This window comes from Calypte anna, chromosome 14 (genome assembly GCF_003957555.1).
Source record: "Calypte anna isolate BGI_N300 chromosome 14, bCalAnn1_v1.p, whole genome shotgun sequence".
Classification (NCBI taxonomy): domain Eukaryota; kingdom Metazoa; phylum Chordata; class Aves; order Apodiformes; family Trochilidae; genus Calypte; species Calypte anna.
In genome coordinates, this window is record NC_044260.1 from 3,539,955 (window position 1) to 3,679,742 (window position 139,788).

Here is a 139,788-nt window from a genome sequence, read left to right on the forward strand (position 1 = left end):
TTATAAAACCCACTGAGCGTTCCAACACTATGGTATCTAATAAAAAGACTGCAAAGACTCCTCTTCCAAGCTGCAACAGAGCATACAATTTGACCCAGGTAGGACCTCAAGTGGTTAGGCAATCAAATGGGTTAAAGATTGAAGCTAAGTATACTCTGTATCATGATGTACTGCATTTGCAGATAGGCATGAATATTGATCTTTTGAAGGCAATGCTTATACACCCTGACGTAAAATAATTAGTCCGTGAGGTTAACAGAACTACACAATGCATGTTTTGGCAAGTAACACATGATTCAAAAGGTATACAGCAGGTGCTAACAAAGATAGAACAAGTAGGGAAGTGTCATGCGTGGGATATCTTTACAGAATATTCCCCTGCGACTATGCAAGTACTCCATTACCTGATATACCCTCTAATAGTCATGGTAGTGATGATTCTCATGTTCTCCTTCTTCAATGTGTGGCTATAGTATAAATTGAATGATGTAGTCAAAAGGATCCAAGTACTGTGGACAATGGTTCAAAGGCATGAGAACCTTCCCTTGGAACTTGACGAAGGATTTCGTAAGTTCTAAGGAAAGGGGGGAATGAAGAAGAGAGTGGATCAGGCCAAACTGTTTGTGTGAATTTACTTTATGTAGAATTAGAACTTGTAATATATGTTAATGAATTTATGTTCATAACCAGTAGAATTCAGGGATAAACTAAGAAAGAAGTGACCAAAAGCAGATGAGACATGTCAAGACCCTAACAGGATTAACTTCTGTCTTGGAGATAATTAGAAGTGTAAATTCTGGCACCACTGAGACGGCTGGGCACTGGGGAAGTGCAAACACAGGCACGAAAGGCAGGATGAGGCTGCCAGAACTAGCAGATAAGGGGAAGTTTTATTGCAAGGGTCCAATTATCCTCTATAACAAGGGGATGAAGTCATCAAGAGCAAGAAAGGTAAAAAGTTCAACCCTGAGGAAGACTTCGTTACTTCATCTGAAGACCCCCAAAGACCCCTGAACACATCCCCAAAAAGACAACTCCGCCCAGACTCCACCTGTTATGAATATGTATGTAAGGATGATGTGACCTACCCTTTTACTGTATAAATATCCTAACCCTTTCCCTTAACCCTTGGAACTCTTTGTCCAGCGCTAGCTGGGGGTTCCCCGGATCCGAAAATAAATACCTTTGCTGTTTAAAGACTCAAACTCTGTCTCTAAACAGTTTTGCTTGGCCTTTTTCGGCTTCAAGAACAATCGGGACTGGCAAACAAATGCAAAGACTGACCACTGAAAACTTTGGCTTGCATTAACCCTCACATGGAACCCTACCCACAGCACCACCACCAATCGGCCTACGGCTTTCCCTTTTACCACCAACCTTGAATCTACCAGCCCTAAGCGGCCATTTTCCCCTATTGCCGAATGGGGTCCCAAAAGTCCAACCAATGGGGACTGGAAACCACATGCAAACAGTAACCACTGAAAACTTGGGCTGGCCTTAACCCTCACATGGAACCCTACCCACAGCACCACCAACAATCACCCTACGGCTTTCCCTTTTACTACCAACCTTGAATCTACCACCCCTAGGTGGCCATTTTCCGCTATTTCCGAATAGGGTCCCAAAAGTCTGAACAATCGGGACTGGCAAACAAATGCAAAGAGTGACCACTGAAAACTTGGGATGGCCTTAACCCTCACATGGAACCCTACCCACAGCACCACCAACAATTGCCCTACGGCTTTCCCTTTTACCACCAACCTTGAATCTACAAGCCCTAAGCGGCCATTTTCCCCTATTGCCGAATGGGGTCCCAAAAGTCCGAACAATCGGGACTGGCAAACAAATGCAAAGAGTGACCACTTAAAACTTGGGCTATCCTTAACCCTCACATGGAACCCTACCCACAGCACCACCAACAGTCGCCCTACGGATTTCCCTTTACCACAAACCTTGAATCTACCACCCCTAAGCAGCCATTTTCCCCTATTGCCGAATGGGGTCCCAAAAGTCCGAACAATCGGGACTGGCAAACAAATGCAAAGAGTGACCACTGAAAACTTGGGCTGGCCTTAACCCTCACACGGAACACTACCCACAGCACCACCAACAATTGCCTACGGCTTTCCCTTTTACCACCAAACTTAAATATACAAGCCCTAAGCGGCCATTTTCCCCTATTGCCGAATGGGGTCCCAAAAGTTCGAACAATCGGGACTGGCAAACATTTTCAAAGAGTGACTACTAAAAACTTGGGCTGGCCTTAACCCTCACATGGAACCTTACCCACAGTACCACCAGCAACCGGCCTACAGGTTTACCTTATACAACCAATCTTGAATCTACCACCCCTAAGCGGCCATTTTCCCCTATTGCCAAATGGGGTCCCAAAAGTCTGAACAATCGGGACTGGCAAACAAATGCAAAGAGTGACCACTGAAAACTTGGGCTGGCCTTAACCCTCACATGGAACCCTACCCACAGCACCACTGTGTCAGGAAGAGCCTTTCTTGCTCCGGAGGCTCGACGAGCTGCTGGCGTCTCCATTCCCTCGCACCAGACTGAGCTTAGCTCTGTGGGTGTGTGTCTCACCTTTATTGGCCCCCTGGTAATAGGGGGCCTGCCCTAACCAGGCACAGGTGGACTCACACCCACTCTTTGGCAACGCGAGGCACCTGGTTTATCTTGTTTCTCTACACACCACCAACAATCGGCCTACGGCTTTCCATTTTACCACTAACCTTGAATCTACCAGCCCTAAGCAGCCATTTTCCCCTATTGCCCAATGGGGTCCCAAAAGTCCGAACAATCGGGACTGGCAAACAAATGCAAAGAGTGACCACTGAAAACTTGGGCTGGCCTTAACCCTCACATGGAACCCTACCCACAGCACCACTAACAATCGCCCTACGGCTTTCCCTTTTACCACCAACCTTGAATCTACAAGCCCCCCAAAGCAGAGCCTTCCCCCCATTCTCCACGCAGAGTCACCCTAGGGGTCTGCCCCCTCCTCAGGGGGTCCCGCACCGTCCCTTTTTCCCCTGCCCCCCCCCCCCTGGGAAGCACGTGCACCCTCGGCCCCGCCCTCTCCCCGCCGCGAGCGCGGATCCCCGCCCCTTCCTCGTTCCCTCCCTTTTTCCCTCCGCCTCTATGGTAGGTTGAGCCCAGAGGGGTTTGCTCGGGCCGCCCGTTTGTCCCCGCCGCTCGCTGCTCCCCGCCGCTCCTCTCTATGGTGCGGGGCGGAGCGGTCACGTGGGTCGGGCCGGCCGGAAGCCGCCGGGCAGCGGCGCCCAAATGAAGCGGGGCCGGAGGGGCGGAGAGGGGGTCGAGGTGCCCGGTGAGTGCGGGCTTTAGGGCACGGGGGGACCGAGGCAGGGCGGGGGCAGAGACGGGCAGCGGGGGAGGCTTTCGCTCTGACCGCCGAGGCTCACATTGGGGATCTCCGCCTCGTCCCCGGGGCCTTATCTTACCCCGTGGCGTGGGCCCCGCTCGCTGCCCTCACCTGGGGGCTTGGCTCGGGGGGGCCGTTCTCTCATGGCCCGGGTCCTTTCTCAGGGCCCCCGTCCCCCCCCTCGGAGCCGGGGTCGCCTCCTCGGGGCGGGTTCCCTCCCTCTGGGCCGGAGTCGCTCGCTCAGGGCCGGGTTCCCCCCCTCAGGTCCAGGTTCTCCTCCCCTCTCGCTCCTCAGAGTTCTGGTTCCCTTCTCAAGGCTGGGTCCTTCCCCTCAGCTCCGTGCCCCCTTCACTTCCTCCCCCTTCGTGATCAAGGTCCGGTCCCGGTGAGGCCCTCACGTCCCCCCGGTTCGGGGCTCCTGCTGAAGTTTTTCCCTCAGAAGGAAGCCAAGAGGGTGGGGGACACTCAGGTGCCATTTCCCGGCGTTGCTCGCTCTCCTCACGGGGTTGGTGCAGATCCCCCAGGGGCTGTTTTGTGGATATCATCCCGTTCTTTGCTTCTGTCCTGTTGTGCAAACACTCGGTGCTTTGGGGACATCTCAACATTTCAGGCATCTGCTGCTGGAGCTACTGCAGAAAAGAAACCCAAAACACAGCTGTCCTCAGCGCTGAGGGATGTGTACAAGATCATCCTCCTCTTCTTCCTCTCTCTCTACTCAGTGCTGGCTCAGCTTGGGGGAAGAAAGCAAGCCCTGGAAGCATTCACCTGCTCAGTGTTGGTATGACAGGGGTGTCCAATGGGTTTTCCTGCCTCTGGAGCTGCTCTGCTTACCCCTAAAACTGGAGGAAAATCAACATTTCACCAGAGCGTTATGAGGCTGAAGAGCTGTAGCTGACTCCTGTGTGAAGGGAGGAGAAGGAGCTCACTCCTCTATGCCAGTTTGGAGTGGACAGTGTCTGGGTTGGTTTCAGAACCATCCTGCGGAGCTTGGCTGGAACCTCCACAGCCCCTGGGCAGGTGACAGCTGCCAGCCTGGCCCTGGAGCTTTTCCTTTTTATCTCACCTTTGCTTTATGACCCCAAGGGGGGAAAAAACACCTCCCTTAGAAATGTGGCTTTCAGAGGAATACACTTAGTCATTGTTGTTTCTTTTGAGCTTCCTTACTGCTCATCAAGCAGGGTGTGGTTTCTTAGGTGAGGCATTTGGTGTGGTCACCCCTTTTGAGGCTTCTGAGGAGGCTTTTTTTCAAAAAGTAAAAGCTCCTCTTGCTGCTTCTGATCCCGTTATAAAGAGTGACACTACACCAAAGGCCCATAGCTCTGATCTCTCTCTGCTTTTCCCAGTGTCTGTGTGTTGCTTTTCCAGCTTGCTGAGTGCTCTGCAGAGCAGCAGACTCCTAAAAGCCTTGGTGGCTGAAAGGCCCAGGCAGCACTTAGTGCTGAGACCCACGAGCAGCTTCCTGAGAAGCAGCTCCTGGTTTCTGTGTTCTCTCCTGGGGTACTTGGTTCCTCTTTCTTCCAATTCCTGCTCTCTGGGTCGATGGATTTTGGAGCTGTTGCAGGTGTCCAGCAGCAGCAAGGAGGAGGCAGGTGCCCTCCCTCAGGTGGACAGCTTGGCTTTTGTATGCTCAGTTATTTTGTCATTCCCAAGGGGAATGGCATGAGAGCTTTTTGTCCTCCAGTGACCTGTTTGGAAGGCAAGAGGGGGGATGTGTGAGACCCAGTCATTCTGTAGACCCAGATCTTGAGCAGGTTCTGGTACAGCCCTGTACAGGTACCCAGGCTGTAGGAGTGTGCAGCACAAACCATGTGGTGGAATCACTTTTTTTTTAGGACCAGTAGAGTGGCAGAGGCAGCTTTTAATTACAGAACTGTGGGATTTACAGCTTTAATCTGAGCTTTTCATTTCTAGGACAAATACTGTGCAAAAATTCCACCTCAGGCCTTCTGATCCTGCAAGCATCTTAATGGGTTTCATGTGCCTGGTGTCTTCATGGTGTGACTAAATGTTCCCAAACAAGCATCTTGACAGGATGGAATACCAAGCCTTGGGAAAAAACTCAGCCCCACATCCTGAAGAACCTCCATTGTGCTGCATTTTGCTAACACATCTTCTCCCACCTCTTTTCCTTTCCTTCCTAGATGTTTTCCCCCAGCCCTGGGGATGCAGGCATTCTTCTTGGGCAGCTGTGAAAGTCAGGGCAGGAGTAAAACAGTTCCTGGAAGAGCAGCTGGGGCAGGCTTTGCTGATGAGAAGGTACATTCTGGTTTCTAGAGGCTGCTGGCAGCTTTTTCCTGAGCTTGTGTTTCAGAAGCTGCCTCGGAAGTCCAAATTCCTGGGCAGACCAATGCTTTGTCTGCCTGAGAATGCAGTGGGCGGTACCGCCGGCGGCGAACTGCGAGTGCTGGCAGCGTGGCTTGTGCTTTGAAATTGGACACAAATCACTAAAAAAGTCCCGTGGCAAAAAAAAAAAAAAAAAACAAAACTAAAAAAAAAGTGGAGCGAGCACTGCCTGTCTGGCAACTTTGATGCAGCTGGAAAGAGGCAGGAAGAATTTCTCAGGGGCCAGGAGCTGCTTAGCAAGCCTGAGGCTCACAAACCCAAGTGTGAGAGATGTGGAGCCCTCTGGGTGTCTTTTCATGCCTGCTGGAAAACTCTCCCGTTTTTTAATTCGGAATGGGTGTCTCTTCTTTTTTATTGTCATTCTTTCTTTATTTCTTTTTAAAGTCATTGTGAGTGGTTTCACTGTGTCCCAGTGCTGGCAGCCTTGTGATGGGCCTCGGGGCTTGTGGTCCTTTTGGGGACAGTCAGAACTGGAGCTTGGGGTTTGGTTTTTGTTTTGGTTTGTTTTTTCACACGTGGATTTGGTCTGGAGCTATTTTAAGACTCCATTTAAATTACTGAATTCAGACTACTCGAAGGAGAGGCTCTAATAGTCTCAGGGAGCTCTGTGTGTTGCCTGCCTGGGTGGTCTTTTCAAGCTGTTACATGTAACCTCAAGAACTCTACGATCTAAAGCTCAGTGGGGGCAGAAACCTTTTTTTTTTTTTTTTTTTTTTTTTTTTTTTTTTTTTTTTTAATATAGTGGAAGGTGTGAAACATGGAGCTGACAGGGAACAGAAGCTCTTCCAGTAGCAGCCCAGGAGATGAGGTTATCTGTGCACTGATGTGATAGTTTGTGTTTGAAATTGAGCTGAATAGTGTGGTGTTGGTCTGATGAGTTGGGTTGGTTTAAGCAGGTTACTGGGACAGGGAAGTCTGGAAAATTGTGGAGTGGTATGTAGGGAAAACAGGAAGAAAAAAAAAAAAAAACAACAAAAACCCACTTAGCAGTGTCCTGGTGGCTTGAATAAGTTATCTTTGCCAAGCACTGAGATGTGAGATAATAAGGAATGTTTTACTGAGCTGGGATAATCTCCCTCTCAGCAGCCTTCGTGGTGCTTTTATAGAATTTCAAGGTTATTTTGGAATATCTCAGGAGTGATGTTTTTCCTCTGGCTCAGTGCTTAAGAGCTTGCAGTAGTTTTAAATTCTTAACAGTCCTTTGAGAAAGCTTAATTCCTGAGGACTAGAAATGCTATTCCTGCTGAATGACACCTTTGTCCTAGCTACCCACACTGCTGTGGTTCCTCTCCCCATTCCTGGGGGGAACTCGCAGTGCCTGATCAAGTGGGAGAAGTGTTGGTCTTTGGGGGAAGATTTCAGTGTGGAGCAGAAGCAGCCCTGGGTTATGATGCCCTCTCATCATGTTTCTGTCCCAGGATGGGGGACATTTAAAGTCAGAGTGGCTTCATCCTGGCTCTGGGGCAGCCCAAATCCCATGGTGTCTGTTCACAGGGTGACTTTTGGAGGCTGTCATTGTCACTTGGAACAAGAAGCAAAGTTGGTGAGCTGAAATAAAACCTTAGGAGCATCTGGAAGTGTCAGGATGACCTGAAATGTTTTCAGCTGGCTCCTGAAGGCATGTGCTGTATTTCTGACATTGTCTGCTTGCCTTTGCTAAGGGGACCAAGCTAGTGTTTGCATTGTTTAGATAAACATTTGGACAAGATCCCCAGAAGCATCAGGTGATGTTACTCTGTAATCAGGGTTTGTAGGAGCTGGAGTCTTTGCTTGGGGAATACAAGGGTGGAGAATGGCCTGAAGTAATACAATTTTTCTAAAGACCTCCTCTCACAAGGCTGCTGTGTCAACACTGAAGTGCTCTTCCCAAGCTGTGGTCGTGCTTATTGCTGTTTCTTTGTTGGAGAAAGGAAAACAGTGGTTGGCTTTTGGCAGCCTTTTGCAAAACCAGAGGTAGGAAGAGATTTACACCTTCTGCTTCCAAATGCCATCCTGAGGAGGTGATGTCCTTTGATACCTGATGCAGGGGGGGAGGGAGACCTCTCTTTGCAGATCATTTTTGCTTTAAGGTACCTGAAGAGCAGAAGGAGCACAAACCCACCTGCCATGGTGTGTACAAAATGTTGGGCAAAGGTGTTCCAGTGGGACAGCAGAGTGGAACAGGCAGCAGTGTTGACAGCTACAGTGCTGCCTGTAAGACTTTCCTCCTCTCCCTGCTCTCCCTGCAATGCAATTTGATGAAGATGACAGCAGCAGCACAATGAGGAGGCAGGAAAAGAAGCTTTCTCTTCCTTGCAGGAAACCAGCAGTGCAGGGTGTTTCATACCTCCCCTGCTGCTAGGATTTCCAGCTACAGATGAACAAGCCTGGCAGGACCCATTAGCAGTAACTTGGCTTGTGTAAATAGTTCATGTCCTCTCTCTGGATTGTTAAACAGGAATCCCATTGTAGGGGATGTGTGTCAACTGTGTGTCAACTGGGAGGTGTCCTTGGATCAGCCCCGAGGAGCACAAGAGCAGATTGCAACAGCTGAAACACACCTCTGGCTTCAGTGGCTGAAGAGTGCTCCTTCAGCTTCATGCTTTTCTCTTTGTTTAGCAGTTTGTGGCTGCTTTTTCCTGACCCTCAGTCCCAGATGGTTAAATAATCTGCTTGGTGTTGTACTGTTGCAACATCCAGGAAAAGAATTTATATTCTGTTATGTGAGGGCTTGAACAGTGTTGGACACTTGACTGTGATGACTAAGGGGCAGGCGTGTGGATTTGCAGCCTGAAAACAGTTGTGTCATTAGGAAATGGTCTGAGTGCAGCCCCTGTAACCTCTCAGCTGGACTGGAGTGGGTTTTACCCTCTTGCATATGCAAAATGTTTGTTTGTCTTGGGGTGAAATAATGAGGTACCTTGCAGGCTCCTAAATCTGCTTGACTGTGGGCCTGGAGAATCAGTGCACTGCTTCTTTCCTATTATTTCCTGATAATTCATTTGGGAGCTTTGATACTTCAGAAGAGAATAATGCTGGATGTGGAGCATCTCTAAGCCCAGCCACGATTTCTCTCTTTTCAGTTCCTTTGTACTGGCATGCTTGCCTCAAACCCAACTTCTTTCCTTTTCTGCTATTTCCATATATTCTGCCTAAACCCTGCAGCAGCCACTGCCACGTGATGTGGATGAAGTTGGACTGGGCAACTCTCTGGAGCCTGGAAGGCTGCCCTCAGCTTTTGCTGCTGGGCTGCACTTGGTTGGCCCCAGGGCTAACGTGTGGCTGCAAACCAAACCAAAGCCAATTTTACACAAAACAGTGTAAAAAATCTTGTAACAAGTGGTCATCTGTAGTGCTTGAGCAGTAAGGATGTAGTTATCCTTCTTAAGGTGACTTGGTACCAAACCACCTCGTAGAGCTTTTGTCACACTTTTTGTGTGTTTTGTCACACACTTCTGTCACACAGCAGGGTTTGGTCCAGAGCATGGATTTGCTGCCCAGGTATTGCATGTGCCTCACAAGTTTTTTAGTGGTGTTTTACTTACTTGAGGCAGTTTAAGACTCATTTCACAGCAGATTGAGCTTGGCCTGTGGCTCAGCAGGGCTCTAACCTGGCTCTTGTACATATCCAAGCCCTTCAGTTGAAGGTGTAAAATCATCTTTAAAAGCAGACCCTGACCTTGGAGGTATCTGTGGTTGTTGCAGTTTCAACTGTTAGGCTGCAGCTCAAGATCTTTCCCCTTCTTCTCACAGTCTATTTTACTGTCTTATTTCTCTTATTTGTCTTCTTCCAGTTGTCTGTGAGGAGACAAGGTATCTGACCTGAATCCCACAAAAGTTTTCCAGGGTATTTCATTTCAGAGCTGTAACAAATGGCTGGTGGAGCTCAGTGTGAGACGCTGGGATGTGGCAATGTAACCAGGTATTGTTGTGAAACCCTTCTTAATGTGAAGCCGCAGCTTCTGGCCATTGACCTTTGAAATTATGGCAAGTGCTGATGCTTAACATGGTTCAAAAAAAAAAAAAAATGGTATGGATGTAATAAGCAGAGTATGTGACCTATGAAGTAATTCTTTTTGGAAGTTCCTATTTTGGGGATGTTTGACACCAAACTTGGAAGCTGCTCTTTCTAAAAGGACTCTGTGGATTAACACAGAAAACCTTTTGGCCAAGGTGGGTTACTGCAACAAGTCAGGCTTTTTTTTTTTTACTTCTGAGCCACCTCAAGGTCAAGTCTTGGCTTTTCTCTTGTCAGCAGCTTTGTGAAAAGAGGTGAGGTGTTCTTTGCAGACTGCAGCCATCCTTGAAAGCAAAGTTTCTTGTGATAGGTTCAGGTCACTTTTAAAATAAAATAAATTACCTCTTCCTTTCTACATTTGCTCCTGGTGGTACAATATGTTTTTTCTGGAACACAGCTCCCAAGTGCAGGTCAAATATTTGCTTCTGGATTTCCTCTGCCTGGCAACACCTTAACATCTGGGATGCCATTGCAACCCATCAATCTTTTGTGATTTTTACAGTCTTCTGACTGTTACTGCAACTAAAACTGATTCTTGGTGTTTTCCAGCAACCCTAAACTCCTTTATTTCTCATTTTTCTCTCCAGTGAAGAAGTACTAAGATGGTAGCCTGAAGTGTCCTGAAGACTCACATCCAACTTGTTAAATAGCTACTAAAGGTCACACTTGGCTTTCTTTGCTCTGTATTACCTTTTATAAGGTGATATTCAGGATCCTGAAAGAAAAAAACCCAAACTACTAAGGATTTGGAGAGGAAATTCTGTGGCCTTTTTCCTGGAGAGAGCTCTGTGAAGTACAAGTAACAGAGAAGCACTCTCATGGACATCTTGGGGCACATAGGGTATTTCTCTTCTGCTTTTCTGTGTGGCTGCTGGATTGCTCTTTCAGACACTGATGGATTTCACAATGCAGCTGCACAGAGAAAGGAGCCTCTACCTCTTCTTTAGGAATGCAAGTAAGTTTTTTGGGGAAAAAAACTTGGATGTGAAACTCACTGTGGGAGCAGCAAAGCTGTATGTTGTGTGGTTTCACATGCTCTTCCCTTCATCCCAGCCCTTACCCTGCAAAATCAGAAGAAAACAGTTCTTTAAAATGATGGTTTGGGGGAGAGGCAGTGAGCCCAAAGAGGCTGGGTTTGTGTGTGTGCTGCTTGAGCAAAGTGGTGAGCTGCCAGTCTTAAATGGTTGCTTGAACATGAAATGCCAAGCTGGCACTTGTCTTTGTGATGTGGGAGGGAGGCTTTGGATTTTGGGGATTATACTGTATGATCTTCCACATGCCAGAAGTCTGAGGTGGGCAGAATAATATTCTGTACAGCAACTAACAGCAGAGATGACTTCTTTCCCCTCAAACCTTTGATTTTTCACTTTGCTCTCAAAATGAGCTCCTCAAGGCAATGGCATTAACTCCCCTTTCCAAGCAGACTTGGTACATTTAACTTCTTTTTTTTTGGACGGGGGGGGTAAATGACTGATCCAAAGCTCCCAACCTCTTGTGGGTTTTTTGCATACACCAACATGAGCAGTGTCATGCTGGTCAGGAGAGATGTGATGATCTGGAGCCCTGTGATTTAGCAGAAGGACTGACAGGGGTCGTGGGAAGGCACTGAGATGTCCAGGAGCTGACCTGGATGCCAGTCATCAGGGAATAGCTTGAAGGCATCAGAAACTTTCAGTGAAGTTAAATCAGTAGTTGCCCATTTTTGGAAAACAAGAGCATCTGTTTCAAACCAGTGTTTTATGTTGTAGGGAAGAGCTCACAGAGCTGGGATGGGTTTTGCTGGGAAAGCTGCTATCACTGTAGGTGGTCAGCTCATAGGTGAATAAGAGAAAATTGGACCAGTTTCTTGTAATTGGTGTCAATAAATGCAATAAAAGTGGAGTTTAAAGAGTTGAAAAAATGATGATTAAGTGATACTCTCACCTTAATGGAATGATGAGCCACAAGTGAGGCTGATTAGAAGTCTTGTGCTGTACTGACAGTAGGGATGTTTCCTAAGTTGACTTGCAAAATGGGAAGGGTGTAGTTAAGGATTTGAACTCAAGTGATCCCTGAAGATCTGCTCTCTTAATTGCTTCTAACTAAGCAGTTCTCATTAGTCTGGAGCAGTGACACCCAGGTGGAACTTGCACCCTCTTAGCCTCTCTTTCCCAAACATCATCTGATGTGTTCTTGGTAATGCTGTTGATTGAGAATTGGCTGTACAAGTGCACAGCAGAGCTCTGTGTGAAGCTGCAGGGATTGTGAAGCTGTCAGCCCCATGTTGGTCAGTTCCTTTTTCTTTTTTTTTTTTTATTTTTTTTCTTTCATTGATGCCATGAGTGCTCTGCAGTTTCCAAGCCAGCTCACCTCCATGCCAAACCTTGGTGGAAAGGGCCATTGCTTGCTTCAGTGTTCTTGCTTCCTGTTTCACAGCACAGTTTTTTCTTTTTGGGTAAGAGAGGGTGAGGAGCAGGGAAATTTCATGAAGTAATTTAAGTCCTGATTGCTGTCAGAGAAGCTTGAAGAATCCCTGTCCCTTTTATCCATCTAAATCATCTTCTTGCCTGTGAAGCTGTTGTGGTGCTGGTTTGGCTGTAAAAGTAGTGACCTCTCCTTTAAGTTATATTCTGAACAAGGCATGTGTTGGCTGTCTTGTATCTATGGGGAGGTAAACATTCAGCTTTTATTGCCACAAAAATGCTTCTGTGTCTTATGTTTTGGTGTGACAATCAATTTTCTGTCTGCAGTAGAGCTGTGTTACCTGGCTCTTAACAGGGAAAAAAAACCCAAAATCTTCACATCAGCTTCTGTTCCTTGATTTTTCTCAGAACCCAGAAATTCTGTCAGCTTCTTAGAGGGTGTACCTGTGTGGCTAAAATCATTTGGTAAACCAAGCCTTGTGAAACACCTGAGGAAAGTTTTTAAACTTTAAACCAGTGCTGTCATCAAATGGTTTTCTTGAATGTTGTTCCTCTTCAGCACGTGTTTCAGGTCCAGAAATTAGTGACAGAGCTCTGTAGATGAAGTTTTCATCAGTTTACTCCCTTTCTATGCTCCTAAGAGGAAGTTTTGTGTGGTATCTGTAGCTGGTTCTGTTTTCTTAGCAGCAAATGGAGGTATCACAGGAAGCCAGATGGTCTTGCCTGGGAGCTGCTGCCCACACAGTCCTAATTTCAGGAGGCCAGGGGTAAGCCTCTTGGGTTGGGGCCAATGCTTTTGTTTTGGTGTGGTTTCCCATTTTGCCTGAGCTGTGAGTAGACCTCTGTGTAAACTTACTCAGCAGAAGCCCCACTGCAGGTCCACATTTTAACCTCAGTCCGTTCCTTTGCAAGGTGAGATGCAGGGTGGCAGATGCCCTGGGCACAGCAGAAAGGTTATGTTTGTGCACAGCAGTTCTTGTTGGGCTTATGATCAGGGGATTTCTAATTTTCAGTTGGGATGAGGCCACTTAACACAATCAACCACTGTTAAACTCTTCTTTTTTTTTTTTGCTAAGTGACTGTTACAAGGAACAGCCCCCAGCAAATCATGAACCCTTTGAAATGTCTCAATGAAATACTTGACAGTAAGTCAGCCTGGTTTATTTCTCTTCTGTGGTTGTTCCTTTTTCTTTTTAAAGGGCTGAATTTTCAGCTTTTCATTCTGCTGGTTGTCACAAACCATGCATTATTTAAGTAGCTTCTCTTTGGTTTAGCAGCTTGAAATGAGCCAGAAATTCACCTTGCTCTCAGGCTACCAGCAGACACGTTTGCTGCCTGCAGGCAGAAAGTAGGAGTTGATGCTCTTCTGTCAATGGAGGTGAGCAACAGTGCTGTTGGTGGATGGGGGAGAGGCTAAAGCACAATGATTTGATGTTACTGACATCTCCTTCAAGTTGCTCTTTTTTTTTTTTAATTTTATTTTTCACCCTGTTCGGTTGGGATTTCAATTCCTACCTCCCCTGCAGTACTGTCTAGTCCTCTTGCCTTGAGCTAGAGCCAGAAAAGAGCACTTTGAGGGTAGTCCCATCTTGGGTATGTGGGAGTTGAAGTTTTTAAGTGCTGTATGTGGTGGAAAAAATACATTAAACTGTGTCTAGGAGGGGGAAGTCTCCCCTCAACTGTCGCTTTAAATTCCAGCACCATCTGAAGATGCTCATTGCAGCACAAATGTGAGGTGGAAGGGGCAGATTTGAGTTCTGCTCCAATTACTGCAGTCCAGAAATGCTTCCATATACTGGGAGTTTAAATAGATTCATAATCCCCATGCTTGCTATTTTTAGGTTAGGCTAAAAATAGGTGTTTGCAGGGATTTTGTGGGGGTTTGGGAGATCCTTGTGGATGCATTGTGTGAGCACCTGAGACCTTCCTCACTTCTTAGTAGCTGATCTGACAATTCAGAGTAGTGGTTGGGAGCAGAGGTTTTGTAGGTTATAGATTTGAATGTGTAAGAAACTTTTTTGGAAAGTGAGTGAAACTTCAGCTGTCAGTCTGAGATCTGGTCAGTTCAGAGAAGTCCCTGATCATAGCTGATTTTTTTTTTTTTCTAGTAGCTATTCTATTAATTCTCTGCTACTGGAGGAAAATCTTTTAATGGGGAAGGTTTTATTGAATGTGCAGTGGAACAGCTGGAATGTGCAGAGTCATGGATGTGTGGACTGATGTGAAAAATGGAGAGGTTTGGTGGAACAGCCCCTTCAGTGTGGTGATCACTGCTCTGTCAGTGGGTGGCTTTGGAGTTCTAACAAGTTTTGTGTCACCTTGATGCTGTTTAAGGGATTTATTGCCAAATCTGGACTCCGTGCTGTAGTGCAGGTGGGTGTTTTTAAGATAAAGGGGGGGAAATCTTGTAAAGTTTATATCTGACTGGTTTTAGGTCTTTTTTTGGAATCCTGTTCTTGAGCGTATTGCAAAAAAAGCTGGTGGTCATGTTAGAGCCTGGTTATAGGTAGCCTTATTTTTACCTACAAATAGGTACTGAAATCACTGAGGTAGTGTGGGTTAGCTTCTTTCCATCCTGCTTTTTATGAAGTTGGTTATGTAGGACAAGACCCTGGGTGTCTTTGATCTTGTTGCTTCATGTTCTTGGCAGCCCAAGGCAAGAAACATGAACAAACTTCTTATTCATGCCACTAGATGGAACTGGCCCATGCTTAAGGATATTTGTTTAAACTTCAGCTCTGTATTGAGTATTTAAAAAAATGAATTGGTAGCTCTCAGTAGAAGCTTGGCTTTTGCTCTCAAAGCTGAGCTTTATTAAACTGCTTGGGGTTTTATGTTTTGAAATAGGAAAGTGGTGCATTGCCAGTTCTTTCCAGGCTTGCCTTGTTTGTTTGTTTGTTTGTTTCCTTGACTCTGTATTGCAGTTAATGCTATTTGTTATATTCCTGCTTTTAAACCACCATCAGTCTTTTGATTATTGTGTTCTTGTACAGGAGAGCAGTCTTATCCCAAATTTCATTTCAGATTATTTCCTCTATCTCTTTCTTGATACTATATGTTGAAATGTACAAGTTCCTCTCTAAGGTTACCAGCACTGCCTGTGAAGAATATGCCCTTAATGTTGGTCTTGTGACTTATCCCTTGGATGTGAACAGCTGTGGTTTAACCAGCATTGGACAAAGCACTGTTTGAGCTATTTGGGAGGAGATTTTTACCCACACATACTGCACTCTTCAAGGCCACTGATGCCTCTGGAAGGGAGAAATATCCAAGCAAAGCTGAGCAGACATCTGCCTGGCCTCTGTCCCCACGATGCTGCAAGGGCTGATTGGCAGCTTTCATGAACATCTCTGTTCCTCCCCAGCCAGCCTTGGAGCAATCCTTTGCTGCTTTGCCTGCTCAGGGATTCTTTTGTTGAGCCTGGGTGAGGGCAGGTGAGACAAGGTGATGTCTGGCTATGCAGAGGGTGGTGGTTGCAGGGAGTGCTCTGAAGGACCAACCTAAAACCAGAAGTTGGCATGGGTACCTGGGCTGAGGAGTCCTGGGTGCCAGTCCTGGCTTTGCTGCTGGCCTGCTTGTTGGCCTTGGTCCACACTGGTCCTTTCCAGGCTTTCATTTCTCCATCTTTTCAATGGCCAGAAGTGTATTGATCTTGTTTTCTGAAGTACTCAGAGGGGTAAGGATGGAAAACTGCTCTTGCAGGACTAGGTGGTAACTGTTGATGCCCACCCCAGAAAATACAACTGCAATAATATGGGTGCAAGCTTCTTGAAAAGGATAATTTTCATCTAGTATCCCTACAGGGATCCCCAAATCTTGCTTTTTTGAAGCATTTCCAAAGCATCAACATGCCCATCATCCCACTGGAGCAGCTTGCTGGAAATAATATGTGCCACAGAGGTTCCAGGGCTCACATGGGGGGCACTGTATATCTGCTGGTTGGAAGAGACCCCTGGGCAGTTCTCCAGACCCATGTCCCACTGGACTGTCACCAGCTCTGGGACCAGGTGAGCTGTTCGTAGGCAAGGCTTCATGGTGGAGATTTCCTCTGGAAAAGACTGCCCCAGGTACTCAGCTGTGCTTCTGGCACCCTTGCTGTGTGTTAAGCAAAGCTCCTGCCCTGCAGATGGTTGCCCAGATGCCTTTGGGGAGCCTGTGGACCATGTCCACCCAGGCTGTTCTGCAACTGGAGGCTCTGTTCCTGCCCAACACCAGAAGAGTTTTAGTGCTGCCACTCCAGGTGCTTTGTGAAGTGTGGCTTGGGTTTTGGCTTTGTAAAGTGCTGTTATACTTCTTTTATTTTAATGATATTAGCCTGTATTAGGATATGTTGGAGGTGGTAGTCACTGGTTACTTGAGGGGTATAGATACAAGTCCATGGTATGCATCTGAACTGATTTTTTTCCTCATGCCACCCTAGATGCAAATCCTGTTCCCTGCAGAGGAGGTGATGCTGAATTCCTGAGGAGAAATTAGACTGCTCTTGTGTACTAACAACCAGGAGTTTATAACAGACCCACTGTTTTCTCTCAACTTATGCATCAGTAAATATTTAATAATACAGATTACTCTGTGCTTTAATGAGGTGAATACTTCTTGATTAAAAAAACTGAACTTCCTGTCTTGTTCCAGTGACCAAATTGTGGTTGCAGTTCCTGTATGTACTCAGCTGCTCTGAGATCAGGGGAACTGTGAGCTGTGAGCTGACAGAGCATAAAATGAAAACCAGCTGTTCAGGTTGCAGTGATTTCCTCTGATCTCCTAATCCTGTTTGGGAGCCTCCAGCCAGCTCTTTGTGCCTCTCTTAAGAACAGGTGGGGGCAGCAAGTTTTAGTTCCAAAAGCTCAGTCCTGTGATGAAATCTGTTCCCTGTCATGCTCTCTTTTTTGGGTTGAGAGCAGGTGGAGTATCCTGGATTTTCTTACCTCACTGAGGAGGTGCCATAAATCAGGGAGGTCCCTTTGAAAGAGCAGATGGTGGCAAGAAAGTGTGCTCTGTAAATGTGACTTGTTCCCATGCAGGCACAGAACATGGATTTATGTCCTGCCCTGCCAGGGGTGCAGCATCCTTCTGGCAGCACAGAGGGTATGGAAAGGACCTTGGAGCATCTGATCCCTCTGAAATTGTGCCTGGGCTTGGCAGCTGGTGAGGGAATTCAGGGTTTGCTGCTGGTGCCTTCATTCCAGCAGTGTGGCTGAGCCTCCTGGTTCAGCTTCTCAGTGATGTGGCTGTCAGGTGTGACATTGCCATCTCTGTGCTGGCATTTCTGCAGCCCTGGGGTGTGGTGTGACTTCATAGCATTGTGTGGTTGCAGTGATATCAGGTGGGATGCTTGAGGTGCCACCTGCTCCCTATTGCCCTGTGGCTTTTGCTTCTCTGGCCAGTATTTGGTGGCAGAAACACCTCCACATCAGGTCTGTGAGTCCTTGGAAACAGAAGATCCATGGATGGGAAGGGTTTGAGTCTTGGCTGTACAGAATTGCATCTCACCCCCCATCCACCTTTCTGTTGTAGCATAGCTATGAGGATCACCTTCCTGTATTCTCCTGACAGGCTTCTTAGGCCTGACTGCACTCTTCAGTCCTCTCTCTTCACTGCTGGAACAGAAAATGACAGAAACACATCTGCTTTTAGGGACTGAGAAGATGGCACAGAAAAATTATCCTCATGGAGAGGCTGTGCTGGGAGAGCCAGGAGAAACCCTGAAGTGGTGTAGTGGCTTAGTCATGGGGAAGCCTGACTGGGGTGCTGCTGAGTGTGCCTTACTCTCTCCTGTTTTTATTTTGTTTGCCAGTTCCTTGAGGAAGCCTGACTGCCATGCCTGGGCATTGACACTTTTGGGTACAGCTGTTTAAAATGGCAGAGAGAGGTGGAAATGAAGAAGTCATCAACTTGAACAGCTTCCGTAGTCACAGGGGGAAAGGTGAGTGCCCATTTGTGGATATTTCCAAAACTCTTTCTGTAAAACTCTTGCTTACCAGCAGCAGGATTCACACACCCTAAACATGGCAGAGTGCTGCTGAGGGATCTTGCCAGTGGTCTGGTTTGTGGTGTCACCCACTGCTCTGCTCCACTTCTTTCACAGCCACCTACAGAAAATTCTCTCGCTTTATGCTGACATGCAAACCATTTGGCTCTTGCCTTTCTCAACATGAGAAATCTGCCTTCAGGCAGATTGCAGATGTCTTGGGAATGCCACGTAGAGCTATTTCAGCAGATCTGAGGGGCTTATTGTGTGCCACCTTTCTGAGGACCTCCTAAGGGAGAGGCTGGCTCTGTGCTCATGGCCTCAGAGGGCTGTATGCATTGGCACCCACTCCTCCAAGTGTGCAATTCAAAATTATGCTTCCTGTGTGTGCCTGAAAGGTAATAAATGAATGGTTATGCTAAAGCATAAGCCAGAATGTTGTGTCCAGTCACAGGGAAAGCATGGTTGTGTGCTGCCTGCAGTACAGACACCCTCTGTTTCTGCCTGGAGTGTCTCTCCTGAGTCCCAGCAGCTGTGCTGTCTTCCACTCTTGACAAGTCATGAGAAACAAGGATAATAGCAGGATATCTTCTGCACCCACAGTCAGGGGCCCTGTCACAGGCTGGCATAATGCACTCCTGCAAAGTGCCTCTTTCTGATGAGGCTTCCTGTGCAGTTCAGCCTCATCTCTCCTCTAAAGTGCACTGCATGTTAATAGAAAATCATCCCATAGATACTGAAAGTTCAGGACTTCTCTGCAAAAATCAGGAAGTATGCGGCCTGTTCAGAGTAATTTTTGCAGCAGCTTTACTCGTGCTGAAATTTGGGCAAGAAGAACTTGTGCAGAAGTGCCACTGAGTGGCCACGTCATGCATGTGCCATCGTGGCCTCTTGAGCTGTAATCTGTGCAGGATTTGCTTTCGGAGAGCCCAGGGAAGCAGCAGTGGCTCCACAGCAGCTTTCAGACCAACCAGAGACCTCTGACTGCTTCTTCCTCACCACTGCTGCCACTCAAACCTGAGGATTCCTTTTTCAGATGTTTTGGTGCTTGTGCCCTGTCATTTCAGTTGTTTGCCTTTAGCCAACAGCTAATCTTCCATTCTTACAGACTGGATAAACCACAGGGATGAGGGGCTTATCACAATATCAGATTCCTCAGATGAAGAATTACCTCTGGTGAGGGAAACACCAGCAGAGCAGCAGCGTGAAGAAGATGATGATGATGTAGTCATCTTGGCAGAGGTAATTTTTCATTCTGGGACTTGCCCTCCTTTACTCTTGGCCAACTTTTGTGTAAATATCTGATGAATTCCTTTGAGAGTCCTGCCTGGTTACAGTATTTTACTCAGATTGTCTGAAATGAATGTTGAAATGGCAGCATTTAAGTACTCAATCACATTTGTGCACAGGAGAACTGCACTGTTAAACTGCATTGTATTTAAAGTTCTCCTAAACAAAGGCTCTACCTCCCATTAAGTTTTCGAAGTCCAGACAGGTGGAGTGCTTTGTAAAAGACCTCAATGTTCCTCAGAAGGCAGCTTTTCAAAGCATGGCTTGTTTGACCTTGAATGCTTTATATTCCTCTGGGCTGTTTGGGTTCTTGTTGGGCTGTTGCAGACACGTTTTTGCAGTTTTACAAAGCCAGTCCACTTGATAAATCTCTTTCCACTGTGGTGCAGACACACAGACAAGGGCCAAAGGCTTTAGTTTACCCTGACATGAGTGTCTTAATTTCATATCTCAACTATATTAAGAATATATTCCACTTTTCTGTTAAAGTAACCAGAGGCACTGAGGAAATGGGTTGCAAAGCTGACCTTTGTTTCTTAGATGAAAACAGTAGGAGAAAATATTCAGACCCTGTTGGCATCCAGCAGTCCATCTGCCAGAGGCAAGAATGAGGCCAGAGATTAATGCTTTGAGCTTTGGTTCCTGCTGCCTGTTTAAATAAATCAATGAGAACACAAACATGCTCCCAGTTAGTTCCCCCTGGCCAGACTTTTACTGGGAGGGAAATGAGGAAAATATTCCAGTCCTGTGCACCCCCAATTCTGCCAAATGTTCTCTTAGCACCTGGGGACAGACTGAAGGTGGAGTTGAGTGAAACTCTTGTCTTTCTTCTTTTTAGACCCCAAAGAATCAGCAGCTTCTGCGTCCCAATGTCATCAGACCTGCTGCTCAGTGGCAGGGTGCAAACACTGTGGGAGAAGGAGGATCTAAAAGTGCTGTTGAGCCCTTGAGGAGCAAATCTGTGCAAGATGAGATCTCAGCTTTGCTGTGCCAAGGAGAGCAGTATAGTGAGGGGGTGGAGAGCAGTGCTGGACCAAGCAGGGGTGAGAATATGAACTCTGCCTTGCTGCAGACTGGAGCATCTGAGCTTAATGGTCCCAAGCTTGAACTTACAAGTAACCAGGAACCTGGCCCAAGCTTGCTTCCAGCAATAAAGATGAGCCCACAGCCTGTTAACAAAGAAGTCATTAGTCTGGACAAAGGGGACCTTCCACCACAAAAGGAGGAAAAGGTGGAAGTCCAGGGCTGGCAAGGAGAGGACTTGGAGCCAGAGCAAAACCTGGGAGGAGCAGCTGCTGCAACCACCCCAGGCCAGGAGATCCAGGAGAACAGCCAGCTGGATCAGCCATGCTTCCAGCAGCTGCAAGGTGAGCCCCATGCTGCAGTGAGTGGCTGTGCTCCTCAGCAAGGGCAGCCTGAAGCAGACCCAGGATCTTTGAGGGCTTATGGAGAGGAAGCCCCTGGGCCAGCCTTCCCTCGACCTGTACCACAGCAGGATGGGATTCCAGGTCCAGCTTCACCCCAGCCAGCACATCCACCAGAAGAAACAGGTCAGCAGGCAGTGACTGACAATGAACAGCCAGGTCCAGCATTCCCTGCACAAGGCTCTCATGAACTTGCCTCTAGTAATGTCCCAGAACAAGGAGCTGCTGGGCAGGACCAGGACCTCACTGCACTGCTCATCAGAGAAACGGTAACTATCCCCAGAGCTTCTTTGCCTCCAGCATGCATGGGCTTTTCAGACAGGTTTTTCAAGGTGTGTAGTCTTTCACATGCTCAAAGCACAATCCTCTTGACTTCTGTTGCAAATCCTCTTCATTTTGGCTGAAGCTTAGCCATGTACCAGGTGAGGAACGTGCCATGAACTCTCTTGGAAAAGTTTAGTTTGAAAAACTTAACCCCATCACTAGGGCAGAAGTGGTCAGAGGGTGTGAGTCTTGAGGGCACTGCTTGCTTTGGGATGGACTCTTAGTCAGAGAGATTCAGCAGAACTGAGTGCAGTTTCTTGAGGCCACAGTGAGGTGAAATAACATGGGCCATGGGTCTGTTTCTTTAGAGGCTGCTGCCCTCTCAGCTCTGCTGGTTTGTTTTTGTCTGGCTGATTCCTGACTCAGGTTTAGGGATGGGTGTAGAGCTAAAAGAGCAAAACTGAGGCACTAAACACTGCCAGAGAAGGCTTAGAGACATGGCTGAGAGCTGTGGCTGCTTTCAGCTACTCTCATGAAGTAGTTTGGTCCATGGCCATGTTAAGGCCACCAGAGTGCTCAGGGGTAATTGTTGCCCTTGCAGTGTGGGTTTCCAAGCAGTAGCACTGAGTGATTCCTGGATAAGCAGCATGAACACTCATGTATGTTAACCCCACATGCTCCTTTGTGACTCTGCACGTGAAGCTTAACATGAGGGGAACCAGCTACAAGAGCTGAACCAGCAAGAAGGGTACTCCTCAGCCTCTGGTGTATTCATCAGCTTGGGCAACATGGTGTTCATTTTTAAAAAAAATTTTAAAAATAATGTGATGCTTCATATCTCATGTTTTCCCCTCCAGTGTGCACTCCTCCCTTGATTCCTAGTGCAGAGTGGTCTCTCTTGATGCCTTATGGAACACTTTTTTGCAAACCAGCATATTTTACAACATGTGTATCTTACCCCCTACCCAAGTCTTCCCTCTGTACCCATATCTGATTTAATTTGGGAAAACTGGGGTTGAAGGAAATATTCTTTTAAGCCATGAAAATCCTGTTCTTTCCAAGTCATCTTGTTGCTGACTGACTTCCTTTGGGATGGGCAAGTAGACACTTTCGCATTGTCAAGGTTGCTTGACAGCCCTGACCAGTTCAGTCTTGCAAAGCAAAATATCATGTGGTGCCACTGATTGCTGTACCTGTGCAGAAACCCAAGGAGAGACAGAGCTGCAAAGGGTGCTCTTTGTTACTTGGTATTGCTGGAGAGCTTTCCCAGAGGTTTGTTGCCTGTTCTGGTCTCACTGCTGGTGTGTCTGGGTGCTTTGGGTGGGTATGCCTATTATTGAGGTGTTTTTTTTCTTTTCCCTTTTGCTTTGGGATGTTGTATTTCAGCACACAATCTGCAAGTCCTTAATATTCTGTCTGAAGGTAATTATTAGCTTTGCTGGTGTTGTAGATCATACCTACATACCTCTTCTCTTCCCACCCAGCCTGAGTTGTTCCTTGGGCCAGCTGCTCATGGCTGTTCACATCACTGCCCATGCTCTTGTTGTGAGGAGTTTCTAGCAGTATCTCCTGTGGAGCACAGGAAAGCCAGCAGCTTGCAGTATCCAGACTGAAAGGTTATAAATGATCTCTTAAAATCCATTTTGGCCCTTGTCTCAGCTGTATGCCAGATAATTACCTTTAAATCTCTGCCTTTGGTGCTATTGCTGTGCTGTACTGCTTGAATACCTACATAACCTTTAGCTTTTCCTTCTTTAGGAAGCAAGGTTCCCAGATGTGAAGAAGGAATATATTGAAGAGCTCATCAGCATCAAGAACTGCTATGACTTAAATGTGTAAGTATAGAGCTAAGAGCCAGGGTGTATCATCCAACAGGCTGGCTGCAGTTCAGTTTCCATTTCCTCACCTGCACTTGATGGTGTTCTTGGTTATATTTGGGCTGGGAGTCAGCACTGTGTTGATAGAGCCAAAGAGCAGAGAATTTTTTTTTTCCTTCTAATAGGGCTTTTTAAAAATCCTTTCTGATTCTGACATTATGCTGTAGCTTCTCTGCTTCTAAGATCATTTGCTTATTTAATGCAAATATTATATAAAAATATTATATACATATTTTATATATTGCATATAGCTTCCTCTTAATTATTACTAAGGTTCTTAAAACAGGTGAGTGTCAGGATTAAGGTGTTGAGGTGATTTCCATGAAGCTTAATATGAAGGTGGCTTAGTGAGTTCTGAGTTGAAATAGTTTGCTGCCTCTTCATTTCACTGGCCTTTGGCTTTTGCAGGTAAATCTGACACTGTTTTGGACTCCCTTATTTAATGTCATGATGTTGGCCTTTATCCTCTTCATCAAGTAGCAGCAGTGCTGTTTGAGTTCTCTCACATCACTTTTTGCAAATAGAGTAGAGCAAACATGTTTAAGGACTGGTAGAATTGACTCCTAGGTATCTGTTGCTGGACTGTTTGTCAAACTGAACAGAAATGTGAGTTAAGAGGGGAACCAAAAGGAGTGGAAAATCTTGTGAGGACTGTTGCTTTCCCAATAGTGTTAGTGACTCAAGAATAATGTTCTTCATGCTTGACATCTCTGGGAGTCATGTTAGAATCAAAAGTTCTTTTTATTTAAAGAAAAGATGTTATTAACCTTATTGATAAGTAGCAGAATCCCTCTGCCTGTTTGGGTAGAGCTTGCCCAGCTGAAGAGGGAGGTGTTGTGTGTGTTGGCACCAGCAACAGAGAGGGCAGAGTGGTTTGAGGGAAATCACTTGTGACTTGGGTCTGATCCTAGGTGGCCCCTCTCCCTGTCTCTCTCTGCAGCTGTCACTGTTATCTCATGCATGTTGAAACTGATTATTATGTGATACAAGAATGAAGAATTGGTGTTGGTGGCCAGAGTATTCACCCCATCTTATAGGAATCCAATGCCATTTCCAGTTAACTAGGGCACTAATTAAGCAGTGTTCAAGTGTGTGAGGCTTAGAATTAGTTACTGGACCAGAAAGAAGTTAACTGGCAAGGAGCTAAGGATGATCCCATCCACTGGGCACACATTTCCTGTTCTGCTGCCTTTGCTGGTGTTTGGAAGTTGTGCTAACCAGGGCTTACTGGTTAGCAAGTCCCCAGACTGTAACTTCTTTCTTGTCTTTCTGAAGTGGTTTCCCTGCAGTGGTGGTGTGGTCAGCATGAGAGAAGCTTTCAGGTCCGTGGTGCACCTCAGTGTGGATGGTTCTGCTGGGAGTCTAGGAGCCTGGTAGGGCCATTTTGGGGGGCAGTCAGGCTGTTGAAGTCTGGCTGCAGGACCCTTTCACAGATTGGGTGAAAAAACTCCTTGTTGTGTCCTGCAGGGATTTAGCCAAGCCTGATAGAATTCAATCCCAGTATCAGCTTCTATCAGTCTTAATGTGTTCCTTCCCTTTTTGCTCCTGAAATCTCCTCTCTCCTATTGTGTGCCAGAGACCCAGTGAGATGAAAAGGTGCTTACAAGGCTTCCCTGGAGGCCATCTACAGTCTCTGCTCAGTGGTGCATTACCCACTTACTGGATGATAAAGATTTCTTCTCCATATTTTTATTCCTTTAACCAAACTATCTTTTGAGTTGTCACCGGGTCTTTTGTGTTAGAACAAATGGGTCAGAGCCCTGGTCAGCCTCACTGGCAGGGTTGCTTTGATCTCCATGGTATGTCAAGCTGAATCAGGCTTGAAATATAATAAATAAGGGTGGTTGGGTTTGGGCAGGGATGAGGCTTTTAACTGACTCTGTGTCCTGGGGTGCAGATATTAATGAAGAGTGCTGCGAGTGTGCGTGCTCTGTGTGCTGGGACCCACTTCACTAATTGTCAGACATGGGAGGTTAACATCTCCCCAAATCCTGAGCATTGAAATGGCAACATGCAGAATAGTTCAAATGTGTCCTGCCTGTGATTTGAGCTCCTTGAAGTTTCTGGTTTGCTGGATTTAAACTGTTATCTTTTACAAAAAGGAGGGGGGGAAAGGGAGGGCTGGAACTTATTAAATACCCAGTGGCCAGATATTTTTGTTCTTTGCTGAAATGATCATCTTGGAAGCTTCAACTGATGTGAAAGATAAGATGTGGGAGCTAGCTCCTCTTAGCAGGGTATCATCTATTCAGCTTTTGTGTGTGGAAGCATTCACACTCAGTCAAAGGCTTCTGGCTCAATATGTCAATACCTGATTAAACAAAACGAAATGCCTCTGCTTTGAATGTGAAAGCAGGGCTAAAGTAATCGTGCCTTGATAGTGGGTTAATGCTTCGAGCCAGTTCAGATTTCTTAATTAGGGGCTGATTTCTGACATCAGGAATGTAAGTTAGCTGCAATTATGTCTTTGCTGGAAGTAGCACCTTCTCTCTTTGGAAAAGTTTTACAAATGTTAATTGCTTGTCCTAACTCCTTTCAGGAGGATGTTATTCTACAGCTGGGGAGACTGAGGAAAAGCTAATGTTACTTGAGCCAGCTGGGGCAGCTGGTGTAGTGATGGTTGAGAAGAAGCTGTGAAAGTCTGATAGAGACAGCCTGCAGCAAGCTTCCCTCTCAAAAGGGCTTCTGAAGTGTTTGTGGATGGGGTATTATGGCCATGGGGTATTGTGAAACTACTAGCTAGAGTATTTTCTAAGCTCAAACACTCAGTTAAACTGAATTTACTTGACATAGTTATGATTTTGATAGGACCTCAAGTACACAGCATTTACAGGCTAATGTACAAATTAAAAGAAATTTTTAGTGATTATTTTCTATGGTGTTCCTACTAGACCAGTTTCTAGCAGGAGTTGGACAGTGCTGGTGTGATTTCAAGTTTATTACAATGAAACCTGTGTTCAGACTACATATTGTATGTAAACACAGTTTAAGCTTGTTCCTGTCTCTGCTCTAATAGATACAAGTATATTTAAGTGTAAGTAAATATAAGTAGATACAGAATGGAAGCTTTAGTTCAAATTTCAATCTGTAATCATCTTTCAAGGAAGACATCAACTTTTCACAGGTTTCTTAAGGGTCTGTATACTTTTTCCATGGGTACATTTGTGTTAGCTGCAGTAGACAGCAGTGAGGTTTCAATTAATGCTGTGACCTTTTCCTTTAAACTCTTCAGTCTTGATTCCAGAGCAGCAGAAAGTACTCCTGAACTCTTAGTTGTGCAAGATTTGACACATGCTCAAGTGGGAGAAGTAAGCTTGATTGCTGACCTCTGGCATGGAAAGTTATGGGTTGGGTAGCAGCTCCCCCATGCAAGCTTCTCTTATGTGAATGTAATTACTGTAAGACAAATCTATTGCTTTTCCTTCTGCAGTCATACAGCCACTCATTCTTTACTTAATTCTTAGTTATTTACTTTCAGTTTGCTCTAGTCTGAGACCTCCCTTGGTTCTTGCATGGCAGGCTTTGACTTGCCTGCCCAGCCTCCTAATTATAGGGTAGTAAAAACTGGAAGAATGAACGAGCCCCAAGCCCTGAAGTAACTATATTTATCTTTTCAGACTTTGTAACTTTCTTCTGGAAAATCCAGATTACCCAAAGAAGGAAGGCAGAGTGGTTTTAAATCCCAGCAGCAGCCTGCTTGCCAGCCAGGATGAGACAAAGGCAAGTGAGAGTATCCTCACCTACAGCATGCCTCCCATCCAGTGGGTTCAAGCTGAGTGGATCTTGGGGTATCTGATTCTGTTAGTGCATATTTGTGAAGTGCCTGGTTGAGCCAAACTTTCACAGGAGGTCTCTGGGTGAGTTTGAAATGGTGTTTAAATGGTAATGGCTAATTGCTTGCCAGGTGACTTGAGGGCTTTCCCATTTTGCTGTGGCATAGCTACACCCTGCCTGCTCTTTACCTTTCAGCAAGACCCTCTGCCCTGCCTGCCTGTCAGCCAGCCCCTCTGAAGTGTTCATTTGGGTAACTGAAATGAGAATTCTTTCATCATTCTATCACATGAAGTAGACTTGGCCCCCACATCTCTCTTCTGTGGCCTTTAGGCATTGCCATTTTTCATCCTCCTAACTGCAAAACTCCCTACAACTTCTTGATTTTATTTTTGCTTCGTTCCATTTGACAGAAAATTCTCTCAGAGACACTTTGAGTGTGTTGAAATAGCTGTGTGTGGCCTGAGAGAGGGAAATAATCTGTTTCTACTCTTGGAAGAGTCTTTTAACCTCAAGCCAATGAAGTTGTTCACCCTTCATAGTAACCTAAGTGTATCCTCTCATTGCTGTCTCATCCAGCCACACACAATGGCTTTAAAATATGTGATGTGGGTCCTGCTGGGAGCAGAGCTGCAGCATGGTGCAGCTCAGGGCAGGTTGCACACCCAAGTACATACAGCAGGAGGCTTCACACCCCTGCTCTGCTCTTAAGCTGATGGTTAGATGTGTGCTCAGAACTGGGTGCCATGTATCCTGAATTTTGGGTCGTCTTGCAGAAGATCCTGATCACTGGAAGAGTGGTTTGGGATGTTCTTGTGAGCAGCCATTTAATATCTTTTTAATTTTCTCCTCAGGTGCATAAAGTGGACTATTTTGACTTCTCCAAACTTGCCCCAGTTGATCAGAGGTGCTTTATTCAGGCAGCTGACCTCCTTATGGCAGATTTCAAAATGCTGAGCAGCCAGGACATTAAGTGGGCACTACATGAACTCAAGGGACACTATGCAATCACACGCAAGGTTCTCTGGTTCAAGTCTGTTTTCTTTCCTCAGGTTATCTCCTGTGTCTCTGGAGAGCAGTGCAATGCCTTTTGCCTTACTATACCATCTGCTAGTGTGTGGTTATGGAGTTTTTTTATAATCTTCCTTTCCTTTTAAGAAGTATTAATCCATTTAGTAGAGATTTGCAGAATTTATTGGCCAGACAGAATACTGCAGGAAGTTTTTACTTTGCTCTGATAGGAGAAGTGGGAAAATGGTAGCTAGCTGATGGTAGGTGATGCATTAAACTGAGTAGTGTTCCTGTACCTTGCCACTGAAGTGCAGTATAATTGCCAATAAAGCTCAGACATTTAGCTAAATCTTAAAACATTTAACTGCTGCTATTAGTTAACTGGCTGCCTGTAAAGGGAAAGAAGCCCAAGTCTCACTGTCCTCTTTCTTCTTATTATGACTTGTGGAATGAATCCTCTCTTCCTCAGAAGAGATTCACTGCAACAGAGCTGCAAAGACACTTTTTCAAGTATCAACAAAATTAATGTAAATGGGGCTTTTTGACTTGGACCTCCTCCTCTGTCACACTTCTCTTTCTCTGCTATTCCAAGACTTAGCTAAAACAAAAACTTGTCTCTTCACTCCTTGCTTAAAGCACTGGGTATTTTAGCTTCATTTTTCTTTTAAAAACAATACCAACACCAACAAAAAAAGCCAAACCTGCTCTGTTGCAGAATGGACACCAGCTGTATTAGAGTTAACAGCTGAGGTATTGTAAATATCACACAGCTCCCTGGTTTTCATGGAATGATTACTTTATGAGTACATAAAGCAGCAAGGTGAGCCAAGGGAAGAGGTGTACTTGCCTCTCTATGGGGTGTTTGGCTTATCCTCAGGCTTATGCACATTTGTACTGTGCTTCAGTTTGAATTATGTGCTTCTGCTTGCTGCCAGGAACAGGCAGGATTTAAGTCTCTGTGTTGTTTTCTAGGCCTTTTCAGATGCTATAAAAAAATGGCAGGAGCTGTCTCCCGAAACCAGCGGGAAACGGAAAAGGAGGAAAGAAATGAATCAGTATTCATATATAGACTTCATATTTGAGCAAGGTAAATACCAAGCTGAATGCATAGTGCTCTCTGCATCATTACAGTAAGCAGAACTTGAAGCAGAAATTGTAATTCTTAAAAGGGGATGTGGTTCCCAAACAGCCACGTTTCAGTGATTGGTGGTTTTGATATTTTTCTTCATTAATGCCTCTGCTTGGTACAGTGCTGTTTGAGATGCTGTAGTTATGCAGCTGGTGGTGTGTGGTGGAAAGAAGGGTTTAAGCCTTGTTCTGGCTGCTCCATCCCATTTCACTGTGCCTTAAACTCTGCTTTAGGGGATGTGAAAATTGAGAAGCGAATGTTCTTCCTGGAGAACAAGAGGCGGCACTGGAGGTCCTATGATAAGCTTTCTCTTCTCCCACCTGTGCTATTGGAACAGGAATTCTATGAACAGAAAGTTAAAGAGATGGCAGAGGTGAGTGGTAGGAAGTGCAAACAACTTAAACTACTCTAAAGGTTCTGGCCCTGAACATGGAAATCTGCCTGTATGTATGACTGTTCCCAAGTAATTCGTTTTTAAAGGAAAAAAGCCAAGGGCAGAGTTTCATATTTACTTAAAGAGCTGCTACTCTTGCAAACATGGTTCTGAACCCTTTTTTTGCTACAAAATAGTGAAAATCCTACTAATTAATCCTTTTCTCTAATTGTTATAAGGCTCCTTTGCAGCTCTGTGTTGGTGACAAAGAGAGACCAGGCCCTGGCAGTCTGTCCACTTGCTCTGCCTCCCTCAAGCTGGCAGTCCTGTGTCTCCAGCACATCTTGTCCTGTGCTGAGGACCATGTGTTTCAAAGCAGGACCTTGCAAAACCCACTGGTGTGTTGTCTCCCCATTGTAATCTGAAGGGAAAGACTGGATTCACAGCTCTGCACCTATAGTTGTTTCTTAAAGATCCTTGTCTCTTGGGCAGATGGATAGTGTCTCCTTTTAAACACAAGGCTAATGTTCCTCAGGGCTTTCTCTGGAGGGTGAGATCATCACCCTCTGTGCATAGAAACCTGAACCAGCAGCCCTCCATAATACAGAATTCTGTCCTTTGTTCTTGCTGCTTTTGCTTCTCCCATCTGTTTTAGCTGAATCATAAATAGTTTAATGGATTGGAAGGATGGGCTTGAGTGATGCTGTAAGAAGACAGTGAGCCTTTTGTGGTGGTTTGTAAGTCCTGACATAATGTAAAAGAGTGTAGAGGCTGGAAAATTGCCTTATCTATTCTGTAAATACAGATGCACGTGTCTCTCTTACAGCATGCAGACTTTCTTCTTGCTCTGCAGATGAATGAGGAGCAGTATCAGAAGGTCAGTATCTATAATGTGATCCCTTGAGTTCAGCTTATGCAAACACTGTTTTGCACTTACCACTTCTCAGACTCTTTTTGGCTTCTGTAATGGAGCTTTTCTGAAGCTGTGCTTGCACTGTGCTGCTTTTGCTGAGCTGGCAAAACCTTCAGAGTGTGTGTTGGATGGCTTTTAGCAAAGGTAGACAGGAGCTGAGTCCAGCAAGACAGTATTGATGCATGTAATGATCTGTAGTCATTCAGCCAGCTGCTGCTTGTTTCTTGACTGGCCAGAGCAAACATTGCAATAGAATAGGACCAGGTTTGCTCTTGCTGCCACCATTATGGCTGCTTAAAACAGATTTGCTGTTGTTGCTCTGCCAATGGAAGGGCCTTCATCATTTGCAGAGGACTCTTTAAAAACCTGAAAATCAGGTCTTTCCTCTTAAAGAGAGGAAAGTTCAGCAGCTATGGATTACCTTTTTGTTCTCAATGCCTATTTCTCTGCTTACTTTGGAGACATTGGACCATCAAAAAAGTGAACACAGTTGCTCTTAAACAGTGGCAAGTTTCTTCACCCCCTCCAGTGAGAGGCTTCAGACAAGGTCTCTCCAGACATATTGGTGAATGTTCCTTTAGAGGGTAGCAGATCTGAAGCTTGGGTTTCCCTGCTGTAATCTTCCCTGCAGACTTGCTTCCCAAGCCCAAAATGCTACAAGTTCTTAAACCATAAGTGTTCTGTAGCTTTTTGGAACCTGCCAAGCAGGATCTGTAGATAGAAAGTTACTTAAAGCTGTGTTTCTGGTTGTGTTGTGTTACTTTTGACCACCAAATAGCATATCTAATAGAATGGTGTATGCCTGCTGCTCTTTTTTAGAATTAATGCTGACATTGTTCATGGCTTGCACTTGTGTGTGCCTGTACATTCTGTAGCTGTTGCTGTTTTGATGGTGATGGTGCTAATGCCTCTGTTTATGGCTGCAGGATGGGCAGATGATTGAGTGCCGCTGCTGCTACGGGGAGTTTGCCTTTGAAGAGCTCACTCAGTGTGCAGATGGTCACTTGTTCTGCAAGGAGTGCCTAATTAAATATGCTCAGGAGGCAGTCTTTGGCTCTGGGAAGGTAAGACTTTCCCAGGTGGATGAGGGGAAGATGGGTGAATTGCAATTGGGAGGGTGATCACATTGCTGTTTGCTTAGTTGCTGCTTAAGTCAGATGTAACTACACTTCCCAGGAAGGATTTTAACAGAGTCCTGAAATCCAAGTCCAACAAGTTGGTCTCACCATCCCATGAAGCCAACAACTTCACAATGGGCTCTTTGCTGAGGAGGATTTCAGTTTTGCTAACCTCCATCTTTTGTACTTTATGCTTAGCAACTTGGATTAGCAGGAAAACTTTCCACAGCATTTATCCTAACAGCAATGTGCTCATCTGGTTTCTATTTTCTACTTAACAAACCAACAGCATCTGCACAGAGAACACTCTTATCTCTGACGTTGCTCATCCCTTCTTAGCTGTGAGTGTTTGTCCTTCATAATATCACTGCCATCCCAATTTAATTTGAGGGTTGGTTCCTCCATGCTACTACTAACCTTAGTCTCCAATTTAGCTAGCAATTAGCCTGGTACTTAGCTGAGCTATAAATGAGTCATTAACCTCCTCAGAGGTGTGCAGGTTCCTTTGCCTCCAGATATGATGATCAAACAGTGGGGTTCTTTTGTACTCTGGGGATCTATATTTCGTGTAAGCACAAACTGGCAGCTGCATTTTGTGACTGTAGTGACAAGCTGTTTGTGAGCAGAGAGATCATACAGTAATAACTGAACACTGTGGTCACAGTGGACTTGGAATGAGTGAACTCTGATCCTGGCTGTCAACAGCATTGTCCTGCCCAGTGTTTGTTTGGGGCCTGATGTGTTTGATTAAGTAGTCTTGTTCTTTTCATAGCAAACCTATCTTCTGGCAGTCATCTGTTGACTTAAGCTCTGCTTTCTCTGAGCAAGGCTCTGCACTGGTATATTTGGATTTTTTTTCTGGCTGCTGACTCTTGCTTTTTCCTAGTATCATACTGAACCTGAGCTCTCTCATTCCAACCCCAGTCAGAGCTCAGCTGCATGGAAGGCAGTTGCACGTGTTCATTCCCCACCAGTGAGCTGGAGAAGGTGCTTCCAGAGAACATCCTCTGTAAATACTACGAGAGGAAAGCTGAGGAGGAGGTGGCTGCTGCCTGTGCAGATGAGCTTGTCAGGTAAGTGTCCAGCAGAGGATGCAGACTGCACTTACTGTTGTAGAAAATGGTTCCTTGAAACCCTGACTGTGTGCTCACTATGAGATAGGGTGGCTTTCAAAGAGCTGTATTATAAATTCAGGCTTCTCCTTTCCCGGGTCTGTTTTTATTGAGCCTGGTTTGCCTCTGACTTGGAGCAGATTAAAATTCAATAGGCTTTTCTCCCCCAAGACTCACTTGCCAGCCTTGTGCTGATCCTCTAAATTACATGGTCAAAAGCAGTGCTGACAATATAATATTCTGACTGCAAGCAAGGAAGTGTGTTGGGGAAACAGTTCAGAAATATACAGGTTGTGAGCAATCCTGACTTACTTCAATTTAGGCCACATTGGGTTAATGGTTATTGAGGCCTAGTTAGAGGCTTTCTGAGAATGAGCTACTGGGAAAGAGATAACTTAATTGGCAACAGAAGAGGAAAATAATTATGTGAGAAGAATCTTTCCGTGAGAATGGAATGTGTAATTGGAATACAAAGCCACCTGCATGATAAGATGGTGTAAACAAGGCTTCTCTATATAAAGTGAGTGCAAGTTGCTAATAAACGATTTCATACAATCATATTGATGTGCACATGGAATCCTTAAGCCTCCGCAACTGTTTTCCCACAGAAGTGATCGAAAAAGTATGAGCAAAAATGCAGCAGTCAGCACATCCTGGCAGCAGGCATTTGGTTGGCAGCCTTATTAACTACCACACAGCTATTTGACTAAATCTCTTCAGCAAAGATATGTTTGGGACTGTGCATTAATGGCATTTTGTTCCGGGCTGCAGGTGTCCATTCTGTAACTTCCAGCTCTACTGGACAGTGATGTGAAGAGGTTCAGCAATCCCCGCTGCAGAAAGGTAACTGGGGATATGTTGCCATTTGGTCTCTTCTGGAGTGTTGAGCAGGAGAACTTGGAGGTAACTCACACTTTGTGGTAGCTGGTGAATAAAATTTTGATGAGGGCATGTGGGGCAGCAGTCAAAGTATTTGCTGGATCCTAGTGATGTTCTCTAAAGTATGTGGCTGAACAGATGAATTTCAGGGCACTCTTGGTAAAGACAGCAGTATTCCTTTTCTTCTTTGGAAGATGTTGGCTAACAGTGATGCCAGAGGTTGCTGATTGCATGTACTTGATATGTTTTAGGTGAGCTAGGGAGCCAAGTGTTAAAAGGCATAAAACCAAATCATAATCTTTTAATGAACCTTCTGGAGAATGAGCTGAAACTACCTCATGTGCTATCCTAAAGAGAATTAGCATCTGCATTTTTCTTTAATGCTGTCACATGAATACAGATTTGGTTGGAAGTGACCAGAAACTGGTTGGGAGAGTTCACCGAAATGTGAGCCCTTCAAAGGGCAGATGATCTTGTGCTTCTCTCAAAGTTTGCTAATAGCCATAACGGGAGAATTGTCAGGCCAAATGGGGGCATGAAGTGGGAGAACTTACTGCTTCTGTACCATCTGTTCTGGAGAAAAATAGGAGCATAGAAATGTGCTTCCCAGCTTCCTAAATGTATGCAGAACCCTGCTTATGTCTGGTGCCAGTGAGCTGAGGCAATGCTATCTGTGTTTAGTTGCTTGCAAAACTTTAGCCACAACAATGAATTCCCATGAAATATTCAGGGAACTGCCTGTCCCCAGAAAGATCTCTGCTAATCACTGGAAATTTTGAGTTCACTAACCTTATGCTTAGCTACTATAGCTTTGGGTTTTTATGTTGCTGATACCACCATTTGCCTGTACTGAGAAATCAATAGGAAGTCAAATTCTGTTGTCTGGAGCAGCTGAGGCTGCCAGGAATAACATTTGCTTTCTATAGTGAAATTAAACGTATTGGAAGAGAAAACTGCTTATAAAAGATGCAGAATTCCATTTTAGACCTCTAATATCCAGATCCATTTTTGCTAACATCTAGCATTTGAGAAAGCAAATAGAATTCTGGTGGATTGTCCAAGTGTCATGAGCGAGGAGGTTGCTCGTCACTAGGTGCAATGTTGATTCACGTTTAAATAATTTTTTTCTTCTCGCTGTTCTTGCAAAAGCCGAGTTGTTTTCCAAATGTACTTATGTCAGCACTGCAAAACAAAATTCAGGCTTGGAGAACATGAATGCTTCAACGTGCAAAACGAATTGAAGCTGCTTTTTTTCCTAAAATGTGTAATGCAGCACAGTAACTGTGGTGAGAGGGGTCGGTGCTGAAGTTCCTTTCCTTCTGGTTTGCTGTTTCATTTCCTCTAGCTCACTGCCTGTCCCCGCCCTGGGGTTGCTGCATTCCAGTGGGCTGGATTTCTGGTTTCCTGGACAGCTTGTGTTGATTCATTAGCTGAAAATCTGCTGAGTAGCTTTCTGCTCTTCTTAGAGAAGTTTTGAAACCACTTCAGGAATTTGAAGTCGAGGGTGAGGAATTTGAAGCAGGAGTGAAGGTTCTCACGGCATAGCTGCAGTAGTTCTTCATATTCCACTATCTTGTCTCCTTTCCAGAATGAAGAATTCAGTTAATGCTGTTTTATGCAGGAAGCTCTTGCCCTTGGGGAGGAAAAGGGCAATCTAGGAATTCTACAGAGGTTGGAGAGGATATATGGCTTTGCAAGCAGTGCTCTGGACTCAGTGGTCGGTGATGAGTGATCCTGGAAGGAGCCCCTCACTGGCTGAAAGGACCCACTTGCACAGCTGAACCCTAAAGCAAGGGGAAGTGTGGAAAAGGAAAAGTCCAAACTCTGGCTCTGAAACCTCAAGGCTTCAAGGGTGGGGAAGGAGGACCAGAGTTGGACCGTTATATTTTGTGCTCCATCACTGATCTTTTGTCTGCTTGAGAATAGCATTGATACTCTTTAGGTTTTTTCTTAAGTTGCAGGAGGTTGGTTCATATTTGGCTGGTCATGAAGTATTGTAAGTAAGTTGAGAATCAGCTGAAGCTTCTTACACCTTGCAGGCCAAAATGTGGCTAATTGTAACTCTAACGAGGAGCTGCTGTCACTTCTGTGACTGAAGGGCTGGTGGGTGTGCAGGTGAGCTGCACCATCTGCCAGGCTCACTGAGGATCCAGTTTGTGTGGCATAAATAGCTCCGGTTGGGTGCCAGGGCCTGAATCTTCACCAAGCCAGAGGCTGAGAAAACTTAATTAAGCCAAGGAAAAACATTGCCATACCACTGTGGTTGTTGTGTGTGTGTGGAGGTGAGCTGGTGCTTGAGAGAGGCAGCTTCTGCTCTCAGACCTGTTTGAGTTTTTATCCAGAATGGGTCACTGACCATGCATGAGCAGGCTTCCTGATGGAGGAGGTTTGCCAGCCTGCTCCGTTGACTTCCATCTTGCTCTGCACAGGGATCCCTGTGTGGAAATGGCATTTGAATTCCTCATCTCTACCATGTGTGCTTCTCCTCCTGTGTGCTCTGACAGGGCAAACCAAAGTGGCAATTCTGGAGAAACTAGGAATGAACATGTTGCTTGTTGATTTCTGCAGCACTGGGAGTGAGCCTGCACTTTGCACACTGGGGGAGTTCGTTCCACCACAAGGAAGTTCCATCCTTTCTGCTCTGCCTCCCTCCTCCCGTGCCCATATGTTGTGAGGACAAGGCTTTGTTCCTGGCTGCTTGCTGCTATCCTGGCACCCTGTTGTGGGTGGGGGAGATGGTTTCCCTCTTGCAGTCTCAGCACAAAGCACTGCGGGGCTTTCAGCCAGCCAGGAGATGGAAGGTGAAAGCTGCTGTTCATGGAAATAAACATGCACACAGCAACCATCCCTCCAGTGCCGGAAAGCTCCAAACCCTCACCATCATTTCATAGCCAGGCCACATTGCAGGGCCTTGGATTTTAAGACTTTTCTTTAAAACTTCTTTGCAGAGCTTAAGAATTTGGGTTTGTTGTTTTGGGTTTTTTGTGCTTTTTTTTTTTTTGTGAGTTGTTTGGAGCCAGCTGGAGGTGATGATATGTGTTTGTATGGCGCTAAATACATCACCCTCAGCGTGGGCAGTGCCCTTCTGTTCCAGGCTCCTCAGTGCACCCAGTTAATGAGGAGGGCTTTGGGGGTGGGTTTGCCTACTGGGCTTCTGAACTATCATGCTGGAAAAATGAGCATTGATGTTGCCTGTATCAGACAGATAAAATCTCCATTCTTGTCCATTTTTGTCTTGGTTAGGCCCTGGCCACAGCATTCCTGCATGTAGGTATTATTTGCAGGACTAAGATGTGGTGTTATAAGGGACTTCTTTTTGAGCTGCTAGAATGTCTCAGGATTGATTTCAAGGTGCTGGCTAGGAAGAGATGCACCCAGCTGCTTTAACCTTTGTTTTCTTTTGGAAGCCAGACAGGTTTCAGCTGTACAGAGCTCTGCCTAGCAAGCTGTGTCTGAACGTGGCTTCTCTAAGCAGGGTGCTAACACTGCATCCACAGCCTGTGTTAATAACCCTAAGTCAAGGGTTGCAGCAATTTGGCACTTTAAACAGGTCCAAATTTACAGAAGGAGCTGAGGGAGCACCACAACACCTGTGATCTCTGTACCTGGTGAAGGAATGGGACACAGAGCTGGTTGTGTTTCAGAGCTAGGTAACGAGGCAGCCCCAGCCACTTATATCCAGTTCTGAGTGTTTTATAGGTGCAAGGGGAAATGTTTGTGTGATGCAAGTACCCAGCAGCAGGGGATGTGCAGGATGACACCAGCCTTTCAAGATATTATCCAACACAAACCACAGCTCCATTACTTCTATGCTAGAGGCTGCCCATCACTGCCCGAAGCTGCCCTGCCCTGCTCCAATGCTCTGTGGTTTTAGGTTTAAACTATATCAAGATTTGTCACTGGCAGGGTGTGTGAACATGGAAAAATAAAAAAAATAAAAAAAAAATTCTGGTTGGAAGAAACTGAGCTTGTCCAAATGCTTCAGAGTAGGATGTACAAATTACTTAATTCTCCTTGTTTGCAACATGTTTTCCCAGCGTGAAGTCTGCTGCCTCATTCAGCTTCCCAACAGCACAACATTTTGAAGGTCCAGGGCCCCATCTGATTATCTGTTCAGCCATTATTGCTGTTCTCTGTATACTTTGCCTTGAGCCTATTTATTTTAGATTTGATTGTTACTTAGAGAGCCCCCCGCTTTTAGTGGAGAGCAGAGCCCGAGCTGGCTCCATTTACTGCAGATCTCTGTGATTTTTCCTGGTGGCAATGACCTCAAGACCAATTTCCCGTGTTTAATTCTCATCTTCCGTCTATGTGAATGCAGCTTGACAGAATTTGTTGGACAAGGAAGAAAGGGAAATGTGGTGTGGAGGACCTTGCTGTGTGTCTTCGGGGCATCTGGGAACGGAGCGCTCATGCTGCATTCACTTCAGTCCAAACTCCTGTCTCCTATTTGTCCAGGCCAGCAGGAACTGTCTTAGCCATCATTTCATGACTCTGCCATCTTCCTCTAGCCCTGCATCCCTGAAACTCTCCTCTGGAGCTTTCAGCTTTCTCCTCCAGCTCAGTGCTTCAGTGCTCCCTTTTAAACCAGCAGTGCGCCTGGGAACGCGCTCCGCTCCCTTACTGCCAAAACCACAACAAATGGCAAGTTTCCGTCTGTCAGCTCAGCTCAGCTCTTGAGGCACCCTGAGGCTGGGCAGGCAATTTTCATTTTTCTTCCATAAAAGGACATTGAAATTCTTGTGCAGTGCTGGGGCTCCATGCTGCAGGCAGGGCAAGTGGCGATGCTATCGCCGGCGGTACGGCAGCGCCGGAGCTTTCTGTATCTCTCCTCAAAGGGATGGGCAGGAGGGAGGGACCAAGGCTGAAGGTGGGGTTGAGGTGATTTTAAGTGGCAGATAACAGCCCACTAGATTTTATTGCCCAAGTCCTAAAAGATAGATAACAGGAGAGTGCTCCCGGTACAGCAAAGCCTTAAAAATACAATCCCGTGTAGGAGGAGGGTGCGTGTCAAACCATGTGGATCCTTCCCATTGAGGCATGTAGGGTCAAAGTTGCATAGAGAGTGCTGAGAGTCAGGAGATTTTCTCAAGCCCAGCTTTATGTTGAGCAAGATACCAGTCTTTTGATGGGAACTGCATGGGGAAGCCACATGCCAGGGGCTTTCCTTGCTTGATCAGCTGGGTTGCTTGATCAATTGCTGGGTGATGCATAGCCCCACAGCTTGCTCCCTGGCTGAAAGGCAACATCTAGCAAAGCCAGGGTCCAGGAGTGAGTTGTACCCCCTGCTAGAACTCTCATAGTTTTCTTTTTGATGTGTCCTTGATCTGGGCAGGGAGCAGATACAAGAATTGAGCAGTGCCAACAGCAGTGTGCTCCTAAATGGCCCTTTCCAGAGAGGAGGTCAGCCCAGAGTCACTCATTGCCTTATTTTATAAACCTGTCACCCTTCTTTGGGATGCATAGGAAGGGGCTGTAGGAGTTCCAAGAATGCCTCACCTGGAAAAAGAGTAGAAGCAGGCTGGGTTTGTGGCTGTGGCGGGGTGGAGATGCTCCATCAGTAGGAGCTCAGGTGCTGCTGCTGTCACAGGGTCAAGTCTATTTATGCAGTGGTATGTGGAAATGCTTCACTTGATAAATGAGTCTGATGGAGGAGGAGAGGGTGAAGCCCAGCCTGGTAATGGACCTGAGGAAAGAGGTCAGTTTAAATGGGGTATCTGTCTCTTAGAGAGGGGAAAAAAAAAGCTGTTGAAAGCAAGAACTCAAAGTAGTCCCTTTAAAAATAGACTGTGTAAGTCAGTGCAATTTCAAGGAACAAAGCTTACTCCTGTGCTTGCTTTCTGCCTTTTATAGCAATATCCATTTGGTAAACAGGCAATTCTCCCAGTTTACTGACCAGTGAATACCTCTTTGTCAGGTCTGTAAGAGGTAGCAGCAGTACCTCTCCTTTGTAGCTTTTTTCTTTTGCCAAAAAAAAAAGGTCCAGAGGTAATAAGCTGAACACAACCTCACGTGGGGATGGAAACTTCAGCCTCAGCAGCCTCCCCTTGCCCTCTCTCCCCAGGCACAATTTGCCACCATGGAGGCAAAGGAGCCCCTGAGAGCAGCTGCAGAGCTGTCAGTGCAATGACAGCATCTTGGAGATGATCTGGTGGGCTTCATGAGGAGCTGGATAAGAGCACCCTGGGCAGGTGGTGCCAGGATGTGAAAGTTCCTCTGCTGCTTTGAATGTGTCAAGTCAGCAGAGTGGTCCTGCAGCCAAATTTCTGGGGCTGGAAGGAGCCCGAAGGCTGTAGTTGTGCTGAGGGTGGTGCAGAGGCTGAGACCCTGCAGGCAGAGATGCTGTAGGCTTTGCCTTTTCTTGTAGGTCCTTTGGAAAGATAAAGGGAGGAGTTCTTTCATTTCTTCCAGGGATCAAGAGAGGGAGTAATGTAGTGTGATTGCCCTAACATCAGGGAGAAATCCTAAACTTCTGTATGGTCCAATTGGGGAGAGGTTTCTCCCTGATGTTAGGATGTCTCCCCTCTCACTTGTCTGTCCTTGTTAAAGCAGGTAGAGATGCCACCAACTGCCCTGGGCTGCTGTAGGAGCTTGGTACAGGTGACCCTCCACATGGCAGGAGCAAGTTTTAAGTTTAAAAGTGCTCAGTGCTACTGCTGTTTGCAGAATATTGATTCTTGTTCTGCTGCTTGCAGTGGAAATGGAGGTGTGGAGAGGGTGCGGAAAAAGGCTGTTCCCAAGCCAAATTAAAAACATCGTTCTTGACTTAGTCAAGAAACTACAATCTTTCCTCTCTCTTTCCTCCCCCTCACATTCCTGTCATAGTAATCACTGATCTCTAACTCAGCTTCATCTGCACAGTGAACCACTTAACAAATGCACTTCAAACCCCTGGCTCTGCATCCACTTCATCTGCTGCACCTCCACTGCTTAAAGGGCAGAGTTATCTTGGAGGCTTGAGTCAGCAGTGCAGGTTTGGAACAGAATCTGTGTTGTGGGCATCTGTCTCCTTTAGCCAGAGACTGGGATGGCCTAACCTGGCATGTGCAGTGCAAGGAGATGTTTGCTTCTCCTTTCTGTTTGCACAGAAGCAGATTTCAGCAGATGACAGATCATCAGACTTCCTGACCTAATAGGAGGCTGCTGCAGATGATGTCCATTTTGGAGGCTGGCAGTAGGTTCTTTCCTAATTTGGTCACAGTGTGCTCAGAGCTGGCCTCCTTTCCTTTTTTCTTTTTTCTTGTTTTTTTTTCCTTTAAAAGAAAAAAACAACATCCTTTTATATCATTGTTGTGAAGGGGAAGCTGCATCAGAGAACCTCCAGCTCCTCTCACTTCCTCTCTGCAGAGGAAGTGATACTTGAAAGGTCTCTTTGAAAAAGCAGTGCTGTTCTGAAGCTGATCTTCCCACTTGTCTTTTTCTTTTTCCTCCTTTGCCACTCTTTCATGTGCTCATCTCAATGAGCCTGCTGGCTTTTTATCCTTTCTTGGCAGTTTTTCTGAACCCTTGTGCTGTTGGACTTTGGATATTCTTTTCAGTGAGAGAGCAAGCTGTGCTGCAGTTAAATTAATAACCTTGATAAACTGATTTATTGCACTATATATTGCATGGGGGAGAGTCGTGTGTGATTTAGCTAATGGAAAGAACACGTGTTTTGTTTTGTTTCATTCATCATCCCTAACAAGAGCCTTGGCACCATGAAGGAAGCTATAAATGCCAAACATTCAGGTGGGAATAATGTGGCTGGTCGGCTTTACTAAAAGACCTTTAGAAGTTAGCTTGTGTGTTTGCAAGTCCTCAGAAAATTAAGGACCACCAGCTTCTCTAGAAGATGCCTACTCTTTGGTGTTGGATCAGAGTCAGTCCCAAACAAGCTGCCCTCCTGGTGTTGCTGGAGACAGTTTAGCCCTTCCACAGTCAATGTGAGTTCTCACTCAGCAAGCTGAGGAATCAACACCAAACCTGAAAGCTCCTTTATTTTTATTTCTATGCTGGACTTGGTTAGGGGAAAAAAAAGGTATCCAGGTGATGCAGTTGAAGATGCAGCTCTGAGTGCAAGGGGGGGGTGAGCTATTGCTGTTGAGGGAGCTGCTGTCTGTGTTGGAGAAGACCTTGGAAGCACATGAGATTTCTGGGTTACCTGTTCAGATCCAGCACTGTTTTAGGTTCAGAGTACTTGTCATACAGAGCACCAGGTTAAGGTGCACCTGGAGCAATTTGATTACTGGCAATTAAAGTTTGGCTACTGATGGCCAGGTAGGGGCTGGTCACTGCAGAAGCTCTCAGGAAGGGGGGAACTTTGGTGTGCATCATGTGTTGGATGCCAGGTTACCATGAAGCATGAGTAACAGAGAAATGGAACATGGAGTGGTGAGGTAGCAAGGTTAGAGAGGAAGGGAAGGTGAAACAGAAGTTTTCCTCTAATTTAGTAAAAATCACCTCTGAGTGTCATTCTTATTTGCATATTATCTTCTAATTAGTGATGACTGACTCACCCACCACTTCCACCTGAAAGGGAACAATATGTTTGAAGTATATGCTTTATAATCTCAGTAGACCAGCATTTCTTCTCCTCTTCTCCCCCTCCTCTTTCAACACCCCCCAAAATGCATTTTCTACTGCTTTTAACCTTCAAGCCTCTTTTCTTCTGCTCTCTGTTACTACTCTTGCATTATTATGGGACTGTAGTAATCCAGCCAGAACACTGACATTACTAATTATACGTATAGCAGAGGAATGAGGAGCAAGATAGAACTGGGTCAGGAAATGTTGCATCACAAAATGATAGCATCAGGATTGGGGGACCAGACCTCTTTGTTTAGCAGGTTGCATACCTGTGCACGTCCACCATCTGCATCCTCCTTACTTGTTTGCTGCACCAGATGGAAAGACAGAAAAGGGTTTTAATGGACCTGTAATTTCCAGGAGCAGAGGAATGGAGTGATGTGTTGTGTTCTGCCTGGGAGTGCTTCAAGGCATCACAAAATCATGTGCTCTTCGTTGCTGGTGCTGCAGTAGGAAGCCCTTCCCTGGCTGATGTCAAAGCTGAGGAAGCATAAGTGGCTGCATTATTTTGTATTCAGTGAGAGCCTGTCACACTTGATGTGTTCAGATTGTCCTTGGTAGCAGCAAGGGATCCTACAGCAGCAAACAGCTCTCTGTGCTCCATTGTCAGGGAATATGGAATCAGAATGAGATTGTTATTTTGGTGATGCAGCAATTAACCTGTGAATACTGGGCTGCTGCAAGCATGGGGAATTGCTTGGAACTGCCTGTCTTCTTGCCTCTGGTTATGGAGCTGTGCCTTCTCACGTCAGCTGGGAACCTGGCATCTCTTGGAGGCCTTGTGTGAACAATTGTCCTGTTGTCCTGCTCCTTGGGAGAGGGACAAGTGTGAAAAGGGAGGTGTCATTTACTGCAAACACATTGACTCTTATGGTGAGTGACAGGAAGAGAAAGCAATCTGTTTAAATGCCTGCTCTCTTCTTTGAAATAGGTAAAATACCTAAAATGCACAGGTCAGCAGTAAACCACAAATATTAAATGATCAGTGTGTGTTGACCAAAGACTGCAGTTCATCTCCCAAAAAAGATGCTTTCAAGATAAAAACACCCAAGTCTGATCACTCCCCAGAGATAAAAATTTGCTTCCTAGTGCTAAGGGGACAGAGAATGGCTCTGGGTGAAATGGTTGGCTCAAGGTGGAAGATTCCTTAGAATCTCTTGGAGACTGGAGAAAGGACTGGTGTGTTTCTTCCCTCCCTGGTGCCAGTGTGTGTGTCACCAGTTGGGTGACAATACTTTTGGAAACACTGAAGTGGTTTGTGTTCAGTCCTGGCTGTGCGTCCAACACACCAGTAGTGTATTTCATTGATTTCCCAACCACGCCAGGAGGCTGGCACATGGGCAGCACGACTCCCTTACAAGTTAGATGTAACTAGCCACGAAGTAAGCTGATATTTAGCCTGGACAGGCTTGACAATATTCCCTTTCAGAGATTATCCTTTAAACTATCCATCACATTACCACCTTTGTGCCTCGCCTGAGCTTTTTGTAAGGATGAAGAGTATTTAAAAGAGAGTCTGGATGCCCCAGTCTCTTCTCTGGTCTGAAAAAACCCTCTCTTCTCCTGTACCTGGCCAACTTTATTTCTCTAACCACCCAGAATAAGTGTAGGGCTCTTAAATTCTGGCTCATGTTTTATCAATGGTGTTGCTGGGGCTGTCTGGTATCTTGAAGCAAGCTCAAAGCAGAGCTTTGCTTGTGGACCTTTTAGGGCATTTGAGGGAGTGCAGACATTGCTGTTAACTGGGAGCTGATGATAGGCAGTAATTTCCTACCACGTATTTAATAAAACCGTTGTGAGGCTGGAGAGGTCTGGAGTTTACAATCCCAGTATTTTATCTTTTTTTTTTTTTTTTTTTTAAAGGCAAGTACTGATTTGCCATTGGAGTGCTGTCAGTAAGGCAGATACTTTCTCTGTCCAAAATTTCATGTGCATGTATTTAATTAAAAGATGCAGGGTTAATGAAGCTATTGAGTGTGTAAGGCCTCATTCCCTGAATTTAATTTTCTTTAATTGCTCCAGAGATGGAATTCCCAGCTGTGGTTTCCCCTAACATGTGAATTAAGGAACTGGAAAGGGACAATTTCAGTTGTCTCACTCAATGCCAGCTTCTTCCTCTTCTACTGATTTTTCATCTCTTTGGTTGAAAGAGGATCAGATAAAAATGCTTTAAGTCAGGTTTTTAGCTTTGCAGTGGAATTGGCAAAGCTGAGAGCTGCTGACAATTGGGACACTGGGAATTGAAGTGAAAGATGGGGAGTTTTTTTGTGGAAGATTGTGTCACTCATCCCTAATGTATTGGAGAAGACAGAGCACAACACAGTTTTTATTCTTCTCCCAGCCTAATATGGGCCATTGCATTCAGCATCAGTGGGATTGACTGAATTGCCTGCCAAGCCCAAATCAACCAGCCACCATTAGTGTGTAGTTCAAAAAAAACCAAACCAAACAACCCACAAACATTTGAAAAGGTTTATTTTGGGGATGGATTTCTTGCTTATTTTACTGAGGTATTGGGATAACAGATTTAATACTTAAGAACCTCTGTGACATTCAAGGTCTTTTTGTGGTCCTTCTGTATTTACCATTGTGCAAGCACATAGTCCAGGCTCTGCAGGGCTTTGTAAAAAGGGCAAAAAATCTAAAAATGCAGCAAATCTGTGTTCCAGTGAATGATCAGTGATCGAAGCAGCCAGTCATGTCCCAGGCTTTGTTTATACATAAAAATTTAAACAACCCTTGCTGAATGTCCCTGTATGTGACTCCCTGTTTGTGACAGATGCTGTCAAAGATTTCAAGGCTACTGTATGTTTTTATGTGTCTTCCTGGCTTGTAGCAGCTGTAGCTGACTAGGTGGTTAATAGAAAAGAGAACTTCCAGCAGCACCTGAATACATCAAGGGTCAATTTAATGCACACCTAATATTGGCAACAATGGGAGCCACAAGTGTTTTAGGGTTTCCCAGGGATTTGGTTCCCTTAGGAAGTCTTAGCTGTCAAAAATCCTTGGGGAAATAATAGTAGCATCCTGCGATGTGGTGGAGACTTGGTGTGTAGTACTGAGAATACAGCAGCCCTTACATGCAGAGATGTTGCAGAGCTGGCAGGCGTTCCCAGTAAGAACTGGTGGCTGCTGGTTAGCTGTGGGGTGTAAGGTGGTACATTTGGGGGGATTGGTTTGGACGAGCTGCACTTTGCTTTCAGGAAGGGATCCAACTCTTCCCATTGCTTCAGGAAGAGCCACTTATGGATGCCCAGCCCTGGATCCAGAGGGTTTGAGGGGTCAGTTGGTGTTGGGGGTTTTGGGGGGATGTGGTGCCCTCCTCTTCCAGCACTTAACCTGCACGGGTCAGCGGTGTCCATTGAATCTCTGCCTGAACACATAAATCCATAAAAAAAAAAATTGGGTTAAAAGAAAATTGAGTCTTTTTCTGGTATTCTCTTAATTTTTATTTCCAATCAGCCTGCTCAGCTGGAGATCAGCACAAATCCATCTCTTGAGCTTGCACTTCTGCCCTGAAGGAACCATCTTCTTTTGTGCTACATCCCACCTCTCCTGTGCTTCCCATGCTTTAAGCAACCTTTACCCCAACGAGTAACTAATGACTGGGTCCTCATGCTGGAGGACAGGAGGTCCAGAGCTTGGCCCTGTGCATGGACACACCTCCCATCATGGGCTTGGGGTGCAGAGGTGATGCTTAAGTGGTCTCCATGCTGCTACCAGTGCAAGCAGAGCAGATGTTTCCCTGAGTCGGGGGAGCATTAATGGAATGTGTCCGGCCCTGGCTGATGTAAAAACATCACTGCAAGTTTTGGGAATGAGGTCAGTGGTACTGAAAGCTGATGGGAGTTTAATGTTGAATCTGCCTCTCTGAGCCAAGGGGTCAACAGAGAGAGCCACAGCTAATGGAAACTCAAATACACTTGTCATAAATCAGTGCCAGAGCACCCAACAGGCAGAGCTGCCGCTGGGTTCCACGGTCAGCGATGTTTCTGTAACCACCCAGCAGCTCTTTGGTCACTGATTTCCTCACCCAGGTGCTCATGGTGGTAGAGTTTGACTTCAGAAGCAACAAACAGGTTGAAAGTGGAGGGAGAAAGCTTGGCCTGCCTGTGCTGGGAAGCCCTGCCTGCTTCACCCCCTTCCCCTGGTGTATGTGGCTCCTGTGGCTACTGCATCCCATCCGTGTAAAGAAGAGCAGGAGGGCAGCTGGGATCTTGTTTTAAACAAGTTGTCCTTTGGGTAAAAGGAGATGGATCATGTTTCTGCTGGGAGGTTGCTAGGAAGTCCTGAGGCATCCAGGAAAGCATCGACAGGCAAGGCAGGCTTAGCACTGTTTAGAGATCATATGGGTTTTTTAAAACAAACACATCTTGTAAAAAGTAAAGAGCAGCATTTTTCTAGACAATGAAAAGTCAGTTTACTCTCCAGACCAACCAACATATTTCCTGTAAAGCTGGACACTGTAACCTACCATTTGCCAACAAGATAAGATGGTCATATTTTTTCTGTGATTTATCCCCTGTGAAGCTAATCTGAAAGAATGCTTTATTACTCTATTTATTTTTTCAAAAACAGCTTCTTTGACCTCATTTTTGTGTTGAGAGCACACATGCTGTAAGCTACATCTCAAAGCCCTGTTGCAATTGGGGTCTGTCTTCAGCGTTGCTGCTTAAAACGCAATATCCACGGGCTGGTAGTGGCAGAGATGCCACTTGGAAGCCAAGAGGCTCTATTGAAAACCCCTGAGGCAATATCCAGCCTCAACAAACCAACAAAGCCACTCTGCAGCAAGGATGGTTTAGGGTTTGGGTTGGGTTTTTTTCCTTTCTAAGTCCTCCTTAAAGAGCAGAGGTTAAAAAATAGCAGATGCTCCTGGATGATGCTTCTGCTGTGCTAAAAGGCAGTTGCTGGAGAGGCCTTGCCTTGGCTCCTGGCATGTGGAATGAGGATGATGTTTGGAAGTATATGTCAGATTTAATTAAAAAAAAAAAAAAAAAAAAAGGGCATTCTGAAAGAGCCAGATGATTCCCCCCACAAACTGAGGAGTATCAGTGGTGTTATTACATTTGCTCCATCCTCAAGTTTGTGTATGCAGTTATCCCTGTGAGCAAAACCCAAAAGTGCTTCCTTATGGCACATTCTCCCCAAACAAGGGAAAGGATTCCAGCTATCAGAGGGATGGATCTTTCAGGTAGCTGGAAGCTGTTGCCAGTCAGTGTGTTTGCTGGTTAACCTGTTCTTATATTTAGTTTCTCTTGGCCTCCTAGAAAGAAGGCATTAAACCTTTCTAGATATGGAGATAGGCACAACTCCCAACAACAGCTTGCCAACATCTTGGGTTTAAAGCTCTTCCCAGCCTTAGTCCTGGTCATTCCTGTGTTTGGGGGACAGGATGGTTAGATGAACACAAGTTATTTTTTTTAGTGTCCTGTCTGCAGGTGAAACCTGGGTTGTTTGGGTTTTTTTAAACTGCTTTTTGGAGTATTTTGTGTTCCTGTGACTTTTAGCTTTTTGTGGTGTGTTTCAGGTGTGCAGCGAACAGGCATTTTTCAGGTGTCATTAAGTAATTTTTCCAGTTTGGTACTGCAAGCAAGCATACAGACACTTTCAGACACAAATTTCTTTTCCTGCAAGACATCCCTGTCTTGAATAATTCTGACCTACCCATGTAATTAAAACATAGCATTTTTTTTTTCCCTCCTGGAACTTTATTTTGGTTGCAGCTGTTGTACGAGCTATAGATTTCTAGATTTGTGTCAGAAAACCATGACTTCAGACCTCTGGGATTTTTGTGGGTGGGTGAAAGTGATAACAGATTAATGAGTTTTGCTTTGCATCTCCATCTGCCAGACTAAATCATAGTCTCCATAGGAGACTTACTACAGCTGTTTTGAGCTGGTCCTCTAAAAGCAAAGCACCCTTTACCTAGTCAAAGCTGACCCCTGATCTAAAAATGTAAGCTCTTAAGGTGGCCTTTTGAAATATATAAATATATATGGTTTTATTTTATATTATATTTTTATTATTTTGTTTATATTATATATAAATATTATATTTTATTATTGATATTATATATTTACATATTATGTATAAACATTATCTTTTTATATTTGTTGTTATATTTTTATATTTTGTATATTTATATTTTCATTTTTTATATTTTATATATATATATTCAATATATAAATATATTTACTCTTCCAAGTGCTGTGATGAACACACAGCCTGCAAAGGAGGAAAAGCAGTGATCAGAGAAATGCAGGTGATCCTCTGGGGAGCAGGTAGGAGCCCTCAGCAAACACCTGGATCAGGTTCCTCAGCTGAAATTCAAACTCTTAGGTCTTTGCAATTGCCTTCCTCATGCTTTACCTCCACAAGCAGGTAAATGGGTTTATACTCCATGTTTCAATTCCTCTCAGCCCTTATGTGGGAGACTCAGAGCAGAGGAAAATGAGTGACAAGCTGGTGTGGAAGCCTACGTGCTTCCCCAAATTGTGCTTGGCTCAAATCTCTGTCCCTGCGAGGAGCAGCCTAGAAGTCCAGCTGTGAGCAGAGCCAGGGGGAGGAATGAGATGACCTGATCAGGCAAAAGCTGCTGTGCATTAGCTGTAGCTGTTGGGCTTTTCTGCTCCCTCCTGTGAGCTCTGCAAGTTAAATGGGAATGAAGTAGCTGCTGAATAAGAGCCGTGTTATCCTGCCCCTGCATCCCGTTATATGCAGTGAGTTGCCGTGGTTGAGACACCAATCTATTATTGTTATTTTGAAAGCGAGGATTATTCTTCAGCTCTTTTTGATAGAAATGGGTGTCTGTTATCTCCAGTGCCCAGAAAGCACCTGCAAAATAGTGGTGTGTGTGTGTGCCTGCACATACACCCTCCTCTGCTGCTCCTCTCCTCCCTTTCTCTCATTTTTTTTTTTTTCATTGCCTGTGAGACTGGATAAACAGCCCCAACCTTGAGAAGCCCCACGGTGCTGGGGAATTGGAAAGTGTGGGGGAAAGGCTGGCTTGGCTGATCTGGCTCCATAAAACTGAGAGGTATTTACTCAGTGCATTGAGTGGACTGTTCTTGTATGTAATGAGTTGTGCAACTCCACAGCTGTGCCCAGGCAGACTGAGGTTCTCTGACTTGTCTCCCACATGGACTTATTACAACTGCTTGTCAGGAAGATGCAGAATTCCCATGATTTGTTGTGTGTGTGATTATTCCAGACTGCTTTCTGCTCAGAGTGCCTCTCTGGTTTATGCCTGGAGTATCAGTGAGCCTGCTTGCTGCTTTCTTTGGGCCTGATGGAAGATGCCAGCCTTAAAATTTGGGCTGGACAGTTCTCTGAAGTACCATGCATCAAAAAGCAAGCAATGCAATTACCAGGAAAGCTGCTGTAGTCCTTAGACTCTCATGCTGGGGCACGTAGAATCAGAGAAAGATCTTACTCTCTTTGTATCATGGCATTAGTGACATCCAACCATTTTTTTCTGATTCTTAGTGAAGAATGACAGGAAGCTAGAAGAACATTAGAAAGAAGTGTAAAAGTATTCTCTGAGGTTTAAAAACCCTGCCTTACAGCAAGATGTTAAAGCTACCTTTTAAGGAGAAATGTTATGAGATCACTTGATGAGTCTGTAAATGTGCATCTTCAGAGATTCATGTACCATTTAAATATAATAGGTAATGCTAAGGTAGTATTAAAAGTCTAAAAGGCAAAGCTGGTTGAAATCCTGTGCTTTGAACCAGCCTGGAGCTTTTGGATCAAGCTGTATATCTTGACTGAGGAGGAAGCTGAGAGATTTTAGATTCTGGTTGTGAATGGAATTTTTTTATACAGGGAGTTAAACACTCTTGTAGGAATGCTTACTTTAATGGTCACTTTGGGCTTCATTCTGGGATGAAGTCTGTTGCTTTAACATCATTACAACCTGGAGCCCCACTATTTCAAGCTGTGCTTCAGCTGGATTGTCCAGGCTAAGCCAAACGAGGTGTGAACAGAGGTGTCTGGCTGACAGCCATGGAGCTGAAGATCTGCAAGAAGCAGTAGCCTGGATTCAATAGGTAATGCTCTCCTGGGGATCCTCTGTTTTCTTAATTGGCACTACCAGGGGAGAGACAACCTTGGAACATGTGTGATGACAAAGGCCACTGTACAAACTCAAAAAAAATCGTTAAAAAAAAAAATCATGGAGAGCCATTAGATGAAGTGCCACCAGTGGTGCAGAAAGCCCCTGACTCATGAGGAATGTGCCTGCCCTGCTGGAAACAGCAGAGGTCTGGATGGACACCACCCTGGGTCATTTTGCTGGTGGATAAAACCAACACCATCTTGATATTGAGGAGTAAGAGGTGTGTATAAAGAGGGCTGTAGGTAATCACTGTGCCTAAAACTCCCCCTTTTAGTCTAAACTCTGCACAGCAATCTTTATTTCACCACAGCAGTTTGTTAAGTAGCTCTTGTTCCACTTTGAAGGTTATTCCTGTACATATATACTGAGAGAAAGGTTATGCTGTAAACCAAATTTCCTTGATTTCTTCTGCTTCTGAACATGGATGTGAAGACATGGGAAGGTCCTGCTGGGGGTCCTTCCCTTTGTGTGTGTTTGTGGCTCTCCTCTTAGCACTGAATCCAGATGTTTATGCATACATTTAGAAAAGACTGGTCTGAAAATGAACTCCTCTTTGCAGTGCTCCACCTCCCACTTCATATTTTAAGATTCTTTATTCTCTCATAGTAATTTTCCAAGTGGATTAGTGCAGGTCACCAAGGCATCTGCATCAGTAAAATACAGTGAGATGTTCCTGTCATCTACTGAAACACTCCAGCACTCCACCCTATTGCTTATCAACCCACACTCCAGTAATCCTAATAGCTGTGTCAGAGCAAGATTAACAGAAAATCCAGGCAAATATTTATGGTTCCCTCCAAGGTATGTATTAACCTGAGAATGTCAAGTGGGGTAGATGCTTTATGAAGAGAGCTTGGCAACTGTGTGAGATAAGAAGGGATTCTGCCAGGCTGGAGAAGAGCTGTGGGGAAGGTGATGGATGGTGCTGTGGTGGTAGTGAGGGTGCAGGGGTAACAAAGGGGGCTGAGCAGCTCCATGTGTAGCATCCCCCAAGGTGGGCATGGTCAGAGGAGCAGCTGCAACTTGAAAAGGAGGGAGAAGGATCTCAGTTGCCCTGGGTGCTACAGCAGCATCATACTCAGTGATGAGAGAAAGAAGAAACAAAGGCAAAGCAGAGGAGGAGCAGCTTGAAGCTGGAAGAAAAGCTGAAGAGCTACACAGCAAGGTGGCATCTAATAAATGCTGGGGTAGGCGGTTTTGTTTGGGAGGTGATGGTTTTAATCACAGTTAAGATTGATTCCTTCTTGTCTGTGAGGCTGTGCAGGTTTCTGGAGATTGGGGATTGACAGGAGAGAACTAATGAGGTTACAGCCTCCTCCCCCAGAGTGCAAGTGGCCAGACTCCAGTCTAGCTAATGGGGAGAGTACTTTCCTAGTTTTAAAACCCTGTGCTCATAAAAAGGTTTAAACTAAGATTTTAATGGCAATATGTCAGCACTGAACCCAGCCAGAACCAGAACCACTGGGAGGAAAGTTTGGTGAGGAGTGTGGTGGATGCTGCAGTTCAACTGAAGTTAGAGACCAGGGGAGCTGGAAAAAGAGGAGCAGACTCTTTCTAGCTGTAGTCTTAAACTTTATGAGATATTTCTAATATTGTTAATGTGGTATAGCCAGAGAATGCTTTGTGCCTGGTAATCTCTAATGCTGATAAATATTGCTCCCTCTTTCCTAGAAAGGGAAAAAAAAACCAAAAAAACACCCCAGGATTTCTTGCAGTTTGCGTGGTTTGGGTTTTATTCTGAACCAGCTGCAGAGCTGTGACACCAGAGGGAGCGAGTGAGCCTGAAATAGTTGCTTTCAACAAAAACCAGCAGCAAATAATCACAGCCTTTGCAAGAGGTAAATTAAAACCATCTTCAGCCTGGGAAACATGCACAGCTCAGCATCTTCCCTCCATAAATATTTCCCTGCTGTTGAGTCTTTGTAACCCCTTTGCAGCCCAGCAGCTGTGTTCTCCATTCCTAGCAGCAAGCCACCTCCTTGTTGCTGCTTTCTCAGCCCTCACTGGCCTGGAGAAGTCAAGAAAAGGTTGGTATGAAACCAGTCTGACCTTTCTGCATGGCACTGGGCAGCCTGAAACCCCTACAGAGCAATTGTTAGGGTTGGAGCAGTAGATTTAATAGTAATTGCCTCATGTTTCTATTGCAGAAGTAGCACTTGAGCTTTGGAGGAGGTTGATCTCACTGTTTTCTGTCACCTTTAACCCAGGGGTTTGTCCAGTCCTTGCACACTTATCAGGAGCAGTCAAAGAGCTGGAAATGTGAGGAGTTTAATTTCTGTGTTACCAAAGTTCAGGCCCAGGCAGAGGATGCTCTTTCCCACCCGATCTCAGCAGCACTGCATCCTTGTCTAAGCAGATGCCATGGATTGTGCTCCCAGGAAGCTGAGCACAAACTGCCATAAGAGGGCTCCAGAGTCCTGCTCTTGAGGAAGCTCCTTTGTGGAGCTGTCTTCTTTTCCTTTACCAATAGATCCAAGCTGCCTTAGCAAAACCCTCTTTACACCTGCTGTAAATATTATTTTATTTTCCTGCTGTTGCTTAGACTGGTCATGAACCCAATCTCTTCATTTTAACCAAAACAGTTGTGCATCCTACAAAAATTCCCTGTGCAAATAAAGCCTATTTGCTTGTCCAAATAGAGAAATTGGACTCAGTCAGATTTCCCTTCTCTTTTTGCAGCTCTACCCCAAAGCAGGAGCTTTGTCAGGACAGCTTCAGGGAGAGGAGGCCCAAGACCACTCAGAGATGCTCTGTGCATCTGTATGCAGGGGGCTGCCTGTCTGGCACTGAGCACAATGAGCCTCAGGGCTGGGGTTTGGGGCAGGGAGGGAGTTGTGTTGCCATGACAATGCAGATTGCAAGGGATGACTCTTCAGATAAGAGCATCACGTTTTTCAAAGCAAGCAAAAAAAAAAAATTAAACTGGTGTAAAATAATAGCAGCTGAAATATGGTATGAATTCCAGCTTCAAGTAGATGCAGCTTGTCAGGAACATGTGGGGCTGGAGATGCTGATGCTGGAAATGTTCTTCTCCTTTGGGTGTTGAGGGAGCATTAACAAGATTGTGCAGGAGCCAAGCATCCTATGCGTAAGTGTCCAGCAAGTTTTCCATGCAAATGTTTGGATGTGCAGTAATGAGTTCCATTAATAGCTGACTGCTGACTTGCACCATGGGAGATACTGGAGAGAGGGACCATGCTGATTCCATGTGCCAGCTGCCAGGCTGCTACACTCAGGGCAGTGCAGATGGCCAACTATTTATATTTCTGTTGTGCCTCAAGCAGATTCCTGTGTGTTACCACTGTCTAGGGGAAAGTAAATGTCCCCTGGAAGCCAGAAGAATGTATTTACAAGAAAGATAGTGAAGTCCAACAGACCTAATCCTGCTCTAGAGGCTTTTTAGGAATCTCCTCATTTATCCTGTTTAGGTGGAACATTTTTAATCCTGTTGTGAGTCTGTGTTAGAGGCTGGTTTTGTTTTCAAGCATGGCCAGTGGAGGATCAGTGGAAGATTCTTTGAGCAACCTGACCTAGTGGGAGGTGTCCCTGCCCATGCAGGGGAGTTGGAACTGGATGGTCTTTAAGGTCCCTTCCAACCAAGCCATTCATGGTTCTGTGACCTGTTTCTACTTTCAGCTGGCTTGTCCCTTTTTAACATAGACTCCAAAGAACACAGTAAAATTGAGTTGGCTTTTTTTAGCTGTTGTTCTCCCAAAACTGTTCACAAGGAGAAACAAACTTATACAGTTGCTTGTAATTCAAGATGTGTGATGATTGCACTGGTGTCACAGCCTGTTGGGTCTTGTTAAGCACAAATAGAAATTCCAAGGAAGGATGGGATAATTAGAAGCAATCCAGTGGTTCTTGTGACTGTATAAAAATAACAGGACTTTTTAAGGATGAGTTATTTTTAGCAGCCTCATGTCAAAAATGTTTTGTGAGGTTTTGCATTGGAAAACAGTAAAATGAGATGTTGTACCTGGGCTTGCTTTCTTTTCTTTTTTAAGTACACTGAGACTCTTGCTTCATAAAATAAATTGTCTTTGGAAATTGTTGGAGGGGCTCACACAGCCTCCTGGCTTGCTTACAAAGGAAAATCAGATTCAGGTTTAGCAGTGGGACCCACAAGTGGCCAAACACTTAGTGGGTAGTGAAGATCTGATATGAGAAGAATGTGTTTCCAACAATACCCATAAAGAAACCTTGCAGCCTGAAGCTGCCTGATGTCTATCTGATCTGTGTTTAATTGTGGTGTTTTATTATATCTCAGGGAAAGTAACTTTTTTCTGTTGGTCTGTCCTGTAATGAGACTCTCCTGTAAGACAGGGTGCTTTTCAGGTTTGTTCTGAGAAGCTGGTTTTCTAAGGGAGGGGTTCCAGATTGGAACTTCACCAAAAAGAGAGGGTTTTTTTGGGTTTGCTGACATAGTATATCCTGTTTGCACTCCTGGAAAGTCAAGTAGTAGTGTTCATGTATTAAAAAATGGAGTAGAGGGTTGAGGTTTTCAGTAGCTTCTTGCTCTGGCTGCCAGGCAGCATCCAACCTGGCCCACCAAACCAGTTCCCAAAGGAACTCATTTATAGCATTTGTGTTACCAAGGTTTAAGTTTATGCACCTGAACAAGGCTAAATGAAATTCAAGAGAAATTCTGGAAGTGATCTTGGGTGATCTGCAGGTGGGGCTTTGGCTGGAGAGCAATTGGAGACATTTGGGAGATGCCCAAGGTGAAGCAGCTTGTCCTAAGGTGTGGTGTGGGACAGAGCAATGTTTCCTTCTGTATAAAGAGGAAGGACTCAGATCCTTTAGTGCTGCCTGCCTTCCTTCTTGCTGGAAGTTTTCTGGTTTGAGTATCTGGTGCTGGGGAAAGGGATCCACCAGTGGTGTAAGTAGGAACAAGAGTAGGGAAGAGACTTGGAGTTGCTGTGAATACCAAGTAGTGATTCTTTGACTTGCTCTAAAATGCCTCCTTAATATAAAGTACTTTCCTCAGTAATAGCAACTCCTTCTCCCCCCCCAAAAAACCAAAATCTCCAGTAGATGATGTTTTGGGATCTTAATGTCCCCTTCAAGCATCACACTGACTTTTCTCCCCAAATGCTGTTGTGCAGACATCATCTCCTTTAACGAGACTTCACAAACTGAACCTGGGGTTCATTTTTACTTCCAGAGTCATCATCACTTTCATGGTTTCCACCCAATATTGCTGCATTGGTTTAAGTCATACTGAAAGTGAAGCTAGTACCAAACAAATAATGAAATTGTCCTCTCAGCTTTTGTTGTTGATGCATCTGAAATGCAAGGTGTAGGGTGCTGATGGCAGCCAGCAAGCAATTTAAAGTGCAGGGTTATTTGTCCTTCATCTTCGTGTAAGTGGGTTTCAGTATGGCTGTGCTTAATGGTGTAAAGGTAAGAGAATACTTTTTCATTTAAAAAATAGCTTAAAGTTACTGTTCCTGAAAAGATTTTCTTCTGGATATTCTTATTTTTGGATTGAATATGTTTGCATTTAAGCTCAGGAACTCAGAGCAATATTTGATGGAAGAAGCATAAAGGTTTGTTAAGCAGACATAAACAGGCTGCAACTGAAAGGGCAAATGCCTTCCTGATTTAAATGAAATTTACAGCTTGTTGAGCATCATTTTCCAGCAGATGCACAACTTGGTTGGCATGGAAAGGAGTGTATTGGGGCACCCAGTGAAATGTCTCTCACAGAGGCTTCCTGGACCACAGAGAGGAGCCCAGGGCAAAGCCCCCCAGCTCAACCTGTTTGCTGCCATCTTTTTTGATTTCTCTCACCTTTTGTCTTCCTTTAAGATCAGACATCTCTGCTCCTCTGCAGTCTGGTGTCATGGCCTATGTGCATCCGTGGCAGAAGCAGGAAAAAAACCCCTTTAATCCTTAGGGGATGGACAGTGGTTGACCTTTGTGTTTCCGGAGTTTTAAGGAAGTCACTGAAGTTCCTCCTGTTTGAGTCCTCTCTGCAGAAATGTGACAGATGGAGCTTTTCCTTTTTTGGCCAATAATGCTGGTTTCCCTTTGCAATAAAACCCTGGGTCAGAAGTGGAAGTGAGAAGTGGGGCAGGGGGAAGGGGCTGGTCTTAGCAGCTCTGAAGGGGTGGGGATGAGATTTGCAACATAGCAAATTCTAGACCAAAATAAACCAAAGTTACAACATCCACCCCAAGGTGCTGCTTTTGTTTGCTTGAGGGGTGCCTTAGGTTTCCAGTCTTGTTGCTTAAGACAGCAATTAGGGTTTGTGACTCAGTTACATGGGGAGAGGTTGATCTGCTCCAAATCCAGGATGGTTTTCAGGTGGTCTGATTGAGTCTAGATAACTCTGATTGAATCTGGATAAACCTAGGAAGACAATAGTCACTTCTTTTTGACAATCCCCTTCAGTCTTTCATGGCCTCCTGAGGATGTTTCAATACTTTGCCTCCAGGACCCTAAAGAATCATTTTCCATAGCACTTTATGGTCTTTGTGCCTGACATTTGGCACTGGCTTCACTCATTAGCTGAGAACAGGTAATGTCCCTCTGGGTGGTAATTGCTGATGGTGTTGGTAAGCCAAAAGCCAGTTTTATCAGCCAGTAATGTCTTTTACAAATCATCAGTGGCTGCAAATGGTTTGATGAATTTGAACCTTAAAAGTGTTTTTCTAATAAAGTGAATCTCCTGTTTCTTGCTATAAAGTGCTTCATATCCTGTTTCATGACATTAATGCAAATGGATTGTTTGGCAGTGGGTTAAACTGCTCCATTTTTAAGTGGTAAAGCTTGTGTTTCTTCCCTGCAAAACCTGTTGGCTGCCACTTTAGTTGCAGTTCTTTTGCAGCACTTCAGTTCTGAAATTAGGAGGGGAAAAAAACCAAAACCTGGTTTGGAGAGTCTGTTATGATGTTCCTGGGACTGTCCATGGGCTTCCTTGGCTTCCAATATCTGCTGACCTAAACAAAAGAGTTAATTTTTGGGCTTCCCCATGCTTTTCTCTGGCAGGCAGCTGAAAGACCATTCTTACCCTGGCCCAGTTGGATGTTAACTCCCTACTTGCACCTTTGAACAGATGAGTTGGACACTGAAAGTGAGAGCAGTGAACGTGGGCTCACACAACCATCTCAATACATTCTGGACCTCGTGTTTAATCCCAGCTGCCTCTGGCTAGATCCCCCCTTCCAGCTGCTGCTGTACATTTGGGGCTTGTCTTTGGGAGAAAAAATGTTTTGAAGATCTTCATTCCTTGGTGGTTGACTGCAGGAAGGGCAGCAGGGTTTGCTGATCTGGAAAGGCTTTCCCAGGGTTACTAACTGGTCAGTAGGAGCTGAACACTTCCCCTGTGTTGGGGCAGCACTTTGGAAATGGTTTTTGGTAGCATCCGCATATTCTTCAGCTCTGTTGTAAGGATGGTGTGTTTATGATCACAATTTTTTTTTCTTCCTTCCTCTCCTTGTCTTTACAATAGAGGTCCCGGAAAAGTGAGAACAGGAGCAGTAAGCTGCTCTGGGGCTGGGGAAATGGCTGAAACCAGCCTGGTTTCTAAATATTTCACTTGTGCTGCCAAAATTGTTGATTTCATCTTTCTGTATCCCCCACTTGGCATTTTTGTCTGTTGTTTATGCCCCTCTGAGGGTGTCACGCTTGATCCTTTTGGAGGAACTGCATGTGTAGCATAACTCAATAATCCACTCTTCGATAAAGTAGCACTCGGAGCATCCATCTTAATCCTTGCCTACATTCAACCATGCCAAAACATTCCTTCCTTGCAATTCTTTTGAATTTTTTCTTACTGTATGGATTGAAGAAGGAGGGAGATAGTCTGCATGAAGTAAAGGTGACCAGTGGAGCCCTGCCTTGCAACAGGAGCATCATTCCTCAGTAGCCTGGGTTGGTAGGATGGCTTTTCTTCTCCTGACCAGCCAGGATTCTCCAATTGAGATGGAATGAGGTCAGCCACACAATGTGAAATATTCCAGTTTGTTTTGTTGTTGTGGTTGGGTCATGGCAGGAACAACTGCTGGGTCTCAAACACATCCCTGGAGATGAGGGGGGCTTGAGCTTTTTTATTTTGGGGGGTTTTATACAAAGCAGACTTGCACCATCTCTGGTCTGTTTGACAAGTCATGCCATACACATTGCTGAAGAGTGCTCTTCATTAAATTTGTTGGGTGCTTCACTGAAGCTGGGGGGGGGAAGAGGGGAACCAGTCTCTCTGTGTTTGTAAGCATGACAGAAAGGGAACTGCTTGTCTGGGGATTTCACAACTCTGAGGGTTGCAGCTTGCTCTTCCTGTCTTGGTTCTGTCGTGACAGGTGACAGTCTGCACTGGGACCTCCCAAATGTGTCAGGGGTTGAGGAGATGGTTTTGGTCTCATTTTCCTGGCCTGATCTCACATGACTGTGTGGAAGCCAGCGTGTCTTGCTGCAATACCAGCTTTCTTTTTGGAGGTGATGCAGGTGGAGAGGAGGATCCCCCTTGGAATTGCTAATTCAGTTTGGCTTTGGTGTCTGCAGGTCCAAGATCATCCTTTTATTCCAAAGTGTTTCCAAGCCCCAACATTTTTCTGTGACTATGAAGAAAAAAAAAAAAAAAAAAGTGGGGTAATTGCAAGGGACTGCATGACTTAAACTGATATAAAATTACAGATTAAACAACTTGTCTAATTAAAAGAGAAATGTGCCCTGAGTTTACCCTTGTTTGGCAGGATATTGCAGCCACCACTGTCATTAAGCTGCTGTCCTCTCTCAGGAGTTAAGGCTGCTGATCAGCTTTGGTCAAGATTAGACTGGGCTGGGGGTAAGCAAGGACTTGGAGCAATGGCCTCAGATCACTGTCATGCTCCTTGCCAGTGGGTTTGTGGGGTGTGTGTTGGACATTCCTCTGTTTTTACAAAACCTCTAGGCTGATCCAATCCTGCCTGCAAAATAACCCAATTCATTCATGGGATGCTGGGGATGTGACCTGGCAGGGGCTGAAGCTGATGTTTTCCCCTGTAGCAAGTGTAGGAGACACTTTTGATTGCTGCAGCTTCTGCTCAATGGTTTTGGACATCACTTTTCTCCCTGCATTTCCTTCCCAGTGTCTTCCCTCCCTGCAGCCCTGGGGTGGCATCCACCAAAGCTGTGGGGCCAAGGCAAACCACCCCCAGTGGCAGTTTTGAGGCTTCTTTGCCACCTCTGCACCAAACAGACACCCAGACTGGGCTCGTGGGTGCTTTAAGTGCAGGAGGGAATGGAAATGTCATCTGGTTTGTCATCCTGAAAGAGGAATAGGTGAGTTGCCACCACATCTATTTCCCTGATTAGTTTTCAGTGCTTTGCTTTATCTTGGTGTGTACTCACTTGCTTTATATCTGCTTGATGATGATGATGAACAAGCCTCTCAGTAGCCTTTGTGGTGTGGGAGGAAATGCATTGCATGTCTGCACTTGGAGCTCCAGGTGTAAGCTCTTCCATCACGCTGCACTTCTCAGTGGTTTTGGCTTTTTAAAATCTCACTCAGCTCTCTTTCTTGCCAGGAAGTTTCAGCAAGCTGCTGGTAGGGGCCATCAGCTTTGGTTTCACGACCAGCTTATTCTAAGAGGAGCAAATGAGCTGCAGATGAGTCAGTGTCACGTTGGTGAGTTTGGAAGATGGAGGTTAGCAGTTCAGAGGGCCATTTGCAGTGGCTCTGCCCTAAATACTATAAATATAAATACAAAAAGCTATAAATACTACAGCTACCAAGCTGGCTGCTGGGCTCTTGTGCTCTGTGGCTGCAAAGCACAAAGCTCTTGTGGGAGCAGCAGGTAAGAGGTAATTGTACCACACAGGCATTGAAACAACAAATTATCTGAGATTTTTTAAGGAGGACAGGTATCACTTTGCTTTCATTTTCCTCTATCCTTGCTAGTTCCCCAACATTTTTTTATATCTTTTTGTTTGACTGTAGCCAGTTGATAGCTAGGAGCACCTTAGTTTTGAGGGTTTGCCCTCATTTGATTCTCATTTCCCTGGCAAACAAGCTGTACTCACACAGTTTCTGGGAGTGTATTTGTACCTAGACTAAAGCTATTTTTCCAGCATAGCTGCTCTGCTCAGTTCACCTTTTCTCATCTCTTACTGGTGTTCTAACATCCTGAAGCATTTGCTTCTGCTGTAGGTAGAGAGTAAAGTTAAAAAGGCTTTAAACTGGAAACACAGTGTGTTAATGCTGCTAAATTACCATCCAAATTGACAGATTGCAGAGATTCATTAGAAGGGGGCTGTAGATGTGTTACATAAACCTGGGTCTCCACGCAACTGTTGATGGAGGAGAAGGACATCTGTAACCAAGTACCTCGTGTGATCCTCTCCTAATACAATAAAACCTGAGAGACAGCAGGGGGAGAGAGAACCACAAGAAAAAAGAGGGCAGGTCTGGAAGAGGCTTTCTGCAGTTCCTGGCACTGAAAGCTCTGGGCAGGGATTTGTGTCTGGGGCGTGGGGGAGATTTGTTTAGCATGGGATGGTGTAAGAGGGAAGTTTCAAAATTAACTTCAGTGTAATTGTTCCTCCTCTCAGTCTTACAATGCATTGTTAGCAGGCACCTCTGCAAATAAGATACCTTCTTGGTGGTGGTGCAACCTTTGGAGTGACCTTCCAGAATTATCCTTTAAAAATCAGGTTGCTTGGCTTGACAGCTAAATCTGTTCCTCTCCCAAGGTCTCTTTTTTGTTTCTACCAGCTCCACAGTCACTGCCCCTGCTCTTGCCCTGCTAGATCTCACCATGTCTTATGAAGAAGCAATAGGGTCAGTGTTTAATCTGCCTTTATAAAGCAACCAAGTGGTGGTTTCCTCTCCCTGCATTGCAGGCTGACTCAGCTAGATGGGTGACCACCACTAGGTAGGTCATGAAGCCTGTCCACCCCTTCCTGGTGTGCTGAACTGGAAAGGTGCTGTGTGCTACACCAGCCTGCTCAGAGCAGGGGACTAGCATCTGAAAATATGTTATTTTAGGGCCAAAAGTTCATCCTAATGTGAAACACATGATTATCTACTTTTGGGGAAGGAATCCTGGTATGATGAATGTGTGTTGCAGATACTCCAGTGGCCACTTATGCAGCTGACGTGCTCCCTGCAACTTCTGATAAAGGATCATGGAATGGCAGGTTGGAAGGAACCTCAAGGATCATCTGGTCCAGCCCTTCTAATATATCTTCCACACATCTCTGGATGAGAGAAGCAGCTTTGAAACACAAAGGCTTTGTAAAAATATTTGTAAAATATTTGTAATATTTGTAAAAATATTCAATAACTTCAATTTAAATGATTTTTCTGGGTGAAGGAGCTGCTTCTCTTGCTCCAGTTAGACTCTGGTGGATGAGCATGAGATCAGGAAGCAATTTCTTGTGCTAGCACAATTTCTACCTCTGACCAACCATACTGGTGCTGAGCAGCACTTTGTGTGTTAAGCTGCAGATATTTTTGCTCTGTAGGTTTCTAACCACATCACCCAAACCATCAGTTGATCTGACCTTTTAAAGTCAGCCTCTGGGGAGGAGAAAAGCTTGCTTTGGTTTGATCTGTGTTTCAGGAACTTCTGAATTATAGTTATGAGAGAGTCCTATTGACTTAGGCAGGTGTGGAGGGGAGTTACCATGTGGTTCTGGTGCTTGAATTCTAACTCAGATGACCCAAACCTCTTGGGAACCAGCCCTCCAGTGAGTTTTTAGAAGCAAAAAAGTCATTGTGTATCTCCAGGGTCTTAAAGGTGGGGAGGGAGTAAAATCTGCTCAATTTAACAACATGCAAAACGGGAGACAGTGGCTAGGGTCTTCATTTTTGATAATGGGGTTTAATGTAAGGCCATGAAAGCTTGAACCAACCCTCCTGATGAGTGTTGGATATAAAGTCTGATTTTCTTTATCCAGCTTTTAACTCTCCATCACTTGTGAGTCTCCACATTTACACCCTGGTGTGTTCTTTTCAGCCTAGTCCAAGGCTTATGCCTTTCCTTTATTTTTCCCTGAAGCGTCACCACTCCCAAAATAAATCACAGCCAGGCTAAGGAGGGACTTCAGGGCTTGCTTTGGGGGGTTTTTTTGCTGAGTTTCACTCAGCTGCTCATCTCCTTTCCCTCTCTGCCCCACAGCTGTGCTGTGGCCGGTGGCCGCTGAGCGGCAGCGCTGGCTGGGGAACAGCCCTGCTCAGCACCCGTGTCCCCCCAGCCTTTTCCTCTTTGTCCCCTCAGCTATCTGAGACATGGTGTTTGTTTCTCCACACAGCGTGGATTTTGTGTTTTTTGGGGTTGTTATTTGCTGCCCATTTGACCCGTATGTGTTGCAATTCCACCAGCTCCAGGACCGGAGAGCTGCTGCAGCAGTTGGTGCTGGAGGGTTCTCTGTATGGTGTGGTTGGGAATTTGCAGAGCTGGGGTCCCACTTCACTGTGCTGGGTGTTAGCACATCTCTGAAGAGGGATCTTTCACTAAAATGGATTGTCTTGTCCTGGATTATAGCCTCTTTATCCCAGCTTAACATATAGGAAATCCCAGAAACGGCCTCAAAGGAGTTTGCTGCTGAGAGCTTATCCGTGCTTAAAGGTTGTATTCATTTAGCTACTTCTGCATCCATTTTTAGTTATGGTTTGTGCAGCTTTGTGGACAGTGGAGACTTTGTGGGGAGGAAAACTGTGGGGTTCTTTGTTTTCCCATTAACTTGTCTAGCTGGCAATTGCAGCCCTTTAATTAAACCAGCGCAGTATGGACTGACCCTGAGGTGTTGTTCTAGGGCTGTTGCATTCACATCTGCTTTTGGGTAAAACTTGGTCTGGTTGAAGTTAGCTTGTGCTATTGTGTGTCTGAAAGCAGGAAGAAGCAGAGAATCAATCACCAGGGCCCTGTCCCAGCGAGCACTGAAGGGGATGCACAACGTGTTTTACCTCCTCCTCACTCCTAGCGAGGAGCTCAGCAGCAAACATCCCGGGTGTGCAATGGGCAGAGACTGCTGGAGTCTGCAGCTTCTCCCTTCCTGGGGGATGTGGGGGGAGTTGCACAGCTCAGCAGCAAAAGGATTTAATTAACCAGTATATGGAAAGCTAAGGCAAGCACTGGACTCTGCTCAGAGCCACCACTGAGAGCTGGAGGGTGGTGATGACAGCCCAGTCTGTCGCCTGTTGTTAAGTTGTGCTTCCCCTCCTCCCTTTGCATTTTGTTCCATCAGTAAGTGGCTTCGTGTAAACTCCTACAGAAGAAGCAGGCACTCAGGAATGGTGTGGGCAGGCAGTTTGTGATCTGTGGGGATCATCTGATGTTTCTGTCCATGTGGCACTTGTTTGGGTTGAAACCAGGGAAGGCAGTGCATCTACAGTGCTGGCAGTGGGTACAACAGCCTTACTGTAGCCAGAAGAATGCAAAGACTGGCAGGGAGAAGTTGATTATTTGGGATTTTCCCCGCTCCCAATATGTGGGTTGGACCCTGGGGAGTTATTTTTAGTAGATGGTGGAGTGAAAAAAAAAAAATAGGCTGTGTTTGAAAACTGTTGGATCCATTGCAAGAACTAGAAGTGCTGAGGAAGGTGGTTGATTCCCGTAAAACATCCCCTTCTGCCTTCATTAGGTGCTGGGACAATTAACAAGGATGTTTAAGGATTGCAGTGCCCGTGCTAAAAGCAGAGTGGGAGCCCTTGGCCAGACTGGCCCTGAGCACAGAAAGCTGCATATCCACACCACTGACCCTGGGAACAAGGAATCTTCCTGAACCCAAACATGTTTGTGTTAATCCCGGCTGCTTCCTGGCAGCCAGCGAGAGGAAACAGAGCCACTACCTCCAACAGATGTACAGTGAGGAGATTACAGTGTGTGATTAAACACCTTCTCCATCACATCCTCCTCTCTGCTGTCCCAGCCTGGAGCATTAATGGACTGTCCCAGGCTGCCTGCCAAGCTTGGGCAGATGTAACAGGCAGCAGATACTCAATCTGCATCCGTGCCTGGGTTGGAGCCATTCCTTAATGCCAAGGCTTCTGCAAACACACTCACACCAAAAGCTGCATTAGCTGTACCTGCCCCTGTGGCTGGGGAAAGGCTGGAGAAACACAGGGAATTCACACCATCAAAATCATTAATTAAACTGGAAAGCTGTTAAAACAAAACATGCTTTCCTACATTGTGTACCCCTAAAAGAGTGGTCCAGGGTTTGCCAGTGGAGGAGGAGTTGGCTCTTGGTTTTGATGGACTGCGTTGCTGCTCTGCTGTTAGGTTTGGAGTAGGGCTGGGAAGGATTCATTCCCTCTTTGTGGGTTTAGGCACAACCTTATATTGTGGTAGCCAGTCTTGGTGCCAAGTGCTGCTCTTACAATAGAAATAATCTAGGCTGGTTGCAAAAAAAAAAAAAAGTCAGCTTATCAGCTATGGTGTGTTTAGGTTAATTAATATGGAAACGGCCGTGTGTTTCTTGATCAAACAAAAAGCTGTTCTGAAAAGAAAAGAACCCCCTGCGGAAATTATAAAGAGCAGAATTGTCAGGACGTGAGGTGTGCAAAACCCTCAGCAGCCAAGTGAGTTGGATTTGAGTAGTGGTAAAAATTTTTTAAAGTCTCATTTCTTTTCTTGGACAAGATCTGTGACCTCAGTTGTGGTGCTGGAGCAGTTGTGTTTGTCTGAACTTTGGGTTTCATCCTTTCTGTTGTGCAACGGCATCCAACATGGGTTCATGTAACTGCCCAACAATGTTCCATTGTCTTGGGTAGAACAAGGAGAGAAGTCACATCAGGTTCTGCTCATGGCACACGAATTCTCCATTTTTCCCCTGCCTCTGCTTTGGAGAGGACGTGGCTGGCTCAGAAGCAGCACCAGGTGACAGGCAGAGTTAGGAAGCTTTGGAGACATCTCCTGTGCATTGGAAAATGCAGAGCTGCCTATGGATTTGCAGCTTCCTGTGGCCAACACATCTTGAGAAGGTCCCAGAAAAGTGCCTAGCTGTGCACTGGCTGTGCAGCAGTTGCAGTAACACCAAGGTCCAGATACCTCTTATCTCCTGCCATCCTGCTGCATTTGGGAACCTGCAGTGCTTTGCCTCTCCCCTTTCTCCTCACCAGCACAGGAATCTTTCTTCCTGGGTATAGGAGACAACTGGCTGGCAAATATCAGCTCTCTCAGGGGAGAGCATTGGTTTTAAATAGCTGCAGAATACAAAGCCATGGTGGTGAGGGTAGCAAGAGGCAAAGGGGAAAACTTGGTATGGATTTAGAAACAGCACCATCTGCGTCAGAAGGGCATAATTTCTAATTCGGCAGTGAAGGAGGCTCCTGGAGTTAAGTAATTGGGAATAGTAGGTTCCTGGCTGGAAAGTGTGCCAGCCCTTCTGGCAAGAAGCTGTTAAATCTCAGTGTGTGAATGAGGTTCTGTGTGGCGGGGCTCCAAAGACTGTTTAAAAACAGTTAAAACCCTTGATATATGGAAAAAAAAAAAAACCCAAACCAAAACACAAACCTTAAAAACAGAACAACCTACAGCACTTCTGATCTTGGGATGGTATGTGGCTGGGTGTCAAAAATAAAAGGGGAAAGTGGGTCCTCGTGGAGTTATGTGAGCATCAGTAACAGCCAGACTTGGCCTGCCAACGAATGCACACAAAATGGTGCCTGTTTTAACGGTTTTAGCAGGGAAACTCAGGATATAATGAATGATTCATGAGGATCAGTGGAACCCCGAGGCATTTACTGCCCCTTCAAACTAATGTCTGCCTGCCAAAGGGTGCATTTGCAAAGTGAGTGATCACAAAATCTTTTGCTGAGTTTCTGGGACACAGCCACACACTTGGCTCTCCTGGTACTACAGCCCTTACCCTGCAGTCTGCAAACATGTCCAGCTTTCCAGCCAGGATGAGGAGCCTTTAATTCTCCCAGATGAAAGCACAAGCTGTTACACCTCTCCCAGCAAGCACAAATACAAACAAGTCAACGTTTTGCACCCTCTCCTAGGGGTGGCTTCCTTGGAAGCTTTGGTCTTCATCCTGTTTGTCTGATTTGCGATCAAAAGAGTGTTGCTGCCTACGTGTGTCTTCAAGCAGTTACTTCTACCACATCTCATAGAACCAATTTCCTCATTAAAATAAAATGAAGACAATGCAATCAGAAAATATCTATCTCTCCAGTCATTGTCTCTCACTCTTAGTGTGACCAGAGCTGGGCAACACCCTTTTGGAACTTTCTTTGGTGTAGAGGTGAAGAGGATGCTTTGCAGCTGTATGGGTTTTCCTGCCAGGGGGAGAAAGTTGGATTTAAAAGCCTGATCCTCAGCCATGCTGAAGATGAAACAATTGGAATGTGAAACATTTACTAGTTCCAAGTTTGATTTGGATGTTTTTTAATCTTCCTCAAATTAAAGGAAAAATCTCTTGTTTGACCCAAAACAAAATTATGTTTTCTTTGGCTAGCCAACTGAAAAAATCAACTCTAATTCTCAGTGGTAGTCCAAGTTCCCTTGCCAATAGTGCCTCCACAGCTCTCCTGTTCCAGCAGCTTCACCAGCCTCAGCTTTAGAAAGTCTTTGCTAAAGAGTTTCCAAGAACAGGAGACTTCAGTCTCTTGCTCTAAGTTTAGTTCAGCTTTTCTGGTTAAATTTATAACTATATGTTCATGTTCCGTTGCTGTTTTATGGACATCTGTCCATATCCTGCCTTTTTAATTTGTTTACTCACATAAACTGCTTTAACTTTCTCTTGTGAGGTTTTAAAAAGCCTAATATGGATTTACTTGTATGTACAATGAAGCAGTTTTTGATGCAGCTGCAAGGTTTCCATTGCCTGCTGAACTAGAAGCCCTTTGTATGGGGGTGGTAAAGGTTTTTGGTCAGGAAATAGATGAACTTGATGTCCTTTAGCCCCATGTATTCTTCTCTGTAGTCTGGTCAGGGAAGTAACTGGAGAACCTGGTAGCTGTTCCTTGAGTTTTGGTGAACTGGGTTTTAGGGACTCATTTTGTACCTGGGTTCTTGTGCCTTGTAGAAACACTTAGCTCACATTATTGATGGATTTATTCTGGTCTCCAGTGGATGACAGACCTGCAGATCATTCCCAGACTGCCAGCCCTATCCTCAGCTGAAACCTGCAGCATGGTGGGGGGAAGAGATGGGAATTTTTTCAATTTCTGATGCTGTTAGTGGTGTGCTGGGTCTTCACTTCCTTTAATTCTTGTTATCCTCCTCAGGAGACATGTCGGAAGTGCCAGGGGCTGTGGAAGGAGCACATGAATCTCACCTGTGAGCAGCTGGCTGAGAAGGATGACATCAAATACAGGACATCCATGTAAGTAAATCCCACACACAGGTAAAAATTGGGGGGTGAATAACCTGGTGAAGACAGTACATCAGGCAATATGCTCTGGAGTGGAAGGGGGTGAGAAACCACACACCCACCCCCAACCCTGTTAACAGAGACTTTAAAGTTCTGCTGGGTGTTGTTACCTTCCATCAGGGAGGTCCTAAGGACGTCAAAGCTGAGGGGTCAGAAGGCTCCCAGGATGGGATTTCTTTCTGTGAAAGATACTTGGCAGCAAACCCAGTTAGTAATTTGAGAACGTGGGAGAGTTGTCACCAGACCAGCCTGTTCCTCTGGCTAGCCTGGTGTCTGGCAGGCTGGCACCTGGTCCTTCTCAGAGGTGAGAAACCCTCAATAGTTTTGCTTGAGAGGAGAGAAGGGAGATGGTGCATGGAGGCAAAGAAGTGCATGGAGGCTTTGTTAATACCCTTTGAAAATCTGGTGCTTGGTGAAGATGAGCAGTTCTCTCAGCTACTGCTCTCTGCCTTCATTTGAGGGGATGTGTTTTCTTACCAAAGTTTGTCTCTTGTTTCTAACCAGTTTCTAGGAAATGTTACAGAGTGGAGTCACGTTTTCGAGTACTTAAGTGGAAATCTTGAATGTTTCCCTAAAATCTTTTGAAGTTTGATCTTTGTCCTTGCTTCAGTGCAAGACAAAATGCTTTTGTAAAATGCCTTTAGGAAAGAAGGGAAGGTTCATCTATGGAGCTGGATGTCTGGTGCAGTCAAATGGGACTTGCCCATATTGCCCAATCTTTTCTTCTCTGATTTAGAGTCTGTCTGGCATGAGGAGAGGCTGGAAAGCTCCATCACTGGGAGGCTGAATGACTCTTGCTTGCTCATCCCACAGTCCCTTAATCAGAAAAAACCCACATCTTTACAGATTCAATATGACTTTTTTTCTCTGCCACTCCTTTCCCTGTAGGAAGGCAGGGTGAGAGGGTGGAGGAACGAGTTGTCGTGGCCCTAATAAGGAAAAAAAAAATCCGTTTCAAAACCTTTAGCAGTAATGTTGCTATGGATGGCTGAGTCTTACTGCCTGATACAATCAAAGCTTCCTTTTGAAGCCCTGCATAAGGAAAGGGAAGCACAGCTGGAGTTCAGGCCAAACTTCCTGCCTTGCTTGGTTTCCAAAAAAAAACCCTCTGCATCAGCAGCATCCTGTTGAGTAGCGGAGGGAAGAGCAGCTGCAGCTCAGAGGAAAGTCAGACTCAAGTTGGGGGTTTTTTTGTTTTGTTTTTTTTTTCTCCTCTCTATTCTTAGCCTATCTCCAGACACCCGGGTGCAGGTTGGGCCAGGTGTAACAGTGTGGGAGCTGCAGAGCAGCTGAAGTTTCCCCCCTCCCCATTCCCAGCTCCTCTGGTGATGCTGATGGAGCGGTTTGTGGGGCTGTGCTGTAGCCTGGTTTGCTGCTGTGATCCTCAAAAAATACCTTCCTGTCATCTCCCAAACATATGTTGACTTTGCAGGTCCACTAAAGTAGCTGGGTGGAGATGGCTGGCTGAGGAAGATGATTCCCTGCTGGCAGGTCACAGTGAAAACACACTCTCTGTAGTCTTCTGTCATCAGATTTCACTTCGAGGTTATGAATTAAATTGCAACCTGATCTCCAGCGGTCAGCAAATTGGCCCTTCAGATGACAAGTTATATTCTGAAGTCTTTTCATTAAATGACCCAGGCTCTCCTCCCTTTCTGTGCCAAAACAGCATCGCCACAAGCTGAGCCTTTGCACTGGAGTGTGTGTCACTGCCAGGATGCCTCTTGGGGACAGGGTCTGGGTTTTGTCCTGGATTCCCAGTTGTGCGCTGTTAAAATCAAACCCATCTCTTGAAACCTAAAGCAATAACCTCTGGAAAATGGATGTAGGAAATCTTAAAAGAAGGGGGAAAGCCCAGTCTCTGTGGGGAAAGCTGTGATTGTTTTTCAGTTCCTGACTGAAATCCAGCAAAAACCAAATAAATCTGGAGTATAGCAAGCCAAGGTTGGGAAAAAAAAACATGGTCATGGCAACTTCGTAGCCAGAGCAACAGGCAAACACAGCTAGCAGATGACAGCCAAGGGTTTGCTTTTCCTGAACTTTATCTCCCAGGCTGTATTTCTCCCCGTCCAAATCAAGCATCCCACCTGCCCTTTGCCCCTTAAACGTTCAGCTTGAAATTCCTCCCAAACCAGAGCCTGGCGCTGCAGCGTTTTGGCTCACATGGAAACCAGGATTGGGGCTGCAGCACGCACCCAGTGATTGACTTTCTTTCTTTTAATTTGTTCTTGAGGGATGGCTCCAAGTGGAGCTGAGCCCAGACCTCCTCGGAACAGCAGCAGACCACGGGGAAGGCTGGAAGAAAGAGGGGGGGGAGAAGTGCACTGTGAAGGTGGGGGTTAAAGCATCACTGGGGTAGCATAATTAGAATTTTACAGGTGGCTGTTAATGTCTCTTGTCTAATTCTTCTCCCTTCTTTTGCATTGCAGAGAAGAGAAAATGACAGCTGCCCGAATTAGAAAATGCCACAAGTGTGGGACTGGCCTCATCAAATCAGAGGGCTGCAACCGCATGTCCTGCCGCTGCGGGGCTCAGATGTGCTACCTCTGCAGGGCTGCCATTAACGGGTACGACCACTTCTGCCAGCACCCCCGCTCACCTGGGGCACCCTGCCAGGACTGTGCAAAGTGCTCTCTCTGGACAGATCCCACAGTAAGTAAGGAAGGATTTTTGTCAATGATTTGCATCCTGATTTCAATTGCTGTTGAAGTACAACGCCTTGGCAGAGGAAACTGCCTGGTTTTAGACAGAACAGCTCTTTTTATTTTTTTTTCCTCCTTTCCCAAGGCAACTAAAAAACACACTGGAAGCTTACATCAGCCCAGAGTCACATCTGACCACAGCTTGGAAAGAACTGGTGTTGCTTTAGGGAAAAAACAGCTCCTGTCAGATGAGGGCTTTGGCTGGAAGTGCTGCGAGTGCTGTGCTGGGGAGTGGAGGTGGTGGGGAGCGTGTGCTGGTAGCAGGCATTGGGATTATTGGAACTCATTCCTAGTTTTGCAGCTGAGATGCTGTTGGGTCCAGCTCTCTGTCTTTTTGGTGCCCAGATTTGGCTCTGCAAGACCCTTTGCTGAGATGGACCCACCAAGAAGACCCCACAAGGTCCAGAGTTCAGGGTTGGGTCCATTCTCACGGCTGCTGTCAGCAGCTGCCAAGGGAGAACTAAAGCATGGACAAAGCTGTAAGGGAAGCTGTAGTAACTTAATACAGATTGTAGCTGTGACAAGCATGGGAAAACGTAGTGCAGCATCTCTGTTAATAGAGGTCTTCAATACCAGAGATCTGGCAGGAGCGTAGGTAGGAACAGGAATTGAATTTCCTGATTTCAGCAGAGCAAGAGAACAACGTGACTGTGAATCTGCCTTCCAGAGCTTGGCTGAGATTTTTTTTTTTTCCCTAAAGCTTCTTTGTCTCAGACTGCCACAGCTTGCCAGACTGCTACCAGCCCTTCTTTCTGCAGGGGATGTGCACAGAGCTGCACTTGCATGGAGCCTAGGAAAAGCCACTCTAAATCTCTCCCTCCCACCTGCAGGCTCTTGGGAATCTCCCAGTCTGATCCCAGCCAGCCTAAACTTCCTAGTCCTCTGCTTGCCTATGTTTATTCCTTGCATTATCCTATCCATGAAGGTGTTAAATTAAACACCACACCTCCTTCTAGGCACTTCTGTGATGGTTCTGACATACAGTGATGTGCTCCCTGGATTCCTTGTCCCACTCCTTTCCATTTTCTGTTGGGATAGGATTTAGGGTTCAGCAGCACTGGCATCCTGTGTTCCCATCAGGCTGCTGATTGTGCTGGGTGATGGCATCTGTTCAGAGGCAGAGAAAACATGAGGGCCCTCAAAAAGCTTTTACTGTACTTTAAAATAAATAAATAAATAAGCAGCACAAAGAGGCCACTGTCACCCAGGCCCTTTCCAGCTCTCTAATTAACCAATGTTGTGGCAAAGAAAAATTTCCCACCGTCAGCAAAGAGCTGGCACTGTCCACACTCTTTTTTTATTATTTGATTTTATTTTGGGATGACGGAGCACTGGTGGGCTGGGGAGTTGAAGTTGGGTGAATGTCCTCACTGCAGAGCAAAGAACTCAACTCTTGGCTTCTCAGGCTGAAAGCACCAGACCTGTGTGTGTTGCCCTCCTTCAGAAGGGGCTGTGACACTGTCCCAGACCCACATGTAGGACATGTAAGCAGGCAGGTGAAAAGAGGGGAAGAGAATTTGAATCTTGGCATGGGGATACGAAAGAGCAAAAAGTCATTGTAGGCCAGAGGAGTCTTTTGTTCTTTGTCAGGATGATGCCCACTCCAGGGATCACCCCATCCCAGCTCTCCTTGTGCCTTTCTCAACTCTTTCTTCTTTTGGCTCAATTTCTTCTGTTCTGTTCAAATCTGTAGACAGCTGATGGTTTACATATAAGAAGAGAGTATCTGTTGTGGGCTTGTCCATGTTTGCAGCCGTGTGTGTGTGTGTGTGCAAGAGCAGAGGAGAGAAGACCCAGGTTGTCTTTGTCACCCATGGAATTTGCAGCTGCTGCTCCTTTCCCTGGGTTAGGCTCAAAGTGGGGAGGGCACACAGGTGCCACCACAGCCTGGCTGACAGAGTGACAGGATGGATTTGTTCTGATTTCTGCTGTGTTCATGTACAGCCTCAACTACAGAACCATCTTCACAGCAGTCACAGTACCATGGTCTTGTCCATTTGCTTTTCACAGATGCAGATTTCAGCTTTCTGTCAGACCTGGTTAAATCCTTTGAGAAAAAAGTGGTCTGGGTCTGACTCCCCATTATTTACACCACAGTTCAGGCTTCCTTAAAATAGGGAATCTTTTTGCTTTTCCAAAGCAAGAGTAAACCTATTCATCAGCTAGGGTTAAAAGCAAATAAAAGACAGTCCTCTAGGAACTGCAGCATCTGTTAGTCTTTGTCTCAAATGATCTTGAGAGAGTAAAACAGACTCTTTAAAAATTTCCCATAATCAAAGGTTAGTTAAAAATCTTGTCCCTATGCTGTAATCAGACTTGAGTCTAATTGAAGAGCATCAGTGCAGCATTTGCTGGCTCAGAGACAAGCTGCAGCCCGGCTGTGGTCAGCAGCTCCCAGGGCAGGAGGCACTAATCACTTAATCACTGCATTTGTTCTCCAGCTAAATGGTGCCCTGCACCCATGTAGGATATGAACAGGGGCCAGGAGCTCTTGTCTGGAAGCTGCTTGGCCAAAAATCCTCGTGTGCCCATTCTACAGCCCTGTGTGAGCCTTGGCTCAGCTGAGACCTTGCTGGCTGCAAGAGGGGCTGATGCAACATTGCCAGAGACAAAGCTGGGGATGGAGCAGTGAGAACTGGCTCTGCAGACAGCAGGCTCTGGGACTCAGGGGTTGGGTTTTCCCAGATTTCTAAATATAAGGAGCAAACTTGAGGCTTTTGAGTGCGTTTGATCTGTTTTGTGCTTTGACTGGTTTGGTACACCAGGTTCTGCTCTTGTGTATGTATTATTTTTCATTTAATACTTGTCTTTGGACTATCAATAATTTTCCATAGCGGTTTTTGGGGGCTTTAAAGTTTAAAGATGTGTGCAGTAAACTCTAAAAGCACCCCCAAAGGCCTCTCATTAAAGTTCAAAGCAGAAGTCTGATCATTATAAGGTGTCTGCAATTACCCCTCCTCCTGGCCTTACAAACAGCTGATGTTAAGCTAAGGCTGTGTAAAACTTCAAATGCATTAAGGAAATGCATGAAGCACATAGCATTGCCTTCAGGATTTGGAAGGGAAGGGAAAGAAGCCCTGAATTTGTTTGGTTTTTTGTTGTTTGGGGGTTTTTTATATCATGCTATAAAACCCCTTCCCAGTAAGCGTACGGTTACTCCCTGTTCTTCACAGAAAGCCATGGGGATGGAACTGCCTAAAAGAACTCTGCATTTCTAAAACACCAACCTTGTGCCTTCCCCCCCATCCTGGCCCCCCTATTCCTGCAGCATTGGGGCTGATGCTCTGTCCCAGTTCCAAGACATTTTTTCCCTCCTGCTTCCTGCTGCAGGGAGCAAGGCTCCAGAGACAGCCGATGCCTGGTCTTGCTCAGGCTCTCCACAGCTGATCTGGGAATGATTTGAAACAAAAACCCTTTCGTCCTTTGGAAGCCTCCATCGTGAAAAAAAAAAAAAAAATTTCCAGTTGATTGGGAACGGCTGCAGCCACACGTGTGTGGAGGAAAAAAAAAAAAAGCAAGCAGTAAAAAAAGAAAACCCAAACCCAAAAACCAGAAAGGGGGAGGCAGCAGTGGGCGAAGGCACTTTTGTAAAGACAGGGGAGGGGTTGCACAGAGCAGAAATAGTTCCCAGGTCTCTTGTTTTCCCTCTTTCAGGAGGCAGCAGCCGCTTTCCCTTGACACTTAATAATTAAAGATATCGAGAAGAGCAGGAGATAAAAGCAGAGCTTTCAGAAGCTCCATGGATGGCACTTTTGTTCTGGGTTTTATTTGGGGGGGGGAGGTTGTCTCTGCGTGACTGGTGGAGCGTTTATCTCCTTTGCCTGCTGGATTTTCCCGTTCCCCATGGGCTGTTTGTTTCTCTGTGCCCGGGTGGATGCTGGAAGTGGCTTTGCTGGCCCAGCATTGTTGCCAGCAGCCTCCCTGCCATCAGAAGGTGCCTCTCTTAGCAACCCAGCCCCAATCCCTGCTTCATCCAGCCCCAGATCCCAGCCAGCTTTGCCGCTGTGATTGGCTCGGTGCTCCCACATTCCCTGGATTCAATGGGAGAGGGCTGAAAAGGCTTCTCCATGCCGAGATCCTTTGGCAGGGGGTGGGGGATTGCAAGGGCCAGGAACAGGCGTTTTTTTGGTTTGGCTCCAGGACTGCTTCTTGGAAAAAGCATCCTGCTTTTGGGTTGGGGGCAAAGCTCAGTTCTGTTTGACCACTTAAAAATGGTTAACAACCCTGTTTGCTTTCTGCAGCGTTTGCAGCTCAAAAGGGTGAATGCATCTCCTGGCATTTTTCTCTGGCCACCTCCCTTCTCCCGTGATGCAGAGGAGCATGGGGAAGGGCTGTGCTATAGCATTGCCATAGAATTTTCTTTCTTAGGAGCAGAGCCAAGTTACATCCTTGCTCAAACAACATGGGGGCTGGCCAGGGCTCTGAGACACCCCCCCCAGGGTTTGGGGGTTTCTTTTTTTATTTCTTTTTTCTTTTTTTCTTTTCTTTTTTTTTTTTTTTTTTTTCTTTTTTTTCTTTTTTTTTTTTGCTGTAGGCAAAGCAGCTGACAGGAAGCTGACTGATAACTTGACAAGATAAATCCCTTCAATCCACAGAGCCTGTGAACAGGCCATTAAAATCATAATGTAATCCTTTATTAAGGGACTTGAACCCGCTCAGGAAAATGGGCACAAGAGGCTTTTGAAATTTTACTGCAGCCTCCACCCCATGTGATGTTAAATGGGTTCTCACCACAACAGCCACCCCTAAGTGCACTAATGAAAGCTTAGTTTTTGGTCTGGATGCTTTACCCCTAGGTGAGTCTGTCATCTCTCTGCAATTATCTGTGGAATAAAAGAAAAACAAAACAAAACAAGCCTTTGCTTCTCAAATAGTTAGCAGGGCTTTGCAAAAATCACTACTGTGCATCATATTTGGAGAACCAAGATTTGCTTTTTAATTCTGACATGTGCAAAATGCAATGGCCAGAACTTTGTGGCATCAGCTCTTTTTTCTTCACAAATATCCGGAGATGATTTTGCTGTGCACATACCATTATTTTTTTGTTTGTTTGTTCCATCTGGGAAGTGGATCTTGCCTAAGTGCTGCAGGTATTGAACTGTTCTGGCTGTTCGTCACTTGCCAAATTCAACGTCAGCTTCTTTAACAAGAAGGTGCATGTTGTGTAGCCTGGTTCTGTTCTTTCTCTGTGAGTGGATACCAGTTTTTCAGAGATCCTGGTGCAAAAATAATTCTAAGCCAAGGGCTTGCTATGTGGCATTAAGCAGAAATACTTCTTAACCTTCCAGCTTATCAGCAGAGCAGGAGCAAAGCTGAGAAATTCAGTTCTTGGGGCTGTGGTTTGTTATCTCTCTGCTGTGATTTGCAGTCACAGAACAACTCAAACTCCTCCTCCTCTGGGGCTGTTCTTGGTGGGTTTTTTGCACTCCTCTCGAAGACCAAAAGGTGATGAGCTTGAGTTGGGATCTCTGGCTGTTACATGTGATGTGTTTTACATTGTCCCTATGAGATGGATGTCACTGGAGAGACCTGGCAGATGGGATTTGGTGTCAAACCTTTCCCCCCCCTCCCCCCTGGTGCTCTGGGAGCTGCAGTAATTGAACTCAGCATCATCACCTTGGGTGTGTGTGCAGCTGGCTCGACAGCCCTGGGGACAGATGGCTTTGTCGATCTGTCATTAGCCTGGAGGTCAGCTGCAGTTTACACTTTGGGGGGGTCGAGTAGCCCTGGCTGTAGGAGGAGCTTGGGAAGTTGTGTTGTTGATATGTCCCATTCCCCAGGCTTCAGCAGGACTGAGGGACATCAAGCCCTGGGCTTGTCAGAGCTGCAGCATCCTGGGTGATGGCAGCAGGGGGGTGGTGGTGGCCCTGGGAAGAACTGTCAGAGGGTTCATCACAGACTTAAGAGTAAAGCAAAAAGCTTTTTTTTTAACTTAGAAGTGACTCCTGCTTGTTTCTAGGCTTTAAGGTGAGAGGAGATAGGGTGATTTTGTTCACTTGAACTTAAAATATGTTCTTTATTTGTCATGTAACTAAAAAACAAACCTTCAGGAGCATCTTTTCCAGTCAGCAGCAGTAAGATGAGGGAGGTGTCTATCTCCATTTCCCAACAGCACTGCAAAAAGTATTCTGGAAAGAAAAAAAAAAAAATTGAAATCTTGAAGTTTTGGGACTCCCCTTTGCTTGGGAGGAGAGGATGTTTGGTTGTGGAGGATTCCCAGGTTGCTTTCCAGCCAGGGAACCTAGCAATCTGATACTCTGGAGGTAATTAGAAGTTCTGTGTAGGCTCAGAAGAACCATTCTTCAGTTTTTATGGAGATAGATAGGCTGTAATAGTCCATGGAAGCAGCCTGCTTGGGAATAAAGAAAAAAGAAAGCAGCATGTCTCGGAAAGTCTTAATTTTACCCATTGGCTGAGAATAATAAAAGGGAGGGGGGAAGTATTGAGTTTGGTGGCTTTCTGCAAATTAAGATAACTTCAGTCTCCCTGGGAAACCTTATCTGGTGGTGGGAGGAGGGGACATTTTAGCAAGCTGCCCAGGAATTGCTGCTAGACATCTGCAGGACTGTGAGATTGGAATTGGGAAGCTGGCTGGATGTAAAATCATTTCATCACAGCTGCACGCATGAAGCATATTTCAGGCTTAGTCTGAGAGCCTTCTTCAAAAAAAAAAAAAGGATATCTTCCACAGTAAGAGTGTTCAGGAAGAAATTTATGGGGTTTGGCAGTACTGGGATTAGGGGGAATAAAACAAAACTGTCTTTTGTGGGGTATCTGGGGCTTGGGGTTGCCCTCCTGCTCCACCACTGGTGTGGATGAGCTGCTGAAGCAAACCAGATGCTCCTTTGCAGGCTGGTAGAGCTGGAGTAGCTGATGCCTGATGCAGGTGTTGTGTGGCCCCCAACACCTCCTGTTCTTGGAGTCCATCTAGACTACCCTGTCCAGGATACTCAACTATTTGTATTTGTTTTTGGAAAGTTCCAGGCAGTGTTTCATGCCGAGGAGCATGAAACAGCCTGAGATGCAGCCCTGAAGAGAGGCAGGGAGGACCTCAGCTGCTGTCACTGCACATCTGGCCAGCAGAAGCATCTGCTGCCTGGCACTGGGAGGGACTTGTTGTCTCTTTACCTGCTGCATGCTGTGGTGCAGTGGAGAAACTCCTTTCTCACAGCCCATCCTGGGACTGGGCAGCTGATGCCAAGGTGTGGATCAGGGTGATGCTCTGGTTTCAGGACAACATTAACATGGCCTTGGGGAAAGCCTGAGAGCTGCCTGGACCTCCTGCTCTCGGTGCCTGTGCCTGCTTCAGGCAGCCTTTTCCTAGCTCAGGAGTTGCACAGTCCTCCAGGAGTTTGTCCATCCTGCTCCCTTGGTAAAGCTCTGTAGATATCTGCAGCCCACCTGTGTGGTTTGGTCTCAGTGCTCCTCTTTTGGCTTGAAAGAAATGATGATGATGAGAGGCAGAAGGATGCTTTCAATTTCTGGCTTATCCTTGTGTTCTTGTTGAGCAGTGGGTCTCAATATTCTTGCGTAACCTCGAGATAGACATAAAAGAAACATATTACAATTTATGTGCTTCTCAGAGTTGCAGATAAGATCTAAATGGCCTCATCACAGCACCATTTAGCTACTAGAGCCAGGATTTCAGTTGTGTTAATTCCAGCTGTTGGGCCAATACCTCTAGGAGTGCCAGCATAGTGTAAATATTTAATAGACTATTGCCATTTAAAAGATTAACAGCTCTCCAGTAACTCTTCAGAGGGGCAGAGCTGGGTTGCAGCTCTCTGGTTTCCATCAAGTCAATGAATTTTAGCACTGAGCTCTCTGGTAAGCTGATCTAAGCTCCTTAGTTGTACTCCACCAAGTAGGCTTGGCTCTGGGAGAGGTTCTTGTCCTGCCACCCCCCATCGCCTTGCCTTTGACTGAACCTGGGTCAACCCCAAGTGAGGACAATTCAGCCAAATTTACCTTTTGGTTCCTGTGCTGGAAGGAAAAGCAGCACTGAGGGGACAGATTGCTGCTGCAGCAGGAATGACCCCACTGACTCTTGGTACCCATGTGATTTCTAGGAAGATGATGAGAAGATAATCCAGGAGATTCAGAAAGAGGCTGAAAAGGAGCAAAGGAAGAAAAATGGAGGTAAGTGACAGTCTGTACCTGGGCTTTGAGATCAGACTGGGGACAACAGGGGAGCACTGTGCTCTCAGCACCTGATCTCTGGATCTTCAGTGAGGTTTGTGTCCAAATCTCACTTGATGTTGGGCACTGTGGATGCACAGCCCTGCCTCTTCTCCACTTGGCAAAGTAGCTGAAGGGCAGCAGAACCTCTGGGCTCAGTGGCAACAGGCACAGGGACATGTAAGGAGCTGCCTCACCTTTCTGCAAAAATTCTCCCTTCATGGTGTGGTATTGATGGAAGGAGCCAACCTGGAAAGCTGGTGCCGTGCTCCGTGGTGCCTGGATCCTGGCAGGGGGGAGTGGTGCTGAAGGAACGTGCTGAGGATGGAAGATGCAGACTGCAAATGTGAGACCAGGGACCAAGTGAGTGAGTTGTCACTTGTGAGATGAGCTCTGCTTTTCTCTCCTCCCTGCAGAGAACAGCTTCAAGCGGATCGGCCCTCCTGCTGAAAAGCCCATGGAGAAAATCCAGAGAATTGAAGTCATCCCCAGACCTGTTCCTCAGAACCTCCATCAGCCCCAGATGCCCCCTTACCCCTTTGTGCACCCCCCTTTCCCCCTCCCTCCCGTCCGTCCCATGTACAACAACCTACCCCTCAACATCGGCCCCATCCCAGCTCCCTACGTCCCCCCCTTACCCAACATGAGGGTAAACTATGATTTCCCCCAGATCAATGTCCAGCTGGAGCACAACTTGCCTATGCACTTTGGCCCTCAGCCTCGACACCGGTTCTGACCGGCTCCAAAGGAGCCACTGAAGGGCAAAGCCACCCTGGTCATGTCCCCTCCTCCCCCCCTTCCTGCTCCAGATCCTCTCGGGTTTTTTTCCATCTGTTCTTTGTGTCCCCACCCTGCACCCCTCTCTAGAACTTCTCTGGCCCTTTGCAATCAAACATTTCAACTTCTGCTGCAACAGGGCTTGGTGCTGCATTTCCAGGGCTCTCTCTCCCTGGGTTGGGTGTCCAGATTTTTTGATTTGCCAAAGCCTGTTCAGGCAGCTGCTGGGAGGGAAAATGAGACTTGGTGGAGTGCAGAGATGCAGCCCTTGTTCGGGGACTTTCCAAAAATCCTACCTTCCTTCTGGCCAGAGCAGCTGCTGCACAGTCAAGTGAGTCTTGGGGGGGAAGGGAGGAGAGACTTGGCAGATCAGCAAGACCTTCAGGAACAGGGTAGCTGGAGTTGGCTGCCCCAGCTTTCTGCCTGCTGAGAGGCACAAGGATGGGGTTCCCATGTCCTCCAGCATACCTGCAAGCTGCTAGTGCCTCCCAGCAGAAACAAATTGTTCAAAAACCAACCAAATGTAGCATTTTTAGCATTTCTTGCTCTGCAAGTAGAGTGAGGGGATGCAGCAGCCATCTCCTTTGTGAGAGCTTGGTAGGAAGCTCAGAGCCATGTTCTGTCTCAGGACTTCAACAAGTAGCAGATTTGGGCACCCTGAACTTGGGTTGAACTGCAGTTTACTCCCTCTGAAGGGCTCAGCTTTTTTCCCCCAATAGTGGGTGCCTCTCAGCTTCCAAAACATGGCCTTTGCTTTGCTGTTCCCACCCCAAATGCTGAAGTCATGACATGCTGTTCTCCCCCTGCTTCTGGCAGCAGTCCTCAAAACACCTGGTTAGAAGCACCTGGAGCCTAAGTTGCACCATTGCAAAAATTTTCTGGGGCAGATCCCAGGTCAGATGTGAAGGCAGTGGTGTGTGCTGTGGCAAAGAAATTTAGGAACTCTCCCTGTGGTTGTGCCTGCAGGCAGTGGTGTGCTGGGAGCCCCCTTAGCTGAGCCCCCCATAACCATGCAGGCAGTTGCAGGGAGCTTGGCTGCATCCAGGCTCCAGCAAATGTGTGTTTCAGCTTCCTTGGCTTCAGAAAAGTGTTTGAAAAGGCAAAAGTGAGTATTACTGGGCTTAGGAAGTGCCAGGGTTTTAAGAAAAGCAAAACTTCCTGGTGAGAAGCTGGGGGTGCAACCACTGGGCTGCAGGAGGAGCCTTGGTATAAAGCCCTTTTTTCCCGGCAACCTTTGGCTGTGCTGTCTTGTCCAGGCCCCCACCTCTCCTCTAGAAAAAAAAATGGTTGAATTAAGGGGGGAAAAAAACCTCCTTCCAGCAAGACTGGGCCAACTTTGAGCAGAGTCCTGCTGTGCTGCCATTCCCTGGGTGATTTGGTCTGGACTGCATCCTGCTTCATCCTGCTGGGTGCACTTCCCCTCCTGGTGTTGTCCTCCCCCCTGTATCTGGGCATCCAAGTGTCTCTTGGTTTTATTTGCTTTTTCAGGTAAAACTCCCCACCTCCTCTTCCTCCTGGCTTTGCCCAACCCTTGCTTGAAGCTCTTTGTAGCCAGAGTCTCCTTGGGTGAGCAATGGGCATGGGGCTGTGGGTGGAATGCTCTTGGAGAAGAGGCAGTTTCTACCCATGGTCTGGGACAACATCTGGGGACTGCTGTCCCCAGGAGGGTCTCCCAGAGGGGACTTCAATGCCTTTTGGAGCTGGGTCAGCAATTTCTCCAGTCTGGGGTTGAAGGTGGCCCCAGGAGTGCTGTGTTCCAGCTCCTCAGCACCGTGGTCTCTCAGCATTAGTTACCAAATGGTGTCCCCTTGCTGCTGTCACCTTTTTAATTTAATTTATTTTTTGAAGTAGTCTGGAGCTTGGCAATTGCTGCAGCAGCCAGGAGCAGTGTGTCCCACTGGATTTGGGGAGTAATGAGAAAATGGACCCAGGTCAGGACAAAGGCGAGTGGCTTCCCCTTAGAGAAAAGGAATCCTGAGGGGTTGGTAACTCAGATCTTGTGGGCTCCAGGGCTGGCTCTGGTGAGCCCTCCAGGCTTTCAGAAACATGTGCCTTTCCCTGGCAGGGGCAGGGGGGTTGTGGTTGTCCTCCAGCACCCACCTGTGCAAGGAGGGGATGAGGAGGCAGGGCTCAGCTCAACTGCAGAACTGGTGGCCCAAACAGCAAAGCAAATGTGGAATGGGCTCTTCCAGAGGGCTGTGGAGCTGTGTGGCAGGGAGGCCCCAAAAACTGAGGGTCTGATCCCATCTTTTGGTGCACATCTAGAGATTTGTGAGCATCAAGAACGGATCCTTCCTGCAGAGGGAAGTGCAGAGATGGAGCGAGGGGGATGGAGTAGCATCAGGTAGAGGCTGCGAGGGGAGGATGGTACTTGTTCCATCTTCATGGTTGGGATGTGAGTGTCTTCTCCTGCCCTGGCACAGTGGTCATGGTCTAGGGGAGAGAGAACCTCTGTCCCCATGTCTCCTGCAAAACAACAGACTAATAATTTGTGTCTGAGAGGAGAATCAGTGATTGCTCTGAGATGGGGAGGTGCTCTACAGCCAGCAGTTTCTCTCTGCAGTTTCTCTCTTGAAGGAAACTTCCATTTCACCAAACATTACTCCAAAGTGTGTGGCTTCACCTCCCTTCTAACCCAAGAGCCCTCCAGCTGTGGTTTCTGACAGACCTGCCCGGGATCTGGTCCCCAGCTCCTGCATCCTCTTCTCCCTCCTGCCCCACAGTGCTCGTAACCATTTGTCCCTGACAGGTGACAAAGGAGGTGGCTGCACCCAGACTCATCCCCTACCAGGTACTTCTGATGGTTAATTGCAGTGTCCCATTTTACTTGCCTTAAAGGTGGAGAGAGAAACTTAGTATTTGCACTTAGCAAAACATTATATTAAAAGAAAGAGACCCTGTAAAGATGTGCATGTTCTGCAACTTTGTATAACAATAGCTGAAAATAATAGGTGGTTTATTAAAAAAAGAAAAAGGAAAAAAAATTAAAAAAAAAAAAAGCCAAACCCCAACAAAAAATATTTTTCTTTACCTTCTGGTAGTTAAAACCCTTCGAATACTCTGTGTGTACAAAGTTTCCTGTATTATATTGTAATTTGAATTTTTTTGTAAATAAATTTGTGCACTCTGGCCTTGACCTCTGTGCTTTTGTTACAGCCAACACCTTCTCTTCCCCCCCGTGACTGTGATGCTGGGGTTCAGGACAGGCAGGAGCAGGCAGGGCTGTCCTGCCAGGTCTCTGTTGAAAACTCTGAAAGTTGCAAGACAAAACCCGTTTGACCCCCCTGGAAAAGCTTAATACATTCCACATGCTGCCAAGGGAAAACTGGGTGGGATAGAAAATGGTTTCTAGTCACTCCTTTAAATGGAAACCAGGATGTGGGGGGGAAGAGGCTGGGAGGGACCTTCCCCCCGCTTGCAGGAGGGATGGTAAATACAGAATCTAGCCTTAAAAACAAAAGGAAGGGGAGGGGGGCCATGGGCAGGGTCCTTTCTGCTTTGTCCCCAGGTCTGAGGTGTCCTAGGTGGGTGTCCCAGCAGGGTTTGCTCCTGCACACTTGGATGTTGCTGGGGGACCCAGGGTGAGCCCGTGGCAATCAGAGCTGCTCAGGGTTTCCTGCCCAGGCTTAATTTTTCCCTGTTTATAGTAAGGAATGGACATGGACATCCTTCCTTCCTTCCTTTAACCCTTGCTGGTCTGCTTAAACCCCTGTCTGAAGTTGAAGGTCCCTCCTGGCAGTGTCCTCCTGCCTGGGATGTGCTGGGGGGGTGTGCGCAGCCTTTTTTTCCCCAAATTTGCTTCTAGCAAACCAGGTTTAGATTTTTAAAAGCCAACCAGGATCCTGGTGGTGACCTGCAGGGGTCAAATTGGGCTCTGGGAGATGAAGGGCAGCAAAGGGTGGAGCAAGCATGTGCTGTGCCTTAGGTGTAGCCAAAACTGAGTTTAACCCCAGCATCAAACCTGGGGGAGTTGGTTGCGTTTTGGGGCTGGTTGCAACCTCAGGAGGGTTGAGGACACATCCCAGCTCCTCCGTCTAGATGCTGTGCATTGACCTGGGGCTTCCCACCTCCTGATCTCCCCCCTTTCTCCCTAGCACCAAGGAGGGGACTTTGTGTTGACCCAAACCAGCACCCCATGGCTCTCTCCTCTTGGTGGGTGCCTCCCCCTCGGGGCTGTTGTTCTGGGGGAAGTATCTGAGCCAAGGGGAGAAAAAGCAGCTTTGCTGCAAGGGACATGGCTTCACCCCTGGCTGGAAGGGCAGGAGGTGATGGTTTGGAGGAGATGGAGGTTTGGAGGAGGAGGTGGTTTGGAGGAGGGATGTTTGCCTGGTGCATCTCCCTGTCCTGTACATAGTTCCCCCATCCTTGAAGGAGCTCGGTGGCTCAGCACCTCAAGAAATGACCCAGCCTCCAGACAACTTGGGCTTTAAGCCTTTTTGAGAGAAATGAGCCTGTTGGTCACCATCCCCTTAATCTTGGTGAAGCAATTTGGTAGCCAAAGGCTCCACCACCCCCAGTGTCTCTCCTGGAAAGGCTGTTGCAGCCCCTCAACAGACCAACACACCACTGCTTGGATCCAAATGTGGGTTTTTATTCTTTTATTCATCTTTTCTCCATTTGAAGCTATTTTTTTTAAGTTATACAAATGGCACTTACAAAAAAATAATTAAAACAAAAACGAACCAACGACACCAAAAAAAAGAAAAAAAAGAAAAAATAAGACAACAAAAAAAATGAACAAACCCGAAACCTAAATTTTCAGATTGAGATGCTTTTTCAGAGAGTCACAACACCCGATAAGGAGGAGACAGGAGAGATGTTGTCCTAGAGTCAAGACAGAAGGAGCCAGAGCAGGAGTTACACGGTTCGGACTGCGACGGGGGACAAGGAGGAGGTGACGTGGGGTTGGGAGTTTGGGGAGGGAGAGGGGGTTTGAAGGCCAGTGAGAAGTGTGTGCCAAGTCACAGGGTCACTTAGGGCTTCATCAAGACACTCGGGTCCTTTGAGGGCCAGGGTGGTCCCCGGGCAGCCCCTGGATGTGAGCGCAGAGCAGAGGTAGAGCCCGGCCGGGATCCCCTGTCCCAGCGAGGGACCCCAGCCCGGAGTTGTCCCTTTGGCAGGGGACAGGTCACTTGCTCTCCCAGCTGAGAATTTAGCACCAAGCTCCTCCGGAGGGAGGGGTGTCCCCCGGTGTGGCTTTAAGGCTGAGGAGCCCCTCCTGCAGTAGGGACCGGCCCTTTTTTGGCAGCAATGCTGCGAGCACCCTTGGCATGGGGTGGGCTGGGGAGGGGGGGGACACAAGTGCTGCCTCCCCAGCAAGGTGGGGGGGAGGGAAGGCTCCTTGGTGTTTTTGCAGGGAGCAAATACCAACCCTGGGAATGCCCTAAGGGATACAGTGCCTTTCAACACCCTAATGAACACATCAGCATCACCCATTACAGTGTTACACTCTAATGCAGACCTAGTACAGACAACAACTGGTGACACAGTGCCATGGAGAGCGTATATAAATAGAGCCTAACAAAAATACTGGTTTGGTCTTTTCTTTTTCTTTTTTGTGGTTTTTTTTTCTTCTTTTTTTGTTTTTTTCTTTTCCAGTAGGGTTGTGATGGCACAAGGTGTGGGACCTGGAGCTGCCCTCCTGAGGGGACCCCACGGGAAGGGGCGCTGCCTAATTCAGCATCAGGTACTCAGTGGCCCCCTCACCATTCCAGTATTTTATGAGAAAGAAAAAAAATTAAAAAAAAAAAAAAAAAAAAAAAAAACTTAAAAAAAAATTACAAAACCCCAACAGGTACTGAGCAAATATCACTGTGCAAAGTTTGCTAAGGAACTTTTCTATTCTGTAAACCAAAAATCTGCAGGTTATGCTTCCAGCCACCACCCAGGGAGGGGTTGCATCAGCCAGCCAGGCTCCTGCAGGGACCAAAGCCCACTGGGGAGGGGGATTGAATGAAGCCCCCTGCCCAACACAGTCTTGTTCTATGTCCCCCCCCCCCTCCATCCCTTCCTAGGCACAGCCACAGGACCAGCCTCAGGGCAAGCACCGGCTGGGCTGGCCCCACCTCCGGGCTCTACAATGCTCCAGAAGCACAAGGAGAGGCAGAGGGACACAAGGAGATGAAAAGCTGAAGTTTTCCAGATGGGATCACCCTCAAAAATAATTTCCAGGTTAAGTGAGGAGGGGGTCAGCTGGCTGGCCCTTCCACAGGGACACGTGCTGGTGCCAGCCTTGTCCCCAGGGATGCTGTGATATGTAAGGTCACCTCTAATGGCTCAGCTGGGGGTGAATTGTGCCCTGAAAGCCAGGAGCAGAGAGAAGCTGCCAGAGAGAGCTGGGAGAAGCCCCTCACCATCACTCTGCCCCTGGCTGGAGGGGGATGGGAGAGGATGGGTGCTCCAGGGGACACTCACTGGTGGCTGTCACAGACCGAGGTGACACCAGTGCTGATATGGCAGAAGTGAGCACAGAGGTGATCTTATTCCCTTTTTTTAAGTTGAGGAGGGGAAAATAAACTACCTAAGGTGATGCTGGGGGCTGGGAGCAGAGGGTATGGCAGTTTCCAAGCCCAGCAAACCTGGAGGGAGGGGGAAAGTTGGTGGGGGGGGGTGAGATAGAGCCAGACCCCTCTACAAAGCTATAGCCAGGCTGTCCCATCACTTTTCCAGTTCTTACAGGGATTTATGGAGACCCATCCACCTCCCCCAAAACACACCGGCTTTACGGCTGTGGGGGGGGAAGGACAAGCGGGTCTGAAAATCTTTTTACAGAGAGAAGAAACAAAACCTGAAAGAGGAATAAAAAGGAGGGAGGAGGGGAAAAGAAAAAGTTGGCAACAAGGGGGGGGACCACTAAAGTGCATTAATTAATATTCCCAGAGGGTGGAGGCGTCGATGGTGTCAGCAGAGGCCTTGAGGACCCCGGCGTGGTCCCCCTTCAGGTATTTCCCATTGATTTTGATGGCCACTTTGTTGTAGTCGCAGAACTCAAAAAAGAAGTCCACGGGGGTATCACTGCTGCTGGTGACAGACGACTCGCTCCCCACCATCCAGTACTTCCCAGTGGCATCTGTGGGCAGAGGGAGAAGGGACAAGGTGGCCCCGTAAGCCACCTGTGGGGATCCCGGTGTCCAACACCAGCCCAAAACAACCCCTGGGGACTCACCCTTGATGTTGTAGGCTCCGTCGTTGAATTCCAGCTGGAAGACGTCATAGGAGGAGCGGTTGGAATCCAAGTTGCTGGTGACTTTCCGGCACCCAATGAAGCCGTGCTCCCCACGCAGGACAATGATGGGCCTGTTGATCAGCTTCATCACAAAATGCTCCGTCTCACCTGCACCAGAGAGCACCATGAGAACAGCCTGGAAAAGGGGGGGGCGTTGGGGTACAGAACCCAGCCCCAAATCTCTCCCCCATCCCGCAGCACAAGGAGCAGTGCAAGAACAACTTTGTGGCTGCATCGCTGAGCGTCGCTTGGGAGAAGGGAGGAATTATCCATCCCCTGGGGTAATAATTCATCCCAGGGGGTGGGGGTCCCTCACTCAGGGGGGCCCTTACCTGCTGTCTCCATGGAGGCTGCCAGCTGCCCGTTCTTCTTGGCTGTCACGTACTTGCCGTTGGCAGCTCTCAAGGTGATGCGCTTGTCACACCACTCGATGTCAAAATAGCAGCTCGGGTTCCTGTGGGGCGGGGGGGGGGGGTGGTGGTGGTCAAGGGGGGGGTGGACTAGATGGGGAACCCCACCTGTGCCACCCTGATGGCTCAGAAAGGAGCAGGGCTGGATCGGGAGACCCGGATTCCATCTGTTTTTTGCAGGATGAGCCACGCCATGGTAGCCATCCCAATGGGAAGCCCTTGCCACACAGGCAGGAGGCAGGCAGCCAGATGGAGTTTTGGGGTTTCTGCCTGGCTCTCAGCTGGGGTTGAACTGCAGGGTACAACATTTCAACAGCCCCAGCCAGCCGGGAAGGATGATGTGGCCTGAGGGACTTCCTCAGCATTGTGTGTGGCAAGCCCCAACCCAGTCCCGGCTCTCTGGGGAATTTGGCTGGAAAGCGATTTGGGATCAGCACCTAGGCTGGAAAATCCCCCTTGGATTCCCCTGGGAGAGACAGACAGAGGGGTACCCAAAGCCCAGGCATGGCCCCAAGCCCCTGGGGACTCACTTTGTGGAGGCAGTGGACTGGATGCCCCCGTTGGAGGTGAGGGTCCAGTACTTCCCAGTGTAGGTCCTGAAGGCACATTTCTTGGTGTCCTTATTGATCTCCAGCTGGTAGGTCTCCTGGTCACCTTCCTCATCCTGGTTGGCTGACAGGTCCATCCCTGCAGGGCAGAGGGAGATGGAAGTTGGCAGGAGGACACACCAGGGAGGACCCCAAGGCACCTCCATCAGGTTTGGGTGCCAGGAAACCCAACTGAGAAGTCTTCCTGCTCCCCTGGGTGAGCTCTGGTGACTCCTGAAACCCTTGCACCCATCTTCCCCTGGCACTTTTGGGTTCAAATCCAGGCTTTCATTTGGCTGCTCAAGACCAGAGATGAGGTTTGCACTGAGGTGAGGCAGCCACCAGGACTCTCCATCACAATTAAGCACCAGGCAAAGACCAGCTTAGATATTTCACAGGGAAAAGAGCTGTAGGGTTTTTTTTCCTTAGAGGTGACAGCCAGGTTGTTCAATCCATTAGCAGAGGCTGCTGCACCACCACCTATGAATCCCCACTTCCTGGCATGTTTAAAGACCGTGGCACCATTTTTCATCCATAAATTGTCTCAGCCTCTTGTGGCAGTGAGGCTTGCAGGGAGAAGTGGCTTGGAAAAGCCCTGAGCCACCCAAGACCTTCCCTGGCTCCCCAAAAAACCAGCACCAGCCTGTCCCCTGGTGCTGCCAGGCAGGGTGACCTGTCCCTGTCCCAAAGGGACATGGCTGTGGCCACAACCTGGCAGCTGATGGCAATCCCCATCCTCAGCACCAGCCTTGGAGGTGGATGCAGCCAGTCCCTGGGCTACTGGCCACAGCCCTGGGGCCACCACCAGCCCCCCCTGGGCCACTTGCACATCCACCCACAGGCACTGAGCCCAAGCAAACCTGCTCAGTCAGGGCTAGTGGAGCCAAAGCCTCTCCAGAGCTCTCTAGCTTGGTGGATTCCTGCCTGGAAATGTTTCAGGGATGCAAGTCCTGAGCTGTAAGCCTGGAGACAAAGCTGAGGGGTTGTGCTGGGTTTTGGGGAGGGTGGGGGGCAGGGGGCTGTCAGCACTCAGAGCAGCACCCACATCCCTCCTCTGCTTCCTGGGTGCTACAGGATCAAATCCAACCACACACAATCCTGCTCCTGGAAAGGGTGAAAAGTGTGTGTGTGTGTGTGTGCAACCTTTCTGCCCAAATCTGCCTTTTCCTGGAGCCAAGAACCTGCTCGTGAGGGTGGCAACGTGTTCAGCCGCAGTCCCCTCCCTAGTGTGTTGCTTCCCAGTTTGTCAGCTGCTGGGATTTCCAGTATGGTGGCACAGGGTCACTGGGAGGGTGTCAGGGACACCCTCAGCCTTGGTGGCTTCTGCACCAGCAGCACCCAGCAGCCACCTAGGGAGGAACCATCCACATCCACACCCCAGCTATGGGCCTTGGAGATGAGATGCCTTGGAAATGCAACTCCAGAGCTGGGGCAGATGCAGTTCTCTGCTGCCTCTCAGCATCTCCCACCAGGCATCCACATCACCCAGTGGGCCCCCAGGGAGCAGCCTCTCTCTTGCTTTGCATGTCAGTCTCCCACCTTTCCCAAAGGGATTAGGCTTGGCAGGATTTCCTTTGTTGGCTGCAATCTTATCTCCCAGGGCTGCCACACAGCTGCCTCTTCACAGCAGCCCCTCTCCCACCAGGGCATCCTCCAGCACCTTCTGCAGCTCCCGATGGACCCGTGGCCACCTCTGCACTTTGCTCCCCAGAGAATTTGGGGCAGCTCAGGGCAGGGGAGTTTTAGGGTGCTCCATGGCCACCACCAGCCAAATCCTTGGGTTTATGTGGTTGTTTCACTGCCTCCCAGGGCTGAGCCAACAGTTGGAGGAAACATTTGGTTTTGATTTTGCACCCCTGCCAGGAAAGCGACGCAGCAGCTGGAGAGCTGGGGCAGAGCTGGGGAGGGGGCAGAGGGGCTCTGGCCTCAGAGCTGCTGCACTTTGGGCTGGGGGCTGAACTGGGCAGCACTGGTCCCTCCTCAGCAGGTTTTTTAGGTGACCCACAGGCAGCGTGCAGGGCACGGGGCAACCCTGGAGAGATGGTTCCGAGTGGAAAGGGATGGGCTGGAGGTGGGACAGGAGCCTCCCAACACCATCCCCCTCTCACCCCCTCCCACCAAGAAACCCCACCGACCCCAAGCAGCTGCCCACTCTCCCCCCACCCTGCTTCCCCCGGGGCCTGGCAGCAGGAGGGGCTCCCACCGCCCCCTCCCCCCCCAAAAAAAAGCGGCGCTGGGTTGGGTTACACCGACTCAGCAGAAAGGAATGCAATTAGGGCAGAAGGAAGCTTCAAAGAGCTGGAACCCAGCTGGAGCGGGAGGTCTGGGGGCTCCGAGGACCTCTTGGAGGGTCCAAGAGCGATGTCCTCGTGGTGCAGGACAGATGCTGTCCCCCCGGCCACCACCCCCCAACCTCTCCCCCATCTGCAGCCCGGGGCTGTAAGGAGCCGGTGGCTCCCGCAGCGCTGCAATCAGGAGTTAATTACAGCTCTCGGTACATTTACAGTCTAGAGCTTGTCTGACCTTGACGAAGTTGCTAATTACAGCTGGAGGCGGGAGGAGGGAGGGCAGAGGTGTGCCCGTACACCCTCCCCCCCCCCAAAAAAAAAAAAAAAAAAAAAAAAAAAAAAAAAAAAAATCATCAAAATTCCCCGTGTGTGGTGTGTGATGTTCTCCACCCCCACCTCAAGGCAGGTTTGCTCCAGGGATCTCGGGACAACGCAGAGGTGGAAGCTGGGGGGCTGAGGCATCTGGCCCCAAACCCCTGGGGTGGAGGTCCCAAGAAAGGAGTGCTTGAGGGAGGATGCTGGGGCAGGAAAGGGCTTCCCAGCTCCTCAGCTGCTGAGGTTTCCAACCCCTCAGGTCAGCAGGATCCGTGTCCCAGCCCTCAGTGCTCTCCAGGCTAGGAAAGCAGATGCAGAGGCCTCATGGCCACCCAGAAGCCCCCACACACCTTCCTGCACCTCCCAAAGTGACAAAGCTTCTCCAGGAGGTCACTGTGGCCATGTCAGCCTCCATGCCACGAGGGGCCACAGACCCAGAGTATTTATGGCACGTAGAAGACTTTCCCTCTCCATTACACAGATGCAGAAGGTGTCCTGGGTGCCACTGTGGGATGAGCTCCAGTGGGACACGCTCCATGGAGAAGACCAAGTTCCTGGCAGGCCACGGCCAGCTGGTGGGATGAGCCACCCCCCATGGCCAGACCCATGGGGAGCAGAACCCCCCCCAACAGGAGCTGCCTGCACACAGGTTCTGCTCACTGAGACCTGGTGGGTGCCCAGCACCCAGAGCAGGCAGGGAGGTGCCTCCAACTCCCATCCTTCAACTCCCCAGAGGCCAAGAGGCTCCTTTCCAAAAAATAAGATGGAAAACCCAATTCCAGCTCCCTTGGAGGGAGCACCAGAAGCTTTCTCAAAGCCTCTGAGCACCGGGAGGTGTCGGGTCAGGATTTTGAGTCCCTGAGTCTCAGCATCACAGGAGATGCTGTGGCCAGCTCTGCCCACACAGGTCAGGTCCAGGCTCCCTGCAGGGCTGTCACCCTCCTACACACGTCCCCCAAAGCTCATCTTGTCCCCTTCCATGCCTTTCTGACGGGCTCACATTGCATCCATACATAAATCCAAGCATCCTTTTGTCTAAAACCAGAACCCAGGGAGTGCCCAGCTCCTCTGCTGGGGGGCAGCTCTGAAAGGAGGTCCTGGGTAGGGGTGAAACATAACTTTCCTTGCAAAACCCTCCCTCCTCTCCTTCCCTGTGAGTTTCCTCTGGCTACCTGGTAACCTCCAAGTGCCAACATGTCACTTGGCATCTCTGGATGTGTCACCAGGGCTGTGTCACCCCACCGAGATGAACGGGGGAGAAGGGGGGAACTGTCGGTGACTGCAGCCAGCACCAACGCACCCCATGCTGGGAGGAGGTTCTGACCCTGGAGCTGAGGTCCTTATCACAGACCCCAGACGAGCCTCCATCACCTCATTGCTCTCACACCCCCCTCCCCGCACCCCTCCTCCCAAAATGCCGGACTCCCCAGCCATCCCACCATCTCCCCCAGGAGGGTGGGGGAGGCAGACAGCTCACTTCGGCTGGGGGGGGGGTGAAGGAGGTGCTGGCAGAGGCCCAACCCGAGCAGGGAGGAGGCCAGGGCTCTGCCCTGGGGACCCTGATGCCCACAAAGGGCCCTTTGTTGCTTTCAGCCGGGGTGAGAATGGAGCCATTGAGGAGGGGAGGAGGCTGCGTCCTGCTGGCAGCTCACACACCCCCACTCCCCCTGCCCCGCCTCGGCTGAACGGGGTGATGGGGGCTCTCACGGAGCCTGGGGACGCCCCGGCGAACCCCATCCTTCTGCGGCTGGAGGCAGGGGAGAGGGCCTAGGGCCACCTCCAGCCCCAGCGCTGGTGCAGAGGAGGGAGGGCTGGCACCCACCTCGTGTGTGTTTCCCCCCCCAGGCATTGCTGGAAACGCGGTCCCTGGTGCCCTGTGCGCAGGCAACGGGGACTCCGGGCGTCCCAGGGACAGGGAGGAGGAGGCTCCAAGCCAGGAGCTGACTCGGCACTTGTGGGCCAGCGCTGTCCCAAGGTTGGACCGGCTCCAGCCCCCAGCCAGGGGAGCCACACAAGCCCATCCCCATTCCTCCCGTGGGATGGGGGGGAGGGAGGGTTTAGAAGCTGCTGACACCCCCGTTCCCTCCTCAGTTCCACGCGGGGAACAAGCTGCCCTTTCCCACCAGGATCCCTCCCCCATCCCGCATCCCGCACATCTGCCAGCAGCACAGCCTCTCTTATCAGCCGGGGGGGTGGAAAGGGGAGGGCTGCATCCGCCTCCTCTGACGCCTGCTCCTCAGCTGCCTTCTCCACAACCTTGGGACGAGGCGATTTCCCGATGGGAGAAAAGAGAACGAACCCTGGAGAGTGGCATCTCGCTCCCCTTTGCTGCCAGGCAGGATAACGGGGTGGAAATGATTTTTCCAGCCAAAACGGACTCGAAGCGAGGATGTCCAAGCTCCAGAGCACTCTATTTGGCTTGGAAAGGGGCCGGGCACAGCCCAGACCCCCCTGTTGCTGGGGAGATTTGCGAGCCCGCTCCCTCCCCCCCTTTCCCACCTCCCTCTCTCCATCTCGGCTCACACAAAGCCGTCGGGGTCGGCCAAGCAGAGCTCCCCCCCCTGCCGTGGGGTGCCCCTCATCCCTCACATCTCCCCCCCCACATCTGGTTTTCCCATCTCTGGTGACAAAGGGCTGCAGCAGCCCTTCCCCCACGGCTCTGCGGCAGCCTGCCGCCATCCTCCTCCCCAAACCCCACTGCACAGCTTTGCAGCTTTTTGTTTGTTTGTTTGTTTGTTTGTTGTTTTGGGTTTTTTTTTTCTTTGCTCATTTTTTGTTTAGTTGTTTTTGAGTTTTTAGGGGTTGGTTTGTTGTTTTTTTTTCTTTAAAGCTTGCTTAGCAGGGCAGGATTTTCTCTTAGCAAGGAGAAAGGCAGCGAGCTCCCTGCTAGGAACTTGCCCAGGGGGGGTTAAGATGAAGCCTTGAAATATAAATTAAAAAAAAATAAAAAAATAAAAAATTCCCCGGTGTTGCCCCTCCGGGCAGAGCTGCAGCCAGACATGCCCGCACCCAACCCGCACCCGGTGTGTGCCGGCCTGACCTGGCACCCCGCGATGTGCCCCGGGGCCCCCAGGCAGCCCCGCACCCACCCCAGGCAGCCCCGCAGCCCAGCATCGCCCAGTGGGGACCCCCGGTACCCCCCCAGGCTGGGAGGGGGAGGATGTGGAGGGGATGCTGGAAGGCGGGGGGGTGGCTGTGTGCCCGGGGAGCTGTGCCATGTGTGGCCACGAGGCTGGCAGCGCCGTGGCCTCTCTGATGGCCGGAGGGGACAGGGATGGGTGGCACAGAGGAACAGTGGCCTTTGTGAGGACGGATGTAGGTCATGGCGGGTATTTTGGTGAAGACATTTCTGTAACCCTGCCAAAGCCAGGAGGGGGAAGAGCCGATGGCACCCACCTCCCACCCACCCAACGAGGAGCACAGCCCCATGGGGGGCGAGAATGCAGCCCTCCCCCCCACCCCAGGGCCCGTGGCTCAGCGATGCTGATGGAAGGGGGAGGTTGGTGGAGGCTTTGTTGGGTGAACAATGAGCTCGGCAGGTAGGAAGGCAAGGGGTGGCTGCCCTGCTTCCTTCAGGGCAAGGGAAAACCCCACCAGATTCCCACCCCACTCCAGGCCCATCCTTGCACCCTAAGGCAGGCCACTCACCATTCCTCCCTCACCCCGGGTACCCTGTGGAGGTGATGGTGCAGGGATGGGGGTGCTGGAAGGATGCACACACACACACGCACACAACCCCCCCCCATACTCAGAGCATGCGATGCTGCAGGGATGCAGGAGGGGGAAGGGAGAGAGATGTGGGAGGGGTGAAGGGAGAAGATGGTGGAGGGGTTGTGGGAGGGACGGCGGGCAGCCATGCTGGGGGCATCCAGGGGGGTGCCGTGGGTTGATGGTTGACTTCGGGGGAGGGATGCAGTGACGAATGTGTGAGAAGGGGTTCCAGTGAGTGTGTGTGTGTGGGAGACCCTAAATAGGTGACGGGAGAAGGAAACAGGGGGGGTTGCTGCTGCAGGGGATGCTGGAGGGACGTGTGGGGCTGGCGGGGGTGCAGCACTGCAGAGGGGAACAGCGAGGGGGTGCAGTTCTGGAGGGATGCAGAGGAGCTGATGCCAGAGGGATGCAAGTGGGGGGCAGCTCGGGGAGGGCGATGCTCGAGAAAATCACGGACGAACCCCGGGACGGAGGGCAGGGACCCAGGGGCAGCCGAAATGTTTGTGTGTTCCATCCCCTCATACCTTGCCGGGTGGAGACGTTCCTGTCATTGCCGGCTCGAAGCACAACCTGAGGGCAGCTCTGCTCGAGGGCGAAGAGCTCATCCTTGCCCACCTTGGCATTCTTGCCCACCTTGAGGGTGCCGCTGGGTCCCGAGGGGGCGAGGTAGCGACCCTCCCCGTCGCGAAAGGCCACCTTCCCGCAGCGAAACTCGAGGGTGAAGGCGGTGCCGGGCTCGGCGTCGGGGACCAGGCGGCCGTCGGAGCGGAGCAGGCGGTGGTCACAGCTCTGCAGGCTGTACCGCTGGTCCACGAAGAGGAGGGTGATGAGGGCATCGACGCCCCACGGCACGTCGCGGTCCACGGCCAGCTCGTCGCGGCGGGGCCCCAGGTGGGCGTAACGCTTACGGGCCAGGCTGTAGAGGTTGGCCTGGGGATGCATGGCCAGGTGGACGCTCCATTTCTCGGTAGCCGAGACGGCGGGGGCGAAGCAGGAGAGCCGGTCCTCGGTGCCCCCGAAGAAGCGGCGATGGGGCTCGGACTGCAGCGACCAGCGCCCGTCGCCGTGAGCCACCACCAAGAAGCGGCAGTCGGGACCCGGCTCCTCGCTGTCGCAACTCACCCGGCCGTCCTTATCGGCTGCCAGGTAACGGCCCAGGTGGCTTTTGAGCAGCACGGCGCTGGAGTCCTCCCCGTCCTGCTCCAGCGTCCAGATCTGCTTCTTCTTCATGCTGGCGGCCGAGGCGTTCACCTTGAAGCCGAACGCCTCTGCCGTCAGGTACTTGTTGCTGCAGTTGATCAGCCCGAACTGGATCTGCACCGGTTCCGCCGTCCCGTTCGCCGTCATCCTCCTCCTTCTGCCGCTGCCGCTGCCGACCGCCGCGACCGCCCCGACGCCGCCTTTATATGGGCGCCGCCTCAGCACCGCCCCCCCAGCCCCCCCACACTCCTCCTATCCCCCCCAACACACACGTCGGGGCCGCTCCCCCCCAACCCCCCCTCCGCCGCGACCCCCGCCCTACCCCTCCTGCCAGCAGCTCCGCCGCTCCCCCGGAGCGCTGCGGGACCCCCGCGAATTGCAGGGACCCCCAGCACCGCTGCGGGACTCCGTTGCAAGACCCCTTGGCATGGCAACACCTGTTCTGGCGTTGCAACAGTTCCTCTTGGATTGCAGGACCCCCATCTCACATCGCGGGCCCCCCCACTTGATTACGAGACCACTTCACACATAGGAAGAGCCCCCTTGAACTGCAGGGCACCCCCAGACTGTGAAACCCCACCACAAGGCAAGACCCCTTCCCTTGCAAAGCCACCCTACACTCACTGCCAGAGCCCCTCTGCATTGGAAGAACCCCACACACTGTAAGACCCCTCTCCTGCAACACAAGATCCCCCTTACTCCCCTCTGGGTTTCAAAAAAATCTCTCGGCACTGTAAGACCCCTCCTTGCATAGCAAGACCCCCCCCTTCAATCACAGGACACCTCTTTCATTGCAAGACATCCCCCCACACTGCAGGGCAAGATCAGGACCCCCTCCCACAATGAGACCAACCCCTTGAACTGACAATCTGCCTCCTCCTGCAGTCTAAGACCCCATCCCACTGCAAAGACCCCATCCCACTGCAAGACTCCTCCTGTGATTCCTGATGCCCCCGCACCCAGCTGCCCCTCCCTGGCTGGTTCTTGGGCTGCAGGACAGAGGAGGAGGATGGAAAATGACATCTTGGAGTCACCCCAGTACCCTGTGCCAGGCACCAGGAGAAGCTGAACTCCTCCAGCAAAGCCAAAAGCAAAACATGGGCCCCCCCCTCCACCCCTTGTACAAGGTGGGTATTTTGGGGACATTTCTCAGGGTGTAAGTGAGGGTTATTGCTGTGCAGGCACAAGCCCATCCTCGAGTGACACACACGGCAGAGTTGTCCCCACGATGGGGCTGCTCCTTGGGGACAGGGGACACTTCTCATTGCTGTAAGGTGGAAATGAACACAGGGGATTTGAAGACCCTCGGCTGCATGGGGCATGAGGGGGGAGATGGCCTTGGGGAAACGGATGTTCCGCCACGGAAAATGTGCGGGAACACAAGGATAAAGGGATGGGAGGGACACAGGGGAGGGTTTTCAGGGGGATCAGGGAGCTGAACCGCCCACCGTGGCTGAAACTGGACAAGGGAAGGGCTGGAGCAACGGTGGGAGGGTGAGAGGGGGTGTACTCAGTCCTGGTCGGGGCAAAGGCTCATCCCACCCTGGGCAGGACTTCATCTCATCCCCCACCGCCCCAGGCCCTCCAAGCTCCACTGGTTCCGTACTGGCCGTACTGGTTAGAGCCACCGCTCCACCTCCGGGCTGCCCCACAGCCACCCACCCCTGCCCGGGGGGCAGTGGCACCACCACCCCAGGGTAAACCCTGCCAGCTCTGGGTGGGGTTTGTTTTCCTGAGTGCTTGGGTCAGACCTGCTCGCAGCACAGCTCTGCCAATGCAGCCAGAGCGTCCCTAATCAGAACCAACCCCACATCCCACTCAGCGGGGCAGCTCCACGCTGGCTTCCCAAAGCCCTTGTGCATCCCTTGGGGACAGCGCTTGGGTGTTAGGACCCGGCTGAGCAGCTGCCCGGCCCCACAGCTGCCGGGATCTGCCTTCTCCTGCCGCAGCAGGCAGATGGTGGCCGGGCTCAGGAATAAATTACTTTTTTTTGTGATGGGGAGGAGTGTAAAAAACAAAACAAACCAAACAAAAAAACTAACAAACAAAAAAAAAGCCCCAACAAAAACAAACAAAAACGCAATTATGCAGGGAGGGGAAAAACTAACTAAACAAACAAAAACGCAATTATGCAGGGAGAAAAAGAAAAAAAAAGAAAAATAAAAAAAAACACAACAAAAAACCACCACCCTGTTTTCTCCCCAGCTCCCAGCAGCGTGTGTGGGGGGGAATGGCTGGCACTGCCTGGCTCAGCCCGCAGCCTCCCCTGCACCCACCCTGCCCGCACCCTCTGTCTTGGTGGGGGGTGGTGGTGGTGAGAGAGCATCCCCAAATGTTGTCTGAGATGTCCCCAGGTGTCACTGCAGTGGCAAGGAGTGAGCAGTGACTTGGGGATGCAGCAGCCAAACCCCACCTCCCGTGTGCATGCATCCGGGCGCGCTGGAGGAGTGAGGAGGGCGCTGGATTTCCCCTCTCTCTATTATTGCATTTCCCATCGTCTTTGCAAACCGCTGTGACTGAATCCTTCTGAGGTCACCCTGCCCCCCACAGCCCTCCCACCACTGCTCCTGCAGCAGCCCTGCTCCTCGGCACATGGCATCCATGACAAGGGCTTTCCGGAGTCCCTTCCAGAGGGGTCCGTGACTCCCCCGCTGGGACTTCAAATAAACCTCAACTCTGAAAGAGAAAAAAAAAAAAAAAAAAAAAAAAAAAAAAAAAAAAAAAAAAAAAAAAAAAAAAAGGAGCCCCGGTCACGGAGTTGACCCGTGTCTTGCCTGCCTCGGGCACAGAAACGCCCTCGGATTTTCATGCTTGCCTGGATGCTTTTTGTTGCAGCTCGGCTGCGTTTGTGAGCGGTCCTTGGGCTTTTTAGTCAAGCTCGTGAAATCGGGTTTGAAGGAGGAGCTGGTGGCCAGGGCTGCTCCACGGAGGACCTGGTGTCACGGTGCCACGGGCAGGCACGGGGGGACTTGCTGGGGGGCAGAGGGGGCACAGACAACATCAGTGGTGTGCAAAGGGCTGGGTCATCCCTGTGTTCCCCCGGGGGGGTGCAGAGGAACCACCTCAGGGCAGAGGTAGATGTCCCTGGTGAAGAGGCAGGGGGGATGCTTTGGGGTTGGTGTCCCTCCCTCTGGCTCCTTTGGGCACAGCGGTGTCCAGGCCACTTTGTCACCCCTCAGAGTGCAGCTGGCCTCTGGCTTCAAGCTACAGCTCAGTTGCCAGCCTGCTCTGAGCCCTCCTTGTCCTTGCTGGGGTGATTTTGGGGGCTGCTTGCAGGTTTTCATCCCAGTGGCACCCTGGTGGCAAGGGGGACATGGCTTGTGGCCACCCGTTTACACCTGGACCCCATGCAGTGTGAACCCCATCTTGGTGCCACTGCCACCTCCAAACAGATGTCCCAGAGGTGTCAGTGTCCCTTGTGGTGGTGGCAGTAGCTGTGAGGTGACCAAGGCTGACCTGGGGAGCCACCCCTCAGGGTGGGCACCCCCGTCACCCCACAGAGAGGTCTCAGCAAGAGATTGAGGACCAGGTTGCCGGGTGGCCACCTACTCTCCAGACACCTCTGCCCCTACATGAGACAGGGATTGGTGACAACAGGACAGGATGACCTTGTGCAGCCCAGTGAGTTGTCCTCTGGTGGGATAAAGGGCTTCTGGCAATCAGGGACCACCAGGTTGGGGCCAGGAACAAGCCCCAGGAATGACCCAACACCCCGGCCAGAGGCTGCATCTCCGAGGAGACCCTGAAGTGTCCCTTGTCATGGCTGGGAGCCATGGGGGACACCCTGGGGTGCCCAGCTGCCCCATCCTTGCTGCCATATGCCACCAGGCAGCTCAGCAGAGGTTCTCTGATGGCTCTCCCGACAGTTGGCAGGCGCTGTGGCCTCATTAAAATTGTATTAGGAGGTATTTAAAGAAAAAAAAAAAAAAAAAAAAAAAAAGCATCACCAGGGAAAAGAAAGGGAAGCCCTAAGAGAGGGACTGGGAGCAGTGGATCACACTCCAGGGGAGTTTTCCCATGGGATGCTGCCCTGATGGGGCTTGCACAGCCCCATGGCCTAGGAAGCATGTAGAGAATCTTTGGGGCTCAGATGTGTCCCCACATTTTGTGGGCATAAGGAGAAGTCATGGGGCTTGCTGGGCACTTTAGCAGCCAGGTTTATCTCATTATCCTAATGTAATTGCATCCAGAGTTGTAATTAAGGGAAGGAAATGCTTGAAGTGCATTGCTTAAAAAGGTTTGGGATTTGGGCACAGGCAAGCCTCAGACCAATGAAGGAAGAAAGTGGACAGGAAAGCATGTACAGCTGGGCAGCCCTGGGCTTTGGGACTTTGTCCCTCTCTTCCTGCTGGAGCTTGTTTTCTGGTGTGTTTTTTACATCATCTGAAGTTAAGATGAAAACCTGTCCCTTCCTCCAGCTCCTCTTGAGGACCCTGCAGAGGTGGGATGGAAGCTGGAGCCTTGCTCATCCTACAGGGAAAAGAATTTTACCAGGAAAACTTAAAAGATCTTTTGTGTAGCAGTTACTTAGGTGAGTGGTGAGGATGATGCTCTTTGTACTGGACCCAGCACCCTACCTGTTCCCCAGGGCTCTCCCAGGGTGTGAAGCATCTGTAACCCCATGGAAGCACCCCAAGAGACACAGGCCAAAGAATCAGGTAGCAGGGGATGCTTTCCAGCCTTTCAAAAACAGAAGATTAAAAAAACCCAAACAAAGCAAGAGGAAAGAACAATTTTGGCCCCAAAAGCACTTCAGAGGAAGCTCTGGCAGTGGGTGATGCTGGCTGCCCTCCTCTCTGGTGTGGAGATTTTGGCCAGAGCTGGAAGGAAGTTGATCTGTGGCAGCAGGAGGGTGATGCTGGGGGGAAGCCATGGTGCTGCTGCTGCCCAGAGGTGCAATGAGTGTGCAAGGGCTCAGCTCACACCCATGGGTGCAGAAGCTGTGGCCACCACCCAAACCAGGGGTCTGAAAGGGAAAACTTCAGCACCAGCCCTGTCATCCACCACATCTCCCTGCTTTTAATTCCCCACTGCAGCAGGGAGTCAGTGCCAAAGAATTTGCAGGGAAGAGGAAAGTGTGTTATCAGCATCTGCCCACACAGCCACCCAAAATAACCCGTCTGGGTGCCAGGCAAGCAGGTGACTCAGCTTGCAGCACCAGCTCCTTTCTGCTTTGGTTTTTCTCTCTCAGTCGTGCCCAAATCCATGTTTTCTCACGTGTTGTCCCATGCAGCGCTCCAGCACCACCTCCCCCAGGGCTGCAGAAGGGTTTGGTGGGCAGTGGAACAGCATCACCTGTAACCCCAGGGCATGGCTGCCCCCTCCAAAGCCACAGGGTGCCAAAAAGCTGGGCTGAGCACAGCTGGGATCATAGAATCACAGGATGGTTTTAGTGGGAAAAAGATCTTTAAGGACATCAAGTCCAACCATTTAGCCCAGCACTTCCAAGGCTACTACTACACCATGTCCCTAAGCAGGGATGTTGACCCCACCACTTCCCTGGACAGCTGGATCCAGTGCCTGACAACCCTTTCAGTAAAGATTTTTTGTTTTAAAATTCAGTCTATCTGTGGTCCCCCTCCCCACACGACACCACTGCAGACATTGGCTTCGTCCTCGCATCCCAAAGAGGACAGAAAAGGGATGGAGAAGCTGGAAATGTGTCAGAGGGCGACAGGAAGGGACATCAGGGATGGGGGGTGGACAGAGAGGGACCAGGGTGGGAGGAAGCCCAGGATGAGGAGGCTCAGAAGGGGATTGGTCAGGTGTTTGTGTTTTACAGCAGCCCAGCACCTCTCTGTGGGCTCGAGGAGCAGCTTTGGGGTGGGGGGTGCACAGGCACCCTTTGCAGGATGATGTGGCAGGGGGCTGGCACTGAGACCCCCATCCCCTTGGGGGATGCACTCCTTGGGTTCATGACTTTGTGTGGAAACCCCCTCCACCAAGGTGAGGGGGCTTGGAGAGAAACCAAGGCCAAAAATCTAACAGGACATGGGGGATTCCCCCCAGACACCCCCAGAGTGGGGGGCTCATCTCTTTAAGGAGCAGGTAGAAGGAATAGGAGCAGTAACAGGAGCCAGCTGTGAAGCTTCAGGGATCCCTATAGAGGGCTGAGAGGGGGAGGGAGGGGTAACATTTTGTAGTCTGTGGCTTGGGAGGAGGTGAGGAGCTGAGGAGCTTCTTTGACTCCTTGGTGGAGGTATGAGGGCACCCTGGGGTGGGCTTCGGGGCTGCAGCACCCATACCTGCAGTGGGGGGTGTTGTGGGGGGTTGGGATTTGGCCTGGGGGCAGAGGTCTGGGGATCAAGGGAGGGCTCCTGCCCAGGCAGAGCACCTGCCAGCTGTGTCTTCCTGGGCCCGGAGATCCCTTTCCAGATGGATAACTCCATTGTTGATGGTGAAAAGAGTCCATTAGTCAGGATTAGGAAGGAGGCCTTTGGGGATTAGCCTCCTCACTTCCCACCCAGCACCTCCTGGGGGTGCTGGGCTGAGGGGGCCATCTCTGCCTCTTTGGGGCACCATCCTCTTCCTTCTGGTTTTGGTTGCAGCAGGGAAGGGGGTTCCTGCTGAGATGCTGGGCTAAGAAATGGGGGAGCTGGAGGAAAGAGATGAGTTGGGTCCTCAAGGGGCTTGAGATCCTGCTCTCCATTGTGTTTCCTCATGTACTTGTACATGTACTTGTACCATCCCCCCCTTTGCCCAGACAGCAGCCCCTGGGCAAGGGGCCCATGGTGCTGCTCATCCTGTTGGCACCACATGTGGGTCCTTGGTGACTGACCTGCTGGTGGGGAATGGCTGCTGGAAGGGAGGGAAGAGGCTTTGGGGCAAGCAGAGAACTCCCTGTGCTTGGTCAGGGCTGCAGGAGGGAAGGGAGTGTTATCCCAGACCAGGATTTTAGCTCCTGGGCAGCCTGGGAGTCCTTGCAGCCCCTTGTTTCTATCTTTAGGTAGATCCATGCCCATCTCCCTTTAGTATCCAGGCTTCCCATGAATCCTTACAGTGTCCCAGTGAGGCTGGAGTGTTGCTCGTGGGGAAATTGAGGCACAGGGAGCTCATATCAGTCTCTGCACAGTCAGGAGGTGCCCAGTTGTGCTCACCATTGAGCCCATGGAAAACCCTTTGAAAACGGGTGATAATGGATGAAAATGGAGGCTGCTCTCCCTGCAGGGTGTGCAAGGAGAGGTGGTTGGGGTGGGGGGATGGAAACTGTGGCTGCTCCATCCCTGGAGGTGTTGAAGATGGATGGTGTTGGAGTCAACCTGGTCTAGTGGGAGGTGTCCCTGCCCCTGGCAGGGGCTTGGAACTGGATGATTTTTAAGGTCCTTCTCAACCCAAACCATCCTGGGATTCAGACACCCAACACTTGGGACCTCTGCTTGACTCCCCATGTGCATTGCAGAGTTGCTGGATCCAACCTCCAGCCTGGCAAACCTGGGGGCTCCTGGTGTGAAACTGATGACAATAGGAGAGGGGACAGGGGGCTTTTCCCTCCCTCCATCCCCTCTCTGCCTTCCCTTCCCAGGGCAGGGGCTGCAAGCTCGGCTGGGGGGGCAGGGCAGGGCAGGGCTGCAGGGAGGCCCCGGGAAGGCAGGAATGTGGGACAGGGGGTGGGGGCTGCTGCTGCTGCTGAAACCCAAAACCTCTCAGCGCAGGGGCCCCGGGGCTGAGATCCGGCCCAGCGCTGGCTGCAGCCTGAGGCCCCTCGGCTCCCGGTCGGGAAGGAGCTGAGGAACCCCCGTCGAGGAGGTGTCGGGACTGGCCCCGTTTTAGTGCAGCTGCACAAGGGAGGTGGAGCAGTTCCCTAGTCCCAGATGTGGGTGTGCACCCCTTAAAAAGAAGGGTCTGGAGGCTGGGTTCCCCGTGCAGAGCACCCCGGAGGGTGTATGGAGGTTGAGAGGATGGGTTGGGAACTGCTGTGGCTTTGCAGGGAGAGCTGGGAGCAGATGTGGTGGTGCTGGAGCTGGACTGGATGGAGCTCTTGGTTAGCTCATGGTCGTCCCTGCAGCACACACCTGGGTGTGAGCAGTATCTCGTGTAACACACGTGTAAGGGGGTGTGGTCCTCCCTGCAGTCACACTTTGGCACATGATGCCACGTGTGTTGTGTGTTCTGCGTGTGTGTGATCCCATGTGCTTTGCTGCCTCTGCTCTCATCTGCAGTGTGCACGTCCTCGTGCAATCCCATGTGCAACATGCACGTTGGTGTGAGCAATCCCCTGTGCTGTGTGCGTGAATTCCTTGTGACTTGTTGATGTGTGTGCACAGCACCTTGGCACAAGTGAACCCCTATGCCATGTTCAATCCTGTCACCCCTTGCTGTGCAATCCCATATGGAGCATGCACCTGGGAGTGTGCAATTCCTTGTGCAATGTGCACATCCTGGCGCGTGCCATCCCCTCGTGTGGCCTGCACGCCGGTACGTGTGAACCCGTGTGCGCTGTGCTGGTGCCCAGCCGGGTGCACGTGTGCAGTTTGCACCTCGGTGCGTGCAAGCCCGGGTGCAGCCAGGATCCTGGCACAGGTCGTGCAACGTGCGGGATCTCGGGTGCAAGAAGCACCACGTGCGCTCCTGGGTGCAGCATCCGTGACCCTGGGTGCAGCTGGCACCCTGGTGTGCTCAGGATTGAGCCCACGGATGAGCCCACGGATGATCCCACGGTGCCGTGGATGATCCCACGGGCGCTGCGCATCCCGGCTCCCCCCGGGCTCTGCGCAGTGCGGTCCGCATCCCAACACTGCCACCCAGCAGCCCGGGCCCGCTTTGCAGCGGGGGTTGCAGCTTCTTGGAAATCTTGGGAAGGATGAGTAACATGGAGCCGAACAAAGAGGCTCAGGGGAGGGAGCGTGAAGGCTTTGGTGCCTCCTCAGCCCCCCCCCAGGGATGTCTCTCATCCCCTCTGAGGAGGCTCTGTCTCTCCAGGAGTGGATTCTTTGCTTTGTGCATCACTTGCAAACCCAAACCAGGGCTCTGCAGTGATCTGGCAGCTGATGCTGCAGGATTTGAGCATCACAGCAAGGAGACGACCTGGGTGCTCCCAGCTGATCCCCAGCAGTGAAGCCACCAGCTCGGTGCTGCAGAATCCAACCTGATCTCTCAGTCTGGTCCATCCTGACCTGTGATGAAGGTGTAACTGCTCACTCCATCCTGGCCTGATACCACGATTTGGAATCAGTGCAGAGACAAGAGTGTTCTTCAGTCCCCCACCCTACATAATGCTCTCAGCATCATCCCAGTTGCTACTCCCTAGTGGGACTGAGCAGGGATGGGGGGGAACCTGCCCCATGCAAGGAAATTGCCCTAGAAAAGCCTGAACTACACCAAAGCAGCCATGGCTACCTCTGGGGGCTCCCTTTGCACCTGAGATGCCACAGATCTTGTAGCCCTGCATTGTGCCTTTGATGAGGGATGTCACTAAAACGTTTCCCATGTCTGTTATCACTGGGCTGATTCGCTTATCAGCAGGACTGGCTGTGCACCACAGCCTCAAAACAGCCAGTGCCAGCTGAGCACAGCCAGGACAGGGTGTCTTACACCCTAAGTAAAGCCACAAGCTGATGGGTGATTGTCTTTTCCTGCACCCTGCATGGGGAACTGGTTGCAAAAAGGAGAATTTAGGGGAGGGACAGGGTGGATGGTTGATGTGTGGTTGAGACAGCTGCATCCCTGGGCTGGGGCTGCCCATCCAGGATGGGTTTGTCTAGCCAGGACTTGGGAAAGCTCTGGAGAATCCCACTACCAGAGCAATTGCAGGCTCAGCTGTTGCCCCTTTGCTGCTCTGGCTTTTCCATCAGGATTTTGGGTGTTTTCCCCATCATGCAGGTGGGGATGTCACCACCCCCACCTCTCCCCCTTCCTTCCAAGCCCCAGTCTGGGGGAAAGCTCTGAGCAGCAGGACACTGTTGTGTCCCCATGGTGAGGTGACAAAGGAGGTGTGGGTGACACGGCCACCCAGACCAACACCCAAGCTGCCTCCCCGGGATGATGGGAGAAAGCACATTTCCTCTGTCACACCCTGGGGCATTTTATCCTGTGATGCAATCCTGGGTGGATGCATCCACACACCCCAGAAGGGATGAGCTGAGCCCCAGTTGCTTCCTGAGGGCTCATTAAACCACCCCGGGGTGCAGCGGGCAATCAGCCCTGCTTCCTCCAGGGAAATCGAGGCAGAGGTGGGGCTGGAGGAGGTGGCATGGAGATGGATGCAGAGATGTCCCATGTTCCACCCCAGGCACGGCTGGGGAAGGATGGGTCAGCCTAGGGGTCCCCCTCGGAGCCATCATGGGATGAGGACCTGGCTGCTGCGCTCTGGATGCTCTGAAAGTCCTTCATACTTCTGATGGGCTCCGTGATACCTGTCCCAGGCAAAAGGCTTCACCCTCCCAAATTCCAGCTGCTTCAAGATGTTCCTGGGTGTATTTACATTTCCGTGCCTCTAGACCAAATTCTTTGCAGAAAGTACGATTTTTGTTGCCTGTCTCACCGCGGTACCGGGTGCTAGGCGTTCTGCTTGCCCCCGAGGGTGCAATTCTCGCCCCGCTGGACCTCACACGGGACCACGGCAGCATCTCCTCAGGCCCCGCGAGTCCAGCACCGAGCCGTGGCCGGTGCAGGATGCTGTGGCCACGGGGTGTTTGCCGAATCGGGGCAAACAGCTCCTCCCTGTTCGTCCTCCCCCCTCCTTGCAGAGGGGAATGCGAAGAGGAAATTGCTGGTGACGGAGCCGTGAGCGCTGCCGGCCTGGGGATGACTAAGTTTGGCAGTGCTACCTGCCGGCTATTTTTCCTTTTATGGTGGATTTTGAGCGAGCCTCTGGAGCAATTCTCCCAGAGAACCCAAAGGGATCCACCCTGACCTTGGGACAGGCAGTGCCGGTTTAGGGACAGGGTGCCTGGGGAGCAGGATGGGTGGGGAGATGCCCGGAGCAGCGTGTGGCTGATGGCCGTGGGGATGGACACCCCTCCTCCTCCTCCCCCCACTTTTTTTTTTTTTTTTTTTTTTTTTTTCCCCATCCGGATGGGGCACCCGAATGTTTTCGCTTTCTATTTTGAGGAGTTGGATGCTGGCCCCGAGCGGAGGCTTGGCCCGGGGTGCCTGCCAGGGCGCGTGGCTGCTGGCATCCTCCTTGTCACCAGCCTTCGAGGCCACCCCTGGGTCCTGGCGTGGCTTTGGGGTCCTGAGGATAAAGAAGGGGTGGGAAGGGTTGAGAGGATACGTGGGGACAGGTCTCTGTGCACAACGCTGGGAGGGTGGGGACATCATCCGCACAGCGACGCGTTGCTGCAAGGTGACCCTTGGGGACAGTATGCTCAGCACCCCAGGGCTGCAGTGGAAACGGGGCAACTCAGTCCTGGAAAGTGCTCGGATGGTGAGAAATGTAGAGAAATAGAAGCGAAATTCGCACCTTTTCTGCCCGCGGCCGGAGAGGGGGGGGACATGGGGCCGGGACAGCCGCTCCCATAGCCCCCAACCCGACCCGGGGGGCCGGGACCAAGGACCGGGCTCTTCACGTTCTGTCCTGCATTCTTGGCATTATTCTCCTTCTTTTCTCCTCCTCCTCCACCCCGGGGACGGGCTCTCAAACCTCTCCATTTATGGCCAGGAGGGTAGGTCAAGTGGGAGGGTGAGGGGACGACTGGGTCCCTGGGGAGGGGCCGGAGGTCCCACGATGAGACGAGTGCTACGGCCACTCTTGGGGGTGACAGCAGTGGAATGTTGGGGGACACCCAGGCATAGCCACTGGGACCCCCATCCAAGGTGTTGCTTGGGGTCACCTCTGCTCCAACCCTCAGGATGCTGGAGCACCCTCAGCTGATGGGGAGAAAACAAGCCCTGAGGGTGGGGAGGGTTTTATTTTTCCCCACCCTCACCCCCTCTTCTTTTGTAATTTTATTTTTAAGGCAAACAGTGCTGGGTTGGGGGTGAGGCTGCAGCAGCCGCACCCCCTGGAGTGGGGGCTGGATGTGTCCACAGCCTCGGGCCACCGAGGAGTCACTGGGGCAGGGTGAGATGACTCTCGAGCAGCTCTGTGTGATGAAACGTCCTGATTCATTCGAATAATTAATATTAAAAAAAAAAAAAAAAAAAAAAAAAGGCAGCAGTGACTCAGGCAGTGCTACCCTGCCATTTGGTGGTGACTGAGTGGCTGCTTGGGGTTAGGCTTTTGGGGTGGATTCCCCAACCCCCCTTCCCAGTCTCTAATAACACCTTGAAGGGTTGCTGAAGGCAATGGTTGGGGGTTGCAGACAAATACACCAGGAATTGTGCTGCTGGGGACAGCCCTCCTGCTCTGCTGGGCCAGGGTTTGGGGAGTGAGGATGCTGTAAAAGGGGGCACATCAAAGCCTACCCCCCACACACACACCCTGGGACATCCCAGGTTGTCAGCAAGGTGGGGATGAACCTCAGTACCTGGTCAGGAAGGGGGAGATGGGTGAACCTCTGCTGTTTTTTGGGTGTCTTAGCCATCTCTGCAGCCCCCCCAAGCCAAACCTTGTCCCTCTGGCTTGGGGGACAGAAGGAGGGACCCCAGGGATGTGTCCCAGCACCCTGTGGGTGCCCATTGTCCCCTCCCTGGCTCCCAGCTGACTCATCCGGCCGGGATTCCCACAGTTTCCGTCAGGTGCTGCCTGCAGTAAATGGGGAAGAGGTTTCACAAGCCCGAGTAATTAATGCTAATTACAGAGCAGCAACATGGGAATCATTTCTTTCCCCAGGTGTCCTTCCAAAAATGGCTTGCTGCAGGTGTGGCACCAGCCTTCTCTTGTCATGAGGCACTGCTCCACCTCCCAGAAGGTGAAACCTTGGGTGGCTGGGACTGTGAGAATGGTGTGACAGGGGACAGTCCCCAGGGGCACCCAGCTGGGCTGTGGCTGCTGACAGCAGGGTTTGGCTGGAGGGCTCACTCAACCCTGGGTCAAGGCAACCCATGGGGGCAAAAAAAAAACCCAAATGACCTCCTTGAGCAGCATGACTGCTCCTGGCAGCTGCTGGCAGTAAAATAAAACCATAGAGAAGGGGCTCAGAGTCTTTTTTTTTTTTTTTTTTAAATGGCTTAGTTCTGCTGCCTGCCTTGATGGACAATGAGGTCCTCCCAGGACCAGGAGCTCATGCTGAGCTTCTTTAAGACTTGAAAAAGAGTGGAAGGGTCTAAAGAACTTTTTCATCTTTGTTTGTCTTCTCATTGAGCTGGTCGTGTTTTGACACCCCCTCTTGTGTGAAAAAAATAGGAATAAAGCAGGGTGGAGATGGGCTTGGAGACCTGAGCTCCAGACCCAGCTGTGATGGGCTGGAAAAAGCCTCATCAGCCTTAGAAATGTGCTGAGTGTCCCCAGCACTGAACCTCCCCTTATTTGTCTGGAGAAAAGAAGTTAGAGGAGATACAACTGGGCAAGGTGGAGAGGAAGGGACCACCTGGTCCTCTGTAGCTGCAGTGATCAGTGACAGAAATCCTGGGCTGAACTGCCAGCAGCAGAGACCAGGGCTAGAGGTGAAGAAACGCTTCCCATGCAGGCTGTGGAATCTCAGATTTGTGGTTTTTTCATTTTTTTTTTTTCTGCAAGATTGAGTGATGGGAAAGTGATGAAGGTGACCTGGTGATGCAGGACAACAGCCAACTGCTGGTGGTGGTAACACCTTTAATGGTGAAAATAACCACCTGGACAGCCAAGAACTGGACTGCTGCAGGGATTGATCTCTGCTGGTGTCCTGCAGTCCCATTTTGTTTAAAATTAGTCTTGGAATTACAGGATTTAGGCCTCTACCCAACAGGGATGGTTGTGTCCTATTTAACTTAAGCCTCGGGACTTTTGTAGCAGATGAAGGGGCTGGTGCTTCCCTGCTTGATGAAGAAGAGAGCCTATCCCATGCTGGTGACAACTCTTATTATTTAGGAGTGGAAACAATTTTAAAAGCCTCAGTTGAAGCTCACAGAAGAGGAAATCAAACGGGATTAAACCCACCTGGAGCCAGTTTCCAGGTTGTTTCCATCCTTCTCCAGGAGGAAATGTTCCCAGTCCAGGACCTGCTCGTCCCCCTGCCCAGGGGGTTGGGGACCTTGTGACAAAATGGGGCTGGTGGGTGCAGCTTCATCCCCAGGGGGCTGGTGAGCTTGGAAACCGGTTCTGGCAGAGGAGAAACCCATCTGCTGAGTGAAAGCTGTAAGGAGGAGACTGTCTGTGTGGTTTATAAATAATTGTGACTTCACTGGATTATTTCTTTTTGATGTGTGCAGACTTCTCCCTCCGACTTTTCCCTTTGCAGGTTTTTCCCTTGCAGCAAGGGGAGTCCCTGTGTGTATCCCGACGGACGGGTCTTCTCCCGACACTCCAGTCCTCTCTCCTGTCTGAAGATGGGGAGGAAAAAGGCCACGCCAAAGCCAGGGCTCCTGTCTGCAAGCCAGTTCCCCCCCGGGATGGTTGCTTTAATGAGATGTCACAGCTAACGAGTCTGCTGGCAGAGCTTGTGGAGAAACATGCTGGGAAATGGTAACGTGGCTGCAAGCCTCAGCGTTGGGATCTCACAGCTTCCCAGGCTGCCTTCCCCATCCTGGAGATGGGAATCCATGGGAGCAGCTGGGGGAAGGACCTTGCTCTCCATCCCAGCATCAGCCAGGAGTGGTTTGCTGAGAGTCTGCTGCCTGCTCACTATCAGGATGTGATTAGACCAAGCGTAAGAAATATTTTTATCAAAAAAAAAAAACAAACCAACAAACCCCAACAGTGGGATGGCTGATGAACCAGTCAAAGCAAATACTGGGAGCTCCTGACACACTGGGCACCAGTGCAGGGTTCATTGGGTGGGACCAATGATTTATGGGAGGAAATTCATGGTGCTAGCGGGCTTGTCCTGCACTGTGAGCCTCCTTGCTCACAGCCCAATGGGGAACATCAACTTTGTTGAGATTGGTGGCTCTCCTTTTGGGGTGGCTGGACTTGAGGGGACACTTGGAAATCCCCAGGAGGTGAGTGAGCATCCAAACTCATCCCAGTACATGAAGACTTCAGGAGCTCACTGAGCCCAAAGAGTTATCTTGGAATAAGGCACAGACCTTGAGCAATTCATGCCCCAGCATCTCCTGGATGCTAAAGGGCAAAACCAGGGACTGGAGGATCTTGTCTTTTGTTGTTACTTGAGCTGATGGCACACGAGGGATGTGAAACATGGAAACCTTTTCCCTCCTTGGGAACCAGGGCACAGGATGATCCAGGGTGCCCATCCTGCAGGAGAGCAGCCCCCATGGCTGGGATGGGGCAGAGGAAGGAGGGGATAATTTCTGCAGTGTATTCCTGGCGAGTTCAGGGTTTATGAAGTGATGGAGGGGGGGTTGTGGGCCTCAGCTGCTCTCTGGTTTCCAGTTTCCACTACCTCTTTCTCTGCTGGATACACAGAGCCAGGGCCAGATTTTGCCATTTAAGGCTCATTTCCCTAGGCTGGTGGCTGTGCTGAGAGCTGCTGGGTAGGTCAGGCCCTCAGCCACTCTCTGTTCATTAAAACGGGTGCCCAGAGAGGGGTGGGTGCTCGTGGATTAGGAGGGGGGGATCCTCAACATCCTGACCTCCTTCCTTCCCCCCTGTGGGGAGAGGCCAATGTCTTCTCCTTTGACCAACCAGTGGAGAAGAAAGGCTGAGGGTTTGGCTGTGCCCTGTGTTGGATGGATGGATGGATGGATGGGCAGGAAAAACCCATTTGTGGTGTCAGAGGCTGCAGGGTCTGGGCAGGGGCCTCTGGTTGCTATGGGGCTATGGTGTGAGCAGCCCCCTGAGGAAGGTGATGCTGGGGTGAAGCAGGTGATGGAGCTCAAGTTCTGCCAAGACACCAGAGGTGTCCTGGCACCATGACTGGCTGCTGGATCTTTCTCTCACTCGGTCCCTTCCCCCTCCTCAAGCTCTTGCAAAACAAGAACAAGGTTTTCCAGAGAGGGAACAAAGGCCATGCAGCCATGGGAAGTGATAAAGGGGGCTTCAGGCTGGGGCTGTCTCCTTGCAAAGCCCCCATAGGAGAACCACTCTCTGGTTTTCTGTGTGCTCACTTGACTTTTTCTCAGGGAATGTAGAAAGCTGTAGAGACAGCAGCCACCCTTCATGTCACAGCCTATTTTTTGTCTGAATGCCACTCTGGCCCCGGTGGCCTCTGTATCTGCTTGGCTTCCTCTGCTGCCCAGTGATGGAGGAGGTCTGAAAGCCACTTCTGCAACCCTGCCTGGCTCTGGCATGAGGAAGGGAAGAGGGTAGAACTCTGGATAGCTTAAGCCTGTTTCTCCTTAGGGACTAGAGGAGAGAGGGAGGTCTCCATACAGCACTCTGCATGTGCCAGCACAGGGTCCTTTTGGGGAGGCCTGGGCCAGGGCAGTCCCCAGGGTGGTGCAATCGCTGCTCTAGTGCCACCTGAGAGCACTTGAGTTTTTCATGAGACTGAAGAGTATTTCTCAGATTTTTTTGAGCTGGTGACACCTCCACCACCTCCCGAGGGGCTCAGTGCCCACCCATGCACACATCACCTGTGTAGCGGGAGGAGCCATTCTTGCTCCTGAAGCTCGACGAGCTGCTGGTCTCTTCCAGGACTCCAGCCACCACACAGCGCTTCCAGGGTAGAAGTGTAGTGGGAAGAGCCTTTCTTGCTCCAGAGGCTCGACGAGCTGCTGGCCTCTCCATGCCTCAAACCAGAGTGAGCTGAGGTCCTCTCTGTGGGTGTGTGTCCCACCTTTATTGGCCCCCTGATCTTGCTCATACGCAATAGGGGCCTGTCCTAATCAGGCACAGGTGGACTCACACCCACTCACTGGCAATTCGAGGCACCTGGTTTATCTCGTTTCTCTACACACCTGCATGGTACAGTGGAGAGGACACCAAAGGGACCCTGGTGCCCGGAGAGAGCAGGAGTTTTCCATCCTCCTCCGTGGGAACAGGAGGTACCTGACAACTCACAAAACCACCTTTCTCTTCCAGATCTCCATCTGATGGACCAGCCTGTGGTGGGCTGAACATCAGGGTTGTCCTCTCTAGTCCCAGGGCAGAGCTGGCAGAGGAGGGGGGTTGGGCACCTTAATGATTCAGGGGAGTGACAGTCAGCACATGGCACCCACTGTTTGCCTTTCCCTTGAGATCTTATCTCCTGCCAGCAGGAATGTGTGAAATGAGCCAAAGAAAGCACACACACGAGGAAACCTTGTCTCTGGAGGGAAGGATGGAAACTTTGGGGGCAACCAGGCTGAGAGGCTGCTAAAATGAGGCTGGCTGCCTCTTTTTGTCCCTAGTTTGTGTGTGAAGTGGCCTCTGGGTGACACTGGGGGGGTGACAAGCTTGCTACCAAGATTGCTACCAATCCTGGCAACAGCTGGAACAGTGGGGCTGGTGGAGGGCAGCATCACCATTTCTCCTTTTCTCCTGCCCATCACACAGGGCATCACCCTGCTCTTATCCCTGCCGTGGGGACCAGAAACAGACTGGTCCTGCCTGGCACCAGGTGAAAACCTCCTGGTCTTCCTCCTCTGGACAAGGGAGCCAAGGTGAGGAGAGACTGATGGCAGCTGGGTTTCATTTCTGGTGAAAGGGCTGAGTGGTCTTTATGGGCTGAATCACCCCTCAGGGTTTATTTCCAGCCAGAGGAGCATGGGGGGAGTGGATGGAGCACTGACACCAATGTGACCCACTGCTCCAGAACCGACTCCCTGCCTGGGGCAAGCTGCTTACTTCAGGGCTGAGCACAGGCTGCACAGTGCCAAGGGCCAGTCCGGGCAGGGATGGAGCTGGGACGGGGCCCAGAGTGGTTCCAGAGTGCTTCCACATCCCTCCTTCTAGGAACAGGCAGACCCCACCTCACCCACCCGGTCCCTGAGCATCCATGTGCCAGTGGGAGGAGGAGCTGGGTCCGGGTCCGAGGTCCCTGTCTGTGGGTGCTCAGGGGATTCTGAGCCCAAACTGGAAGTAGAATTTCTCATGGAGTCAGGAGGTGGGTTATGTTACCTGGCACGAGTGGGAGAGTTGTGCCAGCCGGGGGCAATGAGCATCCTGGCTCTCTGCTCCTCTGCTTCCCACCCCAAAAACAAAGGCAGCTTTTTTCCCTCTCTCTCTGGGGTAGGACAAGTCACCTCTGCCAGAAGCCCGGAGCTCGCAGATGAAAAGGGCCATTAACCCAGCAGAGATCAAAGCAAATTTCCCGGCGTGCTTGGGTAGCCCTGGATCTGTTTCATTTCCTAGGTACGGGTACGAGCGGAAAACTCCATCCAGCTGCCTCCCTGCCTTTGTTGTCAGCGACTGAGCAAAATCAATTCTCAAATGTAATTAAGGAGCAGTTGAAAATACACCGTATGGCTCAGTTTAACGCCGTGTAACATATGCAGGAGCCTTTTGGTGGGCCAGGTACCCAAACCCCAGGGAGCCTCCTTTGTGGGAAGGTCCCTCCAGGGCTGCAGGGTGGCAGAGGGGTCATTCAGTGACATTTGGAAGGGGTGGGGTGAGGCAGGGCCAGAGGGCTGAGACTTGCAGAGAAAGCCCAGGGAGAATCATCTTTTCTCTTCCCCTTCTGTTTTTAGGTGGAGGAAATACCCCCTGAAGCTGACACTGGGCATGGCTGGAGGGGCAGAACTGCTCTGCTGCTTTCGATCCCTGCAAGGAAGTTTTTCACCCAGAAGAAGAGGTCAATATAGGGCTTAGCTTATACCTGTCCCATCACCGTGGGAGATGTGGAGCTCAAAAATGCACAGGTTTCTAGGAGAGCTGAGAGCTCAGGCAGTATCACCCAGAAGGCTCGTGTATTCATGTGTTGTGCTGGGGAATGACCTTGGGCTGAAAGCAATTCAATGCTTGGGCCTCACTGGCTCTTGCTGTCAAGGTCAACAAAGAGAACACCAAGAGAACATTTAAATGGTGGGGGAAGGCAGGATTTTGCTCAGCCCAGGCTGGGTGGGAGTGTGACAGGACTGCTGGGGGCCAGGATGGAGCTGGGCAGAGGATGCCCTGCCTGGGTACCAGCTGCTTCTGCTTACCTGGCAAGGTTGGGAACAAAGCCCTGGTCTCCTGCTGCCTGTGTGGACTGGGGGACACTGGGGCCAGCATCGTGACCTGGGAATGCTGGAGCAGGGGTATGCAATGAAGGGGTAGGGGACGTGGAGAGGTGTGGCTGGCGGCAGAGAGGACAGGCATGGCTGGGGAAATGGTGGGAGATGGCTCAGGACTTCAACCTCTCCAGCAAAGTCCTGTTATCAGGGACAGCAGGCTGTAAACCAGGCACGTGTCCTCTGCTACCACATCCGCTACCTGGGAAGGGCTGTGTCCTTTCCAACAGCCTCAGGTAAACCTGGCACAGGATGTCTATCAGTGGCCTGAAAATGGAAAATGGTAATTTATACAGCTTTCCAGTGGGATCCAATATAATGATTTCCCTCTGTTGGGGCTGGGGGGAGATGCTTGGGGTGCTGTTTGCCCATCCACGCTGCTGCAGCGGATCAAGGGAGGATGGTCCCTTGCACGTGGAGGTCTGCAGTGGGAAAGGCTTTCATCTGTTTCTGCAAAAGGCATTGATAAATCAGAGAGAGCTGGAGGATCAATAAAAAGGGGCAGAAACCTTGGGGAGGGATGTAGGAGCGATGCTTAGAGGGGGGAGAGGAAAGCCTGCAGCCCGTTGGAGATGTGTGACCATCGGGGATGCAACGCAATGAGTCAGGAAAATTTCAGGGGCTGTTTTGTTTCAGGTTTTATTGCTGAACATGTGCCTGCATGCAAGGGAGAGATGGGGGCTGTGAATGGATTGAGGGCATAATTTCCAAAGGGGGAGATGGGCTTGGAGCTCCTGCTTGGATTAGAGCTCCTGCGTATTCCCATTGGAGCTGATGCTGCATGGAGTGAAATGAAAAAGGGGAAGGCACTGGGCTTATCCCTGTGCCTGCCAAATAGGGGATGTGGCCAGGGCCTTTCCCTCTTCCCCTTGAGGAATGGGAAGGGAGGAGAAAGGCAGCACTCTGAAAAACCTCTGTGATTTTTGTGGGGGGGGGTGATTGAAAGTGGCTGGGCCCATTTCAGAAGTTTCCATCTCTTTTCTCATTGCCACAGTAGCTGGAGGGAGAGAGCTGGGGCCTGAGCAGAGCACATGGTGAGGGCAGCAATGGAGGAGCTGAAGGGGATGTACAGAAATTGAAGCCAGCCCTAAAAGCTGCTGGGATTATTTTTCTTCTGTCACCTTCTCCCCAAATGTGCAGCAGACACTGTCCCCATGTGAGCACAGGGCTCCTGCTCTAGGGGAAGGGCTGGAAGAAGCGAATGGAAAGGAAGGCTCACATGTTGCCCCCAAGCGCAGAAATCCATATCAGCCAGCGAAGGTTAGGAGGATCCTCCCCCATTTAGTTTTGTCCAGAGCCAGGGTGAGCATCAAGGACAAGCAGGGAGAAGTGAAGCAAAACAGGGAAACTCTGGAGCCTGCGGTATCTGCCCAAGGGTAACACCATGAGCTCTTTGCTCAGTTCCCCTTTCTCTCTTCTCAGGTCTTGCAACACGCCAGGAGCAGAGGGGAGGAGATCCCCAAGCTGCAGCCAGCCGAGCAGGCTTGGTCTGTCACAGTGTGCATGGTCTGGGTGGTGAACACGGTGACTTGGCTGGTGGCTTGGCTACCAAAGTGTCTCTGGGCTGAGAGGAAGCGGTGGCACCTGGCTGTGTGCTGTGGGCCACATCCTGCCAGCACCACCGAGGCCCAATCCCACCTCCCCCAAAGCTGGGAGACGTGGGGTCAGTGTTGCTGCCTGCAGGATGCTGGTGGATTGATTGCTTTTTGATTCAGTCCAATAATCAAGGGCCGCTAATTGCCTGGCAATTCCCCTCCCTGCCTAATGGCCTCTTTTCCATCTGTGGCTCCCCAGCCCTGCTCCACTGACCGGCTCACCAGGCTACAACAGAGCGTCCCATCCCACTGATGCAGGACCCATCCAGCTGGCCAAGTCCCCAGTGAGCCCTGGTGGCCTTCTCACCTGGTCCTGACCTCCCACTGGTGTTTTCCAGCTCATACCCATCACCCCAGTGCTGCTGTAGGACCTTTTCCCACTGCTGTTTCCTGCAGACCCCTTATCAGCACCGCTGTGGCCCATGCTTTACACCTGCAAGGGCCATCAGCAGTACCCATGCCTTGTGGCTCCCCTTATTTGACGTATAATCTTCTAATTAATAATCAGCCTTTTCAAAGTGGAGCGCAAACATTAATTAATTCTCTGTGAGGTAGGTAATTAACAGTGATGACTCCCATTTTACTGCAAGGGAAGCTGCCACAGAGAGATCCTGCATGATCCAGCTGAGGTGGCAGGGAAACGACTGTGCAAAGGCAGCTCTGCTCTGGCACAGCCCTGCAGACACCCCAGCCTGGGGTCTTCTTCCACCGAGGGCTTCCCGTGGCAACAGTTCCCATGTGCTGGGGTATTTCTGCTCCATCACCATGGCCATCTCCATTGTGGAAAGGATGGTGGGATCTTAAGGTGGTCTGGCAGGGCAGGTCCATCACCATGGCCACCTCTGCACCGTGGGACGAGACACGGCTCTGGGGTGGCCCAGCAGAGCCCACAGGGCTCCTGTCTCTCTTTTTCACACCATTTGCTCTGAAGCACCCATCTGGGAGAAGCCATGGTGCTGGGTTTTGGGGCACCTCCACCAGCTCCTGGGGAAGGTGATGCCAGCCCATGGAAAAGAGATGGTCCTCTTGACTCCATACCCAGTGTCCCATCCCCCCAAGGTAATTGCAAATCTCCACCTCAGCAGGTTCCTCCTGCTGCTCTCCTCCTTTGTTTGTCCCACAGCAGGGAGCAATGCTGGGGTGGGGGTGGGATAACGCCTGGGTCCCCTCCTCAGCCAGACCCCCGCTGGGGAGAGCAGCTGGCAGTGTGGGGAGCGATCCTCACCCTCCAGACCCCACCCTCATCCTCAGGGTGATCTGAGCAGCTCCCTGGTGACAAAGACCTTGTTGGTGTGGTCTGCAAGATGCTGATGCCTGGGCTGGCTCCTCTCTCCACGATGCCAGGCGAGGAGCGTCCCATGAAGAAACAGGAACATTTTGGATTCGGTTTTGGTTTTTTAATTTTTTTTATTTTTTCTCCCCTCGGATTTTATTTTTCAACACCCCTCCGCTCCTTTCACTGCTGTTTTCAAACCGCTGAGATTACACATCCAAGGTCCCCACGCCGAAGCCTGCGTGCTTCGAACCGGCAACAGATTGCGAGTGGCTGCTGGTACTTTACTTACAGGGCTGCTTAATTAACTTGATTAATCAGCCCGCGTTCGCACAACGCTCTGGAGAGCGCAAAGCTCTCTCCTCGCCCCTGCCTGCTGCTCCGCAGACGCTGCCCTCGCCTTTCTTTCCAACTCGTGTTTCCTTGTCACAGCCAAGGAGAGAATTTCAGAGGCAACCCCGGGCAGGAGCAGCCGCCGCTGCCGCTCCGAAAAGCTGGGAATCAAGAAGAAACAAAATATTGCCCAAATCCAACTGAATCCTCCCGCAGTGAGCCCCAACAGTCCGGGCCAGGATGGGGAGCGGGGGCCGACGTCCCCGCCCCCGGCTTGGTTCGGTGTCCCAGCCCGGGAGCGGTTCCACAGCCCCGACTGTCGCTGCCACCGGGACGCGGCCTGTAACGGTGCCCGGGGGGGGCAGCCACGCTCCCGGGCGGGTTCAAGGGCCGAAGGCCTGGCAGGGGCTATGTCACCGTGTCGCCGCCGCTGCTGACATCAGCAGTGAACTTGCCCCCCCTCTCACCCCCCACATCCCGGGGGTTACCGGTGTTTGCCCCGCACCCGGGATGGGGGGGAGGGGAACCGCGAACCGTCCCTCCCCATGGCCAGGGCGATGGGCACCGCTGCAGGCAGCAGCCACCCCGACATCACTTCCACGACTCAGGGGGGGTCATGGTGCCCCGTGGGCTACCCCCTACCTCTCCCGGGTGGGGATGTGGGGGGGCTGCCCGCTTGGGCACCTTCAGAATGACGGAGCCGACCTCCCTCCCCCCCCCCAACCTCAGGGCTTTGTGTGCAGGTGGCGCCCGTACCCCGGTGGGGGGGGGCATTAAGCTCAGAGTGCAATTCGGGAGAGGGTGGGGGTCCCCACAGCTCCCACACACACGCACGACCCCCACCCCTGCCAATTTTTAGCGGGGGGTGGGAAGGGGTTCGAGGGGGGTGGAGGGCGCTGCCGCGCGCGCGGCAGGGGTGGGCGGGGCTGCACGAGGCGGGGGCGGGGCGGTGCCGGGCCAATGGAAGAGGCGCTCTCCGAAAGTTTCCTTTTATGGCGAGGCGGCGGCGGCGGCGGCCCCATAAAAGAGCGGTCGGGCGGCGGGCGGGAGCTGCTGCGAGCTCTGAGTTATCCGCGCCTGCTGCCCGCCTGACCCGCTCCGCCCGTGCAGCTCCCCGAAGGTGAGCGAGCGAGTAATCGAGCACGACGAGGGCGTGTGGGGTTGTGGTTGTGGAGTCAGGGGGAGGAGGGCGAGTGGGGGTCTTCTTGACTTGTCGGTTTTATAAATGTTCGGCTTATTCGGTTTGTTAGAAAATGGCGATTTCCTCACGCCCTTTCGGTGGTGTTGGGGGTGTGTGTGTGTGAGAGGGGGGAAGTGGTCGGCCCGGTGGAATATTTTAAATCGAGATTGTTTTATATCGCTTATTAGGGGGCTCGAGGGGTTTTGGTTGTCAGGGAGGTTGCCCCCTCCTGTTGTCCCTAGGGTTAATCCGCCTTTTAAGAAGATTGTGTGGGGCCGGGGACAGCGGGAGGTTCGGCTATTGTGTCCTGCCGGGGGATGCGGGGGGGAGGGGGGAGAATGGGGCGCGGGGCTTTGTCTCCTTCCCACTGCTTCCTCTCCCCGTCCTCCTCCTCCTGCAGCCGCCGCTGGGGGGCAACGGGGGGGGATCGTAGCTGGGCCTGGGGGCGTTGTCCCCCTCTGGGGAGGGGCGCGGTTCGTATGCATGCAGCCTTAGTGGCTTTATTTTTTTTTAACCAAGGTAGAGTGGCAGCCCTTCCCGAGGGCGAGGGTGTGGGATGGGAACAAAAGCTGCACGCAAAGGGTTGGGGTAAAAAGGGGGAACCCACCCCGTCTGCCCTTGTGCAGGCAGGGCTGCCCGCTCCGGCCACTGACTACACTTCCCAGGCTGCCCCGTGCGGGGCTGGCACATGTCCGGCAGCGGCTTCTCCGCCTTCCCAGCGGATTAAACCGGCGCTGGGGCTGTCGGGCGGCAATTGCATAAACCCCTGGCTTTAATCCCACCCTTGTGGTGGCTGCTCTTAAAGGGTGGGTAGAGTGCCGGTCACGCTTGGCTAGCAGAATGGGCTAGTTGGCTACCGCTCACCTCGCCGTCTTTCTTGGCGGTTGCACTCGGAGCCTGTGGGTTTTCTAGGATTTTTTTGCGTAGGTTATTTCGGGTTTTTTGATACTATTTTTGGGGTGGGGTCTCGACCACCCTTAGTCGAGCAGCCGGTGGGTGACCGGCGGAGCCCGCGGGCACTCGGCGGGGCGTTGGGGCGGGGCGGCCCCGCCCGTGGGGAGGGGCGGCCTCGTCCCCCCGAAAGCTGGCGGCGGGCGAGGCCGGCGAGCTCCATCCATTGCCTTTTATGGTAATAATGCGAGAGGGCGCAGGGACTTCCTTTGTCCCAAATCCGTGCGGTGCCGGAGCCGGGAAGGCGCCGCACCCTCTAGCGGGCACCGGGCGAAGCGGTTCGGCAGCGGGAGGAAGGAAATGGGTGGGGAAGGGACGGGGCGCGGTGGGTGATGTGTGACCTGCGATGCTCATGTCCTTATTTTTTTTTTTCTTTCTTTCTTCTCCTCTAGCCAGCCATGGATGATGATATTGCTGCCCTCGTTGTTGACAATGGTTCCGGTATGTGCAAGGCCGGTTTCGCTGGGGACGACGCGCCCCGTGCTGTCTTCCCATCCATTGTGGGTCGCCCCAGACATCAGGTGGGTGCCCGTTCCTGGACAAAAGAGTGAGAAATTTTTATTGGAAATGGCTTGCCCAGAGGCATTGAGCTTCAAGAGGCCTTTTATTTGGCTTTAACACGAGAACTTTCTGCATAGTGGCAAATTCAGCTTCCTACAGAACTTAAGAGTAGTGTGTATTAAAGCAGATGGTTAAGTGCTTTTAGTGTGAGGACAGCAATTAAAGATGTAGAGGAAAGCAGGTTATTCCACCCAATGGGCCTTGCCCTTCAGCTGTGCTTACTGTTTTTGCTTCTTCTTTCTTGTGTAGGGTGTGATGGTTGGTATGGGCCAGAAAGACAGCTATGTTGGTGATGAAGCCCAGAGCAAAAGAGGTATCCTGACCCTGAAGTACCCCATTGAACACGGTATTGTCACCAACTGGGATGACATGGAGAAGATCTGGCATCACACTTTCTACAATGAGCTGAGAGTAGCCCCTGAGGAGCACCCTGTGCTGCTCACAGAGGCTCCCCTGAACCCCAAAGCCAACAGAGAAAAGATGACACAGGTGTGTTAAACTTGAGCTTGGAGATAGAGCACATACTGCTGCTGGTCATCTCTCTTCTTCCATGTTGTTCTCTCTCCTCCTTCACCACTGTTCTCCCTTTTTGCCATCTTTACAGGGTTTTCCTTTCCTGACCTGAGTCTCCTTTTTGCTGGACCTTGACAGGTTTTGTTTGTTCTTCTAAGCTGGTTTTCTCTTGAGACTGAACTAGCAACTTGTCTAACTGCTGTTTTCTGACTAGACTTGCTAATCCATTTACCAGCCTTGAGTGACTGTACTGTAGTTTCTTTGGCATTTGTTTTGTTCTTTGCTGTGACATGGGTTAGTCTGGTGGTGATGTCCCTGTTCAGGCTCTGATCCTGGCAGGTGTGTGTGGAGACCAGACAAAAGATCAGCATGGACTTACAGGGAGGGGGGGAGTGAAGGCACTCATTTAAGGACAAAAGTTCAACCACACTTGCATGGGCTTGGTGTAGACCTGTAGCAAGAACCCTAGTTTCTCCTGGTGACTCAACCTCTTTTTTTTCTTTTTTTTCTTTTTTTTTTCTTTTTTTTTTTTTTTCTTCTTTTTTTTTCTCTTTTTTCTTTTTTTCTTCTTTTTTTTTTTTCTTCTTTTTTTTTTTCTTCTCCCTAGATCATGTTTGAGACCTTCAACACCCCAGCCATGTATGTAGCCATCCAGGCTGTGTTGTCCCTGTATGCCTCTGGTCGTACCACTGGTATTGTGATGGACTCTGGTGATGGTGTTACCCACACTGTGCCCATCTATGAAGGTTATGCCCTCCCGCATGCCATCCTCCGTCTGGATCTGGCTGGCCGTGACCTGACGGACTACCTCATGAAGATCCTGACAGAGAGAGGCTACAGCTTCACCACCACAGCTGAGAGAGAAATTGTGCGTGACATCAAGGAGAAGCTGTGCTACGTCGCCCTGGATTTCGAGCAGGAGATGGCCACAGCTGCCTCCAGCTCTTCTCTGGAGAAGAGCTACGAACTCCCTGATGGCCAGGTCATCACCATTGGCAATGAGAGGTTCAGGTGCCCTGAGGCCCTCTTCCAGCCATCTTTCTTGGGTAAGTCCAACTCTCCTAATGTTTCTTTGTCCTGGAGACCATGGCAGACAGTTACCCTGTAATTTTGTTACTATTGTCCATAACAAGGTCTGTCCTGTCCCACTCATAAACTTTAGATTATAAACAGCTTAAAGCTGTTTGAAGTACTTGGGACAAGAGAACAAGAGCCTGTTGAAGCTATTAAGGCTTTGTAGTGCTTTCTTGTTAAGGGGGATGGTGGTCTCTTGGTTGTCCATGGTGGCTTCTGAGGTTTCTTTGGTTGTGTCTGAGCCCTTGCTGACTTGAGTCTGCCTTTTCCTTCCAGGTATGGAGTCTTGTGGTATCCATGAAACTACCTTCAACTCCATTATGAAGTGTGACGTGGATATCCGTAAGGATCTGTATGCCAACACAGTGCTGTCTGGTGGTACCACAATGTACCCTGGCATTGCTGACAGGATGCAGAAGGAGATCACAGCCCTGGCACCCAGCACAATGAAAATCAAGGTACAGTGGGAGTTAAGGGAACCTCTTGGCACCCCTGTTTAATGCTGAAGTGTAGAGTTGGGTGGAGGGGGGGGAGTGAAGGTCCTACTAGAGAAGGTTTAAACCATACTTGTGTGTCTGGTGCAGCACTGATGGCCTTGGTCTGGATATGGTGTTATCTACCCAACCATAGAGATAATGGGATTAATGTAAATAAAGGCAGAGGTGGGAGGTGGGTGTGTGAGGTTGTGTCTTAAGCCTGTTTGGACTTCATGGTATCTTGGCTAAGGCTAGATAAGGAAATCAGGCAGCTCTGCCTTTGTGGAGCTGTTAGTGGGTAGTAATTGTAGCAGCAACACTGAGCATCTGACCAATCCCTCCTTTTCCCTGCAGATCATTGCCCCACCTGAGCGCAAATACTCTGTCTGGATCGGAGGCTCCATCCTGGCCTCCCTCTCCACCTTCCAGCAGATGTGGATCAGCAAGCAGGAGTATGATGAATCTGGACCCTCCATTGTCCACCGCAAATGCTTCTAAACCGGACTGTTACCAACACCCACACCCTTGTGATGAAATGAAACCCATAAATGCGCATCAAACCAGACGAGATTGGCATGGCTTTATTTGTTTTTCTTTTGGCGCTTGACTCAGGATTTAAAAACTGGAACGGTGAAGGTGTCAGCAGCAGTCTTAAAAAAAAAAATGAAACGTGTTGGAGCGGTCGCCCCCAAAGTTCTACAATGCATCTGAGGACTTTGATTGTACATTTGTTTCTTTTTTTAATAGTCATTCCAAATATTGTTATAATGCATTGTTACAGGAAGTTACTCGCCTCTGTGAAGGCAGCAGCCCAGCTCGGAGGGAGCCAATGCCAGTTACTGGTGTTAGGTTATAATTGCTTGTCTGTAAATTATGTAACCCAACAAGTGTCTTTTTGTATCTTTCCGCCTTAAAAACAAAACACACTTGATCCTTTTTTCTCTTCGATTTGTCAAGCAAAGTGGGCTGTGTTCCCCAGTGGTAGATGTGAATGAAGGCTTTACAGTCCCCCCGCAGGGTCTAGAAGTGGTGCCAGTATGTGGGGCAGGGAGGGGCTACCTGTACACTGACTTAAGACCAGTTCAAATAAAAGTGCACACCATAGAGGCTTGACTGGTGTTGATTGTTCATTTTCTTTTTTTTTTTTTTTTGACAGTTAATTCTGCTCTGATCTAACCTTGCCAGGCTGTGTGGGGTCAGCTATCTGACTGGGGGTGGATGCTGGAGCTGAGGGGCTGTCTGCTGGGTGAGCCATGTGGCTGGTGGTGATAGAGTGGGGAAGAGCTCAGCTTGCCAAAGTGCTGGAGCTTAGAGTGTTGGTGCTGCTGGAAGAGCTGGGGATCCAGCTGGTCTATGTGTCCCCAGCAGTGCAGTGTTAAAACTGATGATAGCTGGGTGGTAGTAGTGCCACCATAAACACCACAGCTGTGTTTTTTCCCTTTAGCCAAGGCTCTATGTGCTAGTCTAGCACTTGGTGGCCAATGGGGTAATGTCCCTCCTGTGCTAGGTGCCTGAGCAATCGTGCTCCTGGTTTTCCCCAGAGAGAGGTCCATGTTCAGGTTGGGAGACTCCTATCCCTGCTGGCAGATCCTAGCTGGGTGGAGCAGCTTTCAGGTGGAAGCAAGAGAAAGTCTTGCGAAGTGGAAAAAAATCGACTACAGAGAGCAGGGCCACTGGGCTGTTAAACATGGGCTGGGGTGGGGCTGGGAAAAGGGCGTGAGGAGGGAACATGGTGGTGACACCTGTAGCTTCAGGACTTGCTGTGAGCAGTGGAGATCCCAGTCTGGCAGGGAGGTTTGCACAGCTTCTTGGCTCTGTTTCCATCTTCTAGGCTTGTGAAGCTTTAGCTTTGATGGGTTGAATTCTCCAGTTTCATTTTTCTCCAGGGACCCTCACAAAGCTGTGCTGGGAGCTGAGACCCTGTGAGCCCCAGGAGCTGGAGCCACTGCTGTGGAAGAAGGAGGTGTGGAGGACCAAGGCTGCCAGGTCAGGAGAACCAGGAAGGGTAAAACCAGGTGATACTCCAGACCTTGGAGCTTCCCTGGCAGAGTGCTGGCTTCCCAAGGCTCCTCCAACCTGCCTGTCTGTGAAGAGCTAATGGCTGTGATTGTGTCATGTTCACAGCAGATGAAAGGCTGGGAGCAGGCTGTACCTCATGCTGGGTGTAGGGTGGGTGGACCTGCTGGTTTCTGCCCTTCATCTCCTCAGCCTCCCCCCTGGGTGCAGTAGGAGCCTGGCAGGGCTGTAGTTGCAGACACTGGGCTGGGCAGAGGAGTTACTGGAAGCACCAGTTTGCAACCAGGGAGGTGAAACAGGTTGGAGCAAGGTCCAAACTGAGCTTGTGACCTGAGGTCTTGGGAAGATGGGGTGAGGAGGAGGCAATGACAGCTCTCAGGGAAGGAGCTGGGGGAAGCAGGGCAGGAAAAAGGCCAGGAGGCGAGATGATGGTAATAGGGAAATGGGTCTCCTTTCTTCAGCTCTCCCTGAAATGGTCGCTGGTGCCTATGTAAAAATGTGCTGAGACACAACAGAAGAGATGATGGTGGCAGTGAGGGAGAAACCACAGAGCAGCCCAAGGCCAAGAGCAGCTCAGGTGGGCAGAGGTGTGGGCACAGGGAGAGGGTGAGCAAGGGCTGGTGTCTCCTGAGGGAGCAGGGCTGGTTTTCACACTCCAGAGCGCAGCAGGAGAGGCTTTCTGTTTGTTAACATTTTGCAGGGGTTTTTTTTTGTCCTTTCTTCCTCTTTCACTTGCTGTTCCACACACCCAGTGCCGCAGTGAAATGAGGCTGAGCACTTCACAACCCTTCCCCATGCCTCTCTGATGCAAGGCCATGGCGTGCACAGCTCCTCTGCAGGCTGCTCCAGCAAGGCTCAGTTTATTCCTCCTCTGGGCCATTACATGCTGGAGAAAAGAATGTGATGCTGGGCAGGGAAGCCTGTGAGCATTACTCACTGCTCCCAACTCCTGTGAGCAGGGGGGAAAGCCTGGAGTGGTTTCTTCTCAGGAACACCAGGCACTGGAAGAGGAGGGATTTTTTTTTTTTTAGCTGCAGTTTCTCCATCATTGCATTTCGGAGGGCTCGGTTCATCCCTCACTGTTTCACAGAGGTGGGGAAGTGCCTACGGGAAAGGCAGTAGAAGAGTTGTTTTAGCCATCTCCTGGCTCATGAAGCCACCAGCAGTGAGCAGGAGAAAATGTGTAGGGAGTAGGCAGTTCCCTGGCTACCACCTCCTCCTCCTCTCCAGAACAAAAAGATCCAGGAGCTGGGGGGGATCAGAAGGTTTAAAAGAGGCCACTCATGGTCCCCTCATCTGGCTAAGCAGTGGTGAAGTACCAGGATTTCTCAGGCTGCAGAAGAAGCAGGACTCAGCTGTAGATCCTTACAACCCAGCCCTTTCTCACTTTCCTTTAGCTGCCCAGGGGGGGAGCTGGCCCAGTTAAAGGGAGCTGAGCAAACACCTTTTACTCCCTTTCTTCCCTCAGAGCTCCCACCTTTTGCTCCTGCTGGAGACAGTCACTGGCACTTCACCTGCAATTAGCTGGTGACCTGGAAAGTCACCTCGCTGAGCTGCTTATGGAATCAAGCCACTGCCAGGAATTAGTGATGTCCTTGGCAAAGGAGATGAGGCAGCTCTCAGGATTTAGCCCTGAAGGGCCTCATTGTCTCTTAGCTGTGTCAGGGACTGCTGGCCAGAAATGGTCCCTGGCTGGGGTGGTCCAGTTCTCTCATTAGCAAGTGGGTGCTGCTTCAGGAGAGGTGCTAGCTGGCTGCATGCAAAAGCCCCAGGAAATCCCAGAGCATTCAAACAAAATTTGCCACTTTGTAGAAGTCCCCTCTGAGGGTACAGAGCTTCAGCTGGAGAAAAAATGCCAGGGTAGCAATTTGGTGGGAGTGTGTTTCCTGGCTATTCTTGGGGCAGGAGGAGTCCTGGTCTTTGAAGTTGGTCTTTGCAGAGGGATTGCTGACATGGAGCCTGCCCTGACTTGTAGTATAACCAGCTGTAATCTACTTTAGCAGGCCTTACAGTATTAAACCCTATCAAATACTGAAAACCACTTATAGCAGTGGAGCTAGCAGTCCACCCAAGCTTACCAAATGCTCTGGCCACTGTAGTCCAGCTGGGCTTTAGTCATGCTGACAAAAAGATGAGATGTCCAGACTGTATCAGTTTAAAGAAGAATCAGAAGAGAGAAATGAGCAGAGGGAAAATATTAAATCTCCAGGTCAGTCTGGCCTTTAGCAGTTAAGAGATTTTGTCTTACAACAATCTTGATATTAGCAATAATTTGTTTGCCTGGCCTCCTGGATTGGGACAGCATGGTATATGCCTGTCTTATTTGGGCTGAAGGACTCTGTATTAGTCATAAGATGGTCAGTGTCTACTCTGAGGTGGCCCAGCCCTGAACTGAGCCCATCTTCACAGAAGGCTCCCAAGTGAAAGCATTGCTAAAGTCAGGTGCAAGAGGGAGGGTCTCTCACCATCGCTCCTCCACCTCCCAGTGACCATCATGAGAAATGCCAGAATTTGGTGTAGCTGTTTGTTTCCTTCCTCTTTTCCCGCCCATCTCATCTCCTGTTGCTGCTGCCTTGTATTCAACTTCTTATCTACACCACCACATTGCTCATTCCTATGGTCAATCATGAGACCCAGTGCAGCTCCTCTTACAAATTGCTGTAAGTCTGGTTTCTCCTGGGGAGGTTCTTAGCTCTGTTTCCAGCTCTTATTCAGGCTTGTCAGCTGCTGTCTGGTCCATGTATGCCCCAGGGCTGGTCTTAATGCAGGCTGCTCCACCCCATCTGGCTCTATGGACTGGGCTTTTACTCTGTTTATGGATCCTGATGATGATTTGATTCACCATTTGCATTGGAAATGCAAGGTCTCCTCCACCCTGGTCTCTGCTTTCCCTGATGACTGTAAATATGGTAGGCTGGTCTTTTTCCTAGATGTCAAACAAGTTGGTCTTGACCGAAGGACCTCCAGTTTTAATTTGTCATTACATTCTCTTTAATGAAACACATGACAAAGCAGATGGAGATGCTCTTACTGAAGCTCTCTCTCCTTTAAGGGCTTGGAGGGGTTTTCCTCTCCAACTCCAGAGCCTTCTCACAGGCCTAGAAGCAAACTAGGTCATCAAGACTTGAGACATTTGATATTTCTAAGCGAAAAAACCCAATCTACTCCTAATCTAATTCGTGGCCTTAAATGGCAACAATCAAGCAGCAAGAAAGCACCAATCTATTCATCTTCCTTTGTGGGTCATCTTTAAAACACATTTCCCATGAATAAAATTCCCGAAGCATACACGTAACTGGAAATTCCAGCACTGTGGTCCTGTCTGTACTTGAGATTTGGGATGAGGAGCTGACAGGAACAGTGCTGAGGCAGCTGCTCCCCTTGGAGGCTGCAAAATGTCCTTCTGTGCATCAGCCAAGGACCACATCTCACTCCAGCATCCAAAAAGTAGAATATTTATCCCGGTTAGAGCCCAGATTGATGAGTGTTTGTGTAAATGGGCAGTGAAGCTGCTGTGTTTATATTTAGGGTGTTCCTGGGAGGAAGGTGATGGTACCCGCAGCCCCCTCTTTGTCACCAACCTGTGCAGTGCTGGTGGGTGTCCTGTCCCTCACATCCACACCCCACCTGCTCCCAATCCACAGCTTAAACCAGGACAGTGTCATTCTCCCAGATGCTCTGATGCCTCCATGGAAAACCAGGGAGCACCTCAGGAGGGGGGGAGGAGTGTGTTTTCTGATTCCCCGCTGAGTCACCACTGCACCCCACAGCTCCTCACAGGGCGGATTTACACTTTCGGAGCCAACTCAGGGCTTTGTTGGGTGCGGGCCGGGTGTGACTCAGCTGCTGGGGTGGCAGAGGGCCCGGGGCTGGGAGCCACTGAGGGTGGAGGAGGCTGAGCGGTTGCTCCCTCGGATACTGCTGTTTCCAGAGCATCAGCACCGCTGGCCTTGGGGCAGAGGCAGACGAACCAGGCTCTCTGAACAAGCCCGTTTCCACCTCCGCACCGGCTCGGAGCTGCCGCCCTTGAGGTGAGGGCGCCCTCTGAGACACCCGCACCGCCTCAGCACCGGCCCGACGCTCCCATCATGGCGCCGTCGCTCTCAAGATGGCGCCGAGCGACGGCCGCCGCCCTTCTTCCTTCCCGCTCTCCCGCCGGGCCACGCTCAAGATGGCGGCGCGGGGCAGCCGAAGGGGCGGCGGGGGAGTGGCGAACCGCGGAAGCCGGGTCATGGCAGCGCCGGAAGAATACTTGGGCGGCCGGGCCGGCGAGGAGCCAGGCCGGGACGCGGCGGGTTTGAGCAGTGCCCGGGGAAGGCGGCGGCGGCGGCGGCGGCGGCTGTGGGACCGTGCGGCCGCTGCCATGTTCCGCTGCGGAGAGGTGAGTCGGGGCGGGCGCGTTCTTCTCTCCCTCCGCTTCCCCCTGGGAGCGCCGTTAAACCGGGGCTGTAGCGGGGCTCGCCCTCCGCCGCTGTCCCCCTGGGCTGGGGTTGGGGGCAGCCCAGCCCCTCTCGGGGGTGGGGGATAGGGGAGAGGGGCTGGAGGTGGCCCCAGGGGCGCTGAGGGGACTCAAATGGCGGCGGAGGGGCTGGGAGGTCCCGGCTGCTCCTCTCCCCTTAGGGCTCGGTCCGGACTGCCGGTTCCTGAGGGAAAGGTCTGTAACGGGGTTGGGTGCGGGCAACGAAACCGGTCCCCTCTGGGGTGGTTCTCTGGGGATTTTACAGGGGGTTTTGAGGTAGGACCGTCCCTTCCCGTCCTTTCAGGGGCTGCCATGGCGTTGACGCCGATCAGGGCTTTATGAAGGGCGGTTCTGCAGGCCCCAGAACAGCCACCGTGGGCCGGGGCCCATTCCTGGTCACTGCACCATCTCTGTTGCCTTCTTGTCAGGTTGTGTCCCGGTGGGTTCGGGGTGTGAGTGCTGGGGTGACAAGAGGGGAGTGTAGAAGGAAGGGAGTGTGGGGTGGAGGAGGGAAGGGGCTCTCGTGTCCCCTTTGTGACTCATCTGGTGTCCTGTAGTCAGGGTGTGTGTTGCAGAAAAGCTGTGGTGGGCTGCAGTGTTGTTTGTGTGTGTGTACATAAATATATGGTTACATAACGCTTAAGGTTATTGAAATGGATGGCACTTAACGGAGAGATGCAGAAAGGGACAGCTGTGTTGTTTTTGGAAAGAATCAGGGACAGTCGCTTTTCCAGTTGTGAAGTAGAGTGAATGTAGATGCTTAGTTTTTTTTTTTTCTTTCCCTCATTCCAAGGCAGCCAGCAGTGAAAGAGTGAAGGTGCTGTGGCTCTGTGTGATGTTTTGCACTACCTCCATATTGTCTTCTAAAGGAAAGCCTTTGGTTTCTTATGCAGGTGGAAGTGCTGAATGATTCATACATTTCTGTTTTGTCTCCCTTTATAAATCCTTATGAGGCTCAGGATATGTTTTCTCACAATCTTTACTGAAGTTTCTGAGCTACTACCTTTTCTTTTTTTCTTTTCTTTTTCTTTCTCTCCCTCCCCCCCCCCCCCTTTTTTTTCCCCAGGAGATCATAAGTGGGGAGAGTGAGGAAGAAAGTAATGGTGTCAACCTGATGGAGTTCTCAGATGAGATCCTTTTGCACATCCTCAGCTATGTCCCATGCACAGACCTTGTCCTGAACGTCAGGAGGACCTGCAGGAAACTTGCAACACTTTGCCTTGACAAAAGCCTAACCCATACAGTTTTACTTCAGAAAGACTATAAGGTGGGGAGAGTAGCTTGCTTCTTCTGTTACCTATGAAGAAAAATCTGACTTCTGAAAATATGCCAAGAAGTAGAACTTTCCAATATATCTGCATAAGCAAACTGCTCTTGAACTCTGAAATCAAATAAACAATAAACTGTTTTATAAAAGCATTTGTTTTCCAGAATGCTTTGTTAGAACAGCTCCCCTAGCTGTATAAAATACCATCAGTGAGAACTATCTTCTGACTTTCCATTTGTAGCTGTCATTGTGTAACGTTACGATTTTCACAAAATAACATTTTCCATGGTGTTGTGCAGAAAAAATCTTATGCCTATTGCTGTCAGGAATGCAGTTAGCTGAGCCAGAACTTATGTGTGTGTTAAAACAGAAAAGAAGCTGGGGAATGAAGGGTGATACGTTTTCTGAGGCCTGGATCACCAATTGCAGTCAAGGGGAAGGCTCTCTTACTCATTTCCAAAAGAGGAAACTGGATGAAGGAGAATGGAAACATTCTCCTTTCAATTTGTGTTTCCATAGATAGCTAGTTCTGCTGAAATAACTTTGCTGTTAGAAAATGGAAATGGGTCCTCCATGTCACTATCAGTTGTTGAGCAGATTTGGCCTCACAGTCAGTAGTGCAGAACTGCACAGATTAAGAAGGTAAAGGAAATGTCATCTTCAGAGTCCAAAGCATGGCAGACTAAGCCAGCTACCAGCAGTTTAATAATTCATAGCCTGTGCTGGCACCCTGACACCTTTGGATGAGCCACATAATCTTGTGCTAACCACTCTTGTCCCCATCATCAGATGGGAAACTGAGTCAGTACCCACCCTTGCCACGTGTCTCATCGAGTGTGGTTTTGTTTGAGTGCAGGTGAACAAAGACAAAGTGAAGCAGCTGATGAGGGATATCGGCAAAGAGATTTACCAGCTGAACATGGCTGGCTGCTACTGGCTGCCCAGCTCCACTGTTGACCACCTGACACGATGCAAGAACCTGGTGAAGCTCAACTTGTCCGGGTGCCACCTCACCTCTCTCCGTCTCTCCAAGATGCTCTCCACGCTCCAGCACCTCCGCTCCCTGGCCATAGACGTAAACCCGGGTTTTGATGCCAGTCAGCTGAGCAGTGAGTGCAAAGCCACCCTCAGCCGTGTCTCAGAGCTGAAGCAAACCCTTTACACACCATCCTACGGGGTCGTTCCGTGCTGCACCAGCCTTGAGAAACTCCTGCTTTATTTCGAGATCCTCGATCGCTCGCGAGAAGGTTTGATGCTCTCTGGGCAGCTCATGGTTGGGGAGAGCAATGTGCCCCATTACCAGAACCTCCGTATTTTCTATGCCAGGCTGGCTCCTGGCTATGTGAACCAGGAGGTGGTCAGGCTCTACTTGGCAGTGCTGAGTGATCGGACACCTGAGAACCTTCACGCCTTCCTGATTTCTGCCCCTGGGAGCTTTGCAGAAACGGGAGCCACAAAGAACCTCCTGGACTCTATGGCTCGAAATGTTCGTCTGGATGCTTTACAATTGCCCAAAGCCTGGATCAATGGCTCTGGGCTCCTGCAACACTTGAAATTCAACAACCCTTTCTACTTCAGCTTTAGCCGATGCACCTTATCTGGTGGTCACCTGATCCAGAGGGTTATTAATGGTGGGAAGGATCTTAAAAGCTTGACCAGCTTGAATCTCAGCGGCTGCGTTCACTGTCTGGCTCCAGAGTCCTTGTTTCGAAAAGCAGAAGATTACATTGACAGCAGCATTCTGGAAAGCTTGGTGGTGTCTTGCTGCAACCTAAGGCACCTCAACCTCTCTGCAGCTCACCATCACAGCTCGGAAAGCATAGGGAACCACTTGTGCCAGCTTCTCTCCAGGTTAAAGCACCTGCTCTCCTTAGCACTACCAGTTTGCTCCATCACAGATGTTGCTGCAAGTGCGGAAAAACCTCCCACAGCATCTAATGTGGTGCCCCAAACATTTGGAAGGAAAGTTCGGATCGGGATACAGACATATCCAAGGAATTTAGCAGACCAGGCAAACCAGAAAATCGAGTCTTCGGTTTTCTGGGCTCTGATGGGAAGCCTCCGATTTTTGGAAACTTTGGAAATCATTGGGTCCAGTTTCTCCTCTGCCATGCCCCGCAACGAGCCAGCAATTAGGAACTCATTGCCTCCTTGTGTCCGAGCACAAAGTGTGGGAGATTCAGAGGTGGCTGCCATTAGCCAATTGACTTACTTGCAGAGCCTCACCTTAGCACAACTGCCAAATATTCTGACTGGCTCTGGGCTTATTAACATTGGATTGCAGTGCCAGCACCTGCGGACTCTTTCGTTGGCCAACCTGGGCATGCTGGGCAAAGTGGTCTATATGTCTGCTCTCATGGACATGCTGAAACACTGCAAGTGTTTGAGAGATCTCAGGTGAGGGGCTGCCACTGAACGTCTCCATTTTGTTTGTGCATCTCCAGAAATGTAGTGTGTGGGTTGCTGTGGCTAATGTGGAAGCTGCAAGTGTTCCTGTTCTGAGCAAAAATAGCTGCCATTACTTGAAAACTGGTCGTTTTCCTTCCTGACTTGCAGACAACAGGAAGGTGTTGTGTGCTGTCCTGAGAACTCTGAATGTGCCTTTTTACCAGTGTTTGATGAGCAAAAAGTGTCTATTTTGCAACTGCTTTCCTTTTAGATAAGGAAGAGTGGATGCTGCATATTTGGGAGCAAGCAGCCTGTCAGGGCTATGATGGTTTTTTGGCTTTGTGTACAACCACATCTCTTAAATAGCCAGGAAGGCAGGCACTCCTGCAGTGTCCAGAAAATGTAAAGTTCTCTTTAGGTTTCCCAATGATACATTCTTCTGTTCCTGATTTGTATTAAAATCTTGCCTCCTTTTTTAATTTCTTTTTCTTTTGTTGATAATAGATGAAAATATTCCAGATTTAGAGCTTTTCCTTTTGGTGTTCCTCTTCTGATAGGATTTAAAAGATCCTACCAAGGATCTGATTCTAAAGGGTGCACAAAAGAAGCTTCACAGACAGAATATGTTTATGAAGGCAAAGGGCATGAACTCTGATGGTTTCCTTGCATCAGTCCATCTGAACATAAATGTTATTACTTCAGAAAGATGCTCCCCCCCCTCATTTCTTTCCCTAAATCAGCTTCTGTTGGTGAAACTGCTAGACCTGTCAGTCTCGTTGTCATCCTCTGCTCACAAAATGGGTCTAAAAAGCCTGAGAGTAGCAAGAGCAAGGTCTCTTCTATTATCACAGAGACAGCCAGTGTGAGTAAAATTATTGCCAATTAGCTGAGCCTGCTGTTCGTGTGCATGTTCCTGACCCATTGTGAGAGTGAAGGCAGCCAGGGTGGGTAAAACATCCACCACTTCCCATTTATTGTGGGAACATATAGCACATTTAGTGTGTTAGTTTCTCACCCAAGGACTGGCAGCTGTTGGAATTCCAATTGCTTAATGGCTTCAGTCACCTGAATATATCTTTAACCTTCAGGAGACTGGAGAGCTGTGGAAGAATTGAGATCTGGGGAATGAGGTTTGAGTTTGGAGTGTTGCTTCACTTGGGGTAAGCCCTGCAGATTCCAGAGACTTTGAAATGGAGGCGAAGAGTGATAAAGATGAGAGGCAGTGTAGAGCCTTGAATTAAGGATGAACAAGGGTGTTTCCTTGTAACCACCAAGTGTTCTGATGTAAGCTGTCTTTGTTCTTTGGTGAGTAAGGTCTCAGGTTTTATATCGGTTTAAGAGGATTTCACTGGGTAGCACTTCCTCCTGCTCATGTAGTTTCCTTTTCATTCGACTAATTCTCTGCTGCTTCTACCCGTTTTCGCTCCTCCCCATTTTCCAGGCTGAGAATCGAGTTTAAGGGGCTATTCCAAAGCAACATTGTCATCTAGCGAGGGAAAGGCAGCATTGCAGGTCTGGCTGTGTGGCAGAGATTAACCCAGGTACCTGCTGAGAGGTTGCAGGGGCTTCTGAGCTTTTTATCCTAAACTTACAACTGATAACACTGTAAAAAAAATTGGAGTGGCTTCCCATTTCCTTAATATTAATTTCAAGCTATTACCCAAAGCATACGTGGGTTGTTAGGATCTCTTAAGGCAGTGCTACCTCACCAGCAGACTCAGGCTGAGCCTCTAAACCAGAATTTATCAATTAATAGGATTAAGTTGCTGAGATACCCCTGCACACTACAAAAGCCTGTGCAGAGATTATCCAGACCAGGTTGGGACTGACAGCTTGTTATCACCTAATGGATTAACCTTCTTGGAGCTCTTGGTCTGGCTGACCCAATGACTGGGATTCCCAAGTGCTCTGAGGCCCTGTAGTAAATCTGAGCAGATGTGGTGTCCTGGTGACACCAGCCCTGAGCAGGTTCTTGCATACTGGTTTCTGTGAGGGACTCATCCAGTTATGCTGCTAGTTAAAACATGGGACCCCTTGTTGCTTAGGCATAGCTTCACCACATCATTTTATCATCCTGCTCTGGGCTGGGACATAAGATTATGGATGGGAAATACAATTTCTCTTTCCTGGGTCAAATATTTAAGGTAAAGGTTGGATTGATGTTTTTTCTTCCTGTGGGAGAGCAGTAGCTTTGGTCCTTTGCCAACCTCTGACTGGGGAGGTCTGATTGTGGTCACTTGGTTGGCTCAGAAGCCCAAGTTCTGCATCACCATGTGTGCATTGTGAATTTGTTATGCCTGGTTCCCTCTGGGCAGTAAACTGGAGATGAGCAGTGGGGTCAGGCTTTGTCACACTGGGGCAGTAGGTCCTTAAATCCACATCTGGCAGCAAAACCATGCTTGACCAGAGCATGACCAGATGCTCAGACCCATCTTACTCAGCATGCTTTGTAGAAAACTTGCAAAACCTGGGTTATTCCCTGTGGGTGCTGGAATTCTGCACTTTAGGGCCTCTCTGCCTGTTTGTGTCTTTATCCACAGGCTTTAAACTTCACCAGCAAGGAACCTGCAACGTTGGGTTTGTTCTACACAAGCAGGAAAAGGGTTATTGCAGGTGCCAGTGGAACAGGCAGCAGGGGACACCAGTTGCTCCAGTGCCAGCCCTCCCAGCCATGTGCTGCCTCCCTCCTTGTCTGCAAGCAGCCCAAATTTGAATTCCCTACTGAGCTGTTGTTGTTTATTCCTTGCAGGCTGGAACAACCCTACTTCTGTGCAGGAGCTCAGTTCTTCCAGGCACTGAGTCACTGCTCCTCTCTCCAGCGCCTTTGCATCGTCTCCCGGAGTGGGACTCTGCAGTCTGATGCAGTGATGTCATTCATGGCCAACTGCCTTGAGGTCATCATGTGCCACATGTTTATGGGAGAATCTCTTACTGTTTGCAAAACTCTCCAGCAGTCTATTGTCCGGAGGTGAGTGTGGAAAGGGGTTGATGTGGGATTTCTAGAGCTGTCAAAAGATTTATCTCTCTTTCTTTGCTTGCCAAGGTTTATATGGCTCGGAGCACTTGTTCCAAGAAGCTAATAGGTACTGTGTAACAGCTTGGCACATGAACTAGCCTCTTACTTTAATAAGAGTGAATCAGGAAGATATTTGAAGATATTATATGAATTTTTGATTCCATTCCCACCCATGTTCTCTGCAGTTGGCTGAGCTGAAGCTGGGGATGTAAAGCTCCATCATAAATCAAGTGACACTTTTCGTGTAAACAAAACATCTGCCGACATTTTAAGTACTGGGAGATTTGACCTTGAAGCTTTCCTCCTTTTCCACAAGTGACTAAGATAATTCTCTGTCCTCTAATCACTTGTAAATGTCACTTACTGATAATCCCCTGGCAGCTCAATTCAGAGCCTTTAAAGGGTTGCTGTGAGGGGTTTTTTCTTTGGAGGTGTGTGTCTGTGAGAGAGTTAGTACATAACTGCCTGTGCACGTTTGGCAGTTCTTAAATGCATTTTGCTTGGCCCCTTGCAGTGTTCTGAGGCTCACGTGGTGGGAAACGTTTGTGTGTGAGCCGTGAACTGCATTTGAAAAGAGAGCTTTTAATTATGCTTGGCATTTTGAAATCTAGCAGTAGCAGTCATCTTACAAAATATTTCCCGTGCAAGAGCCTTTCCATTATATAGTTTTTTTTTCCAGTAAGGCTTTTTCTCTGTCTTCAGTCTGTTTTCTTTGTCACCCACTGTTGCTTTGCCCTGTTAAGCTCTAATAAAAATTTCAAATCAGAAGGCATTATTACTGCATCCTAAAGGGTGCTCCTCCCTGCCAGCCTTTCTGCAGCTTCAGACTGACTTATTACACTTGGCTTGTTTCCACAGATCAAATCCAGTAGAGCCTATGACTATATTAGCTACCTAGCAAACTGCACACAAGAAGGTTTGTTCCTGCCTCTGAAAGGCTCTGTGTCCTTCTGGGGTAGTGATTGTTGGAAACATCTAAGTAAATTCCTTGTGATGTGACAAGGAGTCTTTGAGTCAGTTGTGCTCTAGGGATCCTTAGAAAGAGCAAAGAATCCGCAGTTCCTGTTTTTTATCTTGCCCTCCCCTCTGAGATGCCATTGCAGCACTGGCCAAAATTTTAATGCCCACTTACTGAGCAGAAATGCACTGTTCTGCAGTCTTTTCTCCCTCTTTTTGTCTGTCGTGGACAGATTCTCACTACATTCTGTACCTCTTAATAATTTAGATGCTGGAAACTTTCCAAAGAGCAGCTCATGCCTTGTGGAAATGTTAAAAACTATTTTTATATTTAGCAACAGTTCTGGCTGTCATACTATTTTTTCTTCTTTTGCATTTTATTAATGGAGACATTTGTACAAAACCAGGATTTTAGAAGTGAAGGGTTTTTTTTGTTGTGTTTTTTTGGGTTTTTTTATTTTTCCCCCAAAGAGAGCATCTGCTCCCAAATTCTACACCTGAAGTCATAATCCTCTATGACATTGTAATTGGTGGCTCTGGAAACTATTTTGATGTCATGTAAGATTATGACTTCAGGAAGAGGATAAGCAGTGGGAGCAGATGCTCTCCTTAAGCAACAAAGATCCTGTTCTCATGCAACTGTCTCTAGTAATAAAATGGAAGGAACAAAATACAGAAAATGATGTGTAAGCAAAGCCTGGAGTCTTCAGTGAGTCTTTAACCATGTGACTTTTCCAGTGATCCCATTCTTATTCTTGCACAAATGTGCCTTCAGATGAGGTCAGGAATTGACTTTGTCTTGACTGCATTTTGTCTGCTACTCCAAGGGCAAAGAGATGTGCAGTAAAATCCATGTGTGAGCCAATTCATTGCTTAAACCTCTGGATAAGCTCTAATTCACACAGCATGGCTTCTTCTAAAAATGTGCTCCTAGTGTCTCTTTAATCCAGGTTTTACATTGGAAAAGTCCCTTGGGCAGCAAGTTTGAAGTTAGACATCCTGTACCAGAATAAAAGAAGGTGATTTATCTTTTTGGTTATTTTTCCTTTTTCAGTTTGAAATGTTCACAGATGGTTCATGTGCTGGGGAAAACATGAAGGGTGGGAGGGAAGGCAAGGTGGTCTTTGCTCCCTTTCTTGAGCTGGGGGCACTGATCCATGTTCCTCAGGTCCCATTATGGGTTAGAATTCCTGTTTTAGGGCTGTGGAGATGGTCTCTTTTAGGCTGAGAGCAGCCAAGTGATTTCTGGTTTTCAACTGGGAAGTGGGGTCAAAGTGACTCCCATGCTCCCAGTGCCTCCAAAAAGAGAAATGGGAGTGGGAGCTGGAAAATTCTAGGGCTAGGCACATATCAGTAGTTTGCTGCAGATGGTAGAGTTGGTAGGGTGCTTGAAAGTGCAGCGTAGAGCAGTGCAGTCCTTTTTTGAGATGTGGATTTTAGGATCAGGGTTTGGGGAGGTTTGGATCTGATTTGGGCAGAAGATGCTGGTTTCAACTGCTGAGTTGTACTGGAAGATGGTGTAAATACAGGGTGTGGTGATGAGAGGAGGTATTAAATCTCCTGTATCACACCTTAAAGCCTGAACTGATTCTGCAACTCTTCCCTTTGTAAAATAAGGATAGTATTAAGTGTTTCTGTTCTGCTGGCTCAGAAAGAGAGATTTTCTCATGTCTGTTAATCTAGTGACAGCTCTAAACCAGGCCCTGTAGTGTCCAGCTTTCATGTGGGCAGCTTTCTGATTGAACTTTGCTGCTATTTGGGACAAATTAGTTTAGGTATTTAAGTCATTAAAAGCCTCTGATTCAGTTCTGCCTTTTTTTTTTTGCAGTGAAACACAGTAAGCAGAACAGCACTTGTCTGGAGCCCTCATCAGCAAACAAGAGGCTTGCAAGGGCAAGGTCTCCTCTGAGCTTGAGAGAAGACTGTTCCCCTCTGGGCAGATAAATCATTGCAGTGTTTTTCTTTATTCTTTTTTTCTTCTGTGGAATGGGAGAGGTAATCTCCTTTATGGTTCAGGGAGATACTCAGTGCACATAAGAAGGGCCTTGTGGTTAGAGTGAGAGATGTGGCTTGAGTGATCCATATCTACTTCCCTGATCTTTCTCAGATTTCACATGTGACAGTGGTCTAGTCTCAATTTCTCTGTAAAATGACATTTTTTTCCATATCACAGGGTGCTCAGCTGCTGCCACACTTTAGATAGCAGCAGATGAAACAAACACAATGTTTTCCCTTTCATGCTTGCACCTTCCCTTTGCCAAAGTGCTTGGCTGCAAGCTCCTGTTGGGTTTAAGTCACTTCTCTGTTAAAAGCCACTGCAACATTAATCCCAGAAACACTGAAATACCACAATTCATGGACCCACAGTTGTAGGTTCAAGCGTGATCCCAGACCTTTTGTAGGAAAGTGAGATTTGCTTCTCCCTTTTGGGCTGAGCTGCTGCCTTGGAATTCTTTCTAAATGCTTGCAAAAAGCCTCGTGGCTAAAACCTGGTCCGAGGGAACCGGGCTTGCTTCGAACAGCTTTTCCCGAGGGTTTCCACACTGTTATTTTGTGAAATAGTCAGTAGATGGAGCTGTGACCTATGGAAGGTGTCCCACTGCTTACTGATGTGTTGCATGCTAAATAATCGTGTTTATACGCCTGGATTTCTCTGCCCCAGAAATCTTGCGGGCAAGGAATTTGGATGACTTCAGGATTGCACAGCTACATGCTGTGGTTAGTGGACACTTCACAAATGTGCAGGAGAAGTTATTTTCCTGATGAAGCTTAACAGGAGAAAACAGGCTGGAAGAGGGGATGAGAAATGCTTTGGCAAATATCCCCTTGGCTTCAAGGACATATTTAATTTCCAGTGTGTTCCTTTAGAATTTTGTCCATTTATGCTTAAGTGTTCAGGTAGCTCTTATCATTGTAAGGATTTCAAGGACTCTATAAAAAGTATTTGAAAAAAACACCTTGGGAAAGAGCAAGGAAGCAACAATTAAAAAAAAAAACCACAACAAAAAAACCTAAAAAAACCAAACCCAAAGCAAAACAAAAAAATCTCTGAGTGCAGTGCCATTAGGGATTCTTCATACACAGGGGGAAAGTGTCAAGGCATGGAGGTAGGTTGGGATTTATAGGATTGAAATCCAAATTAAGCCCTGGTGGAGGGCATGGTAAGGAAGTAAAAGATGGTGGTGCTGAAGTGTGTTTTGGGTAGGTGTGTGAGGAGCTGGGCTCAGCTCCTCTTATCTCCCAAAAGTCCTGATGTCCCCTCCTGGGCTCCAGTAGGTGTTGGGAGAAGGTGCAGAAGGCTGGGGCTGGATGGGTGCTGTGTAGCATCCCAAGAGCTGTGGGGTTGGAGTGGGAAGCTGGCAGTCCTGGCTCAAGCTCTCTGCCCCTGTTCCCCTAACCAAGGGCTACCTGCCTCTGGCAAATGGCTTTGCAAAGTGAGTGTGCAACTTGGTTGGCCTTGACAGTTCACCACTCGTGGAAAGTGCAGAGAATTTTACTGTTTTAGGACAATCTGCCTGTTCTGAGGGTCTAACACTCAGAAAAACAGGTTTCTTCTGCCAGTGTCAGGTAGGAGCAGTGCTAAGCTTGAAGTGACACTTGCAACAGGACTCCTGCCACTTTCCAGGAATAACTATTTCAATCTGAACTAGATCTTACTATTCCAGCTTCTTCAGCATTACCTAAATCTTCACCTGCTCATTATTGTCATTATTATTATTTTTTTTTTAACTCTTGGCTGGATCCTGCCTTTTCTTAAACTGCTGATTGCAGTGGCTCTGTGTGGCTGTGAGAGCCGTGATGCTCACTGGAGGGATGAAGTGCCCTCCTGGGATTCAGTTGCAGAAATAGGTCTTCCAGGTGGGAGCATGGAGGGGAAGCTGAAAATTGGAAAGTGCTGAGTGAGCCAGTCCCTCTCCTGGCATTTAGCACAGGGCTGAATAACACAAATTAATTTTTGCTCACCTCAGAGCTAAGCGTTCCCCCCTCCCTTGGTGCTAGTGCCCTGGATATCCCTGCACTGTACCTCTTG

At 49.2% G+C, this 139,788-nt stretch overlaps 4 protein-coding genes across 6 annotated transcripts in view; 3 read left to right on the forward strand and 1 right to left on the reverse strand.

The window, feature by feature from the left end:
• Positions 1–3,261: 3,261 nt before the first annotated feature.
• RNF216 (ring finger protein 216) lies at positions 3,262–82,034 on the forward strand. The gene is given in 18 exon segments (XM_030459588.1): positions 3,262–3,337; positions 17,928–18,056; positions 19,210–19,343; positions 20,230–21,084; positions 22,838–22,914; positions 26,574–26,676; positions 27,582–27,746; positions 28,711–28,825; positions 29,101–29,240; positions 30,067–30,117; positions 31,080–31,217; positions 32,196–32,344; positions 33,155–33,168; positions 33,171–33,226; positions 67,111–67,208; positions 69,686–69,908; positions 78,028–78,097; positions 78,553–82,034. Coding segments are annotated over 17 exon segments (2,775 nt in total). The 5' UTR covers positions 3,262–3,337; positions 17,928–17,989; the 3' UTR covers positions 78,873–82,034.
• A 2,669-nt stretch (positions 82,035–84,703) lies between these two features.
• Positions 84,704–94,837, reverse strand: FSCN1 (fascin actin-bundling protein 1). The gene is made up of 5 exons (XM_030459764.1): positions 93,974–94,837; positions 87,079–87,235; positions 86,471–86,592; positions 86,079–86,246; positions 84,704–85,982 (listed from the first exon to the last, which is right to left on the reverse strand). Exons 1-5 carry the CDS (start codon positions 94,794–94,796, stop codon positions 85,780–85,782), a joined length of 1,473 nt encoding a protein of 490 aa, XP_030315624.1. The 5' UTR covers positions 94,797–94,837; the 3' UTR covers positions 84,704–85,779.
• Positions 94,838–117,914: 23,077 nt separating this feature from the next.
• On the forward strand, positions 117,915–122,768 carry ACTB (actin beta). 2 transcript variants are annotated; one of them, XM_030460218.1, is made up of 6 exons: positions 117,915–118,020; positions 119,424–119,552; positions 119,842–120,081; positions 120,713–121,151; positions 121,456–121,637; positions 122,010–122,768. In XM_030460218.1, the coding sequence occupies exons 2-6, from the start codon at positions 119,430–119,432 to the stop codon at positions 122,151–122,153; spliced, it is 1,128 nt and encodes a 375-aa protein (XP_030316078.1). In that variant the 5' UTR covers positions 117,915–118,020; positions 119,424–119,429; the 3' UTR covers positions 122,154–122,768. The 2 variants fall into 2 exon arrangements, with proteins under 2 accessions (XP_030316078.1, XP_030316079.1); XM_030460219.1 differs by having other exon boundaries at positions 117,935–118,020; positions 119,428–119,552; positions 122,010–122,759.
• A 4,965-nt stretch (positions 122,769–127,733) lies between these two features.
• FBXL18 (F-box and leucine rich repeat protein 18) overlaps positions 127,734–139,788 on the forward strand; it is an 18,799-nt gene continuing 6,744 nt past the window's right edge. Inside the window, exons 1-4 of one of the 2 annotated variants that reach the window (XM_030459759.1) lie at positions 127,734–128,052; positions 129,200–129,397; positions 130,254–131,794; positions 134,535–134,753. In XM_030459759.1, coding sequence (XP_030315619.1) covers positions 127,780–128,052; positions 129,200–129,397; positions 130,254–131,794; positions 134,535–134,753 — 2,231 coding nt within the window. In that variant the 5' untranslated portion in view covers positions 127,734–127,779. Of the gene's footprint in view, positions 128,053–129,196; positions 129,398–130,253; positions 131,795–134,534; positions 134,754–139,788 lie in introns of both variants that reach the window. The other variant, XM_030459758.1, reaches the window with a different exon arrangement.

Excerpts from the sequence above, each read along its gene's own strand:
- ACTB (XM_030460218.1), top strand. The coding sequence starts at position 119,430 with ATGGATGATGATATTGCTGCCCTCGTTGTTGACAATGGTTCCGGTATG. Across the intron at positions 119,553-119,841 it reads TGGGTCGCCCCAGACATCAG|GGTGTGATGGTTGGTATGGG; the intron begins GTGGGTGCCCGT and ends TTTCTTGTGTAG. Across the intron at positions 120,082-120,712 it reads ACAGAGAAAAGATGACACAG|ATCATGTTTGAGACCTTCAA; the intron begins GTGTGTTAAACT and ends TCTTCTCCCTAG.
- FSCN1 (XM_030459764.1), bottom strand. The coding sequence starts at position 94,796 with ATGACGGCGAACGGGACGGCGGAACCGGTGCAGATCCAGTTCGGGCTG. Across the intron at positions 87,236-93,973 it reads GAACGTCTCCACCCGGCAAG|GGATGGACCTGTCAGCCAAC; the intron begins GTATGAGGGGAT and ends TCTGCCCTGCAG. Across the intron at positions 86,247-86,470 it reads AGCCTCCATGGAGACAGCAG|GTGAGACGGAGCATTTTGTG; the intron begins GTAAGGGCCCCC and ends TCTCTGGTGCAG.